The 112,865-nt window shown below is 38.4% G+C and overlaps 8 protein-coding genes across 15 annotated transcripts in view; 6 read left to right on the top strand and 2 right to left on the bottom strand.

The window, feature by feature from the left end:
• LOC116687235 (olfactomedin-like protein 3A) overlaps nucleotides 1–583 on the bottom strand; it is a 5,354-nt gene extending 4,771 nt beyond the window's left edge. Inside the window, exon 1 of the mRNA XM_032512432.1 lies at nucleotides 315–583. Within this exon, the coding sequence (XP_032368323.1) occupies nucleotides 315–413 (99 nt within the window). The 5' untranslated portion in view covers nucleotides 414–583. The remainder of the gene's footprint in view (nucleotides 1–314) is intronic.
• Nucleotides 584–4,573: 3,990 nt separating this feature from the next.
• On the top strand, nucleotides 4,574–14,462 carry LOC116687216 (advillin-like). Of its 2 annotated transcripts, XM_032512357.1 has the most exons (20): nucleotides 4,574–4,720; nucleotides 4,951–5,054; nucleotides 5,294–5,368; nucleotides 5,559–5,755; nucleotides 5,841–5,949; nucleotides 6,036–6,146; nucleotides 8,018–8,223; nucleotides 8,327–8,405; nucleotides 8,649–8,747; nucleotides 8,937–9,090; nucleotides 9,230–9,330; nucleotides 10,379–10,516; nucleotides 11,206–11,364; nucleotides 11,454–11,633; nucleotides 12,113–12,270; nucleotides 12,383–12,527; nucleotides 12,681–12,869; nucleotides 12,958–13,026; nucleotides 13,434–13,544; nucleotides 14,033–14,146. In XM_032512357.1, exons 2-20 carry the CDS (start codon nucleotides 4,995–4,997, stop codon nucleotides 14,144–14,146), a joined length of 2,454 nt encoding a protein of 817 aa, XP_032368248.1. In that variant the 5' UTR covers nucleotides 4,574–4,720; nucleotides 4,951–4,994. The 2 variants fall into 2 exon arrangements, with proteins under 2 accessions (XP_032368248.1, XP_032368247.1); XM_032512356.1 differs by lacking the exon at nucleotides 4,574–4,720 and having other exon boundaries at nucleotides 4,995–5,054; nucleotides 14,033–14,462.
• Nucleotides 14,463–18,712: 4,250 nt separating this feature from the next.
• LOC116687241 (leucine-rich repeat flightless-interacting protein 1) lies at nucleotides 18,713–24,627 on the bottom strand. Of its 2 annotated transcripts, none has more exons than XM_032512441.1 (6): nucleotides 24,375–24,627; nucleotides 23,968–24,042; nucleotides 21,343–21,378; nucleotides 20,938–21,099; nucleotides 20,247–20,330; nucleotides 18,713–19,375 (listed from the first exon to the last, which is right to left on the bottom strand). In XM_032512441.1, the coding sequence occupies exons 1-6, from the start codon at nucleotides 24,471–24,473 to the stop codon at nucleotides 18,854–18,856; spliced, it is 978 nt and encodes a 325-aa protein (XP_032368332.1). In that variant the 5' UTR covers nucleotides 24,474–24,627; the 3' UTR covers nucleotides 18,713–18,853. The 2 variants fall into 2 exon arrangements, with proteins under 2 accessions (XP_032368332.1, XP_032368330.1); XM_032512439.1 differs by having other exon boundaries at nucleotides 21,343–21,381.
• Nucleotides 24,628–24,733: 106 nt separating this feature from the next.
• On the top strand, nucleotides 24,734–53,875 carry LOC116687232 (growth/differentiation factor 11). 2 transcript variants are annotated; one of them, XM_032512426.1, is made up of 4 exons: nucleotides 24,734–24,834; nucleotides 27,721–28,247; nucleotides 43,382–43,755; nucleotides 50,411–53,875. In XM_032512426.1, the coding sequence occupies exons 1-4, from the start codon at nucleotides 24,815–24,817 to the stop codon at nucleotides 50,789–50,791; spliced, it is 1,302 nt and encodes a 433-aa protein (XP_032368317.1). In that variant the 5' UTR covers nucleotides 24,734–24,814; the 3' UTR covers nucleotides 50,792–53,875. The 2 variants fall into 2 exon arrangements, with proteins under 2 accessions (XP_032368317.1, XP_032368318.1); XM_032512427.1 differs by having other exon boundaries at nucleotides 24,736–24,834; nucleotides 50,414–53,875.
• Nucleotides 53,876–70,643: 16,768 nt separating this feature from the next.
• LOC116687237 (probable G-protein coupled receptor 25) lies at nucleotides 70,644–72,223 on the top strand. Its single transcript, XM_032512434.1, is given in 2 exon segments — nucleotides 70,644–71,337; nucleotides 71,340–72,223. Coding segments are annotated over 2 exon segments (1,053 nt in total). The 5' UTR covers nucleotides 70,644–70,742; the 3' UTR covers nucleotides 71,798–72,223.
• Nucleotides 72,224–79,721: 7,498 nt separating this feature from the next.
• Nucleotides 79,722–96,700, top strand: LOC116687222 (innate immunity activator protein). Of its 4 annotated transcripts, none has more exons than XM_032512406.1 (11): nucleotides 79,722–80,032; nucleotides 85,882–85,996; nucleotides 89,563–89,696; nucleotides 91,139–91,261; nucleotides 91,390–91,621; nucleotides 91,826–91,879; nucleotides 92,128–92,434; nucleotides 93,002–93,133; nucleotides 93,322–94,027; nucleotides 94,830–94,907; nucleotides 95,056–96,700. In XM_032512406.1, exons 2-11 carry the CDS (start codon nucleotides 85,942–85,944, stop codon nucleotides 95,119–95,121), a joined length of 1,887 nt encoding a protein of 628 aa, XP_032368297.1. In that variant the 5' UTR covers nucleotides 79,722–80,032; nucleotides 85,882–85,941; the 3' UTR covers nucleotides 95,122–96,700. The 4 variants fall into 4 exon arrangements, with proteins under 4 accessions (XP_032368297.1, XP_032368298.1, XP_032368296.1 ...); XM_032512407.1 differs by lacking the exon at nucleotides 79,722–80,032 and adding an exon at nucleotides 83,685–83,863 and having other exon boundaries at nucleotides 93,005–93,133; XM_032512405.1 differs by lacking the exon at nucleotides 79,722–80,032 and adding an exon at nucleotides 83,693–83,863.
• Nucleotides 96,701–99,092: 2,392 nt separating this feature from the next.
• On the top strand, nucleotides 99,093–105,497 carry LOC116687236 (adiponectin receptor protein 1-like). Its single transcript, XM_032512433.1, is given in 9 exon segments — nucleotides 99,093–99,240; nucleotides 101,212–101,427; nucleotides 101,507–101,623; nucleotides 102,518–102,689; nucleotides 102,857–103,043; nucleotides 103,631–103,818; nucleotides 103,954–104,147; nucleotides 104,345–104,435; nucleotides 104,438–105,497. Coding segments are annotated over 8 exon segments (1,131 nt in total). The 5' UTR covers nucleotides 99,093–99,240; nucleotides 101,212–101,280; the 3' UTR covers nucleotides 104,473–105,497.
• A 2,537-nt stretch (nucleotides 105,498–108,034) lies between these two features.
• LOC116687249 (guanine nucleotide exchange factor MSS4) lies at nucleotides 108,035–110,832 on the top strand. Of its 2 annotated transcripts, XM_032512450.1 has the most exons (3): nucleotides 108,035–108,158; nucleotides 108,697–108,848; nucleotides 110,335–110,832. In XM_032512450.1, the coding sequence occupies exons 2-3, from the start codon at nucleotides 108,705–108,707 to the stop codon at nucleotides 110,581–110,583; spliced, it is 393 nt and encodes a 130-aa protein (XP_032368341.1). In that variant the 5' UTR covers nucleotides 108,035–108,158; nucleotides 108,697–108,704; the 3' UTR covers nucleotides 110,584–110,832. The 2 variants fall into 2 exon arrangements, with proteins under 2 accessions (XP_032368341.1, XP_032368340.1); XM_032512449.1 differs by lacking the exon at nucleotides 108,035–108,158 and having other exon boundaries at nucleotides 108,554–108,848.
• Nucleotides 110,833–112,865: the final 2,033 nt, after the last annotated feature.

The following is a 112,865-nucleotide window of genomic DNA, read 5'->3' on the forward strand; positions in this document are numbered from 1 at the left end:
TCTAAAATGTGTTGTTGGTGAAATAATTACTGTTACTTCATCATCATGATACATGTCATTTTTGGATACCAATGTAGCACAACTCTTCATATATGCAAATCTGTAATAATCTTTTAAACTACATGTTTATCTCAGTCTCTGAAGCCAGACAATTAGCTCATACTCCCCACACATATCAGAGAGCTGTATTTTCCAGCATTTTCCTCAGGATTTGCCCACATCTGCATTTCATTGCCTTTGCCCTCTCCTTGGAAGTTTCCTTTCACAGGAACTCTGGAGCGCAGGGCCCGGGAGGAAGGTAAAATCAGTCTTACCTCAATAGCGAGCAGCCTCCGCTCCAAGTAGTCAATCAGTGTTTGGTGCTGAGCAGTGGCAAAGCAGGCCAAAGTAACCAAGACAACAAGTCCTCTCATTTTGTGTCAACTCAGTCTCTTTGCCTCCTGGAGTGGAGTGAGAGTGTGGAGAAGCCAGCAGATTCCCAGAGGTGGACTGGAATGTTTTAGAAAGCTGTCTGGGAGGAGCCAAACACATCTGGTGAAGACACACAGGCACACAGTATTCATTTTTTCAACAGATTTTACCTGATTGACAAACTGTACAAAAAACAATATATAGTCTGATGTTTAAATGTACGTATGGCTTTACGCAAAACACAGGACAGTAGTTGGCGCCGGACCACGTGAGGTAGAGTACAAGCAGGAAGTGTAATGTGAGTGGGAGTCAGTGAGGCGCTGTACTCCCGTGTCAAAGGGAAGAACATGGACTGTGAATTTTTATCAACTAGCCTACATTACAATGCATTAATGAAAAATCATGAACTGTTCTAAATTTGAATTAATTTCTCAGATGTTGTCCTGAGCTCTAATCCAAACAGTTATCTTTATTTTGACAGGACATGGAAAAACTGATGCAGACAGATCCAGAGGTTTAGATTAGATTAGATAACTTTATTAATCCTAAATAGGAAACTGGTTAAATTGCCATGAGTCACAAGAGACACAAGTCAGAAAGGTCCTATGTCAACATTTAAAAGACTGTTGCCATAACAACAATCGTACGCTAACACACAAGCTAACACACATTCCAGTGTTGCTCAGGAGACAGCCTGAAAAACAATGTATTTGATGCAATCCATCATTTAATAAATTAAAGTCCAACCATATGTCAAATACAACCCATGGCTCAAGAAATAGTGGTATCACTCTCATTCAAAAGTGTTGCAGTTGTGGGCACAAAAGACCTTCTAAATCATTCTGTGGAGCATCATTTAGACACTAAAAACACTAAACGGGATGACTTTCAAATTGAAGTATGGTCCGGGCAGTCCTGTAAGCCTAGAGTGTCATGGGCAGAGTGGCCGACCGGAAAATAATAGCATGGAATGGTGCTGGAAAAGAGTCTATTAATTAAAATAATATGTGAAACATAAGTAAGAAGTTTCATTCATCAGTAACGTCATGTAACAGCAGTGTCTGTTGTGTTTTCCAGCTGTCCCTGTGCACAGGAACAGTTGCAATACTGGACTGATGTCTGTAGCATGACAAAAACAGTAGTTAGTTTAGTGAGTGGTGAATTACTGGGGAAATAGGAAATAGTGTCTGCGGCCTCACTTGTCATTATATAACCACCTTGCTGCACAAAAGTCTGCACACCTCTTTGTCAACACAGCTTGCTTATGGGTTTTAGTTAGCGCTAAAACTCACTCTGGGACCAGCTGTGTTTATGCCATCATTAACAGCATAATGCTATTCCTGTACTTTCAAGTTTTGTGGGTTTGTGATTCATTCCATTTTTTCTGTTTTTGAGCTACATGACCAAATATCCTGTACACGTTTGAGGAGGACCCACATGAAGTAAGAAGTTTTTATGTAGGCTAAGTTTGCTGTAACTACAGTCAGTCTTTTATTCATGCATTTTTTGTATGATTTTATGTAAGTGCACAGTGTGCATCTGAAGTGGTCAATCTATTTTGCAAGTCAAACCAGTATTATTTTTATTACATACAAACCACAGTGTGTGATAGAAACTGATGCAATCAAACTGTGAAAGATGCCATCTGCTCTGTACGAGAACCGAGAACACTCATCTGCCCAAGACACACTCCTCCAGCAAATACATGATTATAAAAGTAAGCTTTGAAAAGTTAGTTGTAAAGCTTTGATGTTGCAGGTATAGACATATAGTTGCTTATTTAGAAGAACAACTGTGTAGCCATCTGATACACTGTCTTGGGTGTGTCCTCATGCCTGGACAGGCTCCACTACTCTAAGCCCAGAAATGTGCATGTGTACGGTTTAACTTAAAATGGAGCTGCTACAACTAAAGGTCTATTGTATTCATCATTATTTAAATATAGTCACCTGTTCATGGTAGTGCATGACGTCCACTTTGTACCATCATTGCTTCAGGCTTGTTTGTATAAGGATGTGCTTATTTGAATATGCGTTTTTTTATGCATTTCATTTTCAAGTGTGTGTATGCAGGCTTACAAGTCACTACAACAACCTGGATAGAAACACAGATGATTGTTTAATTCCATGGTTAGAAGATGTAATTAAATTAATTACATACTAACTAATTAATTAATAAAAACTGTGTTGTGGTTTTACATGCTTGCAATAACTGACAGATAATTAGATCACATAATTTACAGAGAACAGTAAAAATGGATTTCTAATGTTTGGCAAATCACTCAGTGGTAATGAAAATGTATTTGGAAGCAGTTGATGCATTCACTTGATAAATCATTAAACATGGTTCTTCCTAGATTATGGTACATTAGCCGTTCTTTCCCTGGTTTCACTCGGTATCAGATCAGGATTAAACGTGGCATTATCCACCCCTAGTGATGTATTTAATGTGTGTTGGGGAAGGATGGAGCAGCCTAAACAGAAGCTTCAATGCTGGCGTCCAGTCTCTGTTTTATTTTTCAAAGACTATACCACAGATTTAGCATTGTGCTTCTATAATATTGTCGGATTTATGGAGAGTTTTTAAAAAAACAGCAGAACCAGAGATATGGTGTTTTTTTTCAAAGTATTCCTGTGATGGTTTTGATGATTTCTGTGTTTGTTTGTTTTTGGGTCCTGTCTTGTCTCCTCGTATTTGTGTCTTAGTTTACTTCCCGGTTTTGTGTGGTAGTCTCTCTTCTTTCCCCTTGAGTGTCGGTATGTTCTGTTTCCGGTTTTAAATTAGTCTGGTTTCCTGTTCTGTCTGGTCTTGCCAAGCTTTACTTTTGTCTGTCTGATTGTCTTGCCCCGCCCTAATGTGTTTCACCTGACATATCACCTGTTCCTTGTTACCTCTTGTATTTAACCCCTGTGTTCCCTTTGTCTCTTGTCAGATCGTTTTGTCAGTCTGGTGTCTTTGTTTCCTTCCACTCCGCCTCCTGACTTTGTGTTCGTCGTTTATCCCTGTTACCCGTGAGTGTTCCCTGTTGTTGCTCCCTGCTTTTTGTCTCGTCTTTTGCCCTGGACCCTTTTTGGATTTTTTGGGGATTTGGCTGTTTTGTTCCACTCCCTGTGTTTTTGCTTGGACTTCCCTGTGTTTTTGCTTAGACTTTTTGTAAAATAAATCTTTGTGTACCTGCTCCCGCCTGCCTCCCTCATCTCTGTGTTTGGGTCTTCATTCCTGCCCGAGTTGTAACAATTCCTCTTTGTTAAAACCTGACACCTACATTACCCACAGTGCAACTCAGCTACTGACAATTCAACCTAAGATGAGGAGAGAGCTACAGTATAAGCTCACTTCTTTCTAAGTCCACAAGTTTGTTTTATTTTTTCAAACTTATAGTCTTCAGACTCAAGTGACATCACTTGAGACAATTTCATCAGATTTCACGCAGCTCCCTCTGGGCTCTGGAGCACAAATGTTTTGTACAAATTTTCTCACATATGCAGTAGTACTCCCAAAACCCTGTAAACAGACATTTGATGTGTGAAGTTCTCCTTAAAAAGACAATTTATTTAATTCTGTACTTACTCTTTATTTTATCAGAAATATCCTAATGTAAGCACTCTGCAGCTGTGCTCTCTGTTTAGTCTCCTACGTGCCTCCAAACAAACCCATCTCGAAGCTGTGCCAGCAGCACAACTAGGCCTGACCTCATCGGCCTCAGTGTGTGTACACGTTAGTGTGTGTCAATATGTAAAAGTTCACATTATCATTTTCATTGCACGAACACTGGATAAGGTACATAATACTACTAAAAATAATGCTATTACTACTCCTGTCACTACTGCTGATACTACTACTATAATATAAACAAATAACCATTGTAATAGTTATGCATATCCCTAACTATAACAATGCATGTTATAATATACCATTCTTGTTATGCTCATTAACACTAAGTTATCATTTATAAAAAGTCTTTCTACCCACAGCTGTGCATATATCCATATATGGTGCGAACATGGAGGTACAAGGCTGTGTGGGCTGTGAAAAGAATGGACAAGATGGCGGTGATCAGTGTTACTGTGTGTGCTTGTGCATTTGAATATGAGTCAATCCTTTTTTTCAGCCCATTTGCCTACATAATTTTTTGTCTTCCTCAGTGATTCGGAAGAACAATGTGAGAGGTCCAGAAGCATGCAAACACAGGCAAATATTTTAGGGGCAGTGAGGGGGAGAGGACTGAAGACCTTTGGTTATCAGATAGAAGATCAGTTGTTGGCGCCTCATACAAGCTTGCAGGGTAGTCTTCAAACAAGAATACAAGGTATGTTATGTTACATAATATAAAAATTATGAGATTTGATTAAATATCACCACTGTAGGTTTGCTATGAATCTCTTTTGCCTTTTATCAAGAGAAAAGAGAATAAAGAGCAAAAACTTTTAAAATAATTAAAACATTTGTGTTGTTGTTGTTGTAGATTAGCGCTGTAGGGAAATGTAATGTAAATGTGAACCAACAAATTTGTGATTTCAAAATGATCCCCTTTTTCAGAAAAGAAAACAAAGTGTGACTGAAGCTGAGTGCATCCAAGCAACATGGAGTACACATTTAGAGCAGTAACTAAAAACGCTGGGATCATAATCTGGAGAATTGAGGTAATTTTATTTTACAGTATTACATTACATGTCATTTAGCTGACACCCTTATTCAAAGCGACTTACAATTGCTTACTTGTTGTGGACCAAAGTTTTCCAAAATCTGTTTGGTTTCATGATTAAAGAAGAAAAAAAGTCTGCTACTCCAGGAGTAAATAACTACCAGCGATGATGTGAAGGGAAAAGGGATTGAGGAATACAGGTTATTATTAGACCTGAAATGTTTTTCTCTCATTCAGAAAATGGAGCTGGTACAAATCCCTGAGAAATCTTATGGAAACTTTTATGAGGGTGACTGCTACGTACTTCTGTATGTAAGTCTGAGAAGTTGACTAATTGGGGTTTTGGGTGCTCTGGCTGCTTGTTTGTTTAGTAAAACCTACAGTTGTATTTGTACACTTTCTAACAATGAAGCAGTGACAAGATGATTTTGTCTTTTAATATATCAGATAGCATCCTGGTTTGCACACCACCCAGCACACACTCTTTTTCCATTCCCTACAGACTCAGAAGGTGAGCAGCTCTCTGCGCTATGATATCCACTACTGGATCGGCTCGCAGTCCACTCAGGATGAACAGGGTGCAGCCGCTGTTTACACCATACAGCTTGATGAGTTTTTGGGTTCCACTCCGGTCCAGCACCGCGAAGTTCAGGGCCACGAGTCGGATGCCTTTAGAGGCTACTTCAAACAAGGAGTAATGTGAGCGAATTTTTTTTTTACAGAAGGCCATTGTTTTATAGGCAGTGAAATAAACCATGAAAAAATAATCATCTGCCTTGTTTAGCTATAAGAAAGGTGGAGTTGCATCAGGCATGAGGCACACTGAAACCAACACCTATGACATTAAGAGACTGCTTCACGTCAAAGGAAAGAAAAGAGTGATTGCGAAAGAGGTAGGCCATGCTTCCCTGTGGTTGCTAATCTTAATGGCATAGAGGATGTCATGTAGAAAGAGTACTTTATGTTCAATTTGTTTCAGGTGGAGATGAGCTGGGAGAGCTTCAACCTTGGAGATGTGTTTTTGTTAGATATTGGCAAGACCATCATTCAGTGGAATGGACCAAAGTGTAACAAACAGGAAAAGCTTAAAGTAAGATTTTTGTGTGGATGTCTGTCTAAATCGTTGGTTGCAGAATTCATAGGGAAACACATAAACACACATGAGTAGAAAACTAGGAAAAACATTTATTACACAATTTTTCACTCAAAACTAGTTTTCTTTTTCAATAATACAGGATATTAAAAATGATATGATAAATCAGATCATCCAATTGCAGCTATGTTCCCCAGTATACAAAAATAACATAACAATAACTATATATTGTTCACTGTTTATATTTTCTGATATAAAGATGTTTTGTGATCATGTGAATTGAAAAGTGACATATTTAACTGCTCTATCAGGTCTAGTGTTTTATTTGCAGCATTTTATCTGCCATGTTGGGATGCACATGATATGCGTTTGACGTGCAAACCCTGAAACAAGCCTGCTTTCCATGTTGCCTCTCCATATCTAAATATCATCATTAAACCTTTTATGGAAAGCTGCGGGAGTGTGCAGACGGCGTTCATGTCCTACTTCCTGCAAAATAGACTGGAGGCTTTTAATGATTCATTATCCTACCACACACAGTTCACAACTATGTAACAGTAATGCAGTGATGACGGAAAGTTTTATGTCTTTGATATTTATATTCTAGGTTTTTACATCACTTTTCCTACCCGACATTTAAGTTAGTTCAGATTTATCCATTATTAAGGATAAATGTCATGTCATAATAATGGGATTTCTAACAAACCAACATTGAAAGTCCTCAATGAATAGGAGTTACAATTAGTATTTGGTCAACTTAGAAATAACTTAGGGCCTATTAGCATGACCTATTAAATAAATAGATTATGGGTATTGCACTAAACTTAAAAGGTACAGTTAACCCCAAAAACCTTACCTGCAGTGTTATTTATCAGTCTAGATTGTTTTAGTGTGAGTTGCCCAGTGTTGGAGATGTCAGCTGTAGAGATGTCTGTCTTCTCTTTAATATAATGGAAATAGATGGCACTCGGCTTGTGGTGCTCAAAGCACACACCAAAATACACTTGAAAAACTCAACAGCAATGTCTCTTTTCCAGAAATCATGACCATAATCCACAGAGAGGCATGTGGTCAGACATTGCTAGCTTATGGAGATTAGTTTACAGCTAACCAAGACTGCTAGCTTACCTGAGCTAACGTAACATTAATGTTTACATCTCACTAACGCTCTCACAAGCATGAGCTTCTTGTCCATGAGTAGCCTACACTTCTTGTTACGCGGTGATACAGTTGATGGGTGTAAGAAAGAAAGTGAAAAAGTCATGATTTCTGGAGAAAAAAAATGTTGCCATCTAGTTTCACCAAATTGGTGAGATGAAAGACATCTTGATAAATAACACTAATAAAATTTTATAAATTTTAGATTTTGGGGTGAACTGTCCCTTGAAGCTCACCTTTACTGTCTGCTACGAGATAACTAGATGCTATTAAATCTTGCTGAATGAGTAAGAACTATTTGTTTAAAGTTTATTGGGGTACACTGATCAGCAATGAGATTGTCAGTACATTTGTGACATCTCACTTAAAATGGACTTTAAATTTAGGTTGACATTTGTTTAAGATTAGATTAGATTCCATTTGATTATACTTTATTCATCCCACAGCAGGGAAATGTCCTTATTACAGCAGCAGCATTTTCTACAATAACAGCAAAAACAAACAAATACACAAGTAAACACAAAACAAGCAAACAGCAGACAGTGAGCAGAAGGTATGGCTGAATGTAAGTGACATCCAATAAAGGTTTCGTAAAGTGCGGTTGCAATGGTACAGAATATCTGGCAGGGAATTCAGTGGGCACACTCCAAGTTTAAAATCTGAAATTTCTGGATTGTGTAGTTTGTCTGTGTTGTGCTTCTGCTTCTCAGGGCATGCAGTTGGCCAAAGACATCCGAGACCGAGAGAGAGGAGGTCGGGCAGAGGTGCGAGTGATCGAGGGTGACGCAGAGAGCAACTCTCCTCAGAACATGGAGATCCTGAATGGTGTTCTTGGAGAAAGAAGCTTGAAGTTGACTGACGGACCTCCAGATGAAACTGCTGACCAGGAACAGAAGGCACAACTCACACTTTACCAGTGAGCTACTAACTAGTCCATGACATCCAGTGTTTCATGTAGTCCATGTCCAGTTAAAGTGTTTATTGCTTCTTCTAATTTGCAAATTTTCTAATTTTTACAGTGTGACAGATGCTGATGGTCAGATGAAGGTCACAGAAGTTGCTACCAGACCACTGGTTCAGGATCTCCTCAGCCATGATGTGAGTTGGTGCAACATTGATCACTAAAGAATGCATGTGCCACATCAAGATGGGTGTTAATGCCACTTTAAAACTTGGTACGGTTGTCCATCTAGTCTTACAATTCACTGTTCCTGTACACCTAAAGGCTTTATCTCTTGATACTGCTGTTTGGACTGATACAACTTGAACAAATAGTTTATTTACTGATAGTAAGAAAGGATTTAGTCATATACAGTATATTTAATGTTATTATCTGTTTAGGACTGCTACTTTCTGGACCAAGGAGGGGCAAAGATCTTTGTATGGAAGGGGAAAAAAGCAAACAAAGCTGAGAGACAAGCTGCTATGGCCAGAGCTTTGGTGAGTGACTCTACATCAGACCTTTACATGTATCCACAGCTTGTGTTTCATTGATTTTGCATGCCATATTCACTCTCAGTTGCCAGTGTATAAGGTACACCCAGCTAAAACTAATGCAGTGTAATGCAGCAGTCCTGCAGTAAATGGATGAGTGTTTTTGTTATGTTTTTGTCTGATTGGCTGTCACAGGAGTTCATCAAAGTGAAAAACTACCCGATTACTACAAATGTGGAGACGGTGAATGACGGGGCAGAGTCAGCTCTTTTCAAACAGCTGTTCCAGAGTTGGACTGTTAAGGACCTGACTCAAGGTCTGGGTAAAGTGCATACAAGAGGGAAAGTGGGTAGGTGTGTTCTTAAATTTGCAGAAACACAACAAGCACAGACTGAACATACACAGTACATATATTGGTTTTGATTTCAAATTTTAAAATAAAAATAAAAACTCAATTGGTTTTATTTTGTGACCATATTTTGCTCTAGCTCATATCACACAGGAAAAGTTTGATGCCTCTCGGATGCACGGGATGCCGGAGGTCGCTGCACAGGAGCGAATGGTGGACAATGGCTCAGGTCAAGTGGAGGTATCTGTGACTATTTCATCTGAATGTGCTTTGAAAAAAGGATCAGTCTATCATCTAACAGGTTCAAAAACTAAATATTTGCAGCTTCAGCAGTTTCCTATATTAAAATCAATGCTAACATAGGGTGCTAAAATACTAATGTCAGCTTGCCAGCATGTTAAAGTTAAGAATGTTACACTACCACGTCAAATGTGATTATGCATGTTAGCTTGTTAATATACTGTATGTGAAATATCCAGCAGTATAGTGTTGTCAACATGCTAACTGTTGATAGGTTAATATGTTAATGCTGGCATGTAAGTATGTTACCATTGGCATTTAGTTTAAAGTGCCCCTAAGCATAGCAACAGAGATGACAACCAGAGCTGCATTACCAACCGGGCAAAGTGGGCAGTCCCGGGGCCCGGACTCTGGGAGGCCCCACATGTCCCTGGTTGTCTGTGTGGCAACAGTGTTCTGATTAATTAAAACTTTGTTTGACAATATGTACCACTCAAGATGCCTTTTTCACAGCAGACATTTTGACTTGTCATAACAGGGAAAGCAGCAGGTTTTGCTAATAATATTAACGATGGCTCTGTTCTGTTCAATTAAGCCATAACAGTAGAACGAAGTACTGAGCTACTGTCGCAAAGAAGAAATAAGTTAACAAAAAAAATTGGAAATATAAAGAGAAATAAATAAAAGAACAAATAAATATGGAATTATAAAGAGAAATCAATAAAATAACAAATACACGTGGAAATATAGTTTAATTTATTTATTTATTTTACATGTGTTTGTCCATTTAGTTCTGATGTATTTGTTTAAAAAAATTATTTATTTATTAATTACTTAATTATTTAATTATTTATTTGCATACAAATTACTTTATTTTTGTTTCATGTGGGCATGTTTTTATTTGTATTATTTGTATATGTACATTTATTTTATTCAAAATGTACATCTTTTTATATAATGTATTTTGTTTATTTGCTTGGCCCTTCAAGGAATAGCAAAAGCAATAGAGAAAAGAATGAGCAATTCAGTACCTTTGTGATGTGCCCAGGTGTGGAGAATTGAGAATCTGGAGCTTGTCCCTGTGGACCCTCAGTGGTACGGATACTTCTATGGGGGAGACTGCTACCTGATCCTCTACACTTACTTGGTTAACAACAAGAAGTGTTACCTGCTCTATATATGGCAGGTGAGGATTTGCCCATTGTCTTGCATTATAATAGTAATTCAGAATCACAATTCAATTCAGTTCAGTTTTATTTAGAGTATCAAATCATGACAAGGGTTGTCTTAAGACATTTAACAAATAGAATAGGTCTAGACCACACTCTATAATTTACAAAAACCCAACAATTCCAACATCCCCTAGAGCAGGGGTCTTCAACGTTTTCCAGGCCAAGGACCCCCAAACTGATGGCGAGATGGAGCGGGGACCCCCTAATTATATATATTGTATAAAATTGTGTTATATCAAACTGGTCCTTTAGTGCCATGTGTGCATTGATGACTGAAAGACATCTTCTGCCTCCATTTATCTGTTTACTACAGTGTGTTGAGTTCATGTTAATGTGTATTTAAAGACATTTCAATTAGTGGAAAAAATTGCAGGGGGGGGGGGGGGGGGGGGAATATAAAAAAAAGTCTAATCAACCAAAACTTTCGCGACCCCCATGCAGTACCTCCGCGGACCCCCTAGGGGTCGCGGACCCCCTGTTGAAGACCCCTGCCCTAGAGCAAGCATGTGGTGCATAGTCCTGAAATATTACGTTTCCTAAAAACTTGTTTACAAGAAAGTATATCCTTCACTGTCCCTGCTTTGGAATTTTTTGATTATCAATGTATTTTATGAAGGAGCTACTTTACCCCTCATTATTTCAGGGGCGTCATGCGACACAGGATGAAGTGGCAGCCTCAGCATTTCAGGCTGTGAACTTGGATCAGAAGTATGGTGGTGAGCCAGTCCAAGTTAGAACAACAATGGGCAAAGAACCAAGACACTTTATGGCCATGTTCAAGGGTAAAATGGTCATTTTTGAGGTACGACTTTTAATCAATAATTTGGAAAAAAATGTGTGTGTGTGTACAGTTTGTATAACAGTACAGAACATTTCTCTTTTCTCTGTTAGGGGGGCACATCTAGAAAAGGGTCCTCTGAACCAGAACCACCGATAAGGTTGTTCCAGATCCATGGTTATGACCCATCCAACACAAAAGCCATTGAGGTTCCTGCCCTGGCTACCTCTTTGAACTCCAATGATGTATTTTTACTAAAGAGCCAATCAGGAATGTATCTTTGGTGTGGAAAGGTAAGAAAGGTGGTGTCAAAATCAGATCAAGAAAATGACAATTCACTGAACAAGGTGACAATACAAGACAATATGATACTTTTTGTAACATTTGTTGTGGTTTCTTGTATTTTTTGTAGACATTTGTGTGTCTGCATTTACATAAAGGTTTAATATATGTAAACATATTATATTACATATTACATATGGCTAAAATGTATAGAAAACCACATCCAGAAACATTTATACAGGTCAGGTACTGGACCTTGAACCAGACCTTATCGCCCTACATCAGCACCCAACCTCACTAACGCACTTGTGGCTGAATGGGAGTAAATGTTGGAAAGTCTTCCCCGGAATAACAGAGACTGTTATAGCAGCGTGTTATTACCAGTGGCTTTAAATGAGATGTTCTACAATATGGATTGTAATGTTTGGGTGTCCACATGCCTTTGACCATTTAGTGTACTATATCAAAGTAACTGACTTTTTGTTACCAGGGATCAAGTGGAGACGAGAGAGCCATGGCAAAGGAGGTAAGCTCAGTGATTGGCCAGAATTCACAGCAACGTTCTGAGGAGATTGTGGCAGAGGGTCAGGAGCCCTTTGAATTCTGGGAGTTGCTTGGAGGCAGAGCTCCCTATGCTAGTGACAAGAGGTGATGATGATACCTACAATACTATCATCTCCAAATGAGCTTTATGAGAGTTAAAGCAAGGGTAACATGTTTGTTTTCCACTATTTTGCATGTTGCATGATGTTGATTACAGATTACAGCAGATGGTTTCAGATCACCAGCCGCGCCTGTTTGAATGCTCCAATAAGACGGGCTGTTTCAGTGTGACCGAGATGACTCAGTTCATGCAGGATGACCTCAATGAGGATGATGTCATGCTGCTGGACACATGGGACCAGGTATGAGGTGACGTTGTTTGTAACAAAGAACTGACCTTTTTAGTGAAAACTATAAATTTCAAAGCTGAATGCAACCATGTCCCAAACGTGTCTGAATTTTTGTGTGGCCTATTTTGTGTCATGTTACTTATTTTTTTTTATTGTTGGTTCCAGGTGTTTCTCTGGATTGGTAAAAACGCCAACGAGGTAGAGCGCAAAGAAGCAGTGGCCACCAGCCAAGAGTACCTGCGCACCCACCCAGGCGCCAGAGACCCAGACACCCCCATTGTCTTGATCAAGCAGGGATTTGAGCCGCCCACCTTCACTGGGTGGTTTACAGCCTGGGACCCCTCCAAATGGAGTGTGAGTTGCTTGGAACTGAAATAGCGCATCAACATGTACACTGATGAGTACAAAAAAAACGCTGACAAACATTTATTTCTTTTTTTAGGGGGGAAAGAGCTACGAGGAGTTGAAGAAGGAGTTGGGAGATGAAGTAACACCTGTCAATGTTCCAGTTGTATGTAAAGTCGCATTCATTTCTTCAAGCGTTTTAACAACATAAATAGTTGTTTGTATAATACGATGGTTACCAAAATGTTACCCATTATTTCTCATGTTACTTTTAGGATAAAGAACTTATTATTAGATTTCACACAGATATAGAGAGGGACATTCAGGAATGGTTACTGCAGGGCTACAAAGGTTTACTAGTAGTATTGAATTGAAGAAGAGTTTTTAACATATACATTTTTTGCTAATCAACCTTGAATAAGAATTATGACAAAACATGAGAGACAGGGGTCAAAAACTTGAACTTACAAAGTACTCAATCTATCCCATTCAACGTCACAATACGAAGTGATATATATCAATGATGATGTAAAGATTAATAATCTTAACCTGAACCTTAATGTGACTTTCTAGGAGCAGAACTGTGTTGAAAGTAAGAAAAGCGTTCAGTTTTTTCCACCTAACGACTTGGTCAACAAACTTGCCAATGAGCTGCCTGAAGGTGTTGACCCAACCCAGAAAGAGGTAGATTAACAATTAACTTTGCCACACTTTTGTTGTCGCTTGATATTCTAGGAAAAAAAAAGGAATTTCCTTTTCTTGGGTTTAAATCTCAATTGAAACATTATCTTATTCTTCTTTATTATATCGCCATAATTGTAACCTGTCTGTAGACACATTTTACATTTTTGCCTGCTGTCTCTTTGTTTGTATAATTAGTAAGAAATCAAATAGTGTTTTCTAAGAAACTTTCTAGGAAATATTTAGTACATTACTGACCCATAAACAAGTTAGTGTCATTATGTTCCATGTTTGATTGTTATTATTCAGGAACCACTCATTAATTAGCAGTTAAACCCGGATTTGTTCCCTTTTCAATCATTATTGAACCACTCAACATTTGGTGCACTTTATTGTGAGGTGTAACCATGATGCTTTGCTGTCAAACAGTATCAGTAATGCGTTGTTAGTCATTTGTTTTCACTAACTAACATTTGGGAACTGCTTTTCAGAAACACCTGTCTGACTCGGACTTCAACAACATATTTGGGTTTACCAAAGACGACTTCGCCAGAATGCCGCAGTGGAAACAACTAAAAATAAAGAAAGAAAAGGGGATGTTTTAATCAGATTATTTTCTATATTTGAAATAAGCTCTTACTGTTAACGACTTTGTGTCAGCTCTCCCTCCCCTACTATTATTTACTTTCCCGTCAGTAATTTTTACTTTAGCTCAATCTGATTTTGGACTAAATTCTAATGTGTCTTTTCATCCTGATTAAATTTTAATTCATACATTTGTTCCAAATCACCTTGATACAGGTCTTGAATGCTTGATTCTTGTTTGAACTTCTTTTGATGTTATACAACCACACTGTTTAATTAATTGTTTGTGATATTATTTGAATTCTCAGTTAGAAACAATATAAACTCTAATGCTTACTATGCTCTGTATGTCTTTGTGGCAACCTCTATTGAAATAACACATATAACATGACATCACATTAATCCTGTGAGGAAGAAAAAGCTTCATATGATAAAAGACCAATAACTGTAGACAAACAACTATACATTAAAAAAAATATTTAGAAAGAACATGTGTAAAATGTGTAGAATGCATCAAATATATTACAGCTACAAACACTTATGTCACTTTATTAACTCTGAGCTCACTCCTGAACACCAAACCAAGTGTAAGGAAGCTCGGATTGTGCCTTTAAATAGACTCTGTCATCTGTTGAACAAATAATTTGACAACGCGTCAGGCCAAAAGAAAAATAAATCTTCAGACAAAAAAAAATTAACTTTTAAACCAGTTTAAAAGTGTATTTACACATCTGCAAGAGTACAGAGTTCAGTGCTATTTCTGGTGGAGTTGTGTTATGATGTAATGGTATTTTAAGAATCATCAAAACAGATTACCAATCCAATTTATCAATAATAATCAATATCTCTTAAGGCATTGTCCTTAGCTTCACAACTATCTCCATCTCTGCATTTAAAGGAGACATATTGTGCTCATAATTAGGGTTCACACTTGAATTTTTGGGTTTCTACTAGAACATGTTAACTTGCTTGTTGTTTTTCTGAATTTACCTGTAGACTAGCCTAAAAATCTAGACGCACCCTAGCAAATTTAATTTGCAGCTAGAGTCAGTCTAACAACTTTCTGTGGCTTGCGACCAAACTGTAGGCAGGCCAATCACATCGTGTAGAGAGTCAGTGGGTGGGCTTACAGGTCCCATGGCATGATAATTTCACTTTGAGGGTTTTTAACATTAATTTCCCCAGGCTGACAGACTCAGAAATGGCACAGCTTAAGGAAAGCTCATTGTGGGACTGGGTCTAGTGGCTGTAATTCTGCACCACGGCAGAATTTTGGGAAAGAGACTTCAGATACAGTATTAGGGGACCACTAAAGCCTGTATAAATGCATCCAAAGAGAACCATGTCATGGGACCTTTAACATAATGACTGCAGAGTTGCAACGGTTCAGTGTGAATTCCCTGCTACTTGAAAACAAAGGAGATGGCTGCTGGCGAACAGCAGTCTTCTGAATTGTCTTTGGCTGTGACTCTGGAAGACTTGGAGTTAATCTCTTCTTTGAGAGAAAGACAAAGAACAGCACTGAAGTCATTCTTAAAAAAGGAAGATGTGTATGCCAACCGGATACGGCAAAAGTTTAATCTATCAACTAGCGTTGCTCTGGATGGGTGTAGCGCTATCCTATTGCGTGCAGAAGGAATTTGAAAGACAATTGTTTATACTGTCCCTCAGATTGAGCCCTGCCAATGGAGAGTTCCCAGACCCAACATCTTGATGTGTGTCTGCCAGACTAATGAGCCTGCATGTGAAATAGAAAAGGGAGCATCTGAAATTGCTGAATCCAATGTTTTGTTTTGTATTATGAAAAAGAATGTTTTTCATATGTCCCCTTTAAGTTTACATAAAGCATGCTATGACATTTACAGTATCTACCCATAACCATAAGAAATTAGACCCTGACATTTAACAGTTTTTTTACCATTGGTTTCATTGTATGCTTACAGGGGTTTAGTTTTAAAGCTGCGGCTGATGGTGATTTCCTTATCACGTCATAAATATAGGTAAAAATAAATGATATCAGCATTATTCACGCTTTTTATTTTGATAAGTCAGGAATGTATTTCTCAATACAAGTATAAATGTATGTAATTTACCATTACATCTCAACATTTTATACACAGCTCAAGACAAGAAAAAATATCTAGACCCATAAAACATCAAATTACAGTAAGAACATATTGTTTGCATTGTTGAGGAAAATAAACCCAATCCAATTGGATTACTTGATAAATTGTCAAAGTCACTGCTGTTTGCTTAAAATGCTTACAGCTCCGGTGAGTTTAAAATGATGAGGAACATTTGAAGTCAGTAACTTTACTGGTTCAATACAACAAACCAAATCCTTTGACCTGAAAGGAAATCTGGAACCTAAAATGAATTGATGGCAGCAAGTTTTTAAGAACTGGCCACTGTGGCACTACACAGCGCTACAGTAACAGAAACCTCCTTTCAGCTCCTTTTGTGAAAAAAAGTAAGGACTCAGTGTGTTAAAGATAATACAAAAGAGGCAATACAAACATTAACACTAGAGCCCGACCGATAAATGACTTTTAAGGCCGATACTAATTCAAATATTTGATTATTTAAAAATCTGATATATTTTAAAAAAAGGAATACAGAAATGCATAACACATAAACAGATTAGCCTAATATTAGTTATTTATGAGTTCTCACTAAAATATAATAATTTGAATAATTGGCACAACAGAACAAAAACAAAATGTATAAAAATACAAACTTAAGATATGAAACTCAAGTCCTTTGAACAAAAACATTAACCAAATTTAAAAAATAATCAGAGTTGCCAAAAGAGACGTTGTAGAGTGCCCTCTGGTGGACAAACTATGCAACAGCAAAACTCATAACATGGTTGACCATCGTATTTTTTTTTAAATATTCATTTACCAGAATCATGTCATTATAAATGATTCTGATGAATATTTAAAAATATATGTATACTTTTTTTTTAATAAGCCACTATAAATGCCGATACAGATAGCCTATCGGCCCGCTGATATGTCGGTCGGGCTCTAATTAACCCACTGCCTTAAACACATAAAATAAGCAGCTAAATGAGGCACTGCAAACATTCTACCTCAGTTTCAAATTCCCACAAATGTGTTAATATTGTTCCACTTTTGTGAATCAGATATCAAATTGTGATTTTCATTTAGTGTCCTATATGTTCCATTAAAACTGAAGTTATTAGGGAACTTTGCTGAAGAACCACCTTTAAGACCAGGAAATGACAGAACAATACATTATTTGCAAACCCCTTCAAAACACCAATCATTGCAGTAAATACCTTAGATCAAAGTACTATTTTATATAGGTGTACTGTGTGCAAATGTTCTAATAAATGACACTGATCAATTCATGTGGAGTTCAGAAATCAATATACATTCTTAGGTGCTCATGCAAACTATCACAAATGAGGTGAAAGGGTCTGTTCTAGCATCAAGCATGAAAGAAATGTAACCTTGTAAAAAAAACAAAAAACGTAAACAATCACGATTAAATATAAAAGGTTTACAGCAATCATAGACACCCAAAGAGACTCATTTCAGCAAGTTTCTCTGCAAATGTGCAAACATACAGCATTACCGTGCAGGCAGAGAACACAGCTTGCAGCAGGATAGCTGATAACTTCTCGCTGGCGTGTTTGGTCGTTAAGGGAATGTGGTTTCTGATTGAACCGGACAAATTTATGCCACAATACAAGAACTTTAGAAAGTGCAAATGCAGCCAAATCAATTCCCTTAAATTGAACATAAAAACAGGAAAAAGGGATGTATATGAAAGATAAAAAAATAAATATTCTGGTTAAGATCAGCAAATAGATGGCATTTTCCCTTCATTGAAAAATCTGTATCTTATAAAGTTTACAAACAACTGCTTTGGATTATGTGTACCTGCTCTAAGCTTCCAAAAGGGATAAGTCACAAGTCTTACACTTTCTGTACGGTGAGGACAGCCACGTCAAATATGCACTTTAAATGCAGTTAACAACTGTGATTGACTACCTCTCGAAATTCCCAACCTTCTACTGTGACTGGAGCCAAAACATCAATAGTCCCTGTCTATATACTTACAGAGCTCACTGTGTTTACTGGCAGCTGTTGGTATGCAGATACACCTTATTAAAAGAGGTAAAAGGTCAAAGCTGCACAGACTATTTTCCATGTCTAGCGATGTGTTACAAAAAGAAGTTAAGATAGATATTAAAAAGAAATTAATGGCAAATATTACGTAGTCATTAGTGGAATTCCTAGCTAGTCAACAACCTGGATCCTGAGTTTCTTTGTTCTGAATTAATAACTGAAACTTACAATTCTGCTACAGTGTTGTACAAACAGGGCTGCAATAAACCATTATTTTCATTATCAATCAAGCTGCAGATTAACTGATTAATCATTTAGTTATAAAATGTCGAAAACTAGTGGAAAATTATTACAGTGTCTTCAAATTCCCACCAGCATTCCAAATCTATCTATCTATCTATCTATCTATCACTTTCTACATCTATCTACTATCTATCTATCTATTGTCAAAGAAAAGCAGCAAATCCTCACATTTGAGAAGCTGGAGCATGAATTACAACTCTGAATTTTTCTCTAAGAACACAAATATCAGATGGGGGTACGCTGCAAATCAAAGAGCTCTTGAATTACCACCAAATCATCAATGATCAATAATTTGACTTCTTGCCCAGTAGAAAATAAAACAGATTACGACACAAGACAAGCGTCAGGGTTTTTGGTGTTTTGATTGTCCCCGTCATTGACCATGGAGTTGTTAGTAGAGCTTTTCTCTGAATCATAAGGCAGCTCACAAGTGTTTGCGTTACCCGGAAACAGCCGGTCCTGCTCTGGAGTCTCAGCAGACGCATCCTCGTAGGCACTGATGCTGTCCGAGTCGGCCCTGTCAGAAGAAGGATCTTGTCCGTCCTTGACGTCATTTTCATAAGGCCTCTGCAGGACCCCATCTACAGAAAATGGGTTGTCCACTGCAAGAGAGGGCATGTGGCCCAGGGGCTTATTTCCCAACTTCCGCAGCTTTATCAGGTCTGTCCCTTCACTCTGTCCCTCATCCTCCGACGCTTTACCTCTGCTTTCACTGCCATGAGGTTCATACAACGAGGAGTCTTCCATCAATTCCTTTGCATCATTTTTCATTTGGCGTTCCAGTCTTGTTACCTCGTCAAACCCTGAATGCTCGTTCGCTGGAGCAGATGGTTTGTTATACCGCTCCTGCCAAGAGAAATTGTCCGTAAAGTAAATTAAGTGCCCTTTCAGATGTAGTTGCATTTGCTATTTTGTCACTATTTTATTTAAATTTGCTTGTCAATTTAATGCCATCCCGACCAATATTGAAGCAAAGAAAAGCTATGAAAAAATATTTTTATAAGTAACCCAATACATGATTGTGAAATGAAATCGCTACTGTTAAATAACAAACATCAGTTCATTTAGATATGTATTTGAGTAGTTCCCTTCATTGGAACTTCCCGAAGGGCAGATGTTTTTGACTTTACATCACTTTTAGATTTAACTTCAAGTGACCAGTTAAATTTGAACAACCTGAATGCAGGTTTTTTTTTTTATTGGATCCTTGCTTTTTAAAATCTAAAAATCTTTAAAATTACACTACTCGAAATCAGCTTCTGGAAGTTTCCACAAACCATATAAAGTCAGGTAAATGTTACAATTTCAATGCTATAAATGCAGTGATTTAAATTTTAAGTATTCATTTTTGAACATCAAACATTTCATTTCCTGCATTCTGATCAAATTAAATGTATATATGGTGGAAACATCCTACCCCTAGTTGGCCAAAAAAAGTACCTCAGAACACATCGAAGCAATGCCGACTGCTGATGGCAGCTGACTGGAAAAATGTGTCACGTGGGTCAAAATTTCCTCTATGCAGGAAAAACCCTGTGTATGATATTTCCAGTGAACAGACACCATAAGGGATTGATTTGAATAGGAAGTGATCACGCTCCTTAAATTATTATTATTATTATTAATTATGTTACAGGTTGCATAAGACTTTAGATCCATCAATGAATTCAAAAACCCTGTGCCTCTTGAATGTCTGTACTGTTAATTGTCACATTACCTCTTTTAATTTCTCCACCTCTTGCATTAGAGAGCAGACCGTGCTCTCCAGTTTACTCTTGGCCTCTCTCTCTTGTTCCAACTCCTAAAAATGCAAAAAAATAAAAATCAACTTGTTAGTGTCATACTTTATTACAACAAGGAACAAAAACAAACTTCTCATTAGAGAGGACAAAGACTAAAAGACATCTATATATCGCGGAAGTAAAATAACTACCTAAAGCTTTATTTATAACACACCGACACACACATACAAAACTACAATAAACACACAGCACAATTAGGCCTGTAACAATTATTCAATAATTGTCTAATTGCAATATTTTTGAAGTAATCGCCATTTCTTTGTTTAACTGCAATTAATTGCTAACTTTAGCTAAGGTGCTAAGAGGTATTTATATTTTAATAAAGAGGCGTGGTTTACTTCTTAAGCTGTCTACTTATGTTATAACATCATCTGGGACAAATAATGATATAACCAAAAGATGTATTCTGGGAGTCATTCCAAACTTAGTTTGAAAGTAAATACATAAATAAATATTTTTAAATTTCACAGAAAGAGACAATTATATCGTTAATTGCAATTACTTCCAAGACAATTATTTGTACGGCAAAATTTTGAATTGTTACAGCTCTAAGCACAACAAGAGACATAAAACTAAGTTTCCAGTGTGGGTGAGGCCTCGACATACCAATCTTGCATGTCCAGCCTCCCTCTGGGCTTCGGCCAGCAGCTCCTCCACACCCTCCAGAGTGTCCTGCAGGAAGTCCACCTGGAACAACAGAGTCTCTCGCTCAACCTCCAGCCCACGCAGCTCCTGCACCACCTCATCATAGTTGGCCTGCAGCTCCAGCTTCAACACAAACACATTGACAAATCAGTGTGGGCAACTTAAGAGGAGAGCATGCCAGTTAGTGGGTGGAAGTGTTTAATATGCTCTCATAGGCATTGGTGGGAGGCATCTTCTGGAAGCACAACGATTCCTCCATATGTAAAGGACTATGCATCACTTCGGTGATCTAGTAGAACTAGGAGGTGAAAAAGTCTTTAAATAGTGACAATCGTCTTAATTATAATAACAGTAAGAAGTACTCACCATTTCTGGGAGTCCCATTAAGATGTCCTGGTCAGACTGCTGAAAACAAAAACAGACAAGCGTGTTCTAAAAGGCCATAGGATTTTTTTTTTTCCTTCTTTGCTCCTCTTGTCTGCACAAAATAATAACAACATGACTTGTACAACAAATTACAAGCTAATAATAGCATGGACCAAAGAATGAATTCACAAATTAAATGACTGTAAGCTTCATAAAGTACCAGATGCTGCAAGACTGTGGTGTTGGCTTGTGTAAGAGTCTGATCATTAGAGGAGGGGCTTGGGGGTGCGGTAGTTACCCCTAGGATTCCCATAGCACCCCCAAGAAATTGCTGTGGTTTATTTATAAAAAAATATTTTTGTTAATGTGTTAATACTATAATTTATATTTAAAAATGAATAAATACATTAATAAAACAAGAATAAAAATAAAATTAGATTTAAAATTAGAATAAAAACATGAAGCAAACACAGGTGAAACTATTTAGCCAATGGGTGCAGCACACATTACACTTTTGCTACTATGTATGCAAGTATGAATGCTGTGTGAGCATGCACACGTGTATGTTTTTGTGTGTAGTTGGCTGTGTGTGGTGTACTTTGTCTGCTGCATTACTCTTTTGCAAACGCAAGATACTGTATGAAAGCCGCGGTAATGATTCTGTAATGAAACCGGGCTAGTTGGCTGATATTTGAAATATGTTTGGTGGGCTAATTAGAATTTCATGGTGCTGTTGTATCAGTAAACCACTGCGGAGGTGGGTGCGTATCTTTGCACATGTGTGTAAGCTACGTGTGTCAAGGCAAACTCTAAATTTCAGAGCACCTGCACGGAAACGTCGAGCAACCACATATCACCAGCAAAATAAAATCTCTGGTGCCGCCTCTGGTCAAATTAAGAAAAGCAATGTTCAAAATCTTTACTATTGTTGAGATTGTTGTGTAAATAAGGAGTATTGAATATTTTTTGCTGCTTCAATTAATTTTAGTAGTTTGTTTCTGTTAGCTTCTTCACTACTGTTGACAATGCTGTGTACAACAGCTCCTAGTTTCAGTTGGCAGGCCTTTTTCCACTGAAGACATTTTGACATGTCACAGTAGGAAAAACAGGTGTAAATAATAAATGATGACTGAATACGATGAACAGCTTCAGTTGTTGTCACAATGCCATGACTTACTTGGACCTAAAAACACCTATGCTTTTCTCACTAGTGAAAGTTAAATGTTTGCTGTAAAAAAGGCCTATTAGTTCTAGGAGATAGAAAAGAAAAGCTTTTTAACAAGGACCATAAGAGAATCATTAACCAAACCTAATCACATACTTTGTTTTGATAGCAGCTGTTACCAAAAATGGTGCCTCCATGGTATTTACTTTTAATAGCCGTGATAACAGAAACTGTAGTGTATCGGTCTATCTAAAAAGCACCAACCCTTGTAGACTGTAACTGGTCGACCCTTTGATATTATTTTATTCTCCTGTAGTTCATTCTCTATCGCTACAGTGTCTGACAAGTCACACACTTTGGTACACTGAAATAATAGCTATCAAAGTTTGTGATCTCATCTAAATACTGTACAGCACCATGCTTGATAACAGCTCTCAAAACATAGCATGTAATTAATAAGTATAATAACAAAAAACATTTTCAGTGGCAATTACATCTCAAAGATACACAAGGATAAGAAATCAATTTAAGCTTTGGATCCAATGTCCTGACAGGAACACACTGTCCCGACAAGTTGACTGAATGTAAGTTTGGATTTTCTGTAAATAATTTTTTTAAAACCGTCTTGATTTGACTATATCAGAACTTAGCTCCAGTTTATGTCTGTTTTAAGTGCAAAAAAATGTATTCAGATCTTTTACCAAAAGTACTAATACAAAAAATTTAAAAACACTCCATAACAAGACAGGTTCTTCATTAAAAATGAACTCATGTAAAAGTACATAAGCATTATCACCAAAATGTACTGTACGTAATCAAAAGTAAAAAATACTCACACTGATATATCATTATGCATAATATTTGACATTAGATTGTCAATAACATTAATATGCAAGCAGCATTTTACTATTGAAGCCATGAGCTAGTTAAGTCAAGTGGTTCCTGACCTATGGGGTCACTCTAAAGAGCCACAAGATAAATCTGAGGGGCCAGGAAATGCTTACTGAAGTAGAAGGGAAAAAAACAAACAAAGAAACAATGTTCTGATACACACATTTGTTGTGTTTTTTTTACTTGTTCCTAATCTTTTCTTTTAGTGTGAAATATTGTATAATTTTGATCTCTTTGGCCTCAAACAGTTATTCAAACAAAACTATGATATAAAATCACTTTTGATGGAACTGCTAACAACTCATAGACATCTAAACCGTAACAAGGGACCACAACTAGACACTGCTTTGGAAATGTATGAAATAAAATGTAACGTTAGTTGAATAGAACTAGTATAAAGTATCATACAACGGAAATACTCAACCACAAGTAACACCACTGTAAGCATAATGCTTAAGTAAGCATTGAGTATGTCAATATAGTTAGCTACTTTAACAATTCAACGTCCAGGTGTTTCGATTTTTCTGTCCACTCCTGGCTCATGTTCATATTATCTGGCTCAGTCCTACCTGACTGTCACTCCTCTTCTTCAGGAATCCTGCTCGGCTGTCGCTTCGTGTCAGACGCCTGGATGAACTCTCGGTCTGATATGGAGACAAAACCACACCTCGGGTAGGTGAAACAGCCAAGCAACGCATACAGTCAGAAACACAACAAGCTAACGTGAGCTAGCTTATAATGAGGAAGTGAACTGACGCTAACGTTACAGGCCTGATACCAAACGAGTTCAACCGTTGGTCGGTATTAAACAGTTAACAAAAAGACTGACATTCACACTGACTAGCTAGCTACATTACTAACGTTAAATGTGTGTTGTTGTTTTTTAAAGAATCCAACACTACGCGGTAACGTTAGCAGTTTGCAGATGTACGTTACAGCTAGCTCTAAACAAACTTTTTCTTTTCTCGCTGTTCACCTCTTTTATTATGCAGCGGAGCGACTCATCCTCGCTAAGTCCCCGAGATAACGTCCGTTTCCGTGGCGAACCACTGATTTCCAGCGTCACTGAATGCATTTTGTACGTTTGATATTTGCTACGTTTTCGTTTATGTAATAGACACCTCCGAGCTCTCTTGGTGAAGAGGTGTTTTTCCTACGCAGCAGCAGCAGCAATCAAGTACTGTCGACGCCCAGGCTGTGATCTACGGAGAGCCAAGGGGACCAAACTGTCTTTAACACCGCCTTCACTCCGCCTTCACTTCGCCCTCAGAGCATGCCACGGAGAAGTCAAAGATCATCCTCTCGCAGGAGAAACGAGTTCATTTAGAAGCTGTGGGCAGTTACAAAAAATAGATTGTTTGCTTTAAAATTCAGATAGCACCATGGCGGGCGCATGTCAAGACCTGAAGCTCATCGATGACAACAAGGCCTATCAAGTATGTTCATGTGAGCTTTATGGCTTATGTGTATTTTGTGAAAACGTGAAGTGATAAGGGAAATTTAGTGAACGTAGGCTACAATAAAAATCTATACTCACCACACTTAATTACAATATACATTGGCTCTGCCAATCCCCATGTCAAATTAGTATCATCATCACAAAAGCAAGTTGGACAGCTAAGTAGCCAACTGCTCAACCCACAAAATAATCATTATTTTTTGCCACAAACCCAAAGATACTGAAGACTGAATATAAGATAATATAGAACTTTATTCATTCATATTGTTTTGCAGTACAGTAGGAAAGAGTGCAAAAACGTTTTCTATCACTAAGGTGTAAAATTAGGTTGATAGAGATGTGATGAGCATGAGACCTCTGGAGTTTGTATTTCATGCAGTTTCAGCATCATATAGTTTCCAAGAAGAGTTGAGACAACCTGACAAAATATACAACACAGACTATTGGATACTGTCAGTGTGGGACAATTTTTTTAACTTCTAAACATTCATTCATTGAGCAATGAATTTGAAATTTGAAAGCACCTATAATTCTATCATCAACATATACATAACATACTATGAACTTTCTTAAACATGATATAATAATTGTAAGCAATGTAAGTCTATTTTATCTATCCACTCTGACCAGTTGCTCATAGACTTTTATCACAGCAGATATTTTGACTGCTGATGGGACTGTGGTGAGTATTTGTCCCATATTCATACATTTCTAAAGGCACATGCAAACAACAGATCCCTTTTCACATCTCTTCGACATACATGCACTAATTGATGCTAACCACTACTGTACAATGCAAATCAAGACTAATTTGGCAACATTTCTTTTCATAAAATCATACATTTAATACATTTAATACGCATCATGGTATGGACAAGGTGTTCTTGGATGTGACTGTGCTGGATGACACTAGTGAAGCCCAAACCTTGTCTGCATTGCCAACCCTTAGATTTTCTGCCTGCAGCTCTCTTACCAGCGTCCCTTTCTATTTACTCAATGTATCTAGCAATGTGCATTTCAAAATTGTACTTAAGTAGAGTACTAGAGTGAACTCAACTAACTTTCCCCCACTGCTGAAAAGGTTGTAGTACACTAGGTTTAGGTTTGGTGTGCAACAAGGAGGTTGTTGTTACCCTAATCTGAGCTGTTGTGTTGGTCAGTGAATGTTGCGTTGGGAAATTTAATAAGAATGATTCACATTCCATCTGCATTGATTAACATAAAAACCTACAAATGCACCAAGCAGGGACATGCAGCAGCTGTTTGTGCTCAAATTACAAAAGTGAACATGTGTGTCATATCCTTTATGGAATCACAAGTTTATGGTTTTGATTTATTTAATTTAGATGAGGCTGGTTAACATTGTCACTCAAACCATATTAGATTCTTGAAGAAATTTCAGATTGGCAGAGAATTAATGTTTAATTTTTCCTTAATAACACTGCTTCCTGTGGTTAAGAGATGTGGTGTGAAGCTGCCAATTTAAGACTTTTTTGCACATAAGGGAAATGTGAGCAAACCACAGCAAAAGTGTTTCCCATGTATTCATGTCTAGGAAGCTCACCCCAGCAATAATGCACTAATGCTTGATCCTCACTAACTTCTAGTCTTATATTCCCAAACTAAATGAGCTAATGACTTGAGTGCCATGTTTTTCAATGAAGTACCACAATCTGACCGCAACAAGCAATAAAAGAGGCAGCTTGCAGCACACATGAAAAATAAGAACTGAAACGTGATGTTATGCAGCTGCAATTGTGTTTCTCTCCAGCAGAGGACACTAGTGGGTCAGTGATGGCTTTCTTCGAGCAGGCGACTCATTTGCTCTGTGAAGTACAATTTGTATAAAGAAATCAGTTCCAGAAAAATCACAACTTTTATTAATGAATACAAGATCTCCCCATGGCATTTTGATCTACTGCTGCTGCATGACTTTAATTGATCTATTAATAAAGGCTAAAACACATCAATATGTTCATCAATATGTTATTATTAGCATATATATATATATATATGCTAATAATAACATATTGATATTTATATATATATATATGTGTGTGTGTGTGCGTGGGTGTATATATACACCCACACACTTTGACGCTCAGTTTAGTTCAGAAAGCTCTGCATCGGACAAGCGCGTGCAATTTCTAAATAATCTGCATCTAACCATCTGGTAGGTCTACATGAAGATTCCTTAATAGTGAGTTATTTTTTACTGCACCGTAAATACTTATGTATGTGATTTCCGAGATGATGTGGAGAATTCGGGTGCAAACATGGAGCTTTTTATTTTTTTATTTTACCCTTATTAAGTTACCATTTATAACAACAGGCGCAATGAGCCATAGTTTATGTCATCATCATAATAACCTAATTGGGCAATATCTTTAATGTGATACATTGTTTCTGCACTGTAAAAACATTTATAGGCTACTCTCATAACAGTGCGTGCACCCTCCCTTCTCTCTGTCCCTCTTGACTTGGTGACAGACCTAAAAGCCTTTTGTTGCAATCTTAGCCAATGGAGACGGATTACGACACCGGGCAGCTGAGATATATAAAGAGCCCCTTTTTGACCGCACTTGCACATTTTTCAGTGACACTTCTGAACATTCACATACCTAAATGGACTAAATTGTACAGAAGACCCCCAAACAACCATTATACTACACGTGAGCGGGCGATGCATTCATCAAACAGATAATTAGTTTACCTTCAACCCAATCAGCCTGTACCGAGACACACTGGAACGTACTTTTTTTCCTTTTTTTTTTTTGAAAATTTATTGCAAAATCTGCAAAAAGCAACTTCGGGGTGATCGTATTGGATTAGATGCATGTCACTGATTCCCTGCCTTTTGTAGGATAAGGCAAGGAGCGGAGCACATCCGAGACGGGGGATATAACGGGATAAAGCGAGTGAAAGGACAAGAAAAAACAGGAAAAAGTTACACTGCCCGGTATCCGCGCATCGTCATGCCGAGGTACAACTTCTTACTGTGCTTGATGGTGCTCATCTCCCTGGGACAGTCGGGGAGCGATGAGCCCAATCTACTGCTGCCTTCTGCCAGCGAGACGCCCACGGATGCCGGGCTGTCCCTGCTGGACGAGGACGCCGGTTCTCACGAGTGCTCCGCCTGTGTTTGGAGGGAGCAGAGCAAAGTGCTGAGACTTGAGACCATTAAGTCCCAGATCCTGAGCAAGCTGCGTCTGAAACAGGCGCCCAACATCAGCCGAGAGGTGGTCAATCAGCTGCTGCCCAAGGCGCCTCCGCTCCAGCAGCTCCTGGACCATCACGACTTCCAGGGAGACGCGTCGTCCCAGGATGAGTTCATGGAGGAGGATGAGTACCACGCCACCACGGAGTCCGTGATCACCATGGCCTCTGAGCGTGAGTTATAGTTTACAACCCAACAATATTGTCTCCAAATGCGTCATGCGCGTAATTGCGGAGCAGATAGGTTCAAGTGATTCAGGCATGCTGCGTGGATAGTGGAGCTGCTGGGTCTTAAGTCAACAACCAAACGTACTTTTTGAGATTAAGATTGGGGGTCCACTCCGTGTGTCTGAAACACACTGATAATAATATTAGAAAAAGAGCTGTGGTCAGCTGCTGGCCACTGCTGTCAAAATAGGGATTATGCTTGAAGCTGATCAATCAATAATCAGCAGCATAAAGAGCCGCATCACTCTTAAACAGACAGCTCCAACATGGCTTGATGAACTTTTGTTTTCATGGTGGTGCTAACAATGATGATTATGATGATGATGAAGGGCAAAGTCCTGCTAATATGTATCTCCTCAGAACACCTGCTGTCATGTTTAAACGTTCCCCCTTTCAGATAATATTGTGTGCTTGATGGAGAGTAAACTCATGACAGACCCATGTGAATGCCAAGTGCATCATTAATGATAATGCAGCATTTGGCTGGCAGTTGCATCACTTTATCCTTTGTGTTCTTTTACATAAAGGCCCTAAATTCTGGAGTTATGAGGCCCTTTGATTATTGCCCGTCTAACAATTTGCTCGCCCTCTTATAATTTCCCATAATTCCCCAGATAAACCGCAGGCAGGCCCCTTGGAGACGTTTTATAAAATTACTGCTGAACCCTGGCAGCTGTGCTCTATCGGTCTTTTATAGGAGGCTCTACCGGTTTCCCTGCTGTTCCTCGCAGTGAGAAAAAGTGTGTCCAAAAAGCTGCTATTGTTCCCCTCCTGCAGCAGCCCCCTTTGGCCGCACTTGCCTTTTAAATGCGAAGTTTATGGGCGCAGCTCTTTTTTTTTTTCCACCACGAGTACACAAAGACAGAAAATCACTTAGGGTCGAGGGGAGTGTGTGACCTTTTCCTGCCAAATTGTGGGGTTCAACAACATTTACACACATAATATATTCTGCACAAGGCAGATAAAACACACTCAGAATAATCAGTTTTTTTCACTCTACGATTTAACAAATATATGCTTTTGGGCAGGATACTTTGACTTTATGTGTTTTCTGACATTATTAAATCCTCATTATTTCATCTATCCATCTATCTATCTATCTATCTATCTATCTATCTATCTATCTATCTATCTATCTATCTATCTATCTATCTATCTATCTATCTATCCATCCATCTATCTATCTTTCGTTAGTAGTAGTAGCTATAAAACACCTTGTAATTTAATAACACTTTTACATCTACACCTGCTCTGACAGTCCCTCCTGGCTCTGTCATGATACCAAATCAACCGTCATTTCACATGTTGTAGCTGCAGGTTCAAATGTCCTCTGTATTTTATCTACATATTTTCTATTCCAACACTCTTTATTTGAGCTTTAAACTCTGGAATTATATTGAACCATATAATTGTTTTCTCTGAGTTGTTTGCTCGGGACGGAAGTGAGCGATGCAGTTCAGTTCATCCCAGGAGAACGGTGCACAGCTGATGTCTTAGGTCTTACAGGAGAATTGAGGAGGCACCGTGAAGAATTTGATTTGTCATTTGTCAACCGTTTGCTTTATGTGTCAGCTATTTTTAGGACATTTCTACAAAAGAAGAAATTGTCTTTAATGTTTTATGTTTTATATGTTTTATATACGGTATATATATGGTAATGTTAGTAGATATATTTATATATATATATATATAATCAACTAACGTTACCACATATAAATATATATATATATATATATATATAATCTACTAATATTACCATATATATATATATATATATATATATATATTTATATGTGGTAATGTTAGATCAGCTATCTATCTCTGTCTCTATTTTTATAACTTTATCTCAAACACATGTATAGGGTGTATGGGATGCTTGCTGACAATGAAGCTCTTATATAATAACTTGCAGTTATCTCTCTCTTGTGCTGAAAATGCAGACAAAATGAAACTGCATGCTTACCACACTCATCTGCACAGTAATTGATTCAAGTGAAATCAACAATATCCTCAGTGTTTTTTGACTTTCTTTTCTATCCTCTGCACAGCCACACTCGCACACAACGCACTATGCTAAGTGATTTGATTTTGATACCTTCTCAAGCCAGAAAAGGCATTATGCACGACGCCAGCTAATTGCATACTTCTAACAACCTCATGCCAGCCAGAGGAGCTGATGACTGACATTACTGCTGTATCTGTCATATTACAGCACTTCCTGTTCTTTTCTGTTTGCCTCATCTCTTTACGTCAGCTGCAGTTTTTATCATCTGCTCCTTCTCTCCATTTCTCTCTCTCTCCCTCTCTTCACCCCTCCCTCTACCTCCCATCTTTCTCCCCATAGCCCCTTCTCTCCTTCTTCTCTTTCTCCGGTACTGATGGAAGAGTTGAGAGAACGAGTGCATCTCTTTTGCCTGTGGCGCCTTAGTGATCCAACAGGATTAAAAGTGCCTTTTCTGTCTCTCTGATAGAAATAAGGCTTCAAACACTATTCCCTGCGCACCTCGAACCCAATCACCCTTTCACAGTCGTGCACACTGCCTTTGATAGGCCATGTGAGTTCAGTCACACAGTACATACTGAACTGGACCTGTGCCAGAGTTGCTTCTTAGTATTCACTCAAGGTACGTGGGTGCCCCAGTGGGAGTTGAGAGGGTCCATGCTTCTTGGTCTCTAATTACTATGAAATTTCATGGAGATGTACAGCTATTTATATCATAGTGCGGCACTAAAACCTCCTTATAGTGTGTTGTGTATAGGAAACCGCTGCACTCGCTGTTCCTGAATTAAAAATGAGTCAGTCTTGTGCCGTTTATCAGGGTCATCTGCGCAGCATTGTGAACAAGTGATGATTTTGATTAACAAATCTACTTGCATTGACATATGAGCTGTTTGTATTTGATTTATATGTGTAATTGTGTGCTTGAAGTTTGTATTCCAGAGCTGAGTTTTGCCTGAGGTGGGGTGAGAATTTGACCTCACTAGTCTCCCATTTGTCACCTGTCTAAGGCATTAGGACCAGACCTTCCTCTCGCATCAGTCACCTTCTCCTTCTTTCTTTATTTCACTCTGTCTCTGTATGTATGTTTTGATGCTGATTAACCCCACACTATTCAACTGTTCATGAAATGTTCCAGCAATATTAAATACTAAAAATCTAATTTTTCTCCCAAAGCAGGAAAACAATCAGGAAAACAATGAACAACAATAGACTACTTATGGGTATAACTTAGTTTAGGTTGTTTCTTAAATGCTCAATGTAGTCTTTATCATCTTTGCCCTTTAAGTAAACTTATTTTCTGTGCTCTGACATTTTGAGAGGTTTTGAGTAATTTTGAGATTGTCCAGTAAGAGAGAATCCAGCAGAGAGCAGCACTCGCTTACCCTCCCTCTGAGCTTTTATTCCATGTTTACATTTTTTTCATTGCAGTTTGTCCAAAACATAGGAAACCAGTGACCATCAGCAAGGAAAAACTTTACCTTTTGAAAGGGATGAAAACTGAGGTTTAGACATAAAGAAGAACACATTTGAAACATTTTTCTTGATCACTCAGTTATTCTTGAAACGTTTGACTTTGTTGAACTATTTTATACCCACATTTTATCTTGTCCATTATGATTGTGTGTAAACTAACATTAGTAAGTGCTATACTGGTATTATTATGTAATCCTGTTAAGATGAGGTACATTCAGTTCGAGCACAGGCTTACACAACTCTTAAGTTGAAAAATGAACATTTACACACGTGTAAAGGTACGAATGTACCCATTTCCACATGTGCACACTTGCATAGACACACAATGATGCACACACACACACACACACACACACACACACTAACACACACACACACACACACACACAGTCACACACACCCTCCAGAGAAAAGTTATCCTATTGACAAAAAGGGTCACAGAGTTCACAGCTATGTGATATATTGGAAGAGGAGACTATTAACCTCATCGGGTCTCTTTCCTTGGCAGCTAAGACGAACCGGTAGTAACTTAAACACTTATCCCCCACCACACACACACACACGCACACACACACACACACAAACACACACAAACACTAACCACTCCCACAAAAAACAAGTCTTTATAGTGTTGACCCTATAAAAGGGTCATTTCCTGAAGGTGCAGGAACCATAAAAATTAAGAGGGAGAGCGCTAAAAGGACAGAGCAGCAGAAGTCGGACTGTCTTCAACTCACTTGCCAGTGTTTGCTGGAAGTTGATGACTATGTGAGGTTTTTATAGATTTATTTATTCCATTGAGGTCTCAGTTTGACGATGACACCTGTTCTCTCTGTGTAGTTGCTGGCATCAGTTGAGGGAAAGATAAACTTTGGTGTTGAATTGTTTGGACACTGGGGGGCATGACTGGTTTGTTTAAAAAGAAGTAAAAACATAAGAAAGAAAGGTCTGTAGAAATTGCACAGCATACTGTCAACTTTATGGGTAATAAAATTTCAAAGGGACAACGTCTATTAATACAGGGACAAAATTTCCCCAGGACCTCAGGAATCTCACTCCTTCCCCTATTCCCACGCTCAAGTGTACCAGTCCTTGGAGCTGATCTTTTCTCTTCAGAAGATGGGAGAATGGATGTAACATAGCATTAATGTCAGTTTGGAGGTTATGGTTATGTAAATATTTTTTTGTCTCCTTATAAATAAATTTAAAAAAGACAGTCTGCTTTCACTGCTTGTAAGCACTGGTGAGCTCCTCGTTGCCTCTTTAAAGGATTTCAAAGAGTGTGATCGAGTTAGGTTCACCATGGCTCACGCTGCGGGTATGAAGGGGGGAGGGGGGTTGAAAGAAGAAGGGAGGGAGTCCGCAGGGAGCAGCAAGCAGCCCAGTCCTATCCTAAAGGGACAGAAATCATGCAATGGTTTTATAGGTACAATTAAAAAGACCTGAAACAGATGTTACGTTTCACTAATAAAGGAAATAATTACTTCACACCAGTAATTAAGCCCTATGTAGGGACATGAGTGAGGAGGAGGAGGAGGAGGAGGAGGAGGAGGAGGAGGAGCAGGAGGAGGGGAGCGAAGAGATAAAATGGAGATCATTGAGATGGGATTATTGTTGATGGATGATGTTCAAACTGTGTGGTTGTGTGCAAGGAGCTGCTGAGGATCAATTTATAGAAGAGTCCATTAAATCTAAGAGGCATTTAAGCAAAGGAAATGCTGCATTGGCATAATGCTTGATCCCATGAGGGAGCCACTGTTTCGGATAGAAGCACAATTAACAGTGGATTAGCTCATGATTATCTACATGAAAATTTAATTAGCCTCTTTTCTGCGGCAAAGGAGAACAGCTTCTCGCTGTATTTATCACCTGTGGTTGTATTTCCGCCTGCCGTACACAGATCACCCGAGGGAGTTAATTATGGAAAATGCAGATTCAAATTGATTTCTTTGGGGACAAGAGACAAGTTTGATTTATATAATGTAAAACACAGCTCATAAAGGGAATAATATTTTATCGTTGCTAAGAAATCTTGAGGAAACAGTGTAGAAAAAAATGCTTCCTAAAGGGAGGGTTAGACACTAATGTCGTGTTTAGAGACTCTGATTGCTTTAGGGATTTTTTTCAGCAACTGAGTGTGCTCAAAAAGAAATACTTCCAGGGAAAAAACATGGCACATCCTTTGAGCGTTTAAGATTATCAAAAACAAATCAGTAGCAGCCACAACTTTGGTGTGTTTTTCAGGGGCATATTGAGTGATTTGAGGGACGCAGCAAACTTCATCTTGCTTTACTTTTCATCCTTTCTCTAACTGAAAATGTTGGTATTGTCAGTGGTAGAAGAAGAACTTAAAACCTTTTTTTCAGAACTGAAATTATTTTCTATTGATAGTAAAACTATTAATAACGCACAGTACATGTAGCCTTCTGCATTCAAATGTTTACTTAAAGTGAAAAGAGAGGCATTATCAGTAGAATGTGCTTCCATTTACGTACATATAACTTATGTTTGTATTAATATACAGTTGAACTGTATATTTTGTGCTTGGGGGGTCTTGTCTAGCTGTATTTCAATTTTCTCGACAACTGTTTATGAAGTGCAGTGTCAAATGCAAGCTCTTGAGATCTACAGGGCATATTTATAAGTACTGTTTTATGTACACTGTTGTATATTGAGGGTGGACCTCTATTAATTGTTAAACTGCTGATTTGCATGTACAGCATTCACTACTGCACATTCAAGAACAGATGAAGGAAGGGAGACTAGCGATATTACATTCGGTGGTGTAACTTTGGTAATTAACGCTTTGTTCCAGTAAAATAGCCTGGGCCCAAAATTACCAGTATTCACTAGCATTGCTTGGAGACGCAACTATGTCTCGGCAGGTGTATTGCTCAGGACCCAAAAAGGCGCAGTGTTGAGTGTGAAGTAGTTTGGATGAGGAGTTCTCGAGAAAGCATCAAACAGCAATACAGCAGTTCAAGCAATGGGCCTATTCTGAACAGCACTAGTGTAGGAAAGAAATTAAAGGACAAAAATAAGAAACAATTCTGACCTGCTGGTCCCTCAGTTTGAGAATAAGCTCATGTTAGGTGTTAGTACTGATTGGTTCCCCCATGTCATGACATGCATGTTTATGATTTATTTTTGAAAGATTGGACAAAAAAGAGCACTTTAGAAAAGTGTATTAAACCTCATTTTATACACGAAAAGACATTAAAAAAGAGACAAAAAGACATTAACAGCAATTAAATTAGAAAAATGAAAACACAGACAAATAGAATGACAACAGATGAATACAGGATAAAAGTTGGGTAAACTAGTTTTAATCTGCTTTTAGAGGTGAACTTCATTCTTTTATAGTCTGAAAATTGTTCCGGCTACGTGGAGTAAAGAAACCAAATGGTGCTCCTCTGGAAATATTTTTCAGACTGCTACCAGAGAGGCGTATTATGTTTGGAAGTTGTGTCTGTATCTGTATCATCTAGTTATTGATTGGTTTTATGGTGACTCTAAGGCATTGTTCACACTTGATGTCTTTTTTGAAGCTGCCAGTGTCTGTTTTACATTATAATCCTATGGAGTAAATCATGTTTTTTAAAAATGTCCTGAGCGCTTTTTAAACACCACAGCCAACATTTTTTCTTCTTCTGCAGCTCAGAGTGTATTTTAGAAGTTGAAAAAAGTCTGGAAAAAAAAACGCCCCACGTCAGGTGACCAATAACAAGCGGAATAGTGAGACCCGTCATTTCCATAACAACAACAAAAAATGGAGACGGTGCCGATAGACTTGTGCTAGTGTCGGAGCACAGCAAGTTGTGTGATATGACCGGATGTTCCCTGTTGAGAAAATGTAGGTTGGGGGAACTTGCTTTGTTTTATCTAACATTGTGAATAGCACCACTCCCTCTCTCTGTTCATTCTCTAGACCGCTCAACCGCTTTGTTATATCTAACACTGCTCCACAAAGCACTACAAAAGCGCGCTAGTCAACTTTTCTTTTCAAATAAGTGTGATCATGGCCTAATGCGGCATTATCACTTGAGAGATAAATGTGGGTGTCATTGGCATAATTAGGAGTGTGCAAGTGTTTTGCAAGTAAAGTATAGAGGGAAGCTGACTATTGGTCCTCACAACATTTTATTACAGACAAATAATCTTAGACGTAAAATAGACAATATTAAACATTTTAAATGTAAAAGAATAGGGAGAACAGATTTTACGACTCCATAGTAAATTAAACACATGGTTAGGGTGATTTTGTCATAAAATGTCAAAAACTTACACTTAACTACCAATCTATGGGTTAACATATGGATTAGGATATTAGTGCAGGTAATGTGTCTAATGCAATGCATTGTTACAGCAGCTAAATGCTGTCCTTGAATTATTTACCACACAGATGTACTGTAATATAAATAAATGGAGCTTTTCTCTGACGGTCCGTGGAGAGTTGGACTTGGTACCATGTCTCACTAAAAAGAAACATGACCTCCGAGGTCCAACTTGAGTGTTTATTCAGTATGTGTTGTAGTAGGTCACTTGTACCATGTGATAATGTGGAACAGGCTTTAGGATTTTTAGGTAAAGACTTAGGCAACAAACAACAAACTAAATCAACCAACAACAAAAGATCATGCAGCTTAAATTATAATGCCTCTGCTGCAGGGTTTTGCATAAGGGTTGAAATGAAAAAACAAAGTGAACAACTGGTAATTTGTCTTATAGTGATGTTAGCAATAGCATGAACTGAACTTGACTGAACTGCTTTAGTTTATGTTACAGAGTAAACATATATTCTTTCATTGTTTTGCAATGTTGTTATTTGGTTAGCTGTTCTTGTTACATTGAGCAATAGTAATTAAATAAGTAGTAAAAGCTTTCCTTGGCAATATTGCAGTACAGGGATTTGATGACCAGCGGTGCAAATCAAGTTGATAATGGGTGTACATTTTGTCTTTTGGTTATTTAAATTTAATCAACAGATGCATCACGTTAACCAGGAAAAAATACTACTACTAATAATAACGATAAAAATTGAAGAAATGTAAAGCACATTGTCACCATATTCAGTAACATGTGGTCAGCCTGCAAATCAAGAAATCTATGTATAGCTTTAAGTTTCTATCATCTCAATAATAATAGATGAAACTCTAACCATCTCTCAAGTGTTTATTTTATTCCTTCTGTTTTCCATCAGTCACCTCTAAGTTACATCCTGGCTGAAACCCTTGCCTCGGGGCTTCAGCCAATTCTGAAATGATAAACTCTCAAGATGGAATAACATTAAGAGTCCAAGACTAGGGAATCTATTTACACAAACTCAATTTTGGTTTATTGTACTGTATGTTTTTGCTGTTTGAATGATGTCTGTCAACTCGGTGAAGAATAAGTGAAGCCAAAGAAATGTGAAATCTACAATAATAACCAAGATATAAAAACATTGAAGAGAATTTCCAGTTAAGAGCTTCATAATAACGAGACCAGAACTGCTACTTCTGCTTGATATAAGTTAACAAAACTGTGCTCAGCTTACTTATTTTAGATTTAGCCTTGTCATGTTTGTTTAAAGCTGGGGGACACCAACATTTCCGACCGCACTTGAAGACAAAATGATTGTCCACAACAAATTGACATTGGGTCGCTTTTATCCAAAAGTTGATTCAGACTTAACTTTTTTCCGCAAGTTTGGATTTAACTCTTAAAAATCAGAGCAGAACGTTTAACGTCAGAGGACAGCGTTCTGCTAACGTGCATGTATGGATGCACACAGACACATGCGATGAGACGCCAGCATGCTTCCTGCTGTCCAGCTGTCCACCTTATTGCAGTTCACTGCACGCCCGCTCTTTTCATTCTCTGTCCCGACCTGCTGGAGCTGTCCCACAGACGTCCCCCTATTAATACAAACACATATAACCCCAACACACAAAACAATGAGTCTGTTTGCTGAAGACAGTCAGTTTGGAGCTTGTGTGTATGTGTGTGTGTGTGTGTGTGTGTGTGTGAGTGTGTGTGTGTGTGTGTGTGTGTGTGTGTGTGGTGTGTGTGTGCGTGTGTGCGCGCGTGCGATTGTGCGTGCATGTGCGTGTGTGTGTGTGTGTGTGTGTGTGTGTGTTCACTGAGCTAGAACAGGGAGCTTTAGTAGGTGTCTTTTGTTGCTCCTGGGGGGCTACTGTGCTCAGTCCTAATAGGAGTCTTGTGCCTGCCGTTGTCCCAGGGGAGGGCTTCTGAATGAGGGGGTCTAACTTCACACACACACACACACACCCTCCTTTCCAACCCCAGCTCAGCTCAAGCCAGGCCTCCCCCACCACCCTTTACCTTCCCTTGGGACTGACCAAGAGACAAAGAGGGAGTGAGGCCGGGGTGGGATGGGATGTTTGAGGGGGTGCACTGTGGCCCCTGTCTTATTAGAAGGGTCGTGAACGTGTCATGATGATTAATATGCCGAGGTGCGTAGGGATACCCTAGAGTCGCATTTATTCAACACGAGGGCTCCCAAACACACACGCACCACAAAATGGCACATTTGCATTTCCCATTAAGAAAAGAAAATATTGATATGCAAATTAAACTACTATGTTGGTTTATACTATTTAGCATTATCCATTCGGACATTAAATGACCATTTCTCTCCCTTTTTCATTTTTGCCGCAGATTTTCCCCTTACTGGCACATGTTACGGCACGTGTTCATAACATGCACTCAACTGCCTTTCAGGAGTTTGGATAAAGAAGTAAACTCTACCAAATTTAGCTTTTAATGTGAGATAGAAGTGTGAAGGTATTTTTTAAATTCAGAACCATTTTGTAATAAAATCTTGTCAGACCAACAACATTCACTGTAAAACGAATTCTTACTTATTCACTTTATTTATTGATTTGTTGAGTTTTTCCAGGACAAGAATCCTATTGCACCAGCAGCACCTTAAACATAGTGGAAATTTAAGAAATGTCCAAACAAGCAAGCACAAAGATTTTAACTTAAAATTTTCATATAAAGCTATGACGTGTCTTAGTTTTCAACTCTTAAACTAACATATTAGGCTTTCTTGGGTGTTTTATTATGTTTGTGTATCATGAGCATCTTGTGATTATTAGGTGGGGGTTGTGCTATTGCAGTTGATATACTGACGTTGGCTCTTCATTTCTTAAGTTAATTGCATGGGGAAGCACAGAAATCAGTCAAGAAAGTGGAAATCTTTGGAAGTCATAGAGAGATAAATATCAATTTGACTTATTAAGAGTCTACCATTTTTACTAGACTGCCAAAAGTAAACCCCCCTCATTTGTAACATGTGTTAACTATTTATTGTATAACTACTCCTTAAATTCTCATCTCCCATCTGTTTTCAACTGTTTAACTGGCTCAGCATTACTACATTTGATTATTAAAAGCATTTAACTATGAAACAGGGTACGGTCATATTAAAATGGACAGATGGCATGTTGAATAAACCCTTATATACTATATGTCTCCCCCTAACAGACACATATAGGAGGCTATGGGCTAACTATGGGACACAGGTACCCAGGGAGTCCACCAGATGTTTGATAGGCTCACCTGCGGGCCTGCTGCGTGCTGGCAGTAAAATTCATGCACTGCATATGCTGCAATTATACCACAGGGAAATAAGCTGCCGTAATAATGAGGTAGGCTGGGGACATGAGGAGGAAAAGCAAACAAGCCTGTTTCCTTCGGAAAAATACAGCCTCTGTCCATACTTCATATTACTTGTTTTTTACCTTTTAAGTAAAATAAGTGTTATTACTGTATAGGTACTAGTTTCTATCTTCATTTTCTCTTTGGCAAAGGAGAGCGATGTCGTTGCTGCAGTAGGTGGTGCTGAATGCCAAATCAGAATTCATATCCTTGCTTCAGGATTGAAATCAGAGTGTTAAATACTGAAGTACAACTGAGCAAATTGTTCAGGAAATTAAGCCATAAAAACAGTCCTGCAGTAAAATTATAAGCTCTTTTAACAATAACATGTTATGGCAGCAGGAGCAAAGTTAGTTCAGGAAGGAGCAGTAAATGTCCCACTGGTGTTCTGTTCTTTACAAGCAAGCTTTAATCGTTTTGCACAAGTGGAATACTCTGCCAAGACGTGGGGTGTAATTAAGCTGCAGACATTCATCCTCAGGGGTTTGCCTCTCACTTGTGCACTTACAGGATCTATAAAGGCACAAATTGATTTTACCTATCAATGCAGTCATTGTTTAACATGACTTAGCTCATATGTTGTGCATGTGGGTTTAATAACTGGGGTCCTAACTGGATCATGGTGTATGGGCCCTGCTTCTCAGATTACTCTTTCTCAAGAAAAGGGTCTCTGCTTGAGAAGCTGAACCATTTAAGCTCTGCTGTGTTTGGTGGTTTGTTTCTTTTTGTTTCTACCAAACACTCAACAAAAGCATTACAAACTGGTAGCAAAGGAAGAGTTTGTCTGTCCCTATCTAAAGCAATTTCAAACAACAAAAAGTAGTAATCCCATGTAAACACCAAGCAAACTGCAGAATCATTAATTCCCAGTTTTGTGCTGATGAGCAAACACAACACTACCCACGTTAATTGCTGTGACCCCAGCAACCCACCAAAAGGAACATTGACATATTGTTTGTCCAGCGTGAGACACTATATAATTTACACTCGCTAATGACTGTCCCCGGAAATACAGGCTGAAGGACCACGTCTGTCCCTGACTTGGCCCTTATTCAATGTTCGCCCTGGACTCTTCTAATGGATAGTCCATCTGTACCTCAGTGAGTTTATCCCTCAATGCATGCCCATAATTCAATTACAACACTTGTTTAGTGTAAAAAAAAACAACAACAGCCCGATGCAGTATTCTTCCCTGGTCAGTTGAGGTTTGATAAACAATTCACTATTGGCTGGAGAATCTCCACCCTTATCAAAACAAAAACAAACTGTGACTGATTCAGTGCTGTTGTGACTCTGAGATTTTAGATTATTCTCTGGTTAAAAACATGCCGTTTTGTGAAGAAAGACATATTACCATTGCCATGGGGTCGACCTTGACCTTCAAACTCAATCTGGTTATTAGGGCTGCCCCTCCCCAGAACCCCTGAGATGTAAAGAGGCTCACGGGTTTGACCCCTGATCCCATTTCTTAACTAGGCTGAGGTGCCAAATAACCTTTTGACCCAGGAAGCATTTGCAGGTTGCCTGAGCAACCTCAGATTTAGCAATGAGTGACAGGTCCGAACAGTTCTTTTTTAAAAGGAGAACCAACACTTGTCTGTAAGATAAATGACAGAAACAGTTTATTTGCAAAAATCTTGTATTATGTCAAGTATACTCAGAGAAAATGGACCGATTAGATATTCTATTGTACTCAGCACATTATTATGTCAGATAGATGCAGAATAAATTTCCCTTAATAAATGAACACTTTAAATGGAAATGAATGTGTAGATGCAACGGATGGATGTCAGTATATCAGATGAAGGTCTATGTAAATGAACCATGAGCTGATTTGACATGTGGTGCAAATCACAGAAACACCAGACGAGGATCATGACAGGAATATATTTGCCTATTTTAAGGGACAGCTTGTGTTCTTTGACATAACCCTTAATCCACACCCCAAATATATTTCAGCAAGGGTGAGCCACTAAAAAACTTGAGATGTTTTAATTTTGCTAGTTGACCATGTAGATCATTTCATTACAATTGACCCAGGGGAATCTAAGGTTACCATCTGGCCATTGGCCACCATTACTGATCCTTGTTTTAATATGCAAATAGATCTGTTTCCAACCTTGATGTAATCACAAATGTAACCTGACTGAATGGACCAAACAACAGGACCATGTGCACATGTGATAACGGACAGCCTTCATGACGGACAGAGAATGGCAGTTTACCAAAAAAAGTGCTCAGTTCAGTTCAGGTACTCCTGTTTTACATGTTACTGATTATCTTTTTTGGGGTAGGATTGTACTCTTTTTCAAATTTGATCACAAAACAAAAAAGTTGGAGTTTCTGGCTTTAAGACCAGTGTGCAAAACACGTGCACATCTTTATTTTCAAAGTGCTTAGTCCCAAAAACTGCAACTGTGATTTCTGCCGGCTCCCTTAAAAATGTCTTCTTTGTTTGGGAAAGTGTTTTTGTATCTTTGTCAGATACTGAGCATTGTACTTTTCCTAATAAATATTATAATAAATTAAGTAAAAAAGCATTATAATAAATAACATAATCAGCAGCTTTTCATCACTGCGGTGAGAGCCATGTAGCTTAAAATGTTTGGTGATGGACTTAAGCAAAAAGTAAACAGAGGAGTTGGGTTAAAGTGTTCTACCTTGCAATTACAATACCTGCCTTGACCACTTCATCGTTTCATTTAGAATATGCTATTTGTTTACAATGGAAATGCAGAGTTTTTGCAAGAGCACAATTTGAGTTTGTTCAGAGAGTTACTCTGGAATTACTATACCCTTGTAGCCGAGCTACACCAATCACATCGGTGTATCTGGTATAGGCGGCCCAGAGGCGAGCTAAACAGATGGCGACAGTTTAATCTACCAGTTAGCTCCGCTGGTAGCCAAGCGAATGGGGCTCTGGATACATCACCCCGTGTGTTGTTGTGATTGGTCGTAGTGTTATCCATTTGTGTGCAGTAAGATTTTTTCACGCTTGATGCCGCCCCTTGAGATGGGCGACTTTCATTACTTTCACTACTCAATGCCAGCGCCTTAATCTTTTGGATTTGGGTCAAGATTTCTAGGCAATTATTTGTTAGGCTTATAGAGGAAAAGGTTTGCAGTTCAATAATTAAACCGTTCTATTTGCTGCGTGAAATTTATGGAAGCTGTCCTAAAAAGTACAGTATGAGCTAAATTACTCATAAAACTGCTGAAAGATGTTGTGGATTATGTGTGCCCCTTTGGGAGTAAATTCTCTTTTATCTTTAAGTCCCCGATTGACTCCATCAGAGAGGATCTCTCTCAGTTATGTGGCCGATTATTGTTGAAGTTATTAACAATACATGAATGAAGAGAGTCATGGTTTGTTCCTTTGTTGAATGACCGAGTATGGATGAAGCTGTGAAGCTTTTTATTTGTGCTGGTCCGCTTAAATATATATTTCTGAACCCCTCGAGCAAGCCAAGGGTTGTAATATTTTTCTGTCCATGTTTTCTGACTTGGGAACCTACATTGAGTAAATACTGTGTTTTTGGACTGGGCTTTTCTAGTAAAAAAGCTGCTGATGCACAGGAAGTGATGTTTTTGAGAGAAACACAAGACAGAAAGAGCACATCTGCAGAATTCCAATCCCACCCAAACTTAATTAACAGAAAGAGGGAGAGGGTTGCAATATAACTATGTGAATTATGTAAACTATGTAAATTATGTAAACAAAGTTATTTGGGCACACACACAACTAAAGGTTATGAAAAAATGACTTAAAATTTTTTTGTTGGGGGCATTATATGCTTTTTTGATAATCAAGATTAGGATGATGACAGGAAATGAGGGGAAATAGACATGGGGAATGACACTAAACAAAGGTCCCGTTGACACATACTGGGGTCAGTGTTCAGTGCTATTTCAATTATGGTGACTATCCTCTTTTCCACAGCGGAGCCCCTGGTGCAGTTCAACGGCAAGCCGAGCTGCTGCTTCTTCAAGTTCAGCCCCAAACTGATGTTTACCAAGGTGATTAAGGCCCAGCTGTGGGTGTACCTGCGACCGCTGCAGCAGACCTCCACCGTCTACCTGCAGATCCTGCGGCTAAAGCCTGTCACAGAGCAGGGCAGCCGCCACATCCGCATCCGCTCCCTCAAGATAGAACTCAACTCCAGGGTTGGCCACTGGCAGAGTATTGACTTTAAGCATGTGCTGCAGAACTGGTTCAAACAGCCCCACACCAACTGGGGAATCGACATCAACGCCTTTGATGAGAGCGGCAATGACCTGGCAGTTACCTCGCTGCGACCAGGGGAGGAGGGGCTGGTAAGGACCATCAGACCTGTCCCTGGGACAGGGGAAAATCACTTCTCTAGCTTTATAATGCAAATTTAAATTCATACTGAAATCAAAGGAGGGCAGCTAAATCTAGTAAGTGGAAGAAAAAAAAAACTTAATTCAAAGAGAAATGTGGATGTGTATTGATAACTGGACAGAACTAAAATTTACTTAAACACATATTCATTGAGAAAAAGGATGTATGCCATGTCATGCATGTCATCTCCCTTTCTCACTTTCCACATCTTTTCTGTTAGTCTCCACTGACATGTGTTAATGTAAAATAGTAAGTTAAATATTTACACAAAATCGCTAGCAGTCGCAATCTAGTGAGGATGCAATACAGGCTGCATCTGATGTGCAAAACCTTTTTTGTTATCAAATTTGATGTTGCCCTACGATATAAGTAAGTAGTATAAAAGTTGGGTTGCATATTAACTGCTTTGGGGGCCTTTTATTATGTTCTGTTATGTTATTAAAGGGTACAATGGTCCTCAAGAAAGCTGCAAGCAGCAACACTGAAGGCCAAGTAATCAGCAAGTTCCAAACAGGCATGTTTTGATGGGCACTGCACTAATATTACCAAATTGTGGATCTGACAAAAAAGACTACATACTACTTAAAATGGGTAGTTTATTGATACATCATGTATTTTCAACACTAAAGACCACTGCACACTATTTGAACATGTCATTCATGACCACTCTATATTTAGTTTAGTCCAGAGAAAACAGCTGCTTTGTTTGGACCAAACTTCACCATTCACATATTCGCCTTTTAGAAACCTAAATTGACCAATTTTCTTTTTTAATGTGGTGGTGAAATTATTCCTAAATAGACAGTTAAGTTAATTAATACTTTACTCTTTGTAAAATGTGAATAATGTGAATAATGTTGCTCTGAATAGTTTCTTTTTTTCACACTGTGAACCATTTAGCCTCATGTTCCCTCAAACCATGAAAACAGGATTTTTATGTTTATTTGTTTATGTTTTTATTTAAATGTTCTGGGTTTATGTCTAGTCTAACTTATGGGCTTGCACGGATTAGTCCAAACTTAAAACAAAACTATCCGTAAATCATTAATCCAGTTAGAAATCCCAGAGTTACCCCAGAGTTATGACTGACAGTTACATACAACATCTACATTGAATTATGTAGGCCACTCACTCCAGTTAGGCAACACCAAATATTTACCAAGTGGTCATAAGATCTTCCCAACACAAATCAGAGGTCAGCTCCGGTGTCTTGGCCAATACATCGCTGAGCACACAGCAGTGGGCAATATTATTCTTAACAAAAAAAGGAAAAGATCCAAAACACAGGCGAGCGTACCAAATAAAACAAAACACAACAAGCAAAGAACTCTGCTTCTCCTTGATTCTCTGGGTCTTTTTTTCTACAACAAAAGCCCTAAAGGCCAAGCTGACATGGTCTTACCCCAAAGGCCTTTCAGCTTATTTCCTCTTTTGAATGTGTCACAAAAAAACGGTGTTCAAGCCCAGCTGGATTCCCTGTGGGGGGAGGAAAGCTTTGTAAAACAAACATGATAGAGTAAAATATTTGATCCATTTGCTTTAGCCAAAGTTCAAGGTTATGGTAACCTTCAGATTACCTCATGGGTCATGGATCAAACCCAGTATACAGAGTCATATATTAATGGCACGTTGTGTTTCTACTAATTGACAAATCAATTCATATACTTTTGTGAAAGGGTTCTTTGTCACTTTCGGCCCTTCCGGTAGTCCAAGTGTCAGGATTTTAGTTTAGAGAAAAAACTGGTAACCAAAGAAAACATACTTAAACCTTTACAGGCAAATCCCATGAGATTACAAAATCTGTTTTTCAAGGGAGGCCGTGCAGCAACACAGTGTTTAAAACAATGTACAGTACACGCAAAAATTAAAACCAAATATCTGCTGTGAAATAAGGTCTATTCTGTTGTCATGTTTACTAATCAGATCAGATTCACGCTTTACAAACTATTGCGCTGTGGAGATGACCAGATGTCCTTTAACTGTAATCAGGTTTGTTTTATTTCAACCATCCATCCATCCATCTTCGTCTGCTCGTCCCGTCGTGGGGGCTGCAGCTCCAGCAGGGGACCCCAAAACTTCCCTTTCCCAAGCCACATTAACCAACTCTGACTGGGGGATCCCGAGGCGTTCCCAGGCCAGGTTGGAGTTATAATCTCTCCACCTAGTCCCGGGTCTTCCCCGAGGCCTCCTCCAAGCTGGACATGCCTGGAACACCTCCCTAGGGAGGCGCCCAGGAGGCATCCTTACCAGATGCCCAAACCACCTCAACTGGCTCCTTTTGATGCGAAGGAGCAGCGGCTCACCTTATCTCTAAGTGAGACGCCAGCCATCCACCTGAGGAAACCCATTTCAGCCTCTTGTACCTTGGATCTCGTTCTTTTGGTCATGACACAGCCTTCATCACCATAGGTGAGGGTAGGAACAAACTGACCAGTAGATCGGAGCTTTGCCTTGGCTCAATTGGCTCAGCTCTCTTTTTGTCACAACAGTGTGATAAATTGAATGTAATACCGCACCCGCTGCGCCTGATTCTCTGACCAATCTCCCACTCCATTGTCCCTTCACTCGTGAACAAGACCCCAAGGTATTTAAACTCCTTCACTTAGGGTAATGACTCATTCCCTACCTGAAGAGGGCACTCCATCAGTTTCCTGCTGAGAACCATGGCCTCAGATTTAGAGATGCTGATCCTCATCCCAGCCACTTCATACTTGGCTGCGAACCGATCCAGTGAGTGCTGAAATTCACAGACCGCTGATGCCATCAGGAACTCCAGGAGATCCCCAGCCAGCCAAACTGCTACCCCTCCCCACCCTGACTACGCCTCAATATTCTGTCCATAAATCTACAAACAGGACTGGTGACCAAGTGCAGCCATGGTGAAGGCCAACCCTCACCTGGAACGAGTCTGACTTACTGCCGAGAACCCGGACATAGCTACAGAGATTGGATGGCCCTGAGAAGGGCCCCCCTCACCCCATACTCCTGCAGCACCTCCCAAAGTATCTCCCGGGGGACCCGGTCATACGCCTTCTCCAGATCCCCAATACACATGTAGACCAGTTGGGCATACTCCCAGGCTCCCTCCAGGATCCTTGCAAGTGTGAAGATCTGATCCGTTGTTCCACAACAAGAATGGAATCCGCATTGTTCCTCTTCAACCCGAGGTTCGACAATCGTCCGAACCCTCCTTTCCAGCACCTTGGAGTAGACTTCACCAGGGAGGCTGAGAAGTGTGATACCTCTGTAATTGGCACACACACTCTGGTCCCCCTTTTTGAAAAGGGGAACCACCACTTCCTAGGCACAGTCCTAGACCTGCACGCAATGTTGAAGAGGTGTGTCAACCAAGACAGCCCCTCCACACCCAGAGTTTTCAGCATTTCTGGACAGATCTCATCAATTCCTGGGGCTTTGCCGCTGTGGAGTTGTTTAACTACCTCAGTGACTTCCACCAGGGATATTGACGACAATCCCCCATCATCCTCTAGCTCTGCTTCTACCACAGAGGGCATTTAGGAGTTCCTCAAAATGTTCCTTCCACCGCTCTATTACCTCCTCAGTTGAGGTCAACAATGTCCCATCCTTACTGTACACAGCTTGGATGGCTCCTCGCTTCCCCCTTCTGAGGTGGCAAACAGTTTTCCAGAAGCCCCTTGCTGCCGACTGAAAGTCCTTCTCCATTTCTTCTCTGAACTTCTCCCACACCCGCTGCTTTGCCTCTTTCACAGCAGAGGCTGCACCCGTTCCGGCCCTTCGGGACCTTGCAACTGCCTCTGGATCCCACCGGGATAGCATATCCCGGAAAGACTCCTTCTTCAGTTGGATGGCTAGCTTTAGCAATGGAAACTTTTGACATTGTCCACTCAGGTTCAATGCCCCCAGCCTCCACAGGGATGCACAAAAAGCTCCGCCGGAGGTGTGAGTTGAAAGTCTGTCGGACAGGGGCCTCCTCCAGACATTCCCAATTTACTACCCGTTTGGGCTTACCAGGTCTGTCCAGAGTCCTCCCCCACCCCCTGACCACCAGATTGTGCTGAAGTTGAAACTTGCAACTACTTGCATTGTGCCAGTCTGCAAATGACTTGACCAGCTGACTTCACTATGAGTCAATTGGCTGTTGAAACAGGTGACATCCCTTAAGTTCTACAACCCGCTACTGGCAACTTGATCAACAACGTCTCCCTGCAACGTTCTAAAACTGTTCAATCTTGTCGCAAATCTTTGGTCTGAACTGGTCTTAAAGCCTAAACACCCACACAGGAGATTTCAGTTATTTTGGCTGATTAGACCTCTGCTCAGGTTGAAAATGGGCCAGCGCCTAGATGGGAATTTATTTGGTCACAAATCTTTTTCACCGATAAGAATGATAAAGCTGTCATTTGTCATGCCCTAACAGGTGCAACAAAGCTAACCATGACCCAGGAAGATGTCAGTCACTTAGTCCAGACACACCTGCAGTCCTGGGACGAGGCCTAATCAGCCAGATTAACTGAAAATACCTGTGTCCGCATCTAGTGTGCGTGTGTGTGTGTGTGACATTGATTCAGCTCTGTGACTACCTCTGCTGCGGGCTTAACAGTGGAGGAACTCTGTCCCCCCATTCTATGTCCGTACCTTTTATACCTTTTTAATATTCCCGTTTTGAACAGGGTGTGTGAAAAAAGCTAGTCAGCCAGCATGCACAATACCAGTACCATGAAACTGAAGTAGCTAAATGGAATTTAGCCATTATTTTAAATATTTAAGTCAAAAAGTCTTTTAGTGAAAAAGGCTTATTGGGCTGCTTTTTTAACTGTTTATAAATATTTAAAGGTTTGCATAAATTATTTATTTTGTATCTGGACTACATTTGAATTTCAGATTTGATTGACCAGGAATTATTTCTAGACATGTTGAGGGAAAGGTCACACTCTAAAGCTACTTGACATGTTGAAAGGGGAAGATTTAGGGGGTTGTTTTACTGTGTTTGGTGACTAACACCTCTGTTGACATCAACAATTAATTTTCATATTTAGGATTTCTTGCTGGTGTCTACCTCATTTAATAAAACAACAGAATGTAAAAAGTCTTAAATCTAGCATCGAAACATCATGTCAATATCAGATATCGGCATGGCTTCAAATAAAAGCCACAGGACCAAAAGCATTAACTTTGTTTCTTTTAATACAGTGTAACTACCACATTTTATAGCATTTTCTTCAGCTTTACATCCATTGTTATTTACTTTCTCTCTTTTGTAAAGTTATCTCTATTGGATAGTTTAAATCTATCCTAAAATCACATAATTAGAATACCATGTACTGAACACTTTAATTCCCTTTGTATCAGCAGTTTAAATCTATGTATCAGCAGTTTTTTATCTTTGTTGTTTACATTTGGCATCTTTAGTTAAGTTTTAGGAGTACTTCATGCTGAGCTACTGAAGTAGTCTATAGCTTGCAGTCCAGTTTCTGTGAGTTTGTAGGTTAGCTGAGACATGAATTGACACATGCAGTTGTCAATTGATTTTGTGTCTGTGCCTTTACTTTAAGAAGAAAAAAAGCAAATTCCACATGCAGTCCTCGTTTGTATAAATGTTTTGGTCTATAATAGCTTTTTGAAGCTCCTTGTCCTCATCAGCCTGACGAAGATGTTTTGCATCAATAGACTTTTTTTCACAGTTCACATTTTGAATTGCAATAGCAGGAAAAGCACAGGTAGAACTAATTTCATTCAAGGTCCATAGCCGAGAACAAGAACTGTTCAAACTAAATGGGATGCTGCCATTGGTAATGTTATTAATTACACATTAATTAATATACATTTTGGAGAAAATACACGAGAGATGAAAAGACTGATACAACTCATGTTTTTTATGTAACATATGCAACTAAATCTGGAAAATATTTAGTATAGCATTAGTATCAAGACTGAAAACAGAAGAAAACTGTTAAAAAATTCTGCCAACCGCACATTTGAAGCATTTTTATCCGTACACAGACATAAATGTAAAAACAACACTTTGAGGTTTAATGAGACTTGCATGTTGTAACAATTTCTTGGCAAATAACTGCCGGGCCTGTAACTTCCCAGATTCTTGCTGTTGCTGTGAGGTTGCCAGGCAACCAGCAGAGACACAGAAGGGCTAAGCAGACGGATAAACTGTTGTTCGTCAAGAAATAGTTACAGTACGTAAAACACAACTTATAGTTATAATCTTCAGTTTGTTAACAGATTCAAACAACTAGACACAGCATGGTGAGTTTTAGAGGTGTTGGTGTTCATATTCCTAATTTTTGGAAAGAACAAGACTAGCTGTTTCCTCCTGCTTGCAGTCTCAATGCTAAGCTAAGCTAATAACCTCCTGGCTCTAGGTCCATTGCCAACGCACAGACGTGAGATGGGTACCAGTCTTCTTAAAAATAAGCATATGTCCTTTCAAGACACTACTTTACATTAAGCACTGATGTCATATGCTGTAGATGTATTTAGACGAATTGTCATAAAATCATTAGCTTCTTATTAAATAATTGTATTTGCCTTATCTGATAATGTCCGCCGTGTTGTTGTTCTCTTATAACCACCTCTTTCTCTTTGTCCTGCCGCTCCTCCCCCTGATTCCAGCAGCCGTTCCTGGAAGTGAAAGTTCTTGAGACGACCAAACGCTCTCGGAGAAACCTCGGCCTCGACTGCGATGAGCACTCCACCGAATCTCGCTGCTGTCGCTATCCTCTGACTGTGGATTTTGAGGCGTTTGGCTGGGACTGGATCATTGCCCCCAAACGCTACAAAGCCAACTATTGCTCTGGCCAGTGCGAGTACATGTTCATGCAGAAATACCCGCACACCCACCTTGTACAGCATGCCAACCCCAGAGGCTCCGCGGGGCCCTGCTGTACCCCAACCAAGATGTCTCCCATTAACATGCTCTACTTCAATGACAAGCAGCAGATAATTCACGGCAAAATCCCAGGGATGGTGGTGGATAGATGTGGTTGCTCTTAGGCTGCAGGGAAGACGCACGCTTGTGCACAGCCACCATCGCATCAAACCACCCAAAACCCTTATGGAGCTCTTCCCTGACACCAGAACCCACTTTTCAGCACCAGATTTCACTTTTGCTCAGCCACAAAAATCATCTCACTGGGTTTCCATTTATTCAAGTAATTAAATTGATTCAAACAGTAAAAACAAAACAAAAAAACAAACAAAACAAAAACAGTTATAAACGGAAAAGACTGAGCTATGGAAATACAGTACATAATGAATAATTTAAAGTTGTTGTTAAGGTTGTCTTTGTGAAGCAGCTTCGGAAATTGGTAAAAGAGACAAAACTATGTTATAGATTATGTTACGAGTAAGTTTTGTGGGTTTTTAAAGTTGTTGTTTTTTTATATAGCATCTTTGCAAAATGTCCAGGTTAGTGGATTGAGATGACAGGAGACATCAGCATTTACAATATTTTAAAGCAATTCCAGTCCTAAGGGGAGTTTGGAAAATTTTAATTTCACAAATACACTTACTTACGGTTGATATTTTATCCACAAAAAATGTTTGCAAGGGGGCATGATCAGAATTATTTTGCAGTCCATTACTTTAATAAAAATAACTAAATCCATGCTAGTGTGGGGAGGGTTCACCATTAGAAATACTCTTAGTATACATCTAAAATCTTGTTTACAGATGTTTAGAGATGTGCTCTAGAGATGTAAAGGGTTGAGGAGATCCAAAACTAAACATATACCCTCTATTCTTGTATAACACCCCAGTGTGACATTCTCGAGTATCTACAAAACCTTTCACAGTTACTTTGATCTTTTTTATTTGTAGTCTTGTAAAACTCGGAAAGGGAGAGAAAAGGTTATATTATTTTAACTCCTTCTTTTTTAACTTTTAAATCAGATTTTAAAAAGCCAGTATAGCTATTTCTGCCATTCTGCAAAAGTAAATAAGACATATTTAGGATTCACTTCCACACTAAGTCTAAAAACTAAGAACTGTAATGTAGATCTCTCAAGTCATTCAGCACTGTCTGGGAGAGGAGGAGGAGCAGGATCTTGCAGGATCACAAGAACCCGAGACATTTTCTTTCTTCTACGTGACAAAAGGAAAATACACTTTAACGCCTTCAACTTTTGCATGAAATGTTTAAAACTGAGACGTAAATGCACTGTTTCATAACTTGAAGAGGCCTGGGACAGAGGATGTAATAACAAACGGAAAGTAAAATCCTGAAATAAAACACACAAGGGTGACAGTAATGCTCAGATGTTCACCCTGCTGTGAATTATTGAGCTGAAAAAGCACAAAACAGCATTAATGACTAGAGGTTTACACACTTATACTTCCAGCAGTGTTTGCATCCATGTTAAAAAAAAATACACGTACATTTAGAAAGAGCAGTAGCTTACTCAAGTAGAGCCAGTTCATTCACTTTACTAGTTTCAGAAAAGATGAAAATGCAAAATCCTTTAACTGCAGTTTTGTCACCTACTCAGAAATAATAGTTTTTATGAATCACAACCAACCACATAACACGTGCAAATCAGAGAATGTAACTAAACCACTGACTTAAGTTTAGAGAACATATTTGATTGTGTTTTGAAATGCCCCCATCCACCTCAACTGTATTGTCATTATCATAAAATATTGTTAGTGCTTGAACACACAGTAGATTAGTAAAGCTTGAAGTCTGTCTTTGTCTCCTGGATGTCAAAGCAAAGATATCCTTTTGTTGTAAACGAAAGCACTATGCTGTTGGATAAAGGAAGAGCCTTCTGACATTATATATAAATGATATATGTATATATTAAAAAAGGGGTAAAAAACCTTTTTTGGGGCACTCTACCTTACCAACAATAAATTTTGCACTATGGGACGTTCATGGCGTAAGGAGGTAAAGTGTTGTTTGTGTTTTACCATGCACAAGAGAGCTTGTACAGTATAGGATTTAAAAAAAAAAAAACTATTCAAGCTTCTGGTGATAAACCATGAAATAGAGAGGTTTTCACTTCTTTTTGATACCATCACGCTTTCCTGACTTTTGTCTGAAGCGGGGGCCTGTCCATACACTCACACACTTTTATCCAATCTGGAACCTGGACGTACTGTACCAGCGGCCTGAAAGGCCTCCTTGCTCACTTTGGGTGATAAGTCATGTGTATAATAAGTGTCTGGATCATTGAAATAGAATGCTTTAACTGGAAATGGCCCACCCAACAACTTTAATCTGTTACCATGTTAGAGAGACTACGTCCTTTTGACTTAAAAAATGTGTTGACTGTCTTGCATAGACATCTGTTTGCCTTTGTGTGTATTTTAAGTGAAAGCACCCATGTAAGAATGGGAGGAGTATCCAGGGATTGTTAGCCAAAGTAGAGGATGGCATGTTGTGTGCTGTAACTTTTGTGATTGCAGGAATATGCTAGAACATTACAAAGGGAGGAAAAAGCTGGTTTAGGGGCAGTGGTTGGAAATAATTCAACTGGTCAATTTTATATTTATTAATATTAATTACAATGCATTTCTACGTCTGTCTACCTCACTTTAGCCTCCTAATACCTTTTTTTTTTATTTGTCATTGATAAATCTTTTGCAAACATTTAACCTATAAGAAGCCCCACCCCCCAGAAAATGCAGATGAAAACCACAGGGTCTCCTTGCTCTCAGGTTCAGATTGAGTTATTGACAGAGTGACTGATGGTAGCGGCTCTGGTAATGTGTGGTCAAAAGAAATAATTAGCTGTGCCCACATCTATGGCTTGTTGAGAAGTTGCATTTTGAATTTAAGTGTTTGTATACTGGTATGTGTGTGAGTGTTTTCATATAAATATATGAGAGTAAGAAATCTCTATGTAAATACCTACCCAAATGTTGACATTTATGATGTTTTGGACAGGTTCACCGCTTCTAATGTTTTTCTCACTTTCCCCTTCATTCCTCCATTCTTTGTGTAGTTTTTAAAAAGAATCACCCCAACTTTGTAGTTTAATGCTTGTGCATATAAATAACTGTTCAATTGTTATTTTTGCCGTTTGTTGTTTATTTACTGTCATTTTCTTTTGTACAATAAATCATTTATTTAGCTTATGCGATTTGTTATTTATTTCTAAAATCTCTGATCTGTTCACTACCTGATTAGCACCAAACAGCAGACAATGTTGGCAGAGACCATGTTGGTAGAGAGTTGGAGTTGGTAGAGACCAAAACCAGAGCTGAAAGAGAGTGAATATATAGAGTGAATGCAAGTGAATATTACTTACATTCATCAGGTGCCCAGAAGGGAAAAAAAACTCCAAAAGTATGCTAGAGTTTCTTTGTGTCTGCTGCATGTGTAAACAGGCTACTGTTTGCTAACAAGTACACATTATAAAAAAGGTGAAGATGTCAGTGTTGTGTTCACAGCTTGTTTTGCTGTCACTTTGAAGGTTTAAGAAATGTCTTGTAGTTGGTAAAGACTTGAGTAATGTGTACGTCGGTTGCAAGGAAACATTTGTAGTTCTCTCTAGTCAGAAACAATCAACCATGAAAGCAGTAAATACCAAAAATAATGGGGGGAGACTATACAGCTTATTAAACTTTGCAGACAATCTTTTGTAACGCTAGATGACTTCTTGTGCATAAATATGTTTGGATTGAGTGAATATTTTACAGTATTAAATTAAGCCATACAAACTTCTAATGTAATTTTATTGATAGTTATCTGTTCCCACTAACTACCAGGTGTACGTGCCGCATAACTAACATGCTGTTGTGCTGAACATCTGTTACATTCAAGTCTCTGCCAAATGAGTTTTGTACAAAGCTAATTAAGACTATCTGCTCCACACAACTCTTTCTGTATTTCTCAGCATGGTTATGTTCAGCAACTGGTGTTGTCCGGCAACTTCAGAAAATTGAGTGAAGGCAATCAAATCTTCTGAAGAGTCCATCATGGTTTTTGAATCCTGTCCTCCTTGGTTACAAGCAACTGCGGAGAGGAGGGGTGGGGGCTGTGCGCAATCAAGGAAGGATTGTATCATGAATTCCTCATAGGGGAGACAGAAATTACGCACCATAGCTTTACATTTTGATGGTTCAACCTGATTAAACAATTCATTAGTTTGCGACTAGTAAGTAGTTACTAATATTTTAAATTAACAGATGTATGAGTGCAACCCAGTCGAGATACATCTGGCAGTTACTAAGTGGAAATGTTTTGTTAACAACCTTTTCTTTAAGTAATATTTTGTGTTGTACAATACATTTTAATTTAGCGATGCATACATCTAAACACGTAGGTTTGAACTACGGTTACTACTAGCTCTTAAACAGCTGGTGCAACCAGCTCTGCGGTCGCAGCCAGGATTCAAGAAATACTCACAAGTGCAACCAACACACCTCCCACCACTCAAATATTTTGATCAGAAACCATAGGATTTTCCAATGTTATGTCAATTACATCTGTGACCTCAAGCTGTGAATAATATTCTGTCAACATGATGTGTCTTTTAACAGAAAAAATGCAGAGACCTTTTTTATTTATTTTGTTTTGTTGCCCTTAAAGTTGTCAAATTTAAACAGATTGAGTCATTGGAATCAGAATCAATCAAAATTATCAAATACACATCAAGTTTTTAATTGGAAAATGGAAACTCCCTCCAGGTTGCTTTCACACCTCGACAAGTGCACACAAGAAAACATGCATACACACACTTGTTTAAGCCAACGATGGCATCCTGATTCTTGGAAAACAGTAACGGGCAGCAGAGGTGGCAGGAAGCAGATTCACCACGAGGCTAATTGGTGAAAGAGAGCGTTCAGAGGACAAAGGTTTAGTCTTGGGGTTCGGGTTGCCATTATTTGGATGTCATATAAGATCCAGCCTGACCCAATTAATATGCCACCTGATAGGAGGGCCTCTCATCAACCTAATTTAGAGAATCAATAGGGGACAAATGAGAGTGAGAACGAAGCTCTTTACGGATGCAAACAGACAAAGACCACCCAGTACAAGCTCGAGGAGACTGATGCCAGCAATGACATAAACCTTTTGACAAATCCTCACTTGACATAAACAAACATTCACACAGTCCCCTGCCCCTCAAGTGCATCAATGTGCCGTACACATCATCATTCATACCCGCCCTACATAGACAAGGGAGGACATTGATGGATGTTTTATTGTTTTGGCACATAAGGAGTAGTTGTACAAGTTGGACGTGAAGTGTTATAGGCTGAATGCTGCGCCCAAAGCTTTAACACTAACATGACAAACTCTGACCCAGCTTCATTAAATGAAGACTAAACAATGCCATGGAGGCACTTGTGGAAGAAAAGTACAGAACAATGGGAATATTGAACATGTTACAAGCCATCAAGAAAAGCAGATGGGGGTTGGGAGGATTTGGGAAGAGCTTTATGGCAATTATAGCCATAAAGTTAAGAAAGAAGGTGAATTGGGGGCAGCTCTCAATAGCTTAAATTGCTGGACACAGTCATCAGTAACACCTTTTTGTCTGGCTCACTGACTGGCTGTTGTTTAGTGAGGGAAACTGTTCAGAGACGATCACACACACTCTTATGGGATGAAAGAATCTCACATGACAATAAAATAAACAATGGGGAAACAAAATTTGCGCCTTGATGAGTCAAAATCATCAACAGGGAATAATAATGGACTGTTCATTGAATACATGCACAGCTCTGTTGTACTTCAAATAACATGTTAATTTCACCTTCTCAAGGTAGATATAAAATCATATTTGAGGGTTATAAGTACAGCATAAACCTTACATTTTGAAAATCTGACTCATTTGTGTAAACATGAATGATGAATCATGAAACATTTTGGATCATTTGTTATGTTGGTATGCTTTTTGCGTTTTTGTCTTGTGTCACAGAAAGCATTGACAGAAAATATCCTTGTCACATCACAGCATCTTTAGCATCAAAATATAGGCTTTTGTTAATTGTAGTAGCACTAAATGCTAGTTGTATTGTGATAAATGCTCATACTATTGGTATTAACGTAGCACATCAGTAGCATAGTGTAAAGAAATAAATGTGCCACATGTCTTCCTCTAAAATTGATATAACACCTGAGAACTCAAAAAGAAATTGGAAATCTTACTTTGAGACAACCGACTACTTTGAAGAATTCGCATTCATGTTGATACATTTTCAATTAGTTTCACCTCAAAAAAGAAGCAGCAAAGGTTGTAATTGTACTCACATCTCTACATCCTTTGGTGTTTCACCATTTTTTTGGCGTGGGGCCTTTTCATTCTCATGAATGCAACAACATTAAAAATTCAACAGTATTTGAACCTCTGTGTCAGTCATCATGATAGATGGACAATAGAGCTGACAGTAATGGTGAGACACATTTATTAAAGGATTGACTGAAATTGAATCTGAAAATAAAAAAAAAAATTAATTGGATATTTCCACCTGGCAAAAAACATTAAGTTATGTTTTAATATGACAATACAACGTTTAAAATAAATAAAAAAAACAAGCTCTTGATATTGACTCTATCAACATCTGTGACAAAAATAATTTCACAATTCAAACATGCAAATGAAAAAAAGTGTTGCAGTAGTTTTAAAAAGCAACAAAGAAGTCAGGGATTTCTGACAATCTTTTATATTTCTGTTTCTTTGCCTCAAGAGAAAGGAATGTATTTAAAAGTGGCATACAATAACCTTATTTATATCCATATGTAAAGTAGATATTCTGAATTAAATTAAAACATTACCAGTTATGTATTTGATGTATAACCCACAGAAGTCAAAGGACATCAAGTTGAAATCAAAACATGTTATATTTAGAGGAAGATACATCAATGACAAAAACATAAATCTTTCATGAAGCAGTGTAAAATGTGGAAAAATATCATTACTTTTGTTCACAAAGGTACAACATCCTAATGATGACTGAAAACGTGCTTCTCCTCTGCCAATACACAGCAATCTGCACATTCCATCCACTTATTTTGAATGCTCCTCACAGCAGTGTGTGATTACTTGAAAGTCAGTTGAACATCTCTCCTTTGGCAACAACAGGAATCAGCCTGGAAGCAGAAAACCTTGTCCTGCAGTCCTGGAACAACACCTTCGATCTTTAGCACGACTGTAACTGCATATTAAAACACAGAATAGCACATGCAGTGCTATATATTATCATTAAAGATGTTACAAGGAGGGTGAAAACAAAAGAAAAGACACAATACTAAAAAAATTAAAAAATCAAAATGCTTATTTTGCTATAATTTGAAGTATTGACAAAGGTGTTAGTTCTTCTCTAGAGTTGTCTCAGATAAAATTCCTTGGGTTAATTTAATTAAAACAGGCAAGGTTATACAAGGACACAGCTGCACTCCCTCTCTAATGTGGTTGGACTGGACCCCCCCTCCACACACACACACACCCACACACACACACACACACACACACACACACACACACACACACACACACACACATCTGTGTTCCATGTGCACAAAATGACAAAACACACAAATACGAACAATGTTCTGTGTTTTGTGATTAATACACTTGTAATGCATGTCTCACACACACCTTGAGAAATTTAGCCATGAAGATCTTACATATTATTCGTGTTTTTCCCAAATATACATGTATATGACTAAATAAGCTCTTTGTTGCTAGCTTGTCAAATTTAAGGAGGCATTTATTTTGCATAATTGAGACCAATATTTACAATTTTTTATTTGGTTAAAGATACAACAGTTTAAATACATCTACAGCACTTTGAAATTTTCATATGTTATGCTTATTTTCAGGTTCATAGTTGTATTTTGGGTTGCTACTAGACATGTTAACTTGCTTTAATGTTCACAAATCACTATATTTTTCTCATACTGTCTGTCTGAATATACCTGTATTCACCCTTTGTCTGAAACGCTCAGTTTTAGCATCTGTCTCTTCAAGCCCTCTTACGAAAAAGCCCAATCTGCTCTGATTGGTCGGCTTTTCCAGGTCTTCTGCATCTGCGCTCTCAGCATCTTGGCACCGAAATTGCAGCCGGGGAGTGACTGTAACGGCACTGTAGCAGCACTTACTATATATATGAATATATATATATATATATACATATATATATATATATTTATATATATATATTTTTTATAATGATAATAATAATACATTTTGTTTAAAGACGCCTTTCTTGGCAGTCAAGGATGCCGCACAGGGAATTCATGAATTAGAACAGCAAAACAAATACTATACAGCATTTTATAATATATAAAATATATATATATATATATATATATATATATATATATATATATATATATATAGTATAGTTGTGACATCATAACAATACGTAAGTCTGACGGCTTGTTTAAAGGCACAGTTTCTGGAATCTGGCTAAAAACCTTTTACAGTATTTATATTGATGCTTTAATAATTTAAAAAAAAAACATGTGAATGTCACTTTTTACAACATGAGCCTTTGAGAACATGAGAATATGAATTGTGCTGTATGAATAAATTTGCCCTTTTAATTTTTTTTAAACCCTAAATGTTGACGTTTTGAGGATGAAGTTAGGGTGAGGGAAAAACTAAAAAAAGAAAAAACAAAAAACAAAGAAATGAAAGATGAAGAAACAATGCTCCATTGCTCACAAATAAAGTTTATATTTTGTTCTGTGCCACAAGCCTCACAGGTTGGAATCCCACCATTGCAGATTTTGGGTTTAATTCAATATGGCAGCAAAAACAGCAATAACGAGTTGCCAAAATATAGAACTTGGGGGCAGAGATGCTGTTGGTTGCAGTGCTGAAAAAAAGGGTTTGTAGATTTTCTTTGAGGCCTGAGCAGTCAGTGAAAGGCACTGTGGGGTCTCCATAGTTCACATGGCAAACTTTCAAACACCCACAGGGGGGTGGGGGGGGGGCTAGTGTTGACACAGTGCTGGCCAATCTAATTTTGATTGTCAGGAGCAAGGAATGGTGATCCTCCCCCCACCCCCCTGAGATCATCAAGTTCATTTCTCTGGCTGCATAGGGATTTTTTTTCTTTTCGCCCTCCACCCCCTCAGCCCCCTCAATCTCCCCATCTCCCCACCACTAGAACAATATTCAGCCGTTCCTGGGCCTCTCAGAGTGAGCTCACTGGAGTTAATCTCTCAGGCCTCTCTCCTCTCTATTGCTGCCTCTCTCTCACTCGCACTCTCTCCCTCTCTTTCTATTCAGAAAGCCATTCGAGAACAGCTTGAATTGACAGTTATTATTCAGACTAATGAGTAAAATCTCAAAGGCAACAAAAGTGGACTGTGACATTGGCTATAACAGCATTCATAAATCATTCATTCTTGGAAAGAGGGATGTATTAATACGTGGCTGACAAATATCATTTCTGCAAATTATAAGATTTTAATTCATCAAACATAACAGCGTCGACAAAAACAGCACATATCTGTATGTGTGAAGTGTTAAATATTTGGAGGAAAATCTGGGAAATGTCAAGAAGAATGAATTGTTTTCCCAGATCTGTAACATCAGAAAAGACAGATGGCCCTCTGCACCTTTTTTTGTGTGTTGTGTGTGTGTTGTGTGTGTGTGTGTGTGTGTGTGTGTGTGTGTGTGTTGTGTGTGTGTGTGGTGTTGTGTGTGTGTGGGTGTGTGGGGTGTGTGCGCCACATCTCAGTGACCAAGTGAAGAAGGTCAGGTTTATTGACAATAATATTTTACATCTGAATGCTACTTTTGCCTAAGTTTACAAATACATATATAACACAATCCTGATATTTTTCCCAACCCCCAAATTTTTTTTTTTTCTTCTTGAATGATACAGTTCTGACCCTTTCTGTGACTTAAGATTCATTCATTATTCATGCATATTTTGATGCATGATGTTTTGATGCATGATTTAGTTCAATGCTTTCCATCATTTTAGATTTAAGTATGCATGATGAGGTAATGCAATAAAGGGTTACTTAATGTCTTTTGTGTGGTGCAGATAGAGGGGGAAACTGCACAATGACAAACTGTGACATTTGGTGGAGGCCTCTGAGTCAATGTAATCAAATTCAAGCAGTCGCAGACATTAAGACAGGCATTAATTTTCTCAATGAGTTCCAGGCCAATGAGAAACAGTGACAGTCCAGCAGTGTGTGGCTTTGTGCTGTAATTGAAACTGAGATGTAATAACAGAGAAGAAATTAGGGGACAGAAGATCAGTTGACATGAATGGATCAGTCAAGCAATACCTGAATGAAAAGCATGCATCAAAGTATAATGGAGATTATCAGTATAACACAGTGATTTGTTACCATTTGCATGCCATTATTTAAATGTAGAAATTTAAATAATTTCCATATTGGTTATCCATTAAACATTGATGACACTTTAAGTAAACATTGGTAATTGCTATTTTTCCTGAAATGTTGCACAAAATAAGCAGAGATTAAACTTTGGAACTTGCAGAAATTGTGCCTGCACATCTCTAACTGCAGTATAACAAGTTGGCCAGATGGGGGCACTCCAACTAAAGGTCAAAGTGTAATTTAGTCCTAAACTCCTTTGCGTTATCCTGCCATCCCTCAACATGATTCATCCATAATCCCTCTGCCATTAATTTCTAAAGCTTAAACTTTTAAAAAAGAAGAAAAAAATAACTTTTTTTTAAATGTAAGCATTGATTGCTGTTGGCGTTTGTGTGCAGGAATACACTTATTGCCATTGTTTGGGGCGAAATTAGTTTCTTTTTTAGCTTACACAAATATATAAAGTTTAAAGTTTAATATTTGTAAATATATTATCCACCCATCAACAATTTGAAAATAAAACGTTGTGCTTTTAAATCATGAAACTCTCCTAAAATCAGCAAATGACAGTTTGCACTTGGGCTGTGAAGCACAACTGCAGCTTGTCAGAAGTAATCTTGACATTACAGAAAACTATTTCAAATCGAAAGATCAAAGGTGAAGGGTCAAAATTATTCTGTCAGGGGTGTCGGGTTCACTGAGGGTGAAAACTGACCAAACCAGTGCCCCCAGGTTAAAAAAAACCAACTGATTTAGATGTAAATTTTTATCTCCCAAAAACAAATAAGCGTGGCTACTTTGTGGTTAAAGAAATTTACGTTTAAAAATTAGAGACAGGATCAAATTTAAAGAGGGGGAAGGGAAGGGTGGTGTGTTCGGCGTAGGTGCATGATTTGCAAGCTGTCAGATGACGGCCTTGTGGATCAAGAGCACCAGGCTCCCATTCTCTGTCCGGTGCTCAGTGCTCCCCACCCCCTCACTCAAACGCCTCTCCATACCCCATGGGAGGAGGTCTGTTGCGCTGCAGCCACACTAAATTAACATCGTCCTAATGAGGTGTCACACTTGACCCCCAGCAGCCTCAGCACCTCACATGGGTGTCAGAGCCACAATGCAGCAGCCCTCCATCTCCTGCGCCTGGCTGACACATTTTGATTCATGAAAGAGCCTGGGCCCTGTCAGGTCAAAATTACCCCTATCAAAATGCCACCATCAACACATTCATCAACCCAAACTCTGAATCTGCCTATTTTCTTTCTTTTCAAAAAAGAAACAATCCCTCTCCAAAAATCACCAATACATCCTTGCTTGTGCTTTGCATGTAACCCTTCCTCTGACTCCCGAAAAGCATGTACACATTTGCACACAATCATACCCCTAAACACCATACACACAATTGCATGTTCTCACTGATGACCTTCTATTGCAGCTATGTGATATGCCTGTCTGTCATTGGTCGGGGGTCCAGCCTTCTGCTTCTAATGGGTCTCTGAACGATGAACTCTGTATCCCCCAGGTGTTGGTAAGCCTGTCCTCTGACCTAGTGACCCAAAACCCTCCTAATGTGAACAATTCCTCACAGCTAATAACAAACCTGAAAATGAAATCTGTTAATTGCCTCACTGAGTCAAAACGGAGTGAGAGGGGCAAAATGCTTACCCATAACAGTAGATACCATTATTTCACATTTCGACGCAGTTGGTTCCATCGTATCGTGCCAAGACATGGGAGCTGTAGTCCCATAGAAACCCAAAAACCCATCCGCTTCAAACAATACTCACTGGGGATCCGAGGCAGTCAGGCAGTTTATTTGAATTTACCACTATTTCTTCCAACAGGGCTCTCCAGGGAGTGCCTGAACCAATCCCTTAAGAGCCCCAGTTAACAAATCCTTACAATGCCCGATACCAACCACAACTGATAAACCATTTCAACGGCGTAAAGGATCAACGTCTACACGAATCCCCGAGACAGTTCTTCAGCCTTGATCTTAAGAACGCCAGCCACCCCTGAGAACCCAGTTCGGTCTTGACCCAGGACTGTTCTCTGATGACCCAGCTCATTGACCGATATGAGGTAGAACGAAAGCTGACAAGCTTTGCCTTCACCAGCTTTTTGTTCTCACATACGGTGCGTACAGAATGTAACCGCCCAGCTGCTCCGTCTCTGACCATCGTCACCTCCATTGTCCCCCTACTCGCGAGACCCCAGGTACTTAAATACTCCTTTGTAAGGACTCTTCGCTACCCGGAGAGAGCACTCATCGGTTTTGCTGAACCATGGCTCTTTTAGAGGTGCTGTCCTCATACGTAATGAACACCTTATTGTCACATTTAGAAGTGCAGTTGTTTCCATCCGCTCATCGTGCCCAAGTTACAATGTGACGACTGTATCCCAATGAAAAACAGAAAAAACCTCCTGCTTTTCAAACAATACAACTTTAGGCAAAACCGCACTTTTTTTTATACACATTCAGCAAAAAGGGCAATTCAAAGTGCTTAACACAAAATCAGTTAAAAAACAGTTAAAAAAAATAAAAAACAGATAAAACCCCAAAAATAAACAGTTACAGTGCAGTATAAGAAATTAAACGTTAGAGAAAACCAACACGAAAGAAAGGTCTTCAGCCTTGATTTAAAAGAACGAGAGTAGCAGCGGATCTGCAGGTTTCTGGGGTTTATTCCAGATATGAGGAGCATAGAAACTGAAAGCTGCTTCACCCTGTTTAGTTTCTGACTCTGGGACAGAAAGTAGACCTGTCCCAGATGACCTGAGAGGTCTGGGTGGTTCATAGTTTTAGTAGCAATCAAATGTATTTTTGGGCCCTTTAAAACCATTGAGTGATTTATAAACTAGCAAAAGTACTTTGAAATCAATTCTTTGAGGCACAGGAAGCCAGTGTAGGGACTTCAGAACTGGAGTGATGTGATTCAGTCTCTTTTCTTTTTTTTTACCTGTAAAGACACCGTTACAGTAGTCAAGTGTACTGAAGATGAAAGCATGGACCAGTTTTTCCAAATCCTGTTGACACATAAGTCCTTTAACCCTTGATATATTCTTATGGTGACAAAAGGCTGACTTTGCAATTGTCTTAATGTGGCTGTTAAAATTCAGGTCAGAGTCCATGACTATACCAAGATTTTATTTTTATTTTTAATTGTTCTTCTTTTGCTCCAAAAACAACCATCTCAGTTTTTCCTTCGTTTCATTTCAGAAAGTATTAGGATGAGGACTGACTTCAGAGAGAACCTGCCCGCTCTTCTTCCCCTGGAGATTAGCTCCATCATTGTGAACACAGCTGAGACTTTCACCTTCCTGGGATCATCCCAGGATAAGATCATCTCCTACCTTATCAAACCGTAATAAAATGGAGTTCATGCAAAGTGTTAATGAAAGTAATAAAACTGTAAGATGTTACAACCCAACACCCATCATGTTAATGTAGCAAAGCAAAGGTCTTTTGTGCCTCATTTGTGTCTAGATTTAAGTAGGTAATTGTAATGACATCATAATTAAGCCAATCTAGCATTTATTACACTATTTCATGTTATGGTGTTTGTAACACAGAAAGTGACATTGCATGCAATAAGAGTTGACTTGGAGTTGAATGGTTAAACCTCAATGAGGTATGTTTTGTTCATGTGTGTTTTATGTGAGCAAATGATGGTGACTGTTGCTAATTAATTTAATGGCAAAAAGCATGCATGAAAACACAGTATCCAACAATGTCTGATGTTTTTAACAACTGAATCTATACATTTGATTAGTTGACTGGAGGCCAAAATACATCCTTTGTTAAAACCTGTATTGACAGTAGTAACTGTAGTGTTACAGTGTATCCGCCCTTTAAGAGGCCTGCAACAAGTTCCTGTTCAATAAGGGCTGCAGAATGCATGACAAGATTTGAAAGAAATCTCTTAGGACATTATTGTGCTACATAATCCTTCAAGCCATATAACAATTTTAACATTTCTTTTTTTGGTATATTTAATATATGCTGTTTTATGTACATATAATTCATTAGGATGCATCTTTAGCTCATTAAATTCTTCCGTGTATAAGCCTATGTTTTCTAGTCTTTTACACTCCTGCCACCAGCTGCCAGCAGTGCTTCAGCAATAATGATTTTCTTACCTAATGATTTAGCCATTATAGTCTCCCTAAACACAAACCTGATCCAGCCGCAGGGGCAACAGGCTTCTCCTGTCTTCTCTCAAAGCTGCTCATTAAGTTCTAAACAGCAGATGAAACATGACCACTCTCTGAGCAGTTAAGCCATGTGTTTACTAAATGCTCTGACACACAGGGCACACCGCTCGACTCAAAGCTTCTGGTTTATGTCGGTTCATTTTTCGTGGGCAAAGAATGCATCAGATTCAAACAGAAACATAATGAAAAAAGTGATATAAATAGGAAAACACACAAGATAAAGGCATCTTGATTTATAGAAAAATTAAAGAATAATATGTTTAAAGTAGGATGCTGACTGACAGTCAAACCTTGAGCTCCACTGACTTTTGTGCCGTAATCTTCTGATGTCCTAAAAGCAAACTCATCAAACACACTTCAAGCATTTCATGCAAGCTTTCAGTTTTGTAATGATGATCTTGTTATGTTCAAAGTTGAGAAAATGTGGCATCCTGTTTTGGCATTTTGGTTTTTTAAATTATGCAACATTTAACAATGAAATTTATTCCTAAATGTGATATTCAGCATGAAAAAAATAACACCTATACTAAGAAAGCTGTGGTATGCACAAGCAAAAAAGAGGTGTCCTGCCAACATTTGATGCCTATTTGTAAAAGGACCTCAGTAGAGCAGGCAAAATGTTAAGAGGGAAAACACAATAGAAACATCAAGTGAAAACATGTGGGAATGTTAATGTGCATATGCAGGGAAGCATGTAGGTTGAAGTTTTTAAAATGTTCACTGTTAATTCACAAAAAGGTCGTACACTATATTTTTTTGATATGACCATTGTAAATGTAATTTTTATATCATCGTATATTGCTGCTGTTGCTTCTGCTGTGTAAAATCAAATGAAATATAGTTTGTACTTTTTGAGCCAACAATTTTGTTTAAAGCTAAACCTATCACTCTCGCATTCATGACTAAAGTGGTTGTAGCTGCTTTTAAACTCTGATTCAATAACTTCAATAACACATACACACAAACAGCTGAATCACCGAATACAATTCTCTCTCTCAGTGGCAACCTGACTAAGACTAATAATGCCACATGCAAGGAATTTGACTCCGTTTTTTTCTTGCTATCAATTTACTTGTGCAGAAATGGTATAGGCTACACCTGAAAGAGACAAGAAACAATGACAACCAAGCTGAATGAAAAGTAAACAAAGTAGATGAAAGAAAATAAATATACATACAAAGCTTACATAAACAATACAATATTTGTAAGTCAAAGTGTTTCAGTAGATGGCAAACAAAAAGCAGGAGTGCTAAGTGTAGAGGGAATATATGTTGGAATAAATATTGAATAATTAATGTAATAGGTTGCTTCATATACAGGAGTAGGTGGAAATGTATGCATGTTGGCTACACATGTCAGGTTATTGTATATTCAGTATATACAGCAGTTTATTTATATTGAACAGTGATATTGAAATGTTACTGAAAAAACTGTGTATCTAAACAATAAAGTATAGAATATATAGTATCATTTAACTGATGTTACCCGTTCATCAGAGTGACGGCCTGTGGGAAGACACTGTTCCTGTGTCTGGTTGTTATGGCATACATTGTTCTGTGGCACCTGCCCGAGGTGACAAGTTGAAACAGGTTGTGTCCAGGGTACTGCTCACTGTACTGTGACCACTGCCAACACATGGTACACCCAAGCAACCGCAAAACACTCCTTAGCAACCACCCAGAACGTATGAAAGTAATCATCCAAAAACAAGCACCCTAGAAACTATTTACCGTAACAGCCTCTACTCAAGTCCTGGCAACAACTTAGTAACATGGCAGCTACCACCTAGCAACATCTTGATAACCATGTAGCAATGGCAGGATACCATCTTGAAAATGTATTCAACCACCTTGCAGTGGTCAAATTTAAAGCTGTTGAGTTTTGTCCAATAGTAATAATTTTCTGAAAAGGTAGTGTTCTCTGATTGATCAATTGTTTCATATGGCTTGCTAACAGTGGTAAAGGTGGCCTAAACACTTTTAAAAAATAAGTGTGGCTTCATGCCCATGACAGCTAGTATTTGTGGTTGTGCAAAGGGTTAGAGGAATTACAATTCATCTTTATTCTCAACTTCCTGTATTCCTGTATATCTCTTATCATGTGGTATGAGCATTAAGGTTTTACTCAAATGTATTGCAACATTTGGTTTGTATGTAAATTAAGTAGAAATCAGATGTGTGGAGGATGAGGAAAGTGGGTTAAAAATGTTACGTTTTTTTGACAAAAGGGAACACTTAAATGACACAGAATGGAGCAACGAGGCTGTCCAATCCTTTGTGTTGAAGGAACGTTTGATTTAGTTAAACAGCTAAAACAAGAACCTTTCACACCCAAACAATGGACTCTTTTTTTTAACTTAGCACTCGACAAGTGAGGAGCAAATTGTACGTGTGCTTGTGTGTGTGTGTGTGTGTGTGTGTGTGTGTGTGTGTGTGTGTGTGTGTGTGTGTGTGTGTGTGTGTGTGGTGTGGTGTGTGTATGTGTGTGTGTGTGTGTGTGTGTGTGTGTGTGTGTGTGTGTGTGACCCCCCATGTCTGACAATCACCCTGACGCATACCACCCTTTCTCTCCTCAAATAAAACAGAGTAAAAGGAAAAGAGAAATCATCCAGTGTTGAAGTACTTTACGAGATCCTCCTCTCAACAGAAAAAGGACTTAGTAGCCATGGGAATCTTAGCACGTTAGGGAGGCTTTTCTCCGTTCCTCTCATCCGCTCTCCCCCGCTGCACCCATGGACCAATGCAATTGTTTATTTTCTCCTATTGAGGCTGCTCCATTCACTGGCTCTCACATTTACTCTGCTCAATTGGAGTGAGACAGCACTTATTCGAGGAGAGGAATGTAGCGTTCCACTGACAGAGCAGCAAGAATGCAGAAGAAATAATTAAAACTTTTTAAAGGAAAAAGGTACAGCTGAACATGCGGCAGAACAACGTCAAATAGGACAATGATGGACTGACAGGATTTTCTGCAGTGATGAGTATATCCACACATCACCTTGACACTACAAGGAGTAACACACAATGCTAGAAAGTGGAACAGGGATCCTATAAGGAGGTCAATTGTTCACCATGCTTTCTAAACTGAAAGTCTCCAGCAGAACAATGAAGCGTTCTCCGGCCTGTTATAAGATGTGGTCTGTCCTCCAACCTCCTGGCCACACCACAATAGCTGCAAGCTGGACCACAGAGCTCATTTATCCTGAAGTCAATTCTGTCTTGAGGAGGTAGTTGTAATGACAGTTTCCTCCCCTGTAACAATGGCTGTGGCTGCCAAAGCCTTCTCTGTCCTGTCAATCTCTGTTGTCTTTCACCAGGGTGACTCTTCTAGGGCAGAGGTAGTAAGGTTGAATCATACCATGCAGTAGGTAAAGATTAGCTGCTGATGCACAATGCCGTGAGCAGTTTCAGGGTGCTTCATCTTGGTTTCCGTGGTGGTGATGGGTTTTAACAGTACGTCCCCAGCAGCTGATTTCAAAAAACAGCTTTATTGGGACATGACATTATAACTAACGTTGTCTGCTGCCTCAGCACACTAGATATTCAAGCTACAGTATGTCTATTGCTCATGTAAGATATTTTGATATCCTTGTCCTTTTTTAAGATTTTAGCTACCTGGCAGTAAGTCAGAAGTCTAATCAAGTCTGTCTTATTTACATGACCCAAAGTCACAAATCACAAATTTGCCCCAATTTGCTTTATAATATGTACAGCATGTGTTACCCTTACCTCAGATAAGAATAACTTAAAGAGTAAAAAAGGAAAAAAAAAAGAGAAGCAACAGAGGAGGGATCTGTCTTCCAGGACAGAAAAACCTGCAATACATGCCGTGTGTACAGAATAGACAAAAATATAAATAAATACATAGTACTTACACTGCGGACAAAGACCACATTAGGTGGATATACTAATTTATTATTGGCTACAATCACATGTTATTTATATACTGCTGAGAACAATGCTTAGACTGAACAAACTATTTCAAATCAAGAAAATGACTACTAAAGGTAAGTAAATACAAGGACAAAACACTTCACATCCAGTCTGTTTCAATAAAGATTTTGTAGTTGTTTGTCCATGATCAGCTCTCATCGGGGTCAATGACAAGTAAATGTGGCTGAAAAAGACATGGACATGACTTGCATATTTTAAATCTTTACTAAAGTGAAAGCAATTATGGCAGTGTGAAATTTTGTATCAAGTGTTTTGTCCTGTTTAGTAAGGTTCTGTCTTTGTGTGTGTTTTAAGCTTTTTGGTTAGCTTGTGTCGTTTTTAATGTGCAATAGAAATAAATGTGACATGACTTGACTTTTTAATGTGATCTACCAAGGGACTGCAAATGAAAATTGTCTTTAAACTAACTCTGGTACAAAAGATAAAATGTGTGTTTACTTTGTGCATGCCTCGCAAATAAAATTAAAAATAATGTATAAAGTGATTAACCTACAGTCTTGAGGTCCTGAAACAAGAATGAATCATTGAGGTCATTTTCAAATTCTGCAGCTTGAAAATTAAACAAACACTACTGCATGTGGTACAAGCGTAAGGCAATATAAGAGCAGAGACTGCACATTACAGTACTCACTGCAAATATATACATATATGCAGCATCTGTACATATATGCAGTATGTGTTGAGGACATACAAAGCTATTCAAAAGCGGTGGTTTGGATAGAGAATAAATGGATAGATGGAAGAAATATTCATAAATTTCTAACTGCTCCTTCATGGCTTGAAACGGAAGCATGTTTTCACTAATGAGTACGAAATTATCTGCGAAGCAAACATTTTCTTTTCCAGAAGATCAGTGACATTTGCTTATGTTAAAAAACAAGTAAATCTTACATGCCCCCTACTGGTGACACACATCTGATACACTACGATACAAGACATTCTGTGGTAGATCATTCTCATAAAGATAAGGTTTATTTTCTATATTTAAAAGGCAGATGTGACAACTAATTTGAGAAAATATCTGTGAAATATACACACACACACACACACACACACACACACACACACTGTCTGTCTTGGGAAATATTTTGCAACAGGGAATTTATGAATAGATCAAAAAGCTGCAATTGTAAACTTAAAAGGGCTTTCAAGCTTTTAGGAAGTAGTGCAAAAGATTGTATTGGCTCCCTATAAGACACCTTACAGCCCCACTTCGTATTGTATAATATCAGAGTTTCTTATTGCTCATCAAGCTTCAAACTGTTATATTACATCAGTGTCAAACTAATTTAAAAAACATTCAGTCTTTTGGCCCACACATGTGAATGGGCGCTGAGAGGAAGTTTCACAGACAGTCAAGGGAGGACAACTTTGAAGAGTAAGAGGAAGAGAGCTGAAATAGGGTATATTTTTTTCTGTGGTTTCACAGTCAATATCTAGTAGCAGCATGTTGACATTGTCAGACTAACCACCCGGCCACATGCAACAGATGCACTGCAGAACTCTGTGATCTCTCAGGATGGACACCTACACAGATGATGAAAGTTATGATTACTACAGTGACAACTTTACTTATGATGGTTTATTTAATTGCTCTGGCTCACACCTGCATGGCTCCAACATCTTCCTGCCCATACTGTATTACCTCATATTTTTCACAGGCTTTTTGGGGAACCTCTTTGTTATCTCAGTCGTGGGCAGCAAAGGGAGGAGAGGTGGGCGTCTGGTGGACACTTTTGTTGTCAACCTGGCCCTGGCCGACCTCATCTTTGTCCTCACGCTGCCTCTGTGGGCAATCTCTGCAAGCCAGAGTGGCTATTGGGACTTTGGGAGAATTGGGGACCTGCTGTGTAAACTGAGCAGCTACATCATAGCTGTGAACCGTTTCTCTAACATCTTTTTTCTCACCTGCATGAGTGTCGATCGTTACCTGGCGGTGGTGAAGCTGATGGACTCGAGGTACCTCAGGAGCAGCAGGTGCATTCGTGCCACTTGTGCTGCCGTGTGGTTGAGCTCGCTGGTGCTTGGCATCCCATCCCTGGTGTACCGCAGAGTGGAGCCGTCCGGTGATGGACTCTACTGCGTGGAAGATAACAACTCAAGTTTTTTTCTTGGCTGAGTCTCACCATGGCGTTCCTTAACTTTGTCTTCCCAGTGTTAATAATTGTGCTCTGTTATGGCACCATCATTGTGCATCTCAACCACCACTGTGCTGCAAATCCTCGAGCTGAAGCCCGTCGCAGACACTCCTTGAAGATGGTCCTCTCCATCATAGTGGCCTTCGTGGTGTCCTGGCTCCCCTTCAACGTCTTCAAAGTCATTATAATCAGCTCACACCTCTTAAATGCTGATTTGAGTTGTGACGCTCAGATGTGGCAAAGAAACGGGCTCCTCGTCTCGTGCTGCCTGGCCTTCCTCAACAGCTGTGTGAATCCAGCCATTTACTTTTTCCTGGACCATCACTTCAGACGACGGGCCGAGCGCCTGTACAAGAAGTGCATAGGGCAGCCAAAATTGCAGCGGAGCCACAACTCCTCAGCTTCATTCACCAATGTTGGCACTTCAGAGAGCTAACAACTGGTGGGAGAACCCAGCTGCAGGTTGAGTTGGAGGAGAAGACATAAGTCTTTTCTTTTACTTTGAATGTAGAAATGTTACTGTTTGATTATTAGTATATGACAGCTTGTCATGTTCATTTTTATATTGAGAGACTTTGTGCATATTCCCCTCAAAGGATGTTTAAATATAAAAAAGTTAAATCTGATTCAAGGCAAGAAAAATGTTTTTTTTCAATTAGTGACATAATGTGACTTTCCTTTGTCGTACATTTTCTTCATTCAAACTTTCTACAAATATTGAACATGCTGTTTATACTTCTTATACTGTATAGTGTAGGCTTGTATGAAAACCCGTATCAATTTTTGCAGCATTAGTAGAATGCAATTATATAGAGGTGTAAATAAACGTTTTGGTATATATACTGAAGGCAATAATTTAGTTTTGTTGTTATTGTAAAATGTTTGTTGCATGAATAATGATTTATGAAATGTAGATACAGTATATTGTTGTAATAAAGAATAAAAGAAATGTGTGTATTTGTAAGTTTTTAACTGAGGAAACCATGATGTTTTTTATGGTAAAAATGAAATAATAAAATAAATAAATTATGAAGATAAGATATTGAATCGAATGAAAGAAATCTGCCAAAGACAATTGTTAATTAAGGATGACAGAGTTTAAGGTCATGATGTAATAATGTTGTAAAATAAAAGAGACATCACACCTCAAACATTTATAACAAGCTTTTTCATAATTAGAATCCAGATACAAATGACAGTTTAAGTAATATACACCTGAGTTGTTGCACTCACATTAAAAGTGCATTCACAGCATATGAAATCATGCTGAGTAGACACAATGATACAGTTAGTCTCCAATTTGCCTTGCAGCCAAGACAGTTGTGCTTTAGAGGATCCAATATATTAGAATCTTGAAATAATGTTAGAAAAATATGATTTTAGTTCAATTTTGGGAGATTTAGATTTTTGTAAATGTTTGTAGCTTGGCAGCCTTATTAAATTTCCCCTCGCGGGATTAATGATGTATAAAGTATACGTTATTATTAAATTCAATTATGCCTTTACTGTATTTGCTTGTAACTGACATTACCAAGGTTCAAAACAAATAAATCATTTTCTATTTTTTCGGTAGTGAAGACAATTAGCTGTAAGGTCGTATTTGTATTTATTTTAATGATGTCGATGGGAAAATAACTTAAAAACCCAGCATGTAGACTAAAACCCCTAGAGAGGTGTGAAACATGAGGTAATTCATGTTTCTGCTTTCTCGGGTGTGAGTTTTGAAAAAGAAAACACGAACACAAAAAGAACTGTGACAAAAAAACCTCTTATTTATACAAGAAAACACTAAACTAACACCCAGAAAGCATACGACTACAACAGGTAACAACAGCTTAGAGAGTGGAAGACGGTAGGAAGAAATGTTTTCAGACAATGCTTCAAAACAGTCCACTGGATAGATAAGATTTATCTAACAAATTTTTTTAGAAAAGCTTCCAGTGCAGCAAGATAAATGAGAAAACAACAGGCAGCTCAGATCTGACATCTGTGGTGTCTCCTGAGAGGAAGACTGCATGCAAAACATTTGCATGTGAACACACTTTTTCCTGGTTTCTTCATAGAACTTTTGTTTAACAAAAGCAGAGTCACTTAGGCATGAGCCACTGATAAATGTAACTTCTGAGAAATCAAAGGTATTGACGTGAGTGTTACAGCGAAGGTCGGGTATGTGAAAGTTCAAATGATCATATGTGCCCACTTCTTTTTACATGTGTAGTTTCAAATGTGAGAAAACCAGCTTAGGTGCCAGGTTGTGGGTGCAAGGGGGTCAGGAATTTCCCCTCTCATGGTTGAAAAAGTCATTTTAGGGACATATTGACAAGCTTTTCTCACAGCATGGTTTCAACACTGGTACTGATACGTCTGGTATCAAGTATAATATACACAATAGTGTAGATGATCAGTTTGTATTGTTGTTACATCGTCTAAAGCAGTAGTTCCCAACCTTTTTGGTCCAGGGTACTCCCATAGCTCTGTGGGATGAACTCACGTACCCCGTCATCGATTCCCAATGTATGTTCCAAATGAAACACTTGTATTAGGGTAATTAAATGTTGTTGTTTTTTTTGTTTTTTTTAAATTGAACTGTTATTGGGTAAGTTTGGTTTGTTCAGCAATTGTATACTAGCCTAGGCTACTACTACCTTGAGTGAATCTGAATGTTTTATCCTTTCTTGTGACTTTTAGCTAACTATTATAACCATTTTATCATTACTTTTAGTTAATCACTTGAACTGTTAAGTCATTAGTTTTGGCTACCTGTTTAAACTTCTGTGCTCGCTTGCTAACTTGTTTTCACACACTTACATAACTGCAACAAATTAGTGTTCAGGTGTTACAGTTGACCTTGTGTTAATTTGTCGAAATATTCTCTTATTCAAATAATAATAATTAGTTTAGCTACTCTACAATCTTTCCACGTACCCCTTGGAAAAATATAGGAATAAAAAATATATATATAACTTAAAATAAAATAAAAATAAAATACAAATTTGTGGTAGACAGGGGCACATTATTGAAAATATATCAACTGAATGTGAATAGGATTGTAGTGAATGTCTATGCGTAATGAGAAGTAATATACACAGATGTAAACAGGTTGTAAAAAGTATAAAAGGTAAAAGTGGATACATATTTAATATTATTTGTCAATGCTTTGCATTTTGATGCTGATTTTTTATTTTAAATGATTGAAGGAAAAGGCTCACCCCCTGCAGTGAAGTGCTGCCACATATGCAACACACGCACACACGCACGCACACGCACGCACGCACACACACACACACACATATTTCTTCACCCTGAAGAAGACTGTTTCTGAAAACAACGTTCTTTACAGGATTAAACAAATGCATCACATTTATGTGTGTGTGGCTTTCCATTCACTGTTTTTCTTTTTACAAGTTACTGTAGATAACATTTAAAGTTTAAAGAAATTTGTTAATTACTCAAGGACCAACGGTTCAAACCACCAGTCCTGCAGTGACAGTAATGGACAACAGCTGCTTTATCAGTCCCTTGTTTGGTATTTCATTGATGTTTATTAAAATGAAGGAACTTTTTATGTAAGCCTTTAAAAAAAAGAAAATTCTGAATAATTAGAAAGTAGTTGGAATGCATTTGTCAGTTGTTAAGAGTTGAAACCCTTTAATGACCTTTATGAAATATTCTGCCATTCTGGTACACACAAAATGAAAGGTGTGACCTTGGCACTCAGACTAGTAAGTGTTTTCAAGTGGGTGAGCTTTGAGTCAGTTTCTGTCACTGCTGATGGTGGGACTGCAAACTGCCAATGTTCTCACAGCACTGTTGCCGCTTTTTCTTCTTTGTTGTCAGCCTCTAACTACAAAACTTATATTTTCAAGATCTAAATTAGTCATTCATCTTGATACGTGAACTTACCTTCAACTTGTCAAATGAGTAATACGTAACTGTGAGTCAATTAAATCACTGTAAAATGTTAAATAAAAAAAAATATATATATAAGCCTACTGGATCATCTGGAGTGTGCAGTTGTATTGATTTTATATTGATACACTGATACACGGATTTTGATGTTAATAGCCTATGGCAGTATTTTACTATACTTATTTTATGTTTCTGTTTTTTAAAGACTATGTCTCTTCTGTAAGAACTAGAAAGAAGACAGAATATAGCTAACGTTAGATATTGTTGTGTGACTATGATGACTCTTTTCAACTTGTGCTACTGTTACAAATTTATGTTTTAGCACCATGACATTGACACTTGTTTTCTTGTTTTTTCTTCAGTTTTACTGTAAATGGCATTACAACTAGGTTATAATAGAAACCTAATGGATTATTAACCTACAAAATATTTAATGAACGATTTTCCTTGCATAGCTACCATATTATGAACTTTTCTTCTCAGTACAAATATAGCATACCCAAAGTGTATAAACAGCAGGCTGTGAAACAAAGGCACACACAAACTACTGTCACATTAGTGAAATCTAATTTTTCAACTTTTCCTAGTTTAGTGTGCAAGAGATAAAGCAGCAGTAGTAGTAAAGTAGTGGTGCATTTTAACTATCACAGTTTAACCATAACCACCAACATGCAGAACGTTCACACAGACGAGATCATGCCAGTGCTGCAACTCTCAAGTCAGGTGCTCGACTGTGGTTTCTTTGTTCCTAAAAAAATGTCAGTTCAAGTAGCTACACTTGATCCGTAGCCACTCAGAGTGAGAAAAGATCATGTTGAATGTTAAAAAGCCAGATTTGAAATAGATATAACAAGAAATCTGATTACTGCATACCTGGTACTTTTTGATGATAGGAAATGAAAGGAGCAATTCTAGGATCAGACCTTTAGGGGAGCTCAACCCCTAAGGAGAATGTGACATGGATACAGTGCCTTGTCCCACTCCCCCACCCTGCTAAATCAGTCATTTCACTAGATAACAATGAATATATGTATTTACAATTATACAATATTGAACATATGAAAAATCTATCAAATCAAATAAAATTAAAGCTGCAAGCATCGTTGCATGCGTCGGGGCTCCTCTGCGTGCGTCGGGGTTACTGGCAGACGCTGCTCCTTGCGACCGTGCATTTGCGCGTAATCAGACACCGCAAATCATCACCAATGAAGATGGAACTCCCTGCTGAGTTCAATATCTCACACAAGACTCTACCTTAAACGGTTCAAAACCCATAAACAGGGTCGAGGTTGAAATATATGGGGCGGCTTAGTATCACAGGTAGACCACAAATTATTAGTTTCATGTAAATTGGATGATGTTTTTCATATAAGGCGATTTCCTGTTGCCAGCTATTAAATATATATTAAAAATACAGGCCAAAAGGTTGGACACACCTTCTCATTCAATGTGTTTCCTTTATTTTCATGACTATTTACATTGTAGATTATCACTGAGGGCATCAACACTATGAATGAACATATGTGGAATTATGTACTTAACAAAAAAGTGTGAAATAATGAAAACATGTCTTATATTCTAGTTTCACTGATCACTGCTTTGCACACGCTTGGCATTCTCTTGATGAGCTTCACCTGAAATAGTTTCCCAACAGTCTTGAAGGAGTTCCCAGAATGCTTAGCACTTGTTGGCCCTTTTGCCTTCACTCTGCGGTCCAGCTCTCTTCAAACCATCTTGATTGGGTTCAGGTCCGGTGACTGTGGAGGCGTAGCACTCCATCACTCTCCTTCTTGATCAAATAGCCCTTACACAGCCTGGAGGTGTGTTTGGGGTCATAGTCCTGTTAAAAAATAAATGATGGTCCAACTAAACGCAAACTTGTTATGGAATGTCCATCTTTAGTCGCTGCGATCATGGAGGCTTGGACCTCTAACACAGCGTTTGGCTTGCTGTTAAACGGGGTAGTGAGTTTGTTGTGCTTGGGTTGTTGGTAAAGTACCTGGTCCCCAGGGGTGAGTGTGCTTGGCTTAGCCCGCCGGCGCGCATCTGAGTTGGACTTCATCTTTGCTTTTGCAGTCGCGTCCCGCCTTTCTGATAGTATGATCAGCGTTGTTGTTGCAGGTTGTGGTGATTAACGGGATCGTTGTGGGAATCTTGTGCTGGAACAACAGTTCTACAGGTGATGCTTCGGTGGTGCTGTGTGGTGTGGCGCGGTACTCATGGAGAAACGTGTCCATGGGGTGCTCTATGTTTCTGCCACATGGATTGCTTTTCCAAGTGTACGCATTAAGCGTTCTGCTGTTGCATTTGTTTGAGGCCAGACAGGTGTTATTTTCTGATGGTGAAAGCCTAGATGGCCTGCAAACTTGGAAAACTTGTTCACTATTGAAAGGGGGCCCATTGTCTGTTTTCAGGACTCTGGGAATTCCAAACATTGAGAACACTTAGTCAATGATTGGGATGACTGTGTTGGCTGAGACAGATCTCACAATTTCAACTGGGTAGTGGGAATATTCATCTATGACGACTAGTAGATACTCTCCGGTCGGAATGGGGCCGTAAAAATCTGCACTGACGTTATGCCAGGGAGCTTCTGGTAATTCTGACATTTTCAGAGATTCCGACTGTGTTATAGGTATGTTGGCTTGACATGCTAAACAGTTCTTAACAGCTTTCTGGTCTATGTTGGGAAACCAGACCTTTGACCTGAGCAATGTATTAGTCTTTACAATGCCCTGGTGTCCTTCATGGGCTAGCTGTAGTACTCTGTGCTCAAGGGATGAAGGGATGACAATTATTGCCTTGCAGGATGATGTCATCGATGTGGGATACAGTGAGTTCCTCACTAATCTGTCTGTACTTTTTCAGTATTGCGGCATGTTGTGTGTCACCTATGATTTTATACCATGTGTTATCTCTGATGTGGGTACTAGCCTTTTGCAGGTTTGGTTCTTTTAGTGTTTCATCTTTTATCTTGGTGAGAGTAATGGATTTGGGTGTGGCATAGTCAGCCACAAAGTTGACATACTCCTCTGCTACTTTCATCGCTCTTGTGCTTTCACTTGTCTGCATCGGGATGGGGTGATGGGAGATGTAGTCAGCAAGGTTGTTTGTGCCATTCCTGTATTCTACCTTAAAGTTGTAGGGCTGTAGTCTCAGTCCCCACCTCTCAATCCTTGCAGGTGGTTTTGAACGTGGATTGTTCCATATGACCTCTAGGACTTTGTGGTCAGTGACAAGGATAAAACAGTTGACATACAGGTACAGGTGGAAGTGTTTACAACTCCACACAATGGCCAATGCTTCTCTTTCAGTTTGTGAATAGTGTCTTTCTACGTCGCTGAGAGCACGGCTGGGGTATGCTAGAGTGTGCCTCTCTTTTTTCCATCCTTTTGGTAAAGAATGGCACCTAGGCCAACTGGACTAGCATCTACCACAAGCTCTGTGTCTTTGGCAGTAACATTGTGTTGTTGGTGATCGTCTGTAGCACTCCGGCGTGCACGGTGTGTCTTTTCTGGTTCCGTCGGGTCTTGTGGATCACTAGCCTGCTGAATGGCAGCAACTTTTTTGGAGTTTCCACCAGCTGTGTAGCGTATTAAGCCAAGGTGTGTAGTGAATGTTGTGAGGTACCTGCTGTCTGGGGGGGGGGGGGGGGGGGGAGACAAGTAGCATATAATATGCTAACGAGAGACTTCTATAATGTCAATACAGTAAAAACGGACTTAATAAACGAAGTTGGTTTACTGCTGGCTACAAGTCAGCATCAAACACAAAGTCTGTCTGTTGAATGAGCATTTTGAGCTAACATTAGCAATCAATCAATCAGATAGCTAAAACATTCTTGAAATGATTCCCCCTTGTATGTGTTGATTTCCAAATGTTTGTTTTTAATTTGCAGTGGATTTCATTATCATTTTTCATTCTTTTAACCCTATTGATTCCTCTACGTGCAACGTGGTTAACAGGATCAAAGGTGTAGCCCACTTAGCGCATTGCTTCCCTCTAGTGGCTTAATTAAAAAATAATAGGATTATAATTGTGGGCCATTTCAACACACGGTGTCCTCTTCGGTTATAAAAAATTATAACTTTTGCCATGTCGGCGAAATATTTAAGTGGTTTTTGACGTCAAAATCCTCTAAATAACCTGTCAAGAGCCCACACGGCTGCGGACAAGTGACCTATGCGGCGTTCATTTACCATTTTTAGCTCGTGATTTCTAAGACAATGATGGTAAATATAATTAAAGCCCTATCAAGGTTCACTAAATGGCAATGATAAAAACATGACCGATCGAGGGATTGATTACATATTGGCTATTGATTATTGACCACTTTCGCCATGGCGTTATTGATTTTGATAACTTAATTTGATTCGCACGCCCATTTCTAAGTTGCATAGGGAAAACGCGGTTACCATGGTAAATAGTAGATGTTGTTAGCTCGGTCGTGTTTTCGACAGCACGTGAAGGCAGCACAGCATTGCTTTACTTTGGCCGAGTAGTAGCTAGCTAGCCTCTTGAACAAAAGTTACGTTTTGTACAAAGCGTTATTTTAGTGATTGTGCTGTAATGTATCCACTCGGTTAGACCACAGAGTTTTCGTAACGTCAGGAGTGAGTGTTGGTTTCTTCTGCTTGTTTGTCAGTGTACATATAAATAAACTTCCAGCTCAAATCTGGGAGACTGAACCGGTGGAGCGCAGTTTGTATGGATAAAGATGAGGCACGATGCTAGCTAGCTAACTAACTAACTAGCTACGAAGGTAAGAGCAAAGAACGATGAAGTTAGAACTTTTGTTTTGCAAACTCTTTATGCAAATACCCAATATGTTATGTATTAATGATACAAAGCTCATTGATCCTTAAAAAAATAAGCAATAAGCAGTGGGAGCGGATAGTTAGCTAGTTTGGGAAAAGCTAAAGTGAGTTTACTAAACTTTGAGAAACTCTTCAAAGCCGAGGCCCAGCAGCTTTATGAATCTGAGTTATCGTGTGGATGAAATGGATCCATAAATACCACAAGATGTCTATTTCTTTACACCCGAGAGTTTACTATAACGTTCTATAACTCGCCCTTAGTTCAACTCTCAAGTTGGTCCAGACTTTTGTCAAACATTTAAATGTCTTGTGTAAATCGACTTGCATGTAACGTACACAGCTAACGTAACACTATTCAAATGTACATTACATGTGTATATTTATTATGGGTTTATTGTTAGGTAACATCCATTACATGTACATCACATTCCCCTCTAGATTTAACTTAAACATAGCTAGAGGTAAACTGCGGAAACAGAAGAGTTTCTAGTTATCATATTATTGGACACTGAGTTTATTCCCATCTTTAATTCTTACTTCCTATATTAAGCGTCGGTTTCATGGATTGCCCCTGCTCTTTTTTTTACGAATGTGTCAAGTATGTGTAAAAGTGAAACAAAGTTTAAAGATGTACAACGATTTAAAAATATCTGACTGCAGCAGATACATTTTAATGATCAATGGCATATTTCAACAAAAACTTTAACCTCTATAAATGTTTCCTTCAGAGCAGAAGTCCGATTAGTTTGTTTGTGATTTCTGTGCACTGATACATTTCTGCTGTCTACACATTTCTGGGCATGGACCAGGGGGCAAGAGGACAGAAGGGGCTTAACCCCTGAAGGGACCTGCCGGTGGGGCATTCATTGCAAACACAAGCTGTGCAATCATACTTTGATAACACCCCCATATAACTTTATTTTAAATTCAAGTGGAGAGCTTAAAGTTTCAGAGATACCAAATATGCTAGTTTAAACTTGGGATAAATTAGAAGCAAAGAACATATAGAAAATATTAATGTGATGTAATGTAACAAGTACTGTATAAAAAAAACATATCTGGTCATGGGTTTTAATTTTTCCCTCCGTTTCAACATCATATAACCTCATTGAAGAGTTTGAACAAGAGGAGCTTTAGGTATAAATGTCTGTCTCTGTGTAATGGTGTTGATATGTTTAAGCTTTTTACTCTCAGCCACAGTTTAGGGCTTGGCCACAGTTTAGAATAGACCTTGATTTGCATGGTGGTTCACAAACTTCCAATTCAGTAATCCACATCAGACACACCACTTCTGCATGCTCACTCATTTGAGATACATGTGTTTTTTTCCATGTCTTTATTATAGTCAATTAGAGCCTTTAGGCAACATAAAACCTAAAGCTGGCTGCAGGCAGATAGAGGTGTGGGCTGGAAAGACCCGGCAGCTCCAAGAGTTGCTTTGTTTGCATTTTAAAGCTTTTGGATTTGTGGTGCAATAATGTAACTTTATAGCACTTTTTATGACACCACCTTGATTTAAGCATCATTACAGCAAAATGATCTATTAGCACCTGGTGGAAGTGCCAAGCTGCAAAATATTGAGGGTAAATGTGTGATCCCCTGGCAGCTGATGGCTCTACACACTGGCAGCGGTATTCTAGCGTACACTTATAAAAGGACTCAAGAATATTTTAAGAATTTGTTTTGCCAGCTGCTGTGTTGCCTACACAAAGCTCTTTCTCTGTCTCTTGGGGACCTCTGGTTTATATAAACTACCCATGAACTCCACCAACTGGCTACTTTAACACAGGACGAGTGTCTGTGTTGTACCATAGTGTAGTGATAAGTTGTTTAACTAGTCTTTACATGAAGCATGGTCGATTGAACTGCACAGTGTTGTAATAACGTTAGCAAAATATGTTTTTGATAAAACTGATTTCCTTCCAATTTGTGTCACAATATAATACTGTGTGGCATTAGTGTTGGGATAACACTGTAGTTTCCTCATAAACAGGAGAGATTGTTGATCATTTGCATGACTTCACTTCCCTTATCTGATTTTAAGTTATCAAAGTGCATGGTATGCTGCCTGTGTTTACAAGATGTTGCTGCTGCTCTTTTATTCTAATAATCATACAGGCGCTGGAAGCTTGTAAGGGCTATCTCTCCCTTTAGCCTTTTCTCACACCTATACTCAGTTGACTGCAGTTTGCTAGATGTATAAGTTTCGTACATCAATCAAAAAATAATGCAGTTTAATCAAGCGGAAACTTCAGTGCCTGAAAAGTGAAGCCAATGCAGAAGTGCCTTGAAGCTGCTAATTTCCAGCAAGCTATAATGGAGGTGGTGTACCATGGCTGGTATTTTGTTATAGGCTACTGGTGCCTACGTGATGTCAACTTGTCATTGATCTGTGAAAAGCCAATATCAGATCATAGTATTGGCCAGCTAAAATAGCCAATTGCAGCACAATGCAAGAAATCAGATATAATAAGTCACTACATAGTCATTGCCAAATGTGAATGTATCTGGGAAATGTACCTGGTTGTGTTCACACTGTGAAACTTAGGTTAAATGTAGAAGTTATTGAACCAAATATCTGCTGCTTTGTCACCGTAGCTGCTGCCTTTTTGGTGCCATGTCATTTGAGATCTGAACTTGAGTGTCTGGGAATTGCTGGATCTTTTCTCAGCCTCGGTCTGAGCACCAGCATTCCTGGAAAGCCAAAATGAATTTTGAGATTCAGAATGAATGTGAACCATGCAGTTAAGAGAGCAGGTGCTGCCACTGGGGTTCTGTAAATCATTCAGACTATCCACCACCATCTTTCCCTCTTTTTGAGTGAAGGCAAAAATGGCAGGCCAAAAAAGGGCCTCTGCATTAGTACCATGGAACTAAGAAGAGAAGTGGTGATTTTTAGAAGGCTATTTGCAAATCTAAGCTTTTACACTTTTAAGTTAATAATTGGGAAACCATCTTTACTGTCCCTTTTGAACATCCAGGAGATGGCAGTAGAAATGCATTGACCAGATATTAGCTCCAACTCTGACACAATTGTTCTTTATTGTTGACAAGGCAAAGAGTCTGAGCAATAGTCATCAACAGTCAGTTATCAACTCGTTGAGTCATCTATTACCAGTGATGAAAGCATGAACTTTGGTGGATAAGCTGACTATGGCTATAACTAATGAATATTTTCATTTTTAGTTTATCTGTTGAATACTTTATCTTTCAATTTATTTAAGTTTCCATAAAATGTCAGAACATGGTAAAAAAGAAAAGAAAATCACAGATAAGCAGATTGGAAGGGGATGTTGGCAATTATTTTTCTGACAATCAACTAACTGAATTGTTGACAAATCATTTCAGCTCTAAAATGGACATTATATACAAGTGCTGTTGCTCATGTTTCTCCTGGGCCCTCACTCTTTGTCATACTGTGTCTACTTTTTATAGTAGTAGTGTTTTTGTAATGGGACACACGTTTCACTCAGGTGGTCACCGCCCATCTATTAGGACGCTGATAAGAGGGTAAAGTGAAGTGTAATTTTTTTTCTGTATCTTTTGTCGTTGTTGTTGACACAGTTTCAAACGGGAACACTGAGTTATATGATACGGACTCAAGTGTTTGGCCCTTTGTATTTGGCCACTCCTCTATGACAGGCAGCGCTTTCTTAGTGGGCGAGTCTCTCATTCCTGTCCAGACTCTACACAGCTCAGGTTTTGTGCATTTCCATTCAAGTCGTGAATTCTGAGGGAAAGTTTTCACTCTTTGGATTTTGACAGTTTCTCATAAAGTAAGTTGATTGATTGATGTTGTCTAGTTGGCAGTGTTTTGTGTACTTAATTCATCTTGTCAAGTATTAATTTGGATTAATGTGGAATAACTGTCATTGTGTTAATAGTAATGTTAAGTTTACATGTCATATCGAAACATTCATGCTTTTACACAAACTATGTCAGTGTGATGGGGTTGTTTTTTGTGGTACTTACACTGACACTTGACTTGAATAGGGAAAATTCTTTCGGCTAGGGTTTTTAGTTCAGTACAGTGTGTTAGCACTTTCATGGGAATTCTCCTTACATGTTTTTTTGTATACGTGTGTTTGATTTCGCTAAACCCATTCCCAAAGAAATGCCCACTTTATACTTGTGTATATAATAGTCTATTTAAAAAAAAAACGGGATATTTAACACACAACAGAAACTTTTGACTCAAATAAAATATGTTCAACAAAACATTTGATTAAAAAAAATTGCTAAAAATATCAATAGTTCATTCATAGTGTATATTTTGACAGCAAGATACTGCACATCTACATTCAGCTACTGTTTGTCATACAAAGTCATCACTTTGGGCTCTGGAAGCTCTTGGTACTTTTTAGTATTTCAGACTCTTATAGTCTTTTATAGAAAAATATTTATTGATTAGTAATGGAAATTATCCGTACTGGCAATCCTAGTGGGTTTATTTCAGTACCTTTTTTGAATTTTGCTGTTATCAAATTGACACTAACTGCTGCTGCTAGTTTTATAGTGTAGATATACAATAGAGAAATCCTGTGCTCAAGTAGGATTAACCAGCCAACCAAGTATTTTGTAGTAACACACAAGATATTTGTTTGCCAGAAGTACCATTGGATACCAAATATTGTAGATAGTCCTAACATTTCTGCAAAATATGTTTACATTTATTTTTCTAACTGAAAACAGCACAGAATTATTGAATTATTAAAGTGTACATAAGCTGTTCTGCCTTAATTTAGCAAACACAGCAACCAATTGTCTGTGATTTGGAGGAGTCAAGACTCCAGTCATAGTCATGTGAGCTGTTTGGAAGATGTGCCATGTTCAGGATGATAATGGGATACATTTTATGGTTCTCTAAATGTAATCATGAAGATGGATCAACATATAATAGAAACAGCTCTTGTATGTTGCTCATGACTTCTCATCTCATTTCGTTGTTGCTCAAAAAAATGACAGCAGCGGAAGTGAGCCACGTTTGTGTGTTGGTATGTTACCGACGCTACGTTCTTGTATTGACTTGGTTAATTATCTAACCAACAAGTTTCACAGTTTTTAGACACCAGCCCAATATATGCTTCTTGCGCCTCTGAAAACAAATGAGATAATGCGATCATATGACATTGGAGACAAACAAACAGGCAGTCACAGGAAACACCCTAGACTTGGCAACATCCATGTGTACTCATGCTGTGGGAGACAACTATGACTACATCTGACTGTAGGGTCAAGAAGGCAAGTCACACCTGAATCACTCATTCAACAGGTCAAAGATTAACTATTGTGCAATCTTTGGAAAGCTTTTGTTAATGCTGTTTGAATTTCGATTTGTCTTTAGATACTGACTAATATTTTATGGCTTGTCTTTGTAGCCTAGCAATGGTTAGTTAATAGACTGTAATCCTATTTTCTATTCAGGTGTTTTCTTTCCATAAATGGACTCCCGGAAGCTGCAGGTCTAAACTGGGCTATGCAGTCACAGTTTAAAGCTGTTCTGCTTTGGTCTCTTGAGGCTTTACAGAAGAGTAATACCTTATTGCAATGAAAGAAAAACAGTGTGGACTGTTAAATAGTGTTTGCTAATTCAATTTTATGTTTTTCTTGATGGAATTTGCTTTTTGTGTTATGCGTTATACCAAAAACTTTTCCAAACAGCTGTTCAGGAGTGTGTACATTTTCAAGACCTTGCCACGAATGGTCCCTAACTTCTTTTGAGATTCAGATTGATGTAGACTTAAACAATCTTGAAAATTCTAATGGATGCTAAAGCTGAAATAATACTTTACAGGAAATGGTGAGTGCCGACATTATCCACTGAAGAATAGCAACAGGAAGTCAATTCACTGACATGGATGGCAACGGAGAGATCAGTGACACTGACAGTGGCATCATCCTTCATTCAGGTAAATCATTTTGTGTATCATCAGAATTTTGAAATATGAATAGCACAGCTGTCTAAGTCACAAACATTTTTGTGTTAAATGAAGAAATGCACATGCAGTATTTTTTAGGCATTAAAGTTTCTTCATGTAGTATACACTAATGTCATTGTAACATCATATATGGGATAATTTATGGTCAGTACTGTTCACTGCAGAAAGGTTTGGGGTTGGGCTGCAATAAATCGTGATTCTTAGAAATCAGCAACAATCTCAACATCATGAGACCTGAAATTAGTAAAAAAAAAAAAAAGCATATTGTCTTTGGTTAGTTGCCCAAATGTGTCTGAGGGACAATGGGAAGCTTTATTGACTTGCATTAAGAAATGTGAAAACAGAAAGTGGATTTGCTTCATTTCAGAAGTTTGTACAATTGCTTATCCAAATGTTCTTTGACTATTCAGACTTGAAATTCCTAATGACAACATTGTGTGAGACTTACTCCCTTGATTAAAATTACAAATTGATTTAAAAATGCAAATAATCAAGCTCAACCAGTAGACCCCTACTGGAGGCCCAAATCAATTTTGAAACAAAGTACACACTTTAGTCCAGCCCATGGTCATCTTGCTGCTTTCAAATGACCTTGACCAGTATACAAATATGAAAAATCCCAATTTACTTTTGATGTTGATCTCTTTCTGCCAACCATTCCCTTCTACCTTCTCATTATTTACTTCACCAATGATAAATTAAGACCTGGTTGGTAACATAAATCTGGCCCTCCTCCTGACACAGTTTGCCTCTTTTATTACAAGATCATTATTAAATCTGTCATGCTGGTGTTTCACTCAATATTTAGCAAAATGACATCCTTTCAGAGACCAACACATTCATAGCTGATTACATGGATTCAACTACTGCTTTAATTCCCTTGGCAACAGAGATCTCAATCGTGTTCTCAATAAAATGATCTACAATCTTAAACCCCCTAAGTCAGCACACACCAAATGTTTTGAGCGGTAATTCCAGCCAGTTTAGTTTTCTGCTTTGTGAAAGAAAACAAGTTGTCATGTGAAAACTCTTGAAGAAGAAACGTCATCTGAATAAAAGAGAATTGCATTTGGAGGCAGTGTGTGCACCACTGGTTTCCTCCTTACAAGGTTAATCCAGTAATCAGCACCTCACTACAACGATTTGTGTGCTTTACTTTTCAATATTATCCATTGTGACTTGCTGTCAGATTGGCAACTATATCCTAACATGGATGATGATGATGCATCACAAATGATTCAGATTAAATGAGCTCTCCACCGATTTAGCATTGCACTATAACATTGTCTATCCCAATAGAGAGTAAAAAGAAAAGGATCAAATCAGATCCTTTTTAAAACCTGGTGCCTGCATTACCCAAAATGCAACTTGACCAACCACAGTTCTGTCGGAGATTCAGGTTTGTTATGCTACTGGCAGCTAATGTAGCCTTGAGCCGCTATCCTTAAGCAGAGATGAGGAGCAGCTTAGAGAGGCCTGGTAAACTCACTTATTTCTAACTTCTAATTGTTCTCATCAACTTGTCTTCAGACCCAACTGAAGCTGCCTTAAGTTACTCTGGAGCCACAAAAAGCTTTATACAATTTTTTTTCCCCCCACATACACAGGTGTATTTCCTGAGATCTGTAAACAGACTTTGATATGTAAATTTAGTGGCGTTTCACTTTTTCAAGTCTAGATTTTATTCAGGAGGAAATTCAGCCCTTTTGCCGGTTACACGTTTTTTCTATCAATAAGTTGAGTTACAGAAATGGCAAACTGGGAATATATGTGGTATTCGATTTACCATTTGTGCTTCTTTTTTTTTAGCAAAAATGACAAAACTTCTCTGCCTCCAGCTTCTCAGTAGTGTATATTTGCTGGAAACTGTATATCTCTTCTTTTTGGACTGTCAATAAGACAAAACAAGCAGCCTGAAGACTTCATCTTGGGTTTTGAAAAGGAGACAGAAGCAATTGTGATGGGCATTTTTTTTTCTCTTTTCTGACTTTTTATTGAATAAATGTGCAACTCAAGTAAATATGTTGATCTTTGTATTTTGTTAGTCAATTCCTATTATGGGATTGCCACTGTCAACTTCAATAAAGGGAGTCACACAGTTTGGTCACCTGAATTATTCCCTCAGTCCCATATGGTATACCATATAATTAACAGCAAACTTTGGCAGTCTTGTTTTTGCGACGCCCAGCAGTGTCCACTGATTAGTTCTAGCCTTTCTGGCATTCCTTGAACCTTATTTGAGCTATGTGATGTCTATCCTATACAATGAAAAAGTGGCGATCTACAAAGAATAGGGGGAATGTCTCTCTACGAAGAGGAATTCTTTGCCCTATTGTAGTGCTGTCACACTTCTTTCCTGTCGCAACTTAGATGTTTGTCAGTACCTGCAGGGATTCTGTTAATAATCTCTGAAGGTATGTGGCGCTCAATGCATTTTGCCTGAAGCCACTCCCACAGCCCTGGGACTAATCTTAATGTCATTAGTCACCAAGGTTACAGACAGCACCAGTCAAACATTTGCAAATTGTTTATAGTTGCGAATATCCTGCTTGTCATTCTACATGCCACTAAAGAAAACAACAATAAAAACGGTCAATCTGATGAATGTAACCATTGTGTGGTTGTCTGTAGTGAGCTTGAGAGTTAATCTGAAGCATTATAATAATGGTAAGGGCACCATAATATGAGCATACCAGAAAACTTATAAGGAAACAGGAAAAAAAGGAAAAAACATGATTTAAAATAAAATAAAGTTAGAAAATGACAAAGCATCAACTTGAAGGACATGGAATATTAAGGATTTAAAACATTCACGACTGACGTTTTTAACTTTTACAAGTTATTTTATTGCTCAAACATGACTTCAGACATGACTAATGAATGACTTTATGCAGTTTCAGCAACTTTAGCTTAGATATCACTTGCAGGAATTTTTAAATGAATGTATAATGTTCCTTTCTCCTGCACATTTGGTTGCTTTGTGTTATTGTGCTTAAAAATACGTATTTCTTGTTAACACAGGTGCACATATGTTGGCTGAGTTTCCAAATAATATTAAAGCCTCTTTCATAATACAATGCAATTCAAAAGCACCAAAATGACCACGAAGTTGAGTCAAGTTCTCTGTGACAAATGTCAACAAAAAGTGAACATGATACGCTTCATAAAAGGGACCATTTACTGCAAGGCTTCTCAATTGGATTGCATAAGATTGAAACAGATGTACCCATTAAACTGTGTATTTGTGCTGTGTATGTAATACATGCTTTTGCTCTTTATATTTATAGACTAAATGATATTGTAAACGAGTAAAAAAAAAAAAAAAAAAAAAAAGCAAAGTTCAATTTGCTTTTACTGATTTTATGTATTTTCCTTTGGAACGAAATGTGCCACTGCTTTAGGTTTGTTCTTACTCATTTCTAACTTTGATTTCCACTTACCTATTGTCTCATGTGTTGAGTACTGAGTATAGAAATGTGTTACAGTCACATAATGCCAGATAAATCCTTATGCATCTTTGCTGTTCCATTACGCAGGCTCTGACAGCCCAATGACACATATGAAGGATGTGACCACGCACACACGGGCCATGAAGCTCAAACATCAGGCTCTCCAAGAGCGACTGGAGATCTGCTTACTGGAGCTGAAGAAACTCTGCATCCGAGAAGCAGTAAGTAAAACTAATCTACAAATCTACTGGCCAACAGTTTTAAAACAAATGAGGCTGCATAAAAGAATTATATTAAAACATGTCACAGAACAAATGAGTGACATGATTATGTAAGATGATTAAAACTCTAAAGGTTTCAGCAGACCTAGACTAAGTGAAACTCAAGACAATTGTTACGTGATGAGGACAGCTTGCTTATTGCATGTGATTCAGCGCCTTTTAATAAAAGGTGGAGTAGTTTAGTGCAATGTGTTTGATGACTAATTTTACTGCAGGTTAATAAAGCAACCTGCAAGAGAGGACATTTTGAATTTTAGTAGTTAAAATACACAGGATGTCCATGAAATTGATGTTTGTTTGTTTTTTATGTGTCTGGATTATTTTAAAAAATGCCTTAATGTCACAATGGTTATCTTCAGTCACAGTTTACTAACAGGAAATAAAAGGCATTTTAATTGTTCCTCCCGTTATTATTTTGGCTCCTTCCACCGAGGAACATCATCCCTTTACTTTCAGGCACATTGTCTTGTAAAAATTGGCCATGCAATATGGCTGCAATGAAAATTTCTTTTATGTATTATAGCCTTTGAAGATGTATCCTGGTGGTTTATTTGGCCAAAACAATTTTAATGTTTCCATGACAGCCTAGATTTGAATCCAGCATAAGACTTTTGTGACGTCACCCCCTTCATTTTCAATATTTCCTGCTTCTCTTTCTCCCACTGCACTGTCAGTGGTCATAAACTAAATATTGCCACATTGACTAATTTTGAAACTTTACATATATTGCTTTGGGAGTATCTCTGACATGTGTCTGTGCTCGGGGGTAAAATCCCAGGACTGATCATTCCTTCCTGTTGACACTTAGGCCGGGCACTCCTGTTGGGACATGCTCAGGTAACTGACTTAACATGATGCCTCTCCCTTCTCTTAGTGACAAAAGAATAAGTAAGCTCATTGGCCATGCTTACGTGTTTGACTGTCTGCAAAGGTGGCTGGTTAGGAGTGACTCAAAGTAACAGTGTTTTTATGACTGTTCTTTAACGAAATCAGTAACAGTGCTCTGGGTTCGGTTAGGACACGGATACTCCATACAGTGAGAAAGTGAGACCCAAAGAATGTGTTGTGAAAGGAAATCTCTGGAAATGCAGAATTGTGCAACAGATTCCTTGAACCTGTATGCCTGAACATGTAAAGAAAGAAGAATGAGATACTTGGGTATCATTATAACTGCACAGACATGGTTGAATAAACTCTGAAGAGATGTGTGTGTCCTAGTTTGAGGAACTAAACTGAAAGGATTTATTAGCGTTTGAAAAGATGTCTTTATTTTGATTAACTATTTCACAAAGCCAGGATCTGCCCTTAGTGAAATAAACTCTGTCACGTTCAAACATTGCTTTGTGGACATTTGGATTTGTGATATTTTGTGTGTGGTTTAGGAGTTGACAGGCCGGATGTCAGATGATTACCCTCTGCTGCCAAGAGAGAAGCCTCCGCAGATTCGCAGACGAATTGGAGCTGCGTTTAAACTGGACGAACAAAGCATGCCTCAAGGAGCAGAGGTATAAACAGCATTTGGAGGCCGCAAGAATGAATCAAGTAATTTCCAAACGATGCGTAAACCTCAAGGACGTACATTGTCTTAATAGTCACACTGTTGTCTCTCTCTTGTTCCCCCAAAATGTTACAGGAGTCAGAATTGAGTTTAGTGGATGCTGAGTTGGCCCTTCAGATGAAGATATATGAGGCAGCGCGCAAGCTCTGCGAGGAGAATCATACGAGTAAGGCTGTTAGAAGGAGCCGGTTACAGCAGTGCAAGAGAGAGGAGAAAAAACTGAAACGGCTACAAGAGACAGCCTTTCAGCTACGACTGGAGCACGGTCGATCATCACCACTCCCTGCTTTTAATATTGCACAACATGGTGAGAGGCACCTGGCCAGACTAGAAGACCTGTTTTCTGTCAGATCCCTTTCATTATCACCTGTGCAAGGAGTTAATTGAATGTCACTTCATAACTTAATAATTCTTAATTGAATAGTTGGCTTTTCATAGATTTTTTTTTAGAAATGTATTGTTTAATACTTAACATGTGAATCAAAGTGTTTTGCCGTTTTCTGTTTTTCAGATCTGGGTACATCTGATGACAGCTCTCTGTCTGATTCTGTAGTGCAAGATGAAGGTGAGACTTACCTTAAAATCTAGTGTTGATGAGAGTCGGGGCAAAACTGTACGTAGTTTGAAAGCTTGAAACGTTTGCCACATATGTGAGCAGAGTCCATTAAACATTTATTTTGAACTTTGTGGTGCTCACGGTTCCTCTTGATAAATGAGCTTTCATAAAGAATCTTTGGAGGAGATAAGTGTTCAAGGATCAACACTTAATAGATCATCACATGCATCATACAAAATTTCTATTTCTTTCCCTAGAAGTGACAAGTCAGTCATCACATTTTTCGTCAGGACTCCCTTGTCCAGGAGAGATTGATTCTCCCCAGCCTGCCCCTGGATCCTCACAGTCCTTCATAGACGCCTCCTACATGTCTCCATCTGTGGCTCCAAAGACCCTGCCGCTGACCCCAAGCCCGTCTCCCCATCCAAGCCTTGACTCTATGCTGAGTTTAAACTCAAGCCCCGTATGTGAGCTTCCTCCCATCCAGCATTCCCCGTGGTCAGAGTCTAGTCTTGACAAACCTTACCAGAAGAGCAAGAAGTCACGCTCCTCCAGCAAGACGAGGTAACAAAGACCATCTATCATAACTCCTTTCCTGTTCATCAACTTTTTAGTATTGGTAAAACCAAGATGTGATTTGTGTTACTTGGATTGTGGTAAACTGTGTGAATGCAGATTTTGTGGTTACTAGTAGCATTAACAAGCTTGAGTGAAGTGGTCCTGGTGTGATTCTTTGGAAAAAAAACTAGTTTATTGAAGTAAATAATTAATGCTCCACTTCTCCCTTTAACAAAACATTGTGCACCCTTGCAATACTCATATTATACGTCAATGCTATGTTGGCACCGGTACTGATTGGTCTACTTGGGCTGAATGTATTTCTTTCTTGGTCGTATTTGTTGAGAGTGTCGACTACATGCAGCAGGATGAAGACAAAGGCCCATCTAGCAAAGTAATTTCTAGTGCAGCCCCTCTTGTTCTTGCCTTGTACACTTGAACACTGCCACCTGCTTTTGCTCTGGTGCTAGAACAATCAATTGGAAGAACACAGAACTATAAATCCTTATGACACCCGCATTTGAAAAATAAAAATATATAATGTATTTCTTCTGCTGCCATTTTTGTGTTCAGCAGTCCAGCCAAAACAGAGTTGTTGCCACCGTTGGAGGCTTGCTTTGCTTCCCATCTGAGGCTGAGCCGCACACAGTCGAACAGCACGCCTTCCACACCAGAGATGCGGGTGCACAGACAACTCTCCCTCAGGTAGCCGCACCTCAAATACATCTACAGTACTGTATGTCCGCAGCATACCTATATTGAACCTGTAATTAACTGAATGTTGCAGTAATATCATTTATCTTTTTTTAATCAGTGAATGTTAGATGTACAGTACATGTAATAAAAGTTGAGTTTGCTGAGTAGCTATACTAATTCACTTGTTATTTGCACAGGATATCCAATCCGGAATCTTCATTTGAAAAGGATCGTGGTCGCACCAGAGGTCCAAGGAGGCGACTGACAGAATATGCAATTACTTTACCAGAGACTCCTCCCCCCACGGTGCACTATGGGAACCATGTTAACTCTGAGGATAGCAACTCCGAACACTCGTTTACATCTTACAACAGCTCACAGTGTCAGGAATTGCCCTGTGATTTGCCAAAACAATATCAGTCTGCACTTTCGCACTCTGGCCCAGTAGGCAGCTATGGACCTCAAGTCTTCCCACGCACTGGCTTTTACCATAATCCCAGGCACCAGTCCAACCATAGTTTTCACCAAGCCTATTACAATGAAGGAATGGTCTACCAACCTGAAATGGACTTGGCACGGAGTTATTACACCCAGCAGGCTCCAAGTCCTTCTAACAGATATGAGTACTACTATAAAGATGCCGCTGTTCCCCACCAGAGAGCACAGAGGCCTTTACCTCCTGATATTAGACTCTCCCCCTCCCCGGCTCAATGGGACCATCCACACTACCGCTCTAGTGGCCTCCCACAACAAGTGGTGAATGAACAGCTCAAGTCATGGCACTGGCGCAGTCAGCTCAAATCCCCCAGGGCCCGCTCTCTCGACAGACAGGGAGCGGTCAGAGTTAAAAACATGTCCGCTCGGGACGTGACCCTGCACCAAAATCAGAAGTACCATGAACAGGTAAGCAGACAAAACAATATTTACTTATTAATAAATATTTTTAGATTGTTAGATATCTAACAATGTCAGTCAGTCAGTCAACATTACCAACAGTTTGTCAGCCAAAGTAACTGCAACAAGTGTTAAATAATTGACTTAATTAGTAGTTAAAGGCAGGAAATCACATTTATTTAACACTAACTGCAATATGTGATCGATTTTTTTCATTACATTTTCACAATATACCTGACTTTTTTTAATAAATGTAATAATATTTGGAAATCACAGCTTGTTACAAGCCAAAGCTGCTTGAAAAGAACTTAATTTAAGATTAAGTACCATTTTGGAAATTAGCCTGTTTTACCAGAAACATGCTACTTTCATGCTATTTTGGCTTTCTTAATTAACCTGATTAATGGGTGTGTTTTTGAATATATAGTCATGCCATAAGTCACTAAAACACAGGGACACATTTGACGCAAAAGTAACATTGAAACAGCAACTCTACATCTCTTCTCAGCTCAAGACAGTAATAGAAAAAAAAAAAAAAGTCAACCTCATTTTCTTTATTTCAAGATATTGTAGTAGTATAGGTCATGTAGAACAGTCAGTTGTCACAGCAGAATATAAGACAAACTCAGGATGCTACAAAAGAGTGTGTATATAAAACTAAACATCAAAATGTCAGTCTTGATTGTGAGAATGAGAATAAGCTGCAGATAAATTTACATACTACCAAATTAAATGTATGTCTTAAATATATTATCACATCTTCATCATGGTCCTAAAAGTATTGTTTCTTTTTTATTTTGCTAACTTTCAGGTCATCCAAAGAAGGGCTCTTCATAGAGCTGCAGATGACGCTCAAGGGCACTGGGTTGTAGATGATGGTTCTCACTTTGTCAGTCAATTGTAAACCAGCCATAAACTGAACATGTGGAGTCAGAGGCTGCAACTGCTTTAATTCCCAACAATTAACCAAAGTGAAGTGGTCAAAAACATCAAGTCAAATTAACTGTGTATGCCCATGAACAAATACTTTTTTCATGATTCCTGCCTGCCCTATTTGGACATATAGAAGGAGGATGAAAAAAACGGAACATCTTACAATATAATGCAATCTAGTATAACAACAAATTTACAGCCAACAAATTTACTGTAAAGTTGAATCAAACACCTCCCTGACACAGCCACAGTAAAGTTGGTTGCAGAGCAGTATATCATATGGAGCACACCTGTAAAGTGTACCTGTTGTTTATGTCCACTCTCTCTGTGTTGTTTTGTACAACAACAACAATTACAAAATTAAGCATTGAACTGAATGCTTGGTAATTGTTACTGAGGGATTTTTTAACCGGTGACTAAATCTGCTGCCAGTTGGTTATTCGGTTTCTCAAAAACAAAATCAGCACAGGTTATTTTGACATGCGATGCAATTATGATATGATATAAGGAAATTAAATTGCTATTGACTACAAACTGGTTGGAGATAGCAGGAGTTCTAACAAAAATGTCCAACAAAATTGCACATTCTTGCATTGTGAGAAATGTGAATGTTCTTTAAAATGACCTTTCACATGTAACAAAAATTTAGGACATTTTTGAAAGCAATCTCGGATGGATTATGATTTATTTCAAAATAGTCACATGTAAAGCCCTTAAGTAAACTGCTCTAGGTTCTTAATGATACAATATAGTGCTGCATTAGATGTGGCTATCTGTAGCTACAAACCCTTCCCAAAAATGCTCATTTGTGTGGGGATGCACTCAAGATGGAGACAAGTTTACTTTTTGCAGTTTGGTAGAGGGGGATTAAAGTGCTCCTTTTTACCTCGCTGTATGATGCAAACTCATTGGTTGTAAAATAATGTAAATGAGCAACATTTACTTTTGATTACATTTTTTGAATACTGTTGCCCTGATTGTGTCACTATGTTAATGAACTTGAGCTGCTTAAATTTAAGATCCCAGTTTTGTCCTCTATATCATGTACTTTTGGAGGCAAATATGTCTTGTTTTTATATTTGCATTTGTTAACTTGAATTACTAATGGACTTAATCAACAGTTGAAACAAGATAGTACTTTGCTTACATGAGTTATAATTAACAAAAGCAGAATCTTTATGCCTGGCAGCTAGCAATTGATGTGTTCAGTTGAAATTGAGATGTCCTGAGCTTTAACAAAAATCTTTATCAGTGTGTCTGTGTGTGTTGGTGTCTAAGTGTTTGAGACAGCAGATGACTGGACATTAACTTTTTTGTTTGAACCAGTACAATTTAAACATTTCCAATATGTGATTTACAATCAAGTCTCCTAAACAAACCAGCTTTTGATGGTAGGTTTTTTGAGAATGAGAGCAAATTGAACAAAAAATACTGTTCTCTCTCACAGTGATCTATTTATGTGTTTATTTATTGCGATGTGCACCATTGGACCCCTGGAAAGGCAGACTTGAAGTAAAAAAAGACATGGACCTGAGTTTGCAAAATCAGAAGAAGTAAAGACTGTGTCTAGCTGTATATAGAAAAATAGAACACAATCATGTTACCTTGTGTGCCTCTTTTTTACTGTCTTATTTTTTTATTTATCAGTTATAGTAGTATAGGTGGACCTAATAATAATGCGTTATGTTGCTGTTGATAAATCTGTGAAAAAGTTTTCCCTGTGGAAGAAAATAAAGGGTAATGTTTGCATATTGCAGAGTTTCATGTACTTTCATATACTTTTTTTACCAGCGCAGATATTTTGACATGTCACTGTAGAAAAAGCACAGTTGTAAATAATAAATGAATAATAATGGTTGAATTCAATTTAGCTGCTTCAGTTTCAGGGTCTGGGTGTTGTCCATGCTGGCTCACTATCACACTTTCAAGGCTTACGAGGACACTTGAATAGTTTAACGCTGTTGTCAATGTTATTAGCATCACCTTTTTCTACTCTGATAAGTCAAAATGTCTGCTTTAAAAAAAGGCCTATTGTTGTTTTAATATTGGCATTTCTACCTTGTTTTGCAATGTGTGTCCACCTGTGTGTAAGGAAGGTGAAGACTTATAAAAGAAAAGACTAACCTGGCAATTAGGTGTTGTGCCAAAGCTGTTATGTCTACGTCTCTTATTCTTAAGGATTGTTTAATGCTTGCAAACAGAGCCTCCATGCACGCCGAAGGGAAGCCACACATGAGACTGAAGGAGAAATTATTACATTGCAACTTATACTTGAATAAAAGTCTTTGTTACAAACAGGTGCATGATTATCAACAAGGTCAGAACAGGCTACAGCACTTGTTCTCCTCGCTCTGTACGAGCAAGGTCGCTCTGCTCCCCCACCTTGACATCCATGCAATCTTCACCTGGCAACAGTTGATATGCAATTTGGATATTTTTACAAGGTGTCTACAGATGCACAGAGAGAAGCCTACTTCTTCTTCTTCAGACAGTTTTTTTTTAAACCTTATTTTTAAGTGTTAGGGTAAACCTCATACACTTTAAAGAAACAGAACAGGGTCAGGTTACTGAGGGTAATAAAGTACAAAGGAGAAAAGACAACTCAATATTGACAGTTATAATCTTTTGTTAAGGGTTAGTTTTACATTATTCCCAAAAGAGGAAAGAGACTTACCCAGATAGCCCCCATAGGACAGCGCAAAATGGATCAAATCTGTATATATTCTTAATCTTAGTCCATCCAGTCCAGATTGAAAACTAGATGGAACAAAGATATTTCCTGTCTTTCTATGTAATATTCCTATCAATACTTCTGAAATGTATAAACACAAAGTCTCAGGGAGAAGGTCAGCTTTTTCATATTGAATGTTTCTTTTACAATTGCTATCCACTCTTTTTTTGGTGGTTCCTTTTCTAGCCACTTCTTAGTTAGTGTTTTTTTGCAAGCTAGAAGTAATATTTTGAGAAGATATTTATCCTGAATGTTAAGTTCAGCTAATACTTTACCTAAATATACAGTGCCAAATTTCAGTTCAAGCTGTGTAGTTTTAAAATCTATCATGTTCAATCCATCTCCCTTCTTTAGACTTTTACGGTTTCATTATGTTATGTTTCCATTATGTTTTAGCAGCTACACCCACATGAGCATATTAACACTATTCCTATAATAGTTTTCAATGAGTTGTTTCGGGGAAGCTTTTTAACCATTGTGTTATTTGCCAAGTTGATGAAATGTTTGATGTAGTACTATAAACTGTCATGTAAAGTTCAGACATACTTAAATTTAATTAAAAATGGTACATTTCTCTATTCAATCAAATGTGGTTAAGCATACAACATTTTCCTTTGAATGCACCACCTAACACCTTTGACATACAGTATAGCAACACATAAAACATCAGAGCTTCTGTATAGAGGTACAGAATATAAGGACCTTATAGAAGACCATTACCATGTGGGTCTATGTTCTAGACCGTGTCTGGGGTAGTATTTAATGTCTAAGTGGCAGGGTCTTTGTCCAGAAAATGAAAGGTTTGTAGTCATTGTGCATCTTTTTGTAGTCACTTTGTGAATCTTTTTAATTGTTTTATGTTTCTTTCTGATTACTTTGCATCACTTTATGGTCAGTGTGTTTCTCTTCAGTGACATATTTCTGGTGAAGGCCATGGGGGGTCCTCTGACACTTTGGGCCCCTAGGTCTGTGTCCGTTCAGTTATCCATTCATAATCAAACCCTGTATGTTTTTTTTCTTTTCTTTCTATGCTTTGTTAATCCACTTTTAGTGACTTTTACTGTAAATCCACAAGTTAGGCACTGCATTTAAAAGTAAACATGTCCAGGGCATTTCAAATGGATCTGATGTACAATACTGTGCTTCCTGTCTCTGACATTTGTTATACATTGACTACAATTTATATGGTCTCAAATACCTTCTAAATAGAAAGAAACGCTCGTTGTTTGTGATACATTTATCATTTTAAATATTAAGATACTTTAATGATTTGCAGATAATAATCTTCCCAAAGAATCACTATAAAAAATGCATTTTATACGACTTATACATAAATTATTTCCGTATTCACATTTTGTGAAGTAATTGTAAACAAGTAGAGGTTTTTGCTGATCAAAGTATGTAATTTTGTTTGTTTTCCTATGTGTGAATTGGTGCTTTTATTTTTTTTTAAATTGTAGGGATTATGTTTCCGGAAGAGCTCTCGACTTCCGCAAAGGATTGTTTTTCGCATATCGATAAATAATTCACCTTCCTGGTTTAAAGGCTATCTTGTCAGGTATGTTATGTCAATTTAACAAAATTTCCATAGCAAATGCTAGTTCAGTAGGTTATCTACATAACATTATACGTTGTTGTCGTCGTGAAGACTCTTATCTTGCTGCTAGCAAGTTGATTCACAAACCAGTGTCGCCTGCTCGACTAGTTAGCAACTGCTCCGCGCTAGCGTTAGCTAGCTGAAAGGTAACGTTAGCAAGATTAGCAAGAGACTTGAGCGATCCGTGACCTGCTAACCTATAAAGGATTACGTGATTTTGAATTGAAATGTAATTATGCTCCTTGCTATAAAGTGTACCCAACTGTAAATACACGATGGATATTCGTTATACAGTCAGCAGTTATCTTGCGGTTGTTTACATTTTGTGCTCCATGTTCCGTCTGACGCCGCTAATCAACATCCGTCTGGCAGGCTTTGCTCAGCAGTAACTCGGTCAAACGTTTTGTTTGTTTTGCAGCCTCAGTCCTCTATAATGCTGTCTTGAGTATTGTCACTACTATAAATGTCCACCGATTATCATTTTGGCTGGTGACATAGTGTTTATATGTAACGATAAATAAATTAAGCCGCTCCTTTGTTATCTTGTTGTGAATGTCTGATCGATGAAACACACATTTCGGATGAAACCCAAAATAACCACCAGCCATTTTAAATCGGCACTTAGGTAGCTACATGTTTATCACTTTATATGTTAGTTATTGATCAGCTATGACCCTGCAATACAAAATCACCTTACTGATATTCCAGTACAATATATCTCATGACTATATATTCCAGTGTAACATAACCCTTGACTAATAGAATGTAGGCCTACGTTATAGCCTTACATTGTTAAAATATAAGGTTATGCAGACTGTATGTACTGTACATTTACCGTATCCATTAATATATGCACACATATAACCATCTCTGTATATAGAGCAACTTATCACTGATGCACCAGTATGTCATTTCAGGACCAACCTGTTTATTGTGGCTGTTAAATAAATAACGATAATACTAATGTTGTAATTGCAAAAAGATTAAGACTTTTTTTTCCTATAGAGCGCCTTGATCGTTCATACAGTAAATAATATTTAATTGTGGCCAATTTGTGTGTGACAATATATCAAACTTGTTTTTGTTTAAAATATTTAGACTAAGTAACAGGGGTGTGAACCTTCACTGGTCTCACGATTTGATTACATTGATATTATCCTGTCAACGATTTAAACCAATTCCGATGCATCACGATGCATCACATCATTTCATAGACAAATTCAAGCAGCCAGACATATATGAATTCCCCTTTTTTTTGTATCTGCTCTTAAAAAAAAAAGACACTTCCTGAATGTAGCGTCTAAGAATGAGTCGGAATACAGCAGAAGATAGACGAAAGGCAAAAACAAATAAGCATTGACTGCAAAATCAGCAAGTAACATCATTAGGCAATAATCACATATGGTATGTCAATGCATCGATGCAGAATTGTCAAGGTCGATGCAATCATTAATTTTAACACCCCAACTAAGTAACGTCAGACCTTCTATCCTTATTGACAAGCATTTATAGGCCACAGTAACATAACTGACCTAAATAAAATCTCTGTGTTTTCACTTACTGATAGCTGATCCCCTTTCAGGTCAAATTCAGTTTTTGGAGCAATATTAATAATTACAATTACATTTATTTATTGTCTCTGTAAAACCTATTCCAGCTTTTGGACTCAACCTTGTATTATGCATAACATACCGGAAGTAACAATCTGATCTGCGTATAGATACTGTTTGTATTCCACCTTTTGCCTGTTTATAATAGTGTGCCTGTTTGATTTATGTAGTTTATGGTCTTTGTTTAGCTCTAGGTCTTTATTTGTATCTTACTGTAAATTTGTTGAGTATATTGAGAGCCACTGAGAACTGGAGTAACATTTTTTGTGTATGTCAACATACTTAGCCAGTAGAGTTTTTGATTTTGATTCTGGTTGTTCAAGAGAAAACTGAAGTAAACTTCCTGAAGCAGACTACAGAGGCTGTGAGTGGGTCATCAGGCAGCCTCCCTATGTCAGGCCGAAACGGGTCTGCAAGTGATGCAGACTGCCGGATCTCTGAGGACTGCAATGTCCCAGATGCTGAGCTGATGGAGCTGGGGCCACTGCTGGAGGAGGGAGGGGGGCGACCTGCAGCGTCTAAAGGCGTCCATTCAGAGGTAGGACTGTTTCACAAAATTCCCAGAGAGTAGTTGTCATGGCTCATTCGCTTCAATATTCTCTTATGATCTATTTAAGGGAGCCTCAATGCTTGCTGAGGAGGAAGAGGAGGATGACGATGAGGTGGGAGAGGTCCTGACCTTACCACTTCAGGCTCACCATGCCATGGAGAAGATGGAGGAGTTTGTACACAAGGTAAAATGGCTTGTTTAATAAAAACAAAAGAAAATTTAGTTTAATAAAAAGAAAAGAAAGAAGAACAAAAGAGAGAGTTGATTGTGATTGTTAAATGTTGGTTGGTGAACATTCAAATGTGACAAAATAAGGAGAATAAAAGATCTTAATGACATTGCACAATTTGGCACCCAGCATAAATATTGCATTGGTGAAAAGAAATGAGCTGAAACTCAACTCCCTGTTCATCTCAAAGGTGTGTTGGTTTCAATGGCAGTTGCAGATGTGGGCGAACAGCAACAACCAGGGATTAACCTGTGACTGCTTTGTCGTTTGAGTGAGTCATGTGGTTTTTTTTAGGATTCCCTATCAGCCATGTTGTATGTATAAGACATGCACATGTCACTATGGGAGACAAAATAATTTATTGGTCAGTAAAACATCTATACATCTAGATATTGAGAAGAACCCTTATCTTAAAGATCTGGTCAACTTAATGTACGTAAGTAAGTTAAAGATGGCGATGATGCTGGCTTCATTGTTAAAAGAAATAGACATTGTATACGTGGCTATTTAGAATGACCAACAACAAGGTAGTTTAAAATAAATCAAAAAGACTCTTCTAATTTGCATATCTATTTATCATATTTTCAAATTGTAAGGTGTAAGGTTGATTTTACTGCTACTAAAGAACTTGGAAAATACAAAAATATTTTTTGGAACTTCCACAACTACTCATAACACAAAATACATAGTGTCTTTTCTACTTAAATCTCAATAAAGATTATCAGCGCTTGTAAAGTAATTGTTGCAAAATATTAGACTCTGCATCATCCTTGCGGGCGTTCAGTGTGAGGGCCACATAGTAATTGTAAATATATGCATCTGTGTGTAAAAGCTATTTTTATTTTTCAGGTTTGGGAGGGGCGCTGGAGGGTAATCCCTTTCCATGTTCTGCCAGAGTGGCTAAAGGACAACGATTACCTCCTGCATGGACATCGGCCCCCAATGCCCTCCTTCCGGGCCTGTTTTGGAAGCATCTTCAGAATTCACACTGAGACAGGAAACATCTGGACTCACCTCTTAGGTGAGAATTGAACACTTTACGTAACATTCCTAAAATTGTTGAACTTAAGGTTTTAGCAGCATATTCTAATTTTACAACCAGACATGTTAGTGTAATAACATATATTTTGACTGGGTAGCTCTTCTCTTGTTGTCTGTTAGTAAAACTAGACTATTTTCTTCCCTCAGGGCTGATCTTATTCATTTGTCTGGGCACCTTAACCATGTTGCGGCCTAACATGTATTTTATGGCCCCGCTGCAAGAGAAAGTGGTGTTTGGGATGTTCTTCCTGGGAGCTGTGCTATGCCTCAGCTTCTCCTGGCTTTTTCATACCGTTTACTGCCACTCTGAGAAAGTGTCTCGCACCTTCTCCAAGTAAGGCATCACAATGTCAAACACTGCTTCTCACACACCTGCCTTGAATGCCTTAAAGGAATCATCAACTGTCAACTGTAACTGTCAAAATATTTTCCCGTTTTGGAGTAGGCAGGTTTTTAATTTCAGGCAGCCATATGTTTCTTCATACTAGACCTGCAGCTCTAGCTTACCATCTAAAGTTTTACAAATAATAAGGAATACACCCACAATCATTATTCAGGGAAAATGGACCATTGTTCAATCAAAACAAACGTGATGCCTCAGCAATCTGTGTGGCATGATGAAGAGCTTTATACTAATCTGTGGTTACATGTGGTAGATTAGCGCATTTACTCTGACAGACTGCTGTGGCATCAAGTTAATTTAGGCTGAATTATCATACTGTATACATGCACGGGCCTAAATGAACAGTGAGTAATAAAACTATTACCATAAGGACCACATTGATGTTACTGTCAGTAATCAAAAAGAGTTGTTTTCTATTATGGGGAATATACATGTGTTTAGAAACATGACAAAACATTAGCTTTCTTCCATCCAGCCATAAACCCAGCTGTTATCTCTGTGTCACCCCCTCTCTTCAGGCTTGACTACTCAGGCATTGCCCTTCTGATCATGGGCTCCTTTGTGCCCTGGCTGTACTACTCGTTCTATTGTTCCCCTCAACCTCGACTTATCTACCTCACCATTGTATGTGTCCTCGGCATTGCCGCCATCATAGTGGCCCAGTGGGACCGGTTCTCTACACCTCGTCACAGACCAACAAGAGCAGGTACCAACCATTTGATGATAATGTGCACTTTTTAGTTTCCTCTGTAAAGTTTGCTTTAGGTTATAATTTTAATGTTAGTAGATGTTGACGTGTTTCAAAATTACACAAAATAACTGAAGTCCTTGGTCTTCTAAGGTGTGTTCATGGGTCTTGGACTTAGCGGCATCGTCCCCACCATGCACTTCACCATTGAGGAGGGCTTTGTTAAGGCCACCACAGTCGGCCAGATGGGTTGGTTCTACCTGATGGGTGCCATGTACATCACTGGTGCTGGTCTCTATGCAGCCAGAATCCCTGAACGCTATTTTCCTGGAAAGTGTGACATCTGGGTTAGTGTTTGATGTGTTCATAGTCTGGCTCAACGCATGTACATTGCTGGGATAAACCCTGATGCGCCGAATTATCCTCCACTCTCGCTATTTCCGCAATTGGGCCTTAGCCCCACCCAGGATGATTGTGATTGGTTTAAAGAAATTCAAACATGTCAGAGCAGTTTTAACATAAACATCTCTTTCTCTCCTTCTAGTTCCACTCGCATCAGATATTTCATGTTCTGGTGGTGGCAGCGGCATTTATCCATTTCTACGGGGTTTCCAACCTGCAGGAGTTCCGCTACGGCTGGAGGGAGGATGCACAGATGACACTCTACTCTGAGAGGCCTGACTGTGACTTACTCATAATTTTCTTTATAGTCAGACCACACACACACACACACACAACACAATCACTTAAAATGCTGCTGGAATTCAATATAGTCACTTACTGCTCCTTCTGTACTTCTGATTTGCTAACATCTTGTTTGGGTTTTGGTGGTCTTTATGTTTGGCTCTTTTTTGCTCCAATAAAGTAGCATTGACTAGCCATTGAACTGCGGAGGGAAACTTCAACAGGCACTTCTTTGTCAATAATTATGAAACTTGAAGTCTACATTTTCAAGTAAGGTCACAATGAGATTTTTAAACCAAAATCGTATATTCCTGAAACTGATGGTCACTTCTTAGAAGCTCACCCCAACCCGTCTTCATAGTCTGTTACCATTGCACAGAGAATACAGAGAGTATTATTCGTGATGTAGCAGAGGGCACATACTGTAAACAATTCCTATCCTTCCTCCCAGTTTCCATGCAGATCAGAGGATGAATGTACTGTCCACCAGGAGTGAGCTGTAGAGCAGTCCAGGACCATTTAGGTACTTGAGGGCCCGCTCACACATTTGTGTTAGGAGGATAACATTTTACACATATAGTGTGTATATAGATGTCACCAGATGTTTTTTATCTGTGCTGAGACTGATTGTGCAGCTGTGTGTTAAAACCTGGAGGACTAGTACGAACCCACCAATGCCCGCTCTGCAATAAAACATGAACTGTACTCTAAAGGCCCAATCAATCAGTCTAAAATACATTATTATTATTATTATTAATAATAAAGGAACATAGATCTTAAATTCTACAAATGATTGTTAGATGTGTCTGAATAACACAAGGTGAATGCTCATCAGAATTATTACCAAATCATGAAAAAATCAAGCGGTTGGATACTTAAACTGATTTCTCAGTTTCTTTTAACTTTATACTGAAACATTTTAAAGTTCCTTTGCATGTTGTTGAATTGTTAATTGACATATTACCAAACAAAGGATTTTCAAATTAAATAATGGCACAGAAAAGCTGCAATGGCAAAAATAAATCTGGTCAGCTGATGTTAGACTAAAATGCTTAAAATGCAGAAGTTAAAAGAACTCCCCAGCCATCATGTTTTAGTCATGCAACACGTCTTTGATTCATTTCTAGAGTAATAGTTCCTGGGCAATGCACAATGTACAGATCTGGATCAGTCAAATTGTGTTTTTGTCAGCTAGAGATATTCCTTTTGTGCTATATTTCAGATGCAATGATAGGTGTAAATATCAAATGCACCTTAATGTATACTATTCAATTCAAAACTTTAAATCACCATATGGGGTTTAAAATGTGTTATGTATGATTGATATAAACTTTTAGTATTCCTGTGCCTTAGGCCAATGGAAATAAAACGGCCTATCTTAACAGTCAAGGGAGCTTCGTGGATTTCCAGATGTTGACTTTTCTTGTTTTCCTTGCCATATATACAATCGAAATCATTATTGAACTTACAACTCCATGGATAGGTTGTATCAACTGCTGTTTAAGACTCCTTTTTCTAGATCAACTTATTCGAGCTTTATTACAAAGACTAAAACAATGTGTATTCTTGACTTTGTGTAATGTCCTGTGTAGAAAGTGATAAATCATACATTTCACTGAAATGTAAACATAAATATTTATTAATGGTAATCTTGGAAAAATATTGGAATAAATCTTTTTTCCACATGTCAAACATGGTGTCCAGTTGTTTCAAAGCCAATACATTTGCAAATGTCAATCAGCGGAAAATCCATAGACAGTTAAAGAAACTCCACCTGATTTCAATCAATTATGTTGGATATCCGTTGCCTGGGACTTTTTTTTGTGTTGGCATTTTAAACTCCAGTTGATTTATGAGGACTATGGTTAACCTTTTCTCAGATCTCTGCAGGCTAAATCCAGACAGCAAGCTCCGTCCAATCTGAGTTTTCTGTTGCACGACTAAAACAATTTTGAAACGCACAATGTTCCACCAAAACAAGTTTTTTTCCGAGCCTATTTTGCAGCTATACCGCGGCTTTTCTCCGGTGCTCTGTAGCACCGCCCAAGATGATTGTGATTGGTTTAAACCAGAGCAGGGTCTGGCAAAGCGAGACTAATCAGCAGTAAGCAAGTGCGTGAAGATGGTGATGGGCAAATTAAGCTTTGGTGAAGCACTGAACAATTTAGAGGAATTGTTTTGAAAATGGGTTTGTTAGTAGAAGCTTGACAAGCTCGTGGACAGGAGGCTTTTAGACTAGTGAAACACAGTATACTAACAATGGGATATCACTTTTTAAAAATAAATATTGATGAATTTGTGTATTGGTATTGGGGAAAATATGGCACAAGCTGGGTGTGCTTGTGTAACTATGGCTAGGGGGTATGTGGGATTTTTTATCTTAAAACAGAAAATATTTGTTTTTGTTATTACTGGGTCCTATGTATTTCAAGGGTTTATACAAAAGTGAATTATGCAACAACAACATTAAAAAATGAATTTGGATCATGCAGTGCACTCCAATAACTCCTATAAACCTCTCTCCCATAGTCTGTTGATGGACATTTTCTTCTCAATCAAGACATCTGATAGACTGAATCCTGCATCTAGTCTTTTATGAGGTGCTCAACAGAGATGTTATCGCGCCTCTTGCGTTGAATGCATAGGCTCTGCATCCATTTTCACAAAATCTACATGACTAGTTTAAACAACCTCTCCTAACGACTGCTCATGCCAGGGCACAAGACCTAGGAATTACTTCAGCTTGTTTAGGACTGTAGTTGTAGCCGTGCGATGGCCTCAGTTGAGAGTTGTCGTGGCTTGATTCCTCCAGCAGTCAACCTAACCCACTGACCTGGTAGAAACTCTCCAGATGCTGCCATTAGGTGAGTGTATCTGACACTGTAGCATCAGTGTCGGCAAGCATATTATATAGGGCAACACAGACATACATACTACATACTACATCTCCAGTCTCCTCAGGGTACAATTCTACTGGAAAAGTCTTCCCAAAAACCAGTCTGGGCAGCCAGGATTTATTAATTTTATACGTTCTACTTAACTACACTACATTATATGCAGATATTATGTATATTTTATTCAGTTACATTTATTTGAAAGCTATAGTTACATTACAAAATTCTGTTTATAGAAAGAAATGCACCAAAATAAAAAATCAATCAATACTGACAGGGGTCACACTGCATAAAACATTCTATTACTTTGCTGCTAATGTAGTGTACTTTTACTAAGGTTAACATGTAAATGAAGGCTTTTTACGTGTGGAGTAATTTTGGAGTATTTTATATTGTGGTATAATAACATCTAAACGAAGTAACAAGTAAAACATCAGAATATTTCTGCCACCATTGCTCAACTCAAATTAGTCAAGTTTGGATATATCTTCTGTGGTAAATGCATAATTTATTGTACATCTCCGTTGTCAAGTAGCTTAGTCACAATTATTACTTCCTACATTACCTTTATTTTCAAACGTCAACAGAGGTGGCAGAATTATTATTAACTACAGAGCCTGTTTGTTTGTTGAGGAACCAAAGCACATCCATGTGTTTCCTGACGAGAGCATTTAGTGACTGGCACAATTCAAGACCAGCTAGTATGCTAGCCCAGGTTTAGCAAAGTCTGTCTTACTACTTTATTGTCGCATTCAACCTAGTCTTTACGTCAACATTTAGGTACGTCTTATTTGACTTTATTTAGTCTGTGTCACATTTTATAGATGTGTAATGTAGTAATTGTCCTGGTCTTAAGTCTGTTGCATTCAGTGTTAGCAAAGATAGCATAAATGCAAAGGGTGGGGTTTACAGTTTGTCGTTCATCTGGCTAGCCTTTAACGTAAATATCTCAGACTGTAGTTCAGCTTTAAGATTGCCATAATTCATATGTTGTGGGTGATAACAAATGTAAACATTTGTGAGTACAACTATTATCTCCAATATAATACATCCATGATTCTTTTGCTGAGTTTCTTTCTCACGGACTTCCGCACTACAAAGGTTCCGAAGATTTGTAGTTCCGGCCTCTCTCTCTTATTTTCTCTCTCTCTCTCTCTCTCTCTCTCTCTCTCTCCTCTCTCTGTGCGCGCCTCATCTCTCTCTTCGTTAAGATAGCTCTATAAGCCAGTTAGCCCTTACGGGTTCCTTGGTTTAGTTTGCTAGGTACGATCCCACGCCTGTTTAGTGCACACATCAAAGTGAATCTGCTGTTTGTCAGGGTTCAAGATGGACAACAATCAACCGTCCAAAGCAAGCACGGACCGCTCCGACCTGGTTTCCGAGGACGGCAAGAATAGCAAGTCTGTCGTGTGTCAACGCTGCGGATCCAAGGTGCTGTGCCCTGGGGTGGCTGTGTTTGCAGAGAAAGAGGTAAGTCTGATATTAGGCGATGGGCTAACAGTAGTGGCTGATATATTGCTTTAGGGGTATTTAATCTGGTTGTTCTCAGGTTATCAACCTAATAGTTTTGTACAGCAAAATTTCATCCAAGGTACAACAACTATGCACATTAAGTGTACTTTTAGGCACTATTTCTTTACATAACTATTTCTATGTTATGCTACTTTACACTCCAATACTGTTCATATAGGGAAACATTGTACTTGTTCCACTAGATCGATGGCTTACAAATACATTTACAAAATAGGTTGTTACATTTAAAACATATTATACATTTCTAAAATATGACTGTGTTATAGATTAAACAACCCAATGTAATAGCTTCCCCTCAACCACCTACAGTAAACAGTAAAATATTACTTACATATGAATGCATCAGCAATCTAGTATGATCATGTTTGATTTTAAAACACTTACAGGGGTAGTGTCTATGCTTTGAGTACTTTTACTTTTGATACTTTAAGTACATTTTGCTAATAATGCTTAAGTTATTTTATTTAAGTACTAAAATGGATGACTTTTACATGCAATGGATAATTCTTACATTGTAGTATTGCTACTTTTACTTGAGTAAAGGATCTGAAAACTAAATAAAAACAATAAGCAGAAAGGTACATTTATACACATATATACTCACACACCTACATACAGTGGGGCTCAAAAGTTTGGGCACCCCAGGTAAAAAATTGTATTAATGTGCATAAAGAAGCCAAGAAAGGAACAGGGAACATTTCACCAGTAGAAGGAAAAATGGATTCAATAAAATTTCAGCAAATTTTGGACGCTAACTTGATGCCATCTGTGAAAAAGCTGAAGTTAAAGAGAGGATGGCTTCTGCAAATAGATAATGATCCTAAACACGCCTCAAATCAAGCAGTACAAGGTATTAACTCGGCAGGGTGCCCAAACTTTTGCAGACGCCATTTTTTTGTTTTCTGTTTTTTTGAAAGTGTAAATGATGGGAACGAAATCTTAACTTTTTGTGACATATTATACAAATGTCTGATCTGTCATTTGATGCCTTTTGGAGATTTTTTCCATCTTTTCTTGGCTTCTTTATGCACATTAATACAAATTTTTACCTGGGATGCCCACACTTTCGAGCCCCACTGTACAAGAACAACTATGCTAAGACAGGTACACCAGTGAATTGCTTTAGGATAATTCAAAACCAAATAAATTATACACAGAGAGCATAATATCATACTGAGGCCATTCAAAGCTTTGGATACCAGGAGGAGGATATTGAAAAGAAACAGGTTGCCAGTGGAGGTTTCTGATGATGTATTCAGATTTTCATATATCTTTCTTCCAGCTAAGAATATACAACAAAAGACATGATGAATGCATGCCAACCTTTTCATGTATATCCTATGTCCATAACTACCGCAAAACTGATTTTGAGTTATTTTGGAAGTGTTTTTATCTCATCTGAGGCTGTATTTTCTCCCACCAGCTGTTCCTACCATCCATGCGGAAAAAGAGCGGTCTCAGCACCACAGAGGGCTTAGTGGACGGGGACACACTGACCGCCCACTGGTTTGTGGATGACATGTACACTTTTGAGAATGTGGGCTTTACTAAGGACGTGGGGAGAATCAAGTATCTCATCTGTGCAGATTGTGAGATTGGACCAATCGGCTGGCACAGTTTGGATGACAAGAAAAGTTTCTATGTCGCTTTGGAAAGGGTGAATCATGCATAGTCTAAATGCATATGTGAGCTCACATGAACTTGAAAAAATGTGTTGGCAGGCTATGCATCGCTTAATGGATGGATACACTGCCATAGTTGACCCCAACCTAATCCATCACACACACTTACTTATAATGCTATGTGTACATTGTTTATGAAAACAGGACTGTGTCACTCTCATTCTCCTATATTACACTGACAACAGTATGATCATCCTGTTCTAATAAAGATGTTTTTGGGAAGCTGATGTTGAACACCATCCTGCAGGTGTTTCCTGGATAATGTGATGTAAGTTCCCCCACATCAGGGTCTTTTAACCCATGAAAGAAATCACTTCCAGTTGGATTTATGTGATGAAAATCCATCCTAACATGAGTTAGTGCTTGTTAAATCTATAAAAAATAGTTAAGTACAATCAGAATAATCAATTGACAGTAAAAACCTTTGATCATTGATGACTCGTTAAATGCAATTGAAAATACAAAGCACTAATTCAAGCTTCACAAATATGAGTATGTCTTGCTTTACTTTGTCTTTGTATCAATGTAAATTAACTGCTTTTGAGTTTTATCCTTTTGGTCGAGATTTTCCAAGTAAAACTATTCACTGAAAACATTTTTGATAGATAATTATTAGTTAATTATATTCACTACTGAAACAATTATTGTTTGTATCCCTAAACAAGGACTGTTGAGAAAAAGCATGTCCCGATTTGTGTAACCTAAAAATACAGGGCGAAAATTCCCTGTATTGTTTTTTGTTATTTGCAATGTGCATCATAGCCTGACATTCAGTTTGCTCCATGTTTAAAAAAAACAAACAAAAAACAAAAACCTTTTTCAGTTATAGACTTGTTACTAAAGCACACGCATGGTCGCACAACTCTTCAAGTACACAACAAGGCAAGTCTATGCCTTTTGTTTTTGTACCTTTTGGTTTAGTTTTAGGTTGCAGATATGAATATTATTTTGTTTGTGGTGCTCATAGAGTTCTAAACTTGTATTTAAGAAGAGTCAATGTATGGATTATTCTGGCTTTTCCACATACCTCACTGCTACCTGCAAATAATACTCACTGAAGAAATACTCCATATGAAAACAGTTTACAGCATGGGTGAACCAGCCTTATAAACCTCCACAGTCATCATTTTAAGGTGTAATTTTCCTTTTTGCCACTAGATGTGGTGATTCATTATTTGACACATGCATCTTTTACTTTGTGGCGTCTCCTATATGTGTGGTCATTAGTTTGTGTGTGATGTGCTCTTATCAACTAAAGGACACCTGGCAGCTGGACACCACCAAATCAGTGGCAGTGGTGGTAGTCAGCAGACTACATGGTGGAGCTGTTTGCTTCCCTTAGTATGTTTTCAAACAAAAATCCCATTATGGATGTAGAGCATTGTGTTCAGAATACTATAAAAAAGGGCATTAGAGAATATATGTGGAGTGGAGAAACAGCAATTATACAGATGTGTATCATTAACATTAATATGTCAGGGCCGTATATGCTTTTTGAGAAAATGTATGCACCTAATTATTACTTAATACTCAAAACCAAACAGATGACTTGTGGTGATCCAAAGTTTGTTGTGGGAGTAATTTTGAGCACCTTTAAATATATTCAGTTGACTTTGAAAGACACCTGTCCTGTGTGAAGGGAATTTCAAACGAAATAGAGAACAGGGACATTCAAATCAAGTCTCGTATACTGGGTGAAACATATGAATCAGCAGATGACACAACTGTTGCTCATTAAAAAGTAGTGTACGATTGTGTGAAAGCTTGACAAACAATATTAAGTTAAGTTATTAGACAAAGTAGACAGATGTCAACAGATGCTAGACAACCACAATACATAAACAACTCTAGATGACTAACAATGTCCCAAAACAAACAATACAACAGCATGTAAATGTGTGAACGATGAAAAACAACAGTAATGTAATTATATAAAATCTAAGTATTTAACATATTTGAATGCAGACCCAAATTAAATAATAGTAAAATGGTTAACCTCAGAATGTGCAGCCTAGGTAAAGAAAGTACGTATTCTTTTTCTATATTATTGGTACTTTTCAACATTTGGCCTTGTGCACATTGGGGAGAAATGGGGGAAAAAATGTAAACAGATGATTAAACCATAGTCAAAAGTGTGGCACATTTTCAAACTATAGTATTTTACGATATTATAAAGGCTCTACTTTAAGCTTGAGGCGTTCAGGAGTCATTAAAGAATAAATGAGTTGATTAAAATGTTTATTATTAAACCATAGACAGCTGAACTATCAAC

This window comes from Etheostoma spectabile, chromosome 4 (genome assembly GCF_008692095.1).
Source record: "Etheostoma spectabile isolate EspeVRDwgs_2016 chromosome 4, UIUC_Espe_1.0, whole genome shotgun sequence".
Lineage (NCBI taxonomy): Eukaryota > Metazoa > Chordata > Actinopteri > Perciformes > Percidae > Etheostoma > Etheostoma spectabile.

What these genes read in the sequence shown, in the direction of transcription:
- LOC116687216 (XM_032512357.1), top strand. Translation starts at nt 4,995, where the DNA reads ATGGAGTACACATTTAGAGCAGTAACTAAAAACGCTGGGATCATAATC. An exon ending in GCATACAAGAGGGAAAGTGG is followed by an intron (nt 9,091 to 9,229) that starts GTAGGTGTGTTC and finishes ATTTTGCTCTAG; the next exon opens with CTCATATCACACAGGAAAAG. An exon ending in TTGACCCAACCCAGAAAGAG is followed by an intron (nt 13,545 to 14,032) that starts GTAGATTAACAA and finishes ACTGCTTTTCAG; the next exon opens with AAACACCTGTCTGACTCGGA.
- LOC116687241 (XM_032512439.1), bottom strand. Translation starts at nt 24,473, where the DNA reads ATGCATTCAGTGACGCTGGAAATCAGTGGTTCGCCACGGAAACGGACG. An exon ending in TAATGGGACTCCCAGAAATG is followed by an intron (nt 21,100 to 21,342) that starts GTGAGTACTTCT and finishes TTTGTGTTGAAG; the next exon opens with CTGGAGCTGCAGGCCAACTA. An exon ending in AGGTGGAGAAATTAAAAGAG is followed by an intron (nt 19,376 to 20,246) that starts GTAATGTGACAA and finishes TTCTCTTGGCAG; the next exon opens with GAGCGGTATAACAAACCATC.
- LOC116687232 (XM_032512426.1), top strand. Translation starts at nt 24,815, where the DNA reads ATGACAACAAGGCCTATCAA. An exon ending in ATGACAACAAGGCCTATCAA is followed by an intron (nt 24,835 to 27,720) that starts GTATGTTCATGT and finishes TGCCTTTTGTAG; the next exon opens with GATAAGGCAAGGAGCGGAGC. An exon ending in GATCACCATGGCCTCTGAGC is followed by an intron (nt 28,248 to 43,381) that starts GTGAGTTATAGT and finishes TCTTTTCCACAG; the next exon opens with CGGAGCCCCTGGTGCAGTTC.
- LOC116687222 (XM_032512406.1), top strand. Translation starts at nt 85,942, where the DNA reads ATGGATGGCAACGGAGAGATCAGTGACACTGACAGTGGCATCATCCTT. An exon ending in AACTCTGCATCCGAGAAGCA is followed by an intron (nt 89,697 to 91,138) that starts GTAAGTAAAACT and finishes TGTGTGGTTTAG; the next exon opens with GAGTTGACAGGCCGGATGTC. An exon ending in TTCTGTAGTGCAAGATGAAG is followed by an intron (nt 91,880 to 92,127) that starts GTGAGACTTACC and finishes TTCTTTCCCTAG; the next exon opens with AAGTGACAAGTCAGTCATCA.
- LOC116687249 (XM_032512450.1), top strand. Translation starts at nt 108,705, where the DNA reads ATGGACAACAATCAACCGTCCAAAGCAAGCACGGACCGCTCCGACCTG. An exon ending in CTGTGTTTGCAGAGAAAGAG is followed by an intron (nt 108,849 to 110,334) that starts GTAAGTCTGATA and finishes TTCTCCCACCAG; the next exon opens with CTGTTCCTACCATCCATGCG.